Here is a 141,041-nt window from a genome sequence, read left to right as displayed (position 1 = left end):
AAAGACGTGTGCACTGTTGGATGCCTAAACTCGAATATAATCGTTATGGCATTTGTTATCATGGGAAATGGTAAACAGCCTAAATGTCTCCAATAGCATGTTTTTTACAAATAAACTAGATGCCACCATACCATAGAACAATCTATAGCCATTCCAAGCAGTCTGGCAGAAAATGATCAGTCAAGTGAAATGAAATGGAATAATGTATACAATGTGCCGTGTGGTGAAAAAAAGCAGTTTGTAAAGAGGTAAGGATCCCATTTCTGTAAAAAAGACACATACAAAGAGAAAGGATGAAAGAATAGATATCAAAATGCTCAGTTGAATCCGGCCAGTATGGCTCAGTGGTTGAGCATCCACCCAGGAACCAAGAGGTCATGTTTTCATTCCTGGTCAGGGCACATGCCCCGGTTTCGGGCTCGTCCCCAGTAGGGGGTGTGCAGGAAGTAGCCTATTGATGTTTTCCTCTCATCAATGTTTCTCTTTCTCTGTCCCGCTCCCTTCCGCTCTCTCTAAAAATCAATAAAAACATCTTTTTTAAAAAAGTATATAACCCCTAAAAAACTAAAATACACACACACAAAAGGCTCAGTTGATTACCTCTGGGCTCTTGGAAATGAAGGTGACTTTTACTTTATTTGTTTGCATCATTGCATGTTTATATTTTTCTAAATCTCAGACATTAGAATTTTATTATAATGGTCATAAAAAGAAGTGCCCCCAAAGATGTGAATAATCCTTGGAACACCTGGGTCTTTGCTCTAATCCTATTCCCTAAACCTTCCCTCAGCACCAGAGCTTGCAATGCCAGGGCTGGAGCAGCCTTCTATGAGGAAGGGCCAAATATTCCATTTTTTCAGCAGCAAATCCTAATTTTGATTAATGCTGGGCATGTCACTTGTGACATTATCTAAGCATATTCATTAGAATCAGGAATGGAGTGGCTGCCATACCCATTGGCTCGGCTTGCCCAAAAGGAACATTGGAGAGTAGGAACTCAAATTAAAAAAACAAAAACAAAAAACCCTCCTTGGGGACATTCATGCTTACAGCTGTGACATTAGCATTGCTGTGGCATCAGGAATTTGAGATGAGCTGGCCATCACATGGATGGCTGGGTCATTTTATTTATAGGCTAAAGAAAGCTGCCAGCCCTTTGTTATGAACCTATAACCTGCCCTTGGCCCCCTCTCAGTGAGAAAGAAAGGACAAGCTCATCTTGAAACCTTAACCCATTGTAAGTCTATTCTCTACTCTTTTATTTTTTAAAATTTTTTAAATTGATTTTAGGGAGGAAGGGAGAGAGAGAGAAAGACAGAAACATCAATGATGAGAGAATCATTGATCGGCTGCCTCCTGATAATTGTTTAGATGGTTCAGGAGCTTTGCAGTCATGAAGTGATTGCCAGGCTGGTCTCCTTGCTGAACAACAGTAATTTACAAAGCTGGGGGAGCAATGCATTTGGTAACAAATCAAATGAAGATGAAAAGTGTCAAAAGAAGTAATATGACACCCCCTTTCCCAACTCACAGTTAAATATTCTTCCAGCTCTAACATGAGCACCTACAAGAAGCCTTCAGGTTTCAGAGGTTACCCTTAGAATAAGGACTGTCCTCTCGCTATCCTCAGATCAGGCCCTGGCATTTGAGAAAGAGTCTATGAATGAATGAATGAACTCATTTGTGAGTAAATGAATGTGAGAATGAATAGGTGAATGCATCTGCTCTGACAGCTCTTTGTAGATATGCCTACTCATGCATCTCACAAAAATGTTGGAAGATTTCCTGTGTGCCAGGCTCTTTTATGGGCACTGGAATACAAAGTGAGCAACACAGACAAGCTCCCTGCTTTCAGGAAGATAGTCAACCCACAAGGAAACCAATATGTACCTGATTTCAGATGGTGATGGCACCATGAAGAAAACACACAAGATTACATGAAATAGAGTACCTGGGGGTGCAGGGTGGTTGGAAGACAAAGGGAGCAGGGAAGACCCTTCTGAGAATGTAGCATTTGAGTTCTGACTTTGATGGACTATGAAAGTACAAGTGCTTACTTAGCTTATTTCAAGTGTTTTATTCTTGGAAATAAAATTTCAAGGACAAATCTGACATTGCCTTTCTCTTGACAGTGGGAGCTACCTATATTAATAAAAGGGTAATATGCTGATTAGACCAGGAGACCTTCCAGAAATCCTTCCAGACAAAGCCATGGTGGCAGGGCCGAGGCAGAGCCAGTTAGGGGCCATCAGGCCAGGAGGGGAGGGCAGTTGGGGGTGAGCAGGGTGGCAGGGGGGCAGTTGGGGGCTAGTAGGCCAGCAGGGGCGGGGGGCAGTTGAGGGCAAGCAGGCTGGCAGGCAGAGTGGTTAGGGATGATCAGGCAGGCAGGCAGGCAAGCGGTTAGGAGCCAGTGGTCCCGGATTGTGAGAGGGATGTCCGACTGCCGGTTTAGGCCCAATCCCACCCACAGGGATCGGGCATAAACCGGCAGTCAGACATCCCCCAAGGGGTCCCATATTGCAGAGGGTGCAGGCCAAGCTGAGGGACAACTCCCTCTCCCCCTGTGCATGAATTTCATGCACCGGGCCACTAGTATCTTATAATCACTGTTAGCTAGCAGGATACAGTGGTAAGCACATGAAATTTGCAACTGGACTACCTAGGTTCAAATCCTGCCTCCATCGTTTGCTAGCTACAGACCTTGGGGAAGTTACCTAAGCACTGGAGACTCAGTTTCCCCATCCAAGAATGGGGATGATGATGATAATGATGATGACAGTGATAATGATGAGGTTAATAAAAATACCTTTACAGAGAGATGGCTAGCTGACCATCAAAAATCCATGCTTCTTCTTCTGTAGTGTGAAGTTGTTGCTAAAAGGCAGCTGCTCAACCATGGGTTCCGTTTTCCAGTTCCTCTTGTACCCAGATGTGGCCAAGGGCAAATTTTTGCCACTGAGATGTAAACAGAAGTGATGTGTGTCACTTCCATGCCTGGGTCTCTGAGTTACCGTATGGAGAAAAACCACCCCTTTACCAGGAACGCCCTCCTTGGACTGTAAATGGGAGAAAAACAAACTTTGATTATGTTCGACTTCTGAAATTTTAGGGTATATTTGTTATAACATCTAGCATTATTATACTAACTAATACAAGCTTAAAGTGTGAAAATTGAATGTGTCATACATTGACGACTCAAAGTGAATGCTGGCTGAACACAACTGAGTACAGGGTTTGAATCTTATTAAATCAGTCTCATGAGACCAGGGCTCGTGTCGTGGAGGAGACTGCAACCGAGGTATGTGCCCTTGACTGGAATCAAACCCGGGACCCGTCAGTCCACAGGCCAACACTCTGTCCACTGAGCCAAGGGCATGAGATTTTAACCCTTTCCCCCTTCTCACCTTTCCAAAAGGGGATAATTTTTACTGTACTGAATGTTTATTTATTGTAAGGTTAGTGACTATAGGAAGAAAAATATTAGGCCCTCAGGACCTTACAGACCTGTTACCAAATTTTTTTTAATTGCCTGGGGATATAGGAGGAGAGAATCTTGCTCAACTAAGTAATCTCCCTCCTCCTTGAGCTCAGTTTGCAGTGAAGTTTGAAAATCAAGACCTTCCCCAGGGTATAAAACATCTTTTCTCTTTCCCCTTCTTCCTCCAGGACAGTTCTATAAGGAGGTCCCTGAAAGGCTTTTAGTTCTCAAGCATCTGAGAGGGAAAAAGAGAACTACATACCTCATATTTTCACCCACTTTAAAAATGAGATAATGAATATAAAGCTCCTAGCAAAACAAATGGCACATAGTAGGAATTTGACAAATGGGCCTGGCCTCGCTTTTGCTCATCAGCCCCTATTAGCTCACCATCCACTACAACATGATTGATAGCTTGTCTCCATTCTGTTTTTTCCTCTAAGATTCGAATTAATCCTAAATTAGACATTCCATGTCATTTACCTCTCTTCTGTAGCTCACACATTTTTTTACTCCCTGTACTTTTTTTCTGGAGATTTTCTTTGGACTTGTCTTGCAGTTCACTGCTGTTAATTAATTCTTTCTTTAGCTGTATCTTATCTGATGCATTGTGTTCTCCACTTTATTTCCTATAATTTTCAGTTCTAGATTTTCTACTTGGTTCTTTTTTTTAATCTGCTATGTCATTTTTTATCACTTCCTGTTTCCTGAAAAAATTTTTCAGCTTCGTTTGTATCTCATTGAACATAGTAAGTGCAGTTGTTTTATTGTTGATTTCTGATTACTCTAACAGCAGTAGTTCCCATGGGTCTGTTTCTATTGTCTGTTGTTTCTATTGACTCTTGCTCATGGTGTCTTATCTTTTGGTGTGCTGGTTAGCTTTATTTACTTATTGGATATTGTATTTTTAAACCTATTTGTTAAAATAATTTGAAGTCTAAGATGATATGTTCTTCCAAAGAGGATTTTCATTAGTGTCTAGCAAACACCTGAGGGTACTATCTGTCTAGGACAATTTAATCAAATTTGAAAAATTGAGGTTAGAAGGTCACGCTGATGGTTCAAAAACTGACTACAGTCTGTGCTACAGCTGGTTTATTTCCATTACCCTTTTCCCTAGACCATACCCCTTTTGAGCCTCAGCTAAAAATTGAAATTGTTTACCAAGATTACTACCCTTGATGGAATTCAAAATCCTACGTCGGTTCCCTATCTCTGAGAGACTGCCAAAAGTTCAGCTCAGTGTTTCAGCTGCCTATTTGATGTCAGCTAATGTTTCTGAGCACATGGATTCAGGCACAAATACCAATCCTAGGACTATTGGTTCTCCAAGACTGAACTTCATACTATGTCCACCTATACCTGCCTGAGTCCAGATAGAACAAAGTCTTCGGTTCCAGGTATCAGGAAGGATTGCTTTGAAAACAAATCCTCATACCTGAAAACTACAGCTAACCTTGTCACTTCTGCCAGGTGTCATTTTGCAAGGAAGACCAGACAGTTTACAAGCTAATCATTGCTCCTGCCTGCCTCATAAATTGGGAAACAAAGGTAGGGCAGTAAAGGGGGAAATGTTTTATTGTCCCCATTTTCAAAGGCAGTTTCCAGGTCAAAGCAGGTGAGTCGTAACAAAGATCAGAAACCAACACCCAGTCTGTTCCACCCCCCTGAATTTCCTCCTGTAGTGGGGGACTTTACCCCATACGGAAAGCCACTTCTTCTCTAAGAAATATGCAAAGTAGACTCTGGGCCATAAGGGAGAGGACAGTGGGAGACAGGTGCATGCCAGGTTCATAAGTCTCCCTAAGGATTGGATGATCCCATATCTTGAATTTTCAGGACATTCATAATCATCCAAGTTACCACTAATTAAGCGTTCACCCCTATGCTGAAGCATGTTCATGCATTATTTTATTTAATCCTCACACAACTCTCTAATAAAGATTCTATCATTTTTGTCACTTTCTGAGGCCCAGAGAGGTTAAGACCCCTGCCATGGCCACCTAGTTAGGAAGCAGCAGGTCTTTGGTTTGACACGTCAGTGATCCTTCCCTGCCTAAGACGTGTTTCTAGACACTGAGAGACAGAGAGGGAGCAGAGGGCTTCCCTGGGGCCCAGGCTCACTCAGAGTCAGCTGAGGAAGTGAACCCCAGAGCAAAGAACACCAGGAAGAGGAGAGGGTTTCTCTGAAAGCAGCAGGGTGGGTGCAGATGGCAGCCTGGACACACCTGTTCCACCACCTAGATGGCCGTTCATGGGGTAAGTGTCATGCTCTTTCAGTTGTTATTTTCTTCTCATTTCTTCAAAGTTGTACAGAGGTCAACTCCCATCAAAGGGCTTCCCATGGATCCCTCTCCCCATCTTACCTTAGAATGAAGTCTGAAGAATGTTTTGTCACCAAGGCCCACCCCTTGGGAAGGCCTTTGCCAGGACAAGAAAAGTGCTGCCTCAATTTCATCAGTTTGAGTCGCTCTTTGTCCCTGCCCCCAAATAGATCTCCTATACTGACTTGTCACACTGCCTAAAATTCCACCAGCAGAGCTCCCAGAGCGCAAGACTTAGCAAGTAAAAATATAGGTAAGCAATGAATAGTTTCTAGTATAAGTGTTAATTGTTGTTTATCTGAAGTTCAAATTCAACTGACTGTCCTGAGTTTTATCTGACAACCCAACCTTTATAGATAGCTACTAAGAAGAGAATACAAATCTTGTGCACATATCATTCTTAAAAGTTGCGCAAGGTAAAGTATGTGAAGTGTCTGGTACTCAGTGAGGTTTAAATGCCCTTGGTGTTGGGCCATGGGGCTGTGGTCTGGTCTGGGTGATCCAGGACAAGTTGGTTTCTCTCTTTGCGCTGAGTTTCCCCTTCTGAAGGATGTGGACTTGCTCTGATCATCATTCAGGACCCCGAAGCAGCAGTGCCCAACTCCTTCATCTTTGTATACGAAGAAAGGGACTTTTCCTGCTACGGAAGCCGCGTCAGCTCAGTTTCCCACTGACTGTTTTCAGAGACCAGGATCACTTTGGTGGTTGTTGGGGCCACATGCTGAAAAGCTGAGATTGTCTTCAGCTGAGTGAAGCTGGAGCCGCGTTTCTGAGCCCCTGCTCTGCTGAATTCAAGTCCTGAAAGATGTTCTATCTAAAAAGAGAAGAGGAGGTTCCATGATGAAATAAATTTGGGAAACATTGTGATATATGTCTCCCCCGTCATCCCTTGTCAATTCAAATGCACGTGTTTGTATAAGAACATGTGCAGAATCAAATCCTGTTTCACTTTACTGAACGCCCCATTTTCCAAGCGTGTTTGCCAGTGGAACCCCTTGTTTGCAAAGCATCCCATCCAATAGCTGTCCCATGGGACTCACTTTGGGACACTAAGCTGTAAGCACCAAGGCTGCCATTATAGTGGGGTGTCTAAGGTGTTGGTCAAAACCAATTTCTTACTCCTGCGGTAACTTTGAATCAGGACAGGTACTAATTAGGATTCAGGGAAATACAGCATAGATTTCCTTTTAACATTTATCTTATTTTCTATTTGGAAATGGATGGAGAGCCTGGGAACTGTGTAAGGCAACCAAGTGGGGTTAACAACAGAACAGACTCAGGTCTGTGCTCCCTGGAATGTGCTGTGCAGTGGACAGTGGAGAGGTGTTTTGAGATAGGCACATGTCGTCTCCAAGCCACGAGTACCCAGAAAAGGAAGAGGTGAATCCTTGTTCTACCCCTTCCTACCTGGGTGACCTTGGGCATGCTCATCAATGTTTCTAAACCTTAAGATGCCACATCTGAAAACCAGGCCCAGTTACACCTACCACATGAAGAGTAAATGAAGGACCATTCGAGAATGCCTCGCATGATGCCTGACACATAGGAGTTGCCATATATATATATATATATATATATATATATATATATATATATATAAGATCTGAACCAGTTGTTGAAGCAAAGAAACAGAAGTGTCCTCATGTTGACAAGATTAGAATTGATGGGGATGACAGCCAGGCATGGAGTACTGATGGGGGACAGAAACAGGCCGTGGGGTAGTCTCATGTGCATAGGACAAGGCAGATCAAAGGAGTACGAATCAGAGAAGCAAAATGTTGGCAAATTTTAAGGCCAGTAGAAGCCACGACAAGACTGGAAATGCTGGCAGTCAACCTGAAGACTGAGTGGAACAGCTTGGGGCCCATCGTAGGCCTCTGAGGACACAGAAAAGAGCCATGAAAGACTTCTTTATGGATCAGATTTCTCTCTGGGCGTCAGCAAATTAGTCATTACCTGCCTTATTCACCATCAAAGTGTAATGTGAGGATAAAATGAGATTTTGTAAGTGGCAGGGCGTTTTTGAAACCTTGTCAAGTATTCAATGAAATACACTCATATAGATAAACATCGAAAGTAAAAGAAATACATAAAAACAGTTATTTGTATCAAAGTCAGTGTTTTTTAATGGGTGTTCATTGAACTCCCTGACAATCTGGCCTAAGAAAATGCTCATTCTGTAAATCTAATACCTGCCTGGCTGCAGAAAAATCCCATCTCGGTCACATTTTCCAAAGCCCTTCTCTCTCGAGGATTGTGCAAAAGCTCTCGAGACTTGTGCAATCTAGAACATTCTGGGAGAGACCTACCAATTGTCAGCCCACACTGGACTTGCTAGGTTCACCATTCTAGCCTACCTTGAAGGTGGCATTTCTGATGCCTTCGAGCAAACTGTGAGCACAGGAGGTCCTTGTCCAGTCCAGGAGTTGCTGTGTCTGGGGTCAGAACTCCCTCTGCTCAGCTCATAATGATTCCCATCAGAGGTCCTGCCTGCTCCACTTTTCTGGAACTCTTAAAATTTCTCTGTCCTAAAGTTATTATTCTCTGGGGAAGCTCTCTTAAATTTCCCTTCTGTCCCCTCCCTACGGGTTGCCTATCCCTTGGTGCCCTATATTCGCTCAGACAATCTCACTCTGGTCATCAATTGTGGGGGAGACTCTGCTGAAAGGGGGCCTGGAAACTTCTGCCTCTGACTACTTTCTTGGGATGAAGGAGGAGGAATTATCCACCATTATGAGAACAAAAATACAGACTTATCTGTAAATGTCACATATATACAAGTGATATATCCTTCACCTCCTTAAACAAAGTCTGATTTAAGGTGAATTGCTTGGATTGATTTCCATTTTATTTTTAATAAGAGATCCTTTTTTTTTTTTTTTTTTTTTTGGCCAGTAAACTTACACTGCTTTGACCTTAGTACCAATCACGTGCTTTGACCTTAGTACCAACACCAACTGGAGTAGTTGCTGGCTTGGTTGTTTTAGAAGTTGTTTTCTTGAAGATAAATGGGCACTGCTGACTCTGTAGGGCAAAGACAGTCCCCACAGAAGGTGAACAAAAAAAGAAAAATATTCCAAGCCCACCCTTCACCCCTGCACGACCCTCAGCGCGCTTACATTTGGAACGTATTCTGTCTTTCCTTCCTCTTTTTTTCAGGCCATAGCTGCTCATTTTAGAGGACAAGGTCACTGTCAAGGAAAATCCACACAATCCTGGTGATTTTTCCTGTGACCAGGAACAAGGCTGGGGCAAGGCTGCAAACCAGGACTTCACTCTGAGATGGAAATAAATCTTGAGGCCTCTCTGCAGAGGAGGGTGGCTTGATTGCTGGTGAGATGATGTTGTGCTATTTTTTTATTAAAGAGAAAAGTAAAATCAAGGCCAACAGAGAAAAGAGAGGGAGAAGGCAGGTGTGTAGCAGTGGGGAATTGCAACCCACCCCATCATTCTTTTGACATTGTTTCTGCTGATGCTGACTCTGACTAATATGTAGCTTGTAGATCAGTGGTTCTCAACCTGTGGGTCGCGACCCCTTTGGTGGTTGAACAATCCTTTCACAGGGGTTGCCTAAGACCATCCATCCTGCATATCAGATATTTACATTATGATTCACAACAGTAGCAACATTACAGTTATGAATTAGCAACAAAAATAATTTTATGGTTGGGTCACAACATGAGGAACTGTATTTAAAGGGCCAGAAGGTTGAGAACCACTGTTGTAGATAAAGAGCATGTTTGTATAAGAATCCTCAAAACTAACTTCAAAAGATGCAGACTCTGATGTCCAGGCAGTCCAGCTCCAAGGGATTTGCTGACCTTCAAATAAAAACCAGGAGGATGCACCCCAGATCATCATTTCACTAGTTTCAAGGTCCTTACCAGAATAGACTTTCCAGCCCCTTGATTTATTTGTTCTGCTTTCCTTCTCCCTCCTTATAAAAACCTGTGCCTACACTGAGGCAGGTGGCCAACACGTGAATAAACCTCTTTCCTTTCACACCAGCACCTGTCTTACGAGTTTGGCTTTAGTTGCATCAGGCAGCTGGCCCTGGGTTTCAGTTACAGGTGGAGCTCTTTTCCAGAGAAAACACTAATGCTTCAGGATTATCAAAAGGTTGAGAACCACTGATCAAAGGTGACCAGGAACTTGCTGTCCAGTGTGACTCAGAGGAAAACACAAATGCATAGCCACAGGGCTGAGGGAAAACCCAAACTGATGCAAGAGGCTATCCCTGTAGAAGGGGTGGGATTGGGGCCATGGAGGTTGTGTTGGGGGGACTAAATGACTGATCCATGAACACATTCAGCAAATACTAACTCCTGTGAGAGCCACGTTGGCAAGGCTTACCTAAAGTCAGACCACCTTTGGACTTCGCAGTCATGTGAGCCAAGAAACATCCTTTATTTGTGAGCTATGCAAACTTGAGTTGAGTTATCTGACTCTAGAACCAGAGATTCCTAGGCACAGACACTCTTTTGATCTCCGTTAGGCAGATGAGGAAACTAAAAACCAGAGACATGAAGTTGGTTGCTCAAGGACACACAGCTAAGGTTTAAACACAGCTCTGTTGGACCAGCCAGTCTGCTCAAACACAGCCTTCCCACTAGTGATTCAAAGCCCAGGTGCCCAGGAACCTCCATTACTTCTAGTCAAGTGTCTTCCTCCCAGGGGGACTCTGCAAAGGCCAGTACTAGACATTGTGAAAAAAAAAAGGGGCTGGTTTGACAGCCTCCTGACCTTGGCCTAACCACCCTGCAGAGTAGCTTAATGGGTCACAGGCTGTGCTTGGGAAGATTAATGTTCACATGGTCCAGTGGTCCTGATCCCAGGTCTGTGCTCCCTGGAATGTGCTGTGCAGTGGACAGTGGAGAGGTGTTTGGAGATAGGCACATGTCGTCTCCAAGCCTCGAGTATCCAGGACAGCATGAGTCTGAGGAGGCGAGAGTTCATGGGTTTAATCTCAAGAGAGAGATGCCAGGCTACACGCCCACACTCTCAATCCCCACCTCTGCCTTCTGTCCCATATTTACCAATTCTTCCTCTTATTTTTTCTTCATGTCCCTTCCCCCCTTCCTCCTCCTCCTCCTCCTCCTCCTCCTCCTCCTCCTCCTCCTCCTCCTCCCCTTCTTCTTCTTCTTCTTCTTCTTCTTCTTCTTCTTCTTCTTCTTCTTCTTCTTCTTCTTTTTCTTCATACATCTCCTCTTTCCACAACGGTTCCAGAACAATTTACAGAAAATATATACAAGGACTAGATAAATCATAAACTAGAAAAGGAAGTGCAGACCATTAAGATGGGCATGGACTGCAGTACCACATGCCAAATGCGATATTCCACAGTTGCTATCATTGAGCTTTCTGGTGGCCAAAGCAAAGATGGGAAACAGTCAATTATATAGTTTCATAAGCTTATTTCTTGAGTATCCTTTGAAGGAAGACAACAAAATAGCCCCAAAATACAGCTCTTGAGAGCCTCTAGAAAGCAGAGTCAAATGCAAGGTTCTGATGAGTTAGGTGATTCAACAGCATTTCCCAAACTCTCAAAATCTCAGCTATACTAGTGCACAGCATTAATAACTGTTCCAAAAAAAGAGAGTTTCACAGGCAGATTCATTTGAGATAAAATCAGAATTAAAAAGCCAAGCTAGCTTTTTAAGTTCAGAATTTCCAAGAGCTTTTCACACTCTAATGCCATGTGATCCTCCAACCGGATGGAACCTTCCTCTACACCCACCCCCAGTTTTCTCAGGAGTGTCTTCTAGACGCTCACAGAAAGCTAGAGACCGTGTTTGAGATGCATGGACCACAGTGTGAGGAATGCTGGTCAAGAGGAATGGCTGAGCTGACCGCCTCCAAATAAAAGTTCTCTCAACCAGGCATGTAGTAGAGTTGGCCATCTGATGATTTAAGGCAACAGTGTCCGACATGGCCCAGACTTTAGGTCCGGATACTCTCAAGATGAAATAAGAACGCTTCTTTCTCAAGCTCCTCTTCTCCTTCATCTAAACAACTGGAGGGCGTGGGAAAGAGGCTACAAAGGGTGAAGTCGAGACCCTCTCACAGCCTGTGAGTGACTCCATCTCCACCAAGATGGGGTCAGGTGTGCTCCCTTAGGGGCCTGGGTCAGGTGCATAGGTGGGGTTCCCTTTGCCACTGGCTTAGCTGCATGGAATTAAAGGAACAGTTAAGAGAATGGAGTCTTAAAGACATGCTACATGGGTCCCAAGAGACAGAAGTAGGTCAAGGATGAGTTTCAAGTTGAAGTCTGAACTAGAAAGAGATAGGGGCTGGGAGGGAAATGGGTCTGGACTCTAGAATCATTCTGAACTCAAAAAATGTGGACCGACTGGCCTTGGTCTCAGGGGCAGCCTTTTGCCGCTGGAGGAGCCTCCGTGTGTGTGTGTGTGTGTGTGTGTGTGTGTGTGTGTGTGTGTTTGTGCTCGCGCACGCAGGACCAGAGCTGGAGGACCATGGGGGGACTGGGGAGCACTCCAGTCGCGCCTCTCATTCTCAGTGAGGCTTAGGAAGGTGACGTTCCCTTCGCAATGCCACATATCTAGCTCCGGGCACACTGGTCCCAGCGGTTTAGGACACAGTCCCATCTTCCTGCTCCCCCATAACAACCAGATGGAATAAAGGCTGAGCTCTCTGTAAACTTTATTCAAATACAGGAAAAAAATATGGACCTACGGGTTCCTTACCTGGTTTGTAACCTTGGGAGTAGATGCAATTTGATAATTCTGAGTCGGACAAAAGTGGTTTCATCTATCGCTCATCAATGATAGTTCCCAACCTTCATGCCTTAAATCAAGTTCATAAACAACTCAGCGTAGATTAAAGTTTGGGACCTAAACCACCAGATGCTCTGAGCCAAAAAGGCAGATAGAGGAGATAACACGCAGACTGCAACTTTGAAAGGGCAGGATATGAGAAGCACATGTCCACGGATGCCCGTCACAGGACTGTTAGTAACAGTGGAAAATGGAGGAAAGACTCAGCATTCCTGTCACGGGAGCTGATTAGATAAAATATGCTATGTTCATATGACAGAACAACCTTCACGAATGATTTGAAGTGTATTTATTAATATGCAAAAGAGATGTAAGATAAGCTATTAAGTAAAACGCACATTACCGAAATATAAGTAGCAGAGTCCAGTTTTAATGAAAGAAAGGGTTTTGTGCAGGTATGCAATGAAAGAAGTCTAAAGGCACATATCAGAATTAGAGCTGGTTCTCTGTGGGCTCTGAGATCGCTGATTACTGATGCCCTTCTCTTTATGATCATCAGTGATTCCTTTTTTTCTTACATTAAGCATGGTTTTTTAAAAACATAATTATTCTTAAAAGCAGAAAAATAAAACAAGTGCAGTTTCCAACTTCCTGCAGTTGGTACCTAAGGCACTTTCTCTTCGCATCATTTCACCTCCCTCCCTCCACGCTTGATCTTCATTGTCCTGTTGTTGTCAGTTTGGTTCCTTATCCTCTTCCTCTGTCTCCCCCACCAATCCATCCTCAGACACACAGGTGCTTTGAGAGGGATGGAGGTGTGGCCAGCAGGGTCCTCAGGAGCCCAGAGGTCGGAACTCTGGAATAAGGCTTGGGTGATGGGCATTTGGCTGGGACAGGGCTCTCTGCAGCTACTGGAGTGTGGAGTGAGAGTGGGTTGTCAAGATCAAAGACCAGGCATGGATCTGACAGCTTGACCTCTTGACATTGCTGCTCCCTCACTCCTTTCCCAATGAACTTGATGCAGAGCCTAAAACTCAGGTCCAAAGTGTCTTTTGGAAGGTGTGGGTCTGTGGTTACCAGCACAGGAGGAGTTCTGAGTGGTCCATTTCAAGAGAACTGGGCTCCGATTTCCCCACTGGTAGCCGGGTGTGAAATTCTAACCCAGCTTGAGACTGAGCTTCTCAAACTCCTCCTATAACCCCCCCCCCCCCCCCCCAGAGTATTTGAAGTCACAGGATGAAAGAAATTGCATTTCAAAGGGGGGAAAAATGTACTGAGAATTAATGAGTTCATATTTGTATAGCAATTAAAAAACAAACACGTTTTATTTGGAGATTTGGATCGGACTCTGAGTTTTTGAATTATAATGTTACAGCAAGCACAAATATAACACAGACAAGAATGAGGAATCTAAATGAATTCAACATTTTAAGGCTCAGGAGACAGGGTGTACTTCTCCGGGGACAGACCTGCTCCAGGCTGTGCTCCAGATCCTGCCCACATTCACTGCTCCTTAAGAAGCACTGGGGGTGGGGGGATGGGGGGAGAGTCAATGGAGAAAAAGGGGCACATCTGTAATACTTTCAACAATAAAGACAAATTTAATTTTTTTAAAGAAAAAAAAAGTACTGGAAGAGCAGATCACCAAAGTGTCTTATCTCGTGTCCCTGCAGGGATCAGTTACATTGAGGTCACTTACAAAGCCAGGTGCATACATTACTGAGCTCCCCTGAGCAGGTCTGGATGGAGGTGCAGGGTTAAGTAATCGCCCACAATTCCCTACAGTGTATTTGTCTCCGTTTCATCAAATTTAAAAACGGAGCCTCAATGAGATGGAAATGACTCCCTCAAGGCCACCCAACTAGTAAAGTGACAGGAGCCAGATATCCAGCTATAAAGCCAGTTAAGCCCAGGCACCTGGAAGGGACAAAGTGATGTCCCAAGGTGGTAGGATGGGGCCACATGAAGGATCAGGCTGTTAAAAGCCGTCGTTTCTCAGGGAATGGAACTTTCTCAAAGAAAGGTTCACATTCCGCTTAATGTATTTCTGTAATATTTGGATGGTTATAATCAATGTATTTTCTTCACTGTCTTTTCCCAACAATTTCACACGGTTATTCTTTAGACACTAACCCAAAGTAACTGCCCTTGGTCTGACTTCGACCTCACCCAGCTATCTTCCTGATTATTTGGCTTCCAATAGAGCTGGCCAGCGGAAGAGGGGCACAGGCCAAGCTGACGTCACCGTATTGACCACTGGGATCTCTATTTCTCAGTATAAATGAATGCAGCTCAACAAATATTTTCTCTTCCTATGCCCAGTTTTCCCCAGGGCTTAGCAAACAGAAAGGAGCATTATAAAGTGCCAGTCAAAGCAGAGAAGAGAAACCGTATCTTTTAGTCTGGGACACACAGGCACTGGCTCACTCTTGGCCACGTGCAGGCTGGTTGTCTGGTTGATGTTTGACCCTGAGTCAGACAGCAAATAAAGGCTTCTTCATCTCTTGCTATGTTACAATTTCCCTTGCAAGGGGCAGAAGTCCAACTGACACTGGCTCTAGAATAAATATTGGGGTGGATTTTAGAGGTTAATATAACGGGGAAAAAGCCAAAGATAGAGCTCTGGCTTCAGGCATGGCTGGATCTGGGCATTAAAACAATGTCATCAGCACTTTTTCTGACTCCTCTCTATTTTTTTTATTATTATTATTATTATTATTATTATTATTATTATTATTATGTGTGTGTGTGTGCACGCACTGACCTTACTCTTAGGCAGTTTCTTTGCATGCAGTGGTCCTGGCAGCTCCAGAGTTCCATCCCCTAGTTTGGAAATCAAGCAGAGAAATTTCTTAGTAGACCCAACACAAGTCCCAGAATTGAATTTTATTGGCTCGGCTTAGATCAGATGCCTATGTCTGAAGCAATGGCTATCGCCGCAGGACAGAATATGCTGATTGGTCTTCCCTGCCTCACATCACCTCCCGCTTCCACAGAACCGGGAACCACACAGAATGACAGTGGGGAGCAATGTTTGCCCAAAGGGGACTCAGGCCACTGTAGAAGGAAACACGGGTGCTTGGCATGGGGGCAAAACAGATGCCCAGCGCTCCACCTGAGATCCCTTTCATCTTGATCTGGGGGAAACAGAATGGAAAGAAATAATTGACAGTCAAACTGAAGACTAAGGAGAAGAGATGCCATGGTGGGGGATGGGGAGAATTAGATTTCCGAGACAGAGGGTCCAGGGGAGGGTGAAGTGAGAGGGCACTGCCTGCCCCTTGGGGTGGGGAAGAGCTGGATCAGAAGAGCTGGAATCTTCGTGGCTCTCAACAGGTGACCTGAGCAGCAAAGAATCGCTCTGCACGTCCTGAGCGAAGCAATTGTCTGAGGGAATGGATTGTGCCACCCCACCCGCCCTCTGACGTTCAGGGCAAGGTAAAGGGATTACGTTTTCTTAACTGCCGTGCTGCTTGCCTCTCAGTCCCACGGAGTCCTGTTAACTTGAGTCACCTTCCTGGAAGCTTATTGCCCACACACAAACTGATGAGATTGAGTTCCTGGACACCAGAGGCTGGGAACCCGACCTTGGACGCCAATAGATTCCTGCCCCGTGGAAGGCCCCTTGGCAGGCAGCCAGCAGGCCTGCCCTGACCCAGCCTGCCTCTGCTTCCAGGCCCCGGGGCCTCCTTTCTACTGGGCCAGGATTCCAGGGGCCGCAGATAGGACCCCCGGCAGGGGGCTTCCTCAGAGACGGCCAGATAAATGGCAGCTGTTCTGTGCAATGTGATGTGCCCAGCACACCCCTAATGGTGCCTGTCCTTAGGTATGTGAAGAGCATCGCAGGGCACCGATGAGATGCTCGGGAAGCAGTAACTGTAAACCGACTGTTCGGCTGGGCTTCCCTCACCCACCTTCTCAGAACACGTTCCCATCTCTCTTTTTCATGGGCCACCTGCTCATAAATGTGTTCAAAGCACAAACACACATTTGCCCCCACAGAGCCTGACATCCAAAAGGTTTAGTCCGAGACCGCCTGCGGCAGCGCTTCTGAAAGCGGGGCCCCCAGTCCACCTGTGTTAGAGCGACAATGTTCACCTGTAGATTCTCAGACCCCATCCAGACCTGCCGGGTGTGTCTCTGGGTTTGGGGGCTAGAGCTCTGCCTGTTAAAAGGCTCCAGGGGTGGCCTGGTGGCGGTGCTGGTGGGAATTCACCTGCCCCGAGGCACCTGGCCCCAACTGGACGGTTCTGATTCACTTATAGGCCCTGCCCACTTTGGCCCTTCCATCAGGTAATTCAAAGTCTCCAGGCCTGCTGGTTACTGATTAACTCTAGCAAAGAAATAATAATAATTGAAGGGCAACACAAGCCCAGAGACAGGCTGAGCAGCCCTGGGAGAGCGGTGCCAGACGGCTGTTATCACCAGGCACCCAACAGAAGGAAAAGGAGGCTTGATACGCCGCCTCAGGTCAGACGTGGTCCCGCAGCACCTTGTCCATGCCCAGGCCCTGAGCTGCCGGGTCCCACCGGCTCCCCTGCCCGGAATGGCCTGCACCGAGGCCCCACAGCAGCCAGCCCCGCACCAGCCCCAGCCCCTCTCGGCAGGAGCCACCACCACCACGGACACCGCAGGCCCTGCTGGGGGTCATCGCGGCTCCGTGGGTCCCGACCCGGAGTGCCTGGTGTGCCGGGAGCCCTACAGCTGTGCCCGACTCCCCAAGCTGCTGGGCTGCCAGCACTCCTTCTGTGCTGTCTGCCTGAAGCTCCTGCTGTGCCCGCAGAACGACACCTGGTCCGTCACCTGCCCGCTGTGCCGCAAGGCCACCGCCGTCCCCGGGGGCCTCATCTGCGGCCTGCGTGACCAGGAGGCCGTGGTGGGGCGGCTCGCCCGGCCGTGCCCAGAAGTGTGGCTCTGTCCTCAGGAGCTGGTGAGTCCCGCCGCCCTGACAGCAGGGCACCCCGGCTTGGCAGGAGAGGATGGGCAGGACGTGGCAAGTGCCAACCGTGTGGCAGCCCGGCGCCTGGTGGCACACCTGCTCCTGCTGGCCTTGCTCATCGTCCTCATCCTGCCCTTCATCTACCCCGGGATCATGCAGTGGACGCTCACCTTCATCATCGCCCTGGCCCTGCTGGTGGCCACCCTCTTCTGCTGTCACCCCCGCAGCCAGGGCAGCGGCCGGCCCTGCCCCAGGACCCTCTTCTGCGGGGAGCAGAAACACAGCGAGATCTCCTCCGTTGCCTGTGTGCACCCCGTCCAGGCACCCACAGCACCTTGTGCCTCTGCGGCCCCGATATTCTCCCAGTGAACAGGGTAAGGGGCTGTGAAGTTAGGCTGCTCCCTCAGGAGACGGACTGCCAGCCAGACTTGCAAGCTAAAGCCAGATGCTGTCTCGGATCCAGAACTATGTGCTTGGAGGACAGACTTATGCCTGCCCCGGGGACAGCGTGGCTAAGCTGTTCGGGGTGGGGAGGAGGCACAAATGACTTGAACACTACAAGGGGGGCTCCTGTTCCTCTGATTCCAGTGCCCCGGGTTTTTCTTTCTATACCTTGAGGAAAGTAGTGCAATATTAATGTATCGAAGAACCAATAGAACCAGAACTCCTCTTTTATTGTTTTGTAATTTATGCAGCTGGTTTTATTTTATTGCTTGGTTGGGGGCTGGGTTTTTGTGTTTGGGGTAGTTTGCTCATATTTCTGGCTGCTACACAATTTCCCTCCTGGGAAGTCAGAGCTCACGGGACGTCCTCCTGTGTCCCCGCCAATGCTGCCCATCTCATGCCCACCCGCCTTGCCAGTTTGGGTCTTCCATGGAGTCGCCCTGCCGTTCTTCCCCCCAAGAATGGAAGGAGAGAACTTGTATGAAGAAGCGGTACTTCTGATGCCAGCAGGAGCCCCCACGTTTAGTTGGCAGAGCTGGGGAGTGGGGAGGGAATGCGGGTGGCTCTGGGAATTTCCCTCAGCATCCCCCACCAGAATTTCCCAGTTCCGTGTCTTCTGGCCCTGACTTAACAGAGAATCTTGGAGTTGCAAGGGCTTCCCCCCTGCCGGCCCAGCTGCCCATCTGATGCACTGCCCCACACTCCAGAACTGGGAATTATGAGTGCTGCTTTCTTTCTTATTGCGTCTCGCTTTCCATTTGAGCATTTGTCATAAAGATAAGAGGCCTCGTAAACGCAGCGGTCCTCTCCAATAACCCCAACTTTCCCACCTCGCCCCGAGAGTCGCAGTCATCTGAAAGGCACCTGTGTTTTTTCTGGGTCATTTCTGCTCCGTAGCGTGGAGGAATGACCTTCCACCGTCACCAGGCCAAGCCGCAGCCGGGGAGACCCGTGGGGTGCAGGGGAGCAGAGGGTGAGAGATGACACGCTATTTCCTTCCAAAGCCATAATAGGAAAGCAGACTTGAGACCTCAGATGGGTTCTCCGAGCACAATCCTTTGTCCTGTCGCTACGGTTGACAGTACCTTTGTCGGGAGGGAGGTGCGAACTCTGTCACCGGAGCACAGGGGGTGGACCCTGTGTTGTTGAACCAGGTCCTGCCTCTCAGAACTTCACTTTCCCTGAAATGAGCTGGTAGAACTGGAATATTCCTAACACCCCTGCAGCCCAGGAGCTCAGGGCACTGCCGAGCCCCCAAACAATGGACATGCACAGGCCACATCTCCTGTGGCCTCATGCAAAGAGAGATTAAGGTATAAGTGTGGGTGCAATTAGCTGTTCTTGAAATCTGGGTGCCTCTCTTTTTCTCTTATAAGGTCCTTCCAGGGTAACTCGGTGACACCCACGCTATTGGCTTTATGGACTCCTGGTGCTGAGAGAGAAAGTGTGAGTGGATGCGGGCATGTGTTGCCCACACCGTTAAGACAAGGCCAAGTGGAATCCTGTCTCACCCTAGCTGGTTTGGCTCAGTGGATAGAGTGTCAGCCTGTGGACTGAAGGGTCCCAGGTTCAATTCCAGGCAAGGGCATGTACCTCGGTTGCACGCTCCTCCCCGGCCTGGGCCCTGGTCAGGGCTCATGCAAGAGGCAACCAATCGATGTGTTTCTCTCATTGATATGTCTCTCTATCTTTCCCTCTCTCTTCCACTCTCTTAAAAATCAATGAAAAAATCTTTGCGTGAGGATTAAAAAAAGAAGAAGAAGAAAAGAAAAGAATACCCTGTCTCCCCAGGAGGAGTTAGTGACAATAATTGTTTGTCATTTCCTGAGCTGGCCTTGGGCATGTGTGTTTTGGGATGCGTGCCAGTAGGGTAGGCAAAGAACATTCTCTCTCCGCTCACCACCATTCCTATTCCACCTAGTTCTTGGACCCTCCACCAACAAGAAAATCTTCACCAAGATTTCAGTTGTTAATGACAGCACCATTTCTACATTAATAACGGTGGGTGCATGTTTATTGAGTGCTTACTATGTGCCAAGCCCTGCCAAACTGCTCTATGTGCATTATCTAGCTGAATCTTCATGATAACCTATGCAAGTAGAGATCATTTGCTAATGAGGAGACTGAGGATCAGAGAGGTAAATTCATCTGCCTCAGGTTGCACAGCCGGCCATTTTCAGAGCCCTTTCTGCTCCATCATGCTGCGCCCTTTGCGTGCAGTTCCAAAACAACCAGGAAGCTGGTGGCTACTTGTGGGCTTGCAAGGGAGAGTAGAAGACTAAGCTCAGGAGCCTCCAAATCCCAATGGCCAGGCACTCAGAGAGGCCAGAGAATTCCAGAACCTGTTGTCTATGCTAAAGAGAAAGAAAAGAGAATGATACAAATGAGATGGCTTTCCTACAGACTTTTACCATCCAGTCCCAGCCTCCCCTGCAGGGAGCTCTGTTGATACATGGTCCCTAACCACTGTACCCTCCCACCCCTGAGCAAAGATGTCCTGACACTGCTGTCTGCACTCCCCTGGAAGCCCAGCTGGTCCCAAAGACCTGCTGGCCCCTGCAGTATGGGGACAGAGAGCCCCAGCGTCCAATATCAGCCCAGGCTGCCCTGCAGGGGAGCAGAGGAAACAGGCGGTGTTGAAAAAGGGTGTGAGTGGAAGAAACCAGGGAGGCAGGCCAAGGTTCAAAGCTAAGTTCTGACCTAGCGTATGACCAGTTACAGAACTTCTCTGAGCCTTAGGTTGCTCACCTGTGGAGTTGGGGAGGACACCACTCACCTCCCAGAGTTTCCATGACGATTCAAAGCACTCCCGGATGAGAACCCTCTGTCCTAATGGGTGGCCTTTGTCATTAATCATTGACCCCGTGGGTAAATGGGTTTCCTGGGGCCTGTTCAGGGGGCTGGCTTTGATGATAGGATAGAGTGGAAACATTGTCCAGGGCAGGTGATCTGGTGGAGAACTTTGTGCTTAGGTCCTAAGGGGAAGTCCAAAGGATGAAGAATTGTGGGGAGGGAGGGTCGGGCAAATTTCACCCCCATCAGACCCATCTCCCAATCTGTGGCCTTGCCGTCAAACACACCTGCCTTGAATTCTAGCTTCAGCACCTACACGTCACCTTACCTGTCTGAGTCTCAGGTTCCTTACCCATGAGACAGAGCTTACAATCCCTATTTCAAAGGCTTGCTGGAGGAATTAACAAAATAACCCTTGGTGAGCATTCAAAATCGTAAGGAGGGAAAGCAGAGACATGAAAAAAGAACAAGGAGAGAGGGTCGGGTTCTAGCAAGTTGAGAAGAGACTCCTCTTATTTTATTCGATCTTACTAAAACCTGGCCACTAGAATTCACCTCCCCATGACCAGCCTCAGCAGCAGCCGTGTCCTCAGCAAAATACAAGAAAACAATCATGGCTAACACGATTCTAATGCACCGTGGGAAGTATATTGCATGTGTTAAATTACCTCTGCTATGAGGTAGATACTATGATTACCCCCAAATTACAAACAGGGATAACTGAGACACAGAGAAGTTAAGTAACTTGCTGGAGAGCACACAGCGAGGCAGTGGTGGGCCAAGAGTAGACTGCAGAGGCCCAACTCCAGAGAGTAGACTTGGAGTCACTTTGCTGTATCAAAAGGAGCATTTCTGGCCCATCATAAGCACTCAAGGTATGCGGGCCCCCTGGCCTGAAGGGCGAGGAATTAAGAAGAGCCCTAGCCGGCTTGGCTCAGCGGATAGAGCATCAGCCTGCGGACTAAAGGGTCACAGGTTTGATTCCGGTCAAGGGCATATGCCTGGGTTGCGGGCTCGGTTCCCGGTGGGGGGGGGGGGGGGGGGGAGAACGAGCAGGAGACAGCCGATCAATGATTCTCTCTCATCATTGGTGTTTCTATCTCTCTATCCCTCTCCCTTCCTCTCTGAAATCAGTAAAAATATGTATTTTTTTAAAAAGAATTAAGAAGACATGGCGCCGAAACTGGTTTGGCTCAGTGGATAGAGCGTTGGCCTGCGGACTGAAGGGTCCCAGGTTCGATTCCGGTCAAGGGCATGTACCTGGGTTGTGGGCACATCCCCAGTAGGAGATGTGCAGGAGGCGGCTGATCCATGTTTCTCTCTCATGGATGTTTCTAACTCTTTATCCTTCTCCCTTCCTCTCTGTAAAAAATCAATAAAATATATATATATTTAAAAAAAAAAAAAAGAAGAGATGGCATTCCCCCACTTGGTTATAGCTTCCTGACTTAGTGGGTGTCTGGGGCTGAGGGCTGTAGGATCCTACCTGCCCCATTACTCACCGCCGTGTTCTCATCTCACCTTCCAGCACCTGTTCATGGTGGGAACCTCTTTGTAAGTAACTGCAGGAAGTGTTCCAGCCTTTGCCAGAGCAATTAATTCTTTGTGGCAAAGGAAAGCCTTTCCAGGAATGAAAGACGGTCCTGCAAGTTCTCAGACTGTGGGAATAGCACAGTGCACATTCAAAGGGATATCAGATCTCTGCTCTTGAAACTGCCTGGAGCCATTCGTATGAACTTTATATTCTTGTCAGAAGATCTTGAGATCACTCTTTTAAAAGGGAGACTATTTACTGGGTCAGTGGAGAACTGTGAACAATTCAGAACACCATGAGATCTTAGGCCCATCCATGCATTTATTTATTCAACAAATATTGATTGAGTGTCTGCTCTGTTCCAAGCAGTGATCAGGGTATTTAATCTTGATTGACAGGGCACTTTGATGAGGAAAGAAAACGAACACGTGCAAAGCGCCTGTCATGGGTTGAATTGTATCCCCCCCCCCCCCCCCACCACCACCACCAAAAAGAAGCTGGGTTGAAGCCCTAACGCCACCACCTCAGAATGTGATCTCCTTTGGAAATAGGGTTTTGCAGAGATGATCAAGTTAAAATGAAGTCATTGGGGTGGGCCCTGAAACGATATGACTGGCGTCCTCATAAAAAGGGGAAATTTGGACCCTGAGGCAGACACACACAGAGGGAGGACAATGTGAAGACACACAGGGAGGATGCCATGTGACGATGAAGGCAGAGGCCAGGGTGATGCAGCAGAAGCCATGGAAAGCCAACAGTGGCCAGCAAGCCATCAGGAGCCAGGAGAGAGGCCTGGAACAGATTCTCCCACAGCATTCTCAGCGGGAACCCACATTGCCCGCACCTCGATCTTGTAGCCTCCGAAGTGTTGAGCCCATACATTCCTGTTGTTTAAGAATCAAGGTGCTGTGACACCTTGTATGGCAGCCCTAGGAAGCCAATAGAGGACCTGTGTTTGCACCATGCCCCTTTGCTGTGTTATTTCAAGTTAAAGCTAAAGAACTTGCCCAGAGTCTTGTAAGCATGTGAGTGGCAATATCGGGTTCATAATTGCACCTGCTGGACTCCCCAGTTAGATCTTACTTCTCCCATTCTGTGGATGGGAAACCGAAGTTCATAGCTCTGATGTTCCTCCACACAAAGTGCCCAATACATCAGAGATGGAGTTGGAATCGGAATCCACAATTCCTAAATTATCTTTAATCTATGCAACAGCCATAAGACAATTACTTATTACCCCCATTTCACAAAGTAAAGAGTTAAAACTCAGGGCATTAAGGCACTTACTTGACCAAGGTCACAAGCGAGTGAGTGAGGTAGCAGAATTTGAACTCACTGACCTCAAAGCTGTATCTGCACTTGCCACTGCTCCACACTGCTTCCATCTGCAGCGTGTCAGCATTGAGAGGCCCACAAGCTTGTCCTTCAGGACGCTTGACTGCCCACCTTAACGGCTTGTTTGCTCAAAGAGGACAAAGCTACAGGGGACACTTGTCTTCTCTTCTTTCCTTTGACTGTCTTATATTCAGCCACCCCCCTCCACTTGCCCTACTCCCCCTTTTCCCTTTCTAAGAAAACTGCCCTCTGGTTAATCTTATCAAAGTTCTCCCAACACACCAACTGGGGTTCTTGGTCCTTCTTCTACCCTCCTCCTATTTCTCCTGAGGTGGTCACATGATATAGGTCACATGATCTTTCCCAGACCTTGAGGCTAATAATGAATAGGGTGGGGTGAGGTGGGGCAGGTGGGGGTGGGGTGGGGTAAGTGATGGAGGGATGCAAGTTGGAAAGTGGCAGCAGCAGTAGCAGACCAGATGCGTTCCACAGCTCTGGTCCTTGAGCCACTGGTTGATTCAGTGAACACTCGGATTTCTTCTTTACGATTACTATTTTTCTTTAGATAGCCAGAATCTGTTTCTGTTGCTTGCAACCAATATTCCTGAACCAATACAGGAGCTGTCCAAGCCCCTGGTTTCTAAAAAATTCCACCATGACCTGCAGCCCTTCCAACGCCCAAACAAGCTGCCACAAGCCAGGGAGCCAGGGAACAAAGACAGGTTCCTGTTGGGCCTTGGCAATGATGAAACTAAGACCTGGGCCTTCATGAAGGCTGTTTCTCTCCACTTCTGTCTCCTGGCTCAGACACGGTGGGGAGGAACAGGACAGTCATAATATTTGCAAATCTCAGGACAAGAACACAAAAGGATAAATAAGACAAGTCCTAATCTCCTAACAGCCAAGAACAATGGAGGGAAATATTAACCCAAATGGCTTTGACCCCAAACCCCTGCCATGTAGCTTAGCCAATTCCAGCTGATGGTCCAATGAACAAGAAGACGTTAAGTTCTTCGGGGTCAAAGTTGCCTTGGAAACATAAACAAGAGATTGCTCAGCATGGCAAGATCCATGGCAACCACAAACCATCTGCAACACCCTCCGCCCTGACCTTCCTCTAAAGGTGTGTCCAGTCCCTCCCCATGGGAGCACTGTCTATTCTGCGCGTCATTTACGAAAGAAGTGACCATAAACCATCTTCTGATTCACTCAGTCTCAAGTTCATCATGACGGCATCATAACGATGCTCTGTGGGAAGGGATGTGGGGCTGCCTTCATGTGACATCACCCGGGCATGCAGTTCCATTCAACAAAACTCCAGGCCAGGCCAGGCCCCACCTATGTCCTGGGAAGATGGACATCTATGGGACAGAGCAAAGGAGCCGTTCCCTGCTGGGGATCCTTTATTTGCAACTCATATAAATATCTCTGAACCTGTATTGATGTCTAAGCCTATGAGAGGGCAGGATAGCAGAATCAGCCAGATCTGGGATCAAATCCTGGCTCTAACGTCTTGTAGCTCGGTGACCCTGGCCAGTTATATAACCTCTCTGAGCCTCAGTTCCTTCCTTCCTCTGTGAAATGGGACGAATAATAGTGTAAACGACATAGGATTAAATGATATGAAGTATGTATGGAAAGCATGCAGAGCCAGCCACAGGGTAATGCTAACCATGAATAACCAGTATTCACGTTATTTCTATAATTTCTGAAACAATAGAATCCAATCGTTCAGTTGCTCCAAATCTGATTATTCACTGGACTCACCAAAGGAACTTGTTGTTGTTATTGTTTCTTCTTCTTTTCCCAGGGAAACTTGTTAAAAGTATAAATTCCTAGGCTTCCATACCCCCCAAGAAATTCTATACTGGGTAGGTCTGGGCAGAACCCAAGAACCTATGTCTCCATTCTATGCTCTTACTGTGCTTAGCCCATAGTAGGCGCTCAACAAACCCAGGCCCCTTCCTGGCCTGGACTATTACGACAGCTTCCTAACTGGTTACCTGTGTCTACTCCTGAGATCCTTTTAAAAGATGAGATCATGTCACATCACTGCCCCCAACCCTCCACAACTGACCATCTCATGCAGAATGAAATGCATAGACAGGCCCTCCACCAGTGGTCCCTGACACCGGGCACACATGCGGATGACTGGTGAACTTGTGAACAATACCTATGCCCGGCCCAACCCCAGACCAGCAGACTCAGAATCTCTGGGGGTGGGGCCCAAATTTAAATTTCAGATACACAATGAATAATTTATATTCATTAAATTTAGTATAACCATGTCCTTGGCAATATTAAGACATACTCCTACTAAAACAGTATTTATTTGTTGTGTATCTGAAAATCTAATGTAACTGGGTGTCCTGTTTTTTTTGTTGTTTTTTTTGTTTTTTGTGGGGGGTTTTTTGTTGTTGTTAAATCTGGCAATTTTGGCCCAAGCATTAGCCTTCCCCCTGCTGTATCTGCAATGCCTACAACCTCACCCGCTACTCAATAAATTCTGGGCGGTTTTGTTCATGGTTATGAAAAGGCTTCTTCCTCTAGCACAGTGGTTCTCAACCTTCCTAATGCCTCAACCCTTTAATACAGTTCCTCATGTTGTGGTGACCCCCAATTTCATTGTTACAAATTGAACATAATGAAAGCATAGGGATTAATCACAAAACAATATGTAATTATATATGTGTTTTCCAATGGTCTTAGGCGACCCCTGTGAAAGGGTCGTTCGACCCCCAAAGGGGTCTCTAGCACAACCCCCTACACATTCCTTTGGGAAGAGTTGATAGGTGACATCTTAGAAGAAGTATCTTTGACCAAGAATAATAGCACCTAATTTTTATTCCGTGCGTCCTGTGCGCCAGACACCACTCAGAGCCCTTTAGCTGTATATCCTCATGTAGTCCTCACAACAACCCTTGTGAGGGGCATAGTCACCCTACTTTTCCAGGTGAGGAAAGTAACATTTTCAAAGTCCAACACCAAACCTCAAAAATTTCAAAGGCATACACGAGATGGATAAACCTTCCCGGAAGGCCCTGCTCCGGAAGAGTGTCCACCAGGCGCCCTCGGGGCAGGCTGCGCAGGGCAAGTGGCAGACGGGCAGCCTGATATGGATTAGGTCCTGTGTGCTATTTGGTGGGGGTGACTGGGGTGCCGGGTGGGCAGCGGGCATGGCTGTAACTGGATCCAATGTCCAAAGTCAAGAGTGTTCAATACAGGATCTCGAATCGAATTAGAGACAGGGCAAAGCCAAGACATTGTGCAGAACGGTGCCTGGTTCCACAAAGCCAATCTGGCTGGAAGGGGCCTCCAGACACTGAGAGGAGGGCTGGCTGGAGGCTTTCTGTGGGCAGCGCTTCCATAGGGTTACTAATGTCCTACCTTGACAAGGCCCACATGCTCAGATGCCCCTGTGCCCCTGAAGGGTGCACACCACTGACCCAGTTGACCTTCACAATAGCCCTCTAGGGAGGCAGAGCGATTCTTGGTCTTGATTGGCCAGCGAGGAGATGAGCAGAGGAAGACCCAGAGTATTCTACAAGGCATGCATGAGTCACAGATTCCACAGTGATAGCTGGTCCCTGACCCCACGCACAGCCTTTTCCATTCAAGGTACTGGGCTGTCTTCACTGAGAGAAAGAGCAACAGCCTTTGCAGCTGCAATGATTCATGCTTCTGCTCTGGCACTCATTAGCTCTGTGGCTCTGCATGGCCTAGACCTGAGCCTCAGTTTCCTGTCCTGTAGAATGGGTATGATAAGAATGAATAGTCACTAAGTGAATAAGATCCATTCATGACTCTGAGCACGTACCAGGTGCCTGGCACAGCCCCTGGGGCTGGGCATATAGCAGAGGACAAGGCAGCCAAGACCCCCATTCTCTGGGCTTTTAAATTCTAGTGCAGATGGCAGATAATAAAGTGCAAACTGAAAATGAACAAGGTAATTCTACAGAGTCAGAAATACTACGATTAAATAGAACAGGACTGGAAGCCTGGTATGTGATTCCCTTGCACTTTAGAGAACAGTACCTGGCACATAGTAGGTGCTCAGAAAACGTGTGATCAATGACTGAGTGTGCTGGGTGGTTAGGGAAGACTCACAGAGGCCAGCCTGAGTGGACACTGCAGGGAAGAGCTGGAAACAGACGCAGGAAGAGGAAGGTCTGGGGGCAGAGTGCCAGGCACGGGCACCTCAAGTGCAAAGGTCCTAAGACTGAACGAAAGTTAGCGTTAGAGAAACCGAAAGAAAAAATCAGCGAACGCATGGCTATCTCAACATCCGTCATCTTCCAAGTCCATGTGCCCGGGGAGGGTGTTTCTGTGGCTGGTTATTTGATTTTCCATAATTTACTTGGGAAGATTTCCAGCCAATCGCTGCTCAGCCCTCCCTCCCCTCCTTAAGCGTCTCCTAAGCACTTTTGCAGACAACCCCGCAGGGCAATGCACCCACAGCCCGAGTTTCGCGCCGGGGTTGGCCCGTCACTTCCTGACGCCGGCACCCCTGTCCGGGTGGCGGCGGGACGAGCCGGGTGGGGCTGGAGCCCGGGAGGCCCCGCTCCCCACGCACGTCCCCCAGGCGGCCGGGCAGGCGCGCGGGGCGGGCGGCGGGGCCGGGCCAGGGGAGGAGCCGGGCGGGAGGAGCCCGGGCCGCCTTCCCCTTCGCGCCGCCGCCGCCTTCGCGTCCAGGTAAGGGGCCAGGTCCCGCCGCGGCCACTCCCCGCCGCCACCCCGGGCCCCACGCGGGAGCTCCGGCCCTTTGCCCCCCGCCCCGCCCTCCGCCCCTCGGGGGCGCCGATCCACCGGGAGTGCCCTGAGACCAGGCTGCCTGGTTGTTGCTTGTTTTCCTTCCGAGCCGGAAGTGCCCTTAGAAATCACGTGGGGAGGCAGCTGGGGAAACTGAGGCTTGGCGGAGCGCTGGGCCCGGCTCCTGCCTCCCAGCTCCCAGCCCTTAGCGGTCACCCAGCCCCCTCCTTTGGTGAGTGAGGCCACTGCTCTGGTCCCGGGAGGAGAAGGTACTCGCTCAAGGTCACCTGGGATCCCTGGGCTTCCCTGTTCCCACGCAGCTCCCCCGGCACCCCTCACCCCCTCTTTCCTTGCCCCTGTAGCCTCTGAGCTCATAGCAGACCCTCAAGCTGCAGAAGACCCCAGGCCCCCAGAGTTACAGGCCGGCCGGACTCCTCACCCAGCCTCTGTTGTTAGAGGAGGGAAGAATTGCTGCTACTAACTTTAGGGTGGATTCTACAGCTCAGTAAACTGAGGCTCAGAGAGATGGGGCGATTTCCCCAAGACCACACAGCAAGGGAGAACAGGATAAGAACCTGGGTTACCCCAACCTGCAGCCTGACCCAGTGTCTGGCACAGAGTAGGCCTTCACAGTGCCTTCTCTGCCCTGCCCTAGGTCACCCAGGGAGTCAGGAGCACAGCCAGGCTAGAGCCAGGCCCTTGGCCTAGAGACTACTGACAGAGTAGGAGTCCACAGGTAGTTCTCCTTTCCCTAATCCAGTGTTCATTTCACTGTATCCATCCATTCATTCATTCAGCAAATATTTATTGAGCACCTACTGTGTGCTGGTGTGTGCATTTTTTAGGCCCTGAGGATACAGCAGTGAACAAGACAAGTGCTGCCCTCCAGGAGTACACCCCAGAGAGTGTAATAGAACACTGCCCTTCAGTGGAGGGTGAGGGGGTGGGGGGACTGGGCAGAGAGGAGAGACCATTGGAATCTTCCCACTCTGTGAAGTACGTAAAGAGGACAAAGAAAGACTGAATCTCACAGCCTCCAACCCGCTGAGCCTTTGACCCTTGCTTGTTGGAGATGCTCTGCCAGCCCGAGCTTTCACCCCACTCCCAGGGGTTTGGGGGTGAGGGGACTAGGTGTGTAGGGAGTGGTCCAAAGGAAGCCCCAAACCAAACCTCAGCGCCTGGCAGCCTGGCACTGCCACTTCCTAGCTGTGTGATCTTGTCACGCCACCTCTCTGGGCCTTTGCTTTCGAATACAGTGGGGGTCATAATACTCCATAGAGCTGATGATACTATGTCGAAATGCCTCCTAAATGGTAAATAAAGCACAATCCCAAGCGTGGCCTGTGTCAGAGGCCCTGTCAAGTCAGGTGTAACCTAGGGTGTTTCTTTTTTTCTTTTTTAAAATATATTTTATTGATTTTTTACAGAGAGGAAGGGAGAGGGATAGTTAGAAACATCGATGATAGAGAAACATCGATCAGCTGCCTCCTGCACACTCCCCACTGCGGATGTGCCCACAACCAAGGTACATGCCCTTGACCGGAATCGAACCTGGGACCCTTGAGTCCGCAGGCCGATGCTCTATCCCCTGAGCCAAACCGGTTAGGGCTAGGGTGTTTCTTTAGAGCAGCGGTCACCAACCTCTCTGACCTCACGGACCACCAGTGGTCCGAGGACCCCCGGTTGGTGACCGTGGCTTTAGAGGCTCTAGGTGCCCCGTGGATAGCCTGTTTCCGCTCTCAGTAAGAAGATGTAAGAGGCAGCAACGCGGGTGGCTGAGTTCCAGGTGAGGAGGCCGCCCCGCACTAGAAGTGGAATGCTCACATCACAGCACAGTAGCATTTGCAACCCTGACAGTCTTGCGTGCAGCATCAGACAGATGTGGGCTCAGGTCCCAGCTTTGTGGCTTCTTCACTGAGTCCTCTTGGACACTGAGCCCTCATTTATAAAATGCCTGTCTCCAAGGTTGTCATGAGGATGGAAGGAGCCACAAAGAGCCCTGTGCAGTGTCTGCCCCTCGGGGAGCCTTTTTGCGTTTTAGGCCTCAGGCCCAGGAGCAGTTGGAGGGGCGCAGGTGACTGACCAGGTGAATAGCTCAGCATGTGAAGCTTATCGAGGTCTGAGCCTGCAGAATTTCTCATCCGCCTGAACCCAGCTGTCCCTGCCCTGGTACCACCAGGTCACAGTGGTTGCTCAGCCACCTGGGCCTGCACATGTGGGACCTGAGAGGACTGCTGTATGTTGTAAACTGGGGCCTCAGATGAGATGGGGGACTGCTGCCTTGGATGTGGGATAGTGGGCAGAGGGGGGCTGGAGTGGGTCCAAACCACTTTCTTTTAATTTTTTTAAATTATTTTTTATAGTTTGTGTTTTTGTTGTTGTTGTTAATCCTTACCTAAGGATATTTTTCCATTGATTTTTAGAGAGAGTGGAAGGGAGAGAGAGAGACAAAGAGAAACATCAATGTGAGAGAGACCCATCGATTGGTTGTCTCCTGCATGCACCCCAACCAGGGCCAGGGAACCTGCAACCAAGGTATGTGTTCTTGACCGGATTCGAACCCTGGACCCTTCAGTCCACGCCGGCTGATGCTCCATCCACTAATCCAAACTGGCTAGGGCCAATGCTCTTTCCAGTTAACTACCCTCCACTGGGCAGCCTGACGGATCTGATTGTACCATCCTCTGTGTAAAACCCTGTGCAGCTGCGCATTTTCTTAGGGTGAAGAACAAAAGCCTTAGCATGGACCACAAGGCTCTACACAGCCTGGGCCCCACCTACGCGGGGCCTCCTCCAGCCTGTCCCAGAGCACGTTATCAATGGCCCTCTGTGCTTGAGGCACACGGCTCCCTTCCTCCCCCGAGCCTTTGCCCCTGCTCGTCTAGACCACTCCTCCTCCCTGTCTCACTTTTCCTAGTTAACACCTCCTCATCCTTCAGATCTGAGTCCAAACTACACTAGCACCGCAGGTCACAGGACGTCCCAGGGACATACGTGGGAGGCTTAGCTCAGGTGGATTTATGGAGTCTTCACTGGGAGTAGTTTCTGCCTGTACCCTGCACTCCACCTAGCCATAGCCCCCAGGCCTTCTGGGGCTGGTCCAAGTTCGCTTAGAGGGATGCTCAGTAATGAAATCTACCTTTAGGGGTAGCTCTTGAGCAAATATAGGGACCTCACTTTATATAAAACTGTATTGCCCTAACTACTTTGACTCAGTGTATAGAGCAGGGGTCCTCAAACTTTTTAAACAGGGGGCCGGTTCACTGTCCCTCAGACCGTTGGAGGGCCGGACTATAGTTTTAAAAAAAACTATGACCAAATTCCTATGCACACTGCACATATCTTATTTTGAAGTAAAAAAACAAAACGGAAATAAATACAATATTTGTATTTGCATGTGGCCCGCGGGCCGTAGTTTGAGGACCCCTGGTATAGAGCGTAGGGTCCCGGGTTCGATTCTGGTCAAGGGCATGTATCTAGGTTGCAGGCTCTTCCCCAGCCCAGGCTCTGGTTGGGGCTCGTGTAGAAGGCAACCAATTGATGTATTTATCTCACATCCATGTTTCTCTCTCTTTCCCTCTCTCTCCCACTGTCCCTAAAAATCAGTGGGGAAAAAATATCCCCGGGTGAGGATTAACAGAACAAACAAACAAAACTGTATTGTCCTTCAGCAAAAAATAATGCTGAAGTTATTTCTTAGTTGTGGGGGCAGGTGTTCATTCGTTCACTATTTCACCTGCTCTCCAGGCACTGTTCCAGGATACATCCGGGAACACGATACAAAAGCCACTGCCCTCATGGGGGGGAGACAGACCACCAACGAGCTGTAATCCGTCATCAAGTGGTGGCAAATGCCATAAAGAAAAGTCACCTGTCTCTGGGGGAGGGGAAGTGGTGGTACCCCCTGTTTTAGACCCAAATGAATACCAAGAGAGCTCTGCTGGGGAGTCGGGGGAAGTCCAGATGTCCCAGCATCATCCACTGCCACCCTGACCCTCCTGGTCATGGGAACAGGCACAGAAGCCACCAGTCATTAAACCCGAGAGGAGGTGGGGTGGCCCAGACGAAGCCTCAGGGGCTTCCGAGGTGGCAGGCCCCACTTTAGCTGGACACATCCGCGAAGTCTCATGGCAGTACCTGCGCCCCTTCAGTAAAGTGGGGAAGAACCTGGGTTTGAAGTTGCACAAGCCTGGGGGATACATCCTGGTACTGCCACTTGCTAGCCGTGCGGCCTGCACCTCTGAGCCTCAGTTTTCTCATCTGTAACATGGGTACAGTGGTAGTCTTCCTCGTAAGGTTGTTGTGAGGCTGACATGGGGTCATGAGAGTAAACCCACTGGAAATATTCACGGATTTTATTATTAGACTGCTTTTGGAAAAGGGCACCATTTGGACATGAGGATCTACACGCAGGAAAAACAGCACAAGCTGAGGCCCGAGGTGGGAAACCCAGCTTGGGCTGGAAGCAGTGGCTGGCTCAGTTTGGCTCACAGCTGGCTGGAAGAAGGGGAGTAAAGGAAAATAAAGGTGAAAAGGCAGGTTAGGCCCATCACAGAGATGCTTGGGGCTGGCTGAAAAATGAGATGTTGGCCTGTGGACAGATGGGAGCTACTGAGATACATCTAATTTGGTGGTTTTCAAATTGTGTTTGAAATCTTTCTGGCCACTTGGCCAAAGAGAAACAGTGTAGCATCATAGTTAAGATGGCTGCCTTAGGCTTAAGACCCAGGCACAAGTCTAAATTCCACATCACATGTCCCATGACCTTGACCTTCATTTCTCAGGGCCTCTCTGTCTTCATCTGTGAACTGGAGATAATAACACCTACACTGTAGGATTTTTAGGAGAAAACAAGATGATGTGTGAAAAGAGGTAACACATGACTAACATTTACCAAGCATTTGCTGTTATGATTTTTAATTTTAAAAATTTAATTGTTATTGCCCGGCCGGCTTGGCTTAGTGGTTGAGCATTGATCTATGAACCAGGAGGTCACAGTTCCATTCCAGTCAGGGCACATGCCCGGGTTGTGGGCTTGATTCCCAGTAGGGGGCATGCAGGAGGCAGCCAATCAGTGATGCTCATCATTGATGTTTTTATCTCTTTCTCCCTTCCTCTCTGAAATCAATAAATATATATATATATATTTTAATTTTAATTGTGATTAAAATACACAGAGCATAAAATTCAGTCTTAACCGATTTTTAAGTGTATAATTCAGTAGTTAGCATTAGGTATATTCACATTGTTGTGCAACCAATCTCCAGATCTTTTTAACTTGCAGGTTTGAGACTCCCTACCCATTAAACAACAACTCCCCATCCCCTCCCTCCTGCCTGTGGTAACCACCATTCTACTTCCTGCCCCTATTGATTTTGACTGAGTCCCTCATATAAGTAGAATCATAGAGTATTTGTCTTTTTTTGTGACTGGCTGATTCCACTCAGCAACATGTCCTCAAATTTTATCCATGTTGTAATATGTCAGAAAGTCCTTTCCTTGTTTAAGGCTGAGTAATGTTCCATTGTATATATAGAACACATTTTGTTTGCCCGTTCATCCACTGATGGACACTTGGGTTGCTCCCATCTTTCAGCTATTGTTAATAATGCTGCTGTGAACGTATTTGTACACCCTGCTGTACACCCTTTTTGAGACCCTGCTGTCAATTTTCTGAGGTCGACACCCAGGAATTATTTACGGTTATCATTTGAAGGCAGGGTGTTGAGGTCTCCCCACTGTATTTCCTCTTGCCCACCGGAGTGAGAGAAGTCCCTGGAGCCCTCTGGAACAGTTTGAAAACCAGGGAGTCAAATGGACCATTATAGACGGTGCCATTTCTCCCCCTGGCTTCCCAGGCAGATTTGCCTCTTAAATTATTTTTTAATTATCCCAAGTGGAAACCACTATTCACTCAAGAAATGTTTGTGTGCTTACATGTGGGCAGAGGGAGGTAGACAATAAGCCATAAACATAAACAAATAAATGACATAGTGTGTCAGACAGTGATGTGTGTTCCGGAGCAAGGAAGGAGCCAGGTGAAAGGGCCTGGGATGAGAGGCTGGGACAGGGTAGCTTCAGTGAGCTGTGAGATTTGAGCCAAGACTGGAGGGAGGTAAGGGAGTTGGCCATGTGGTTATCTGGGGGAACAGTGTACCCAGCAGAGGGAACAGCCAAGGCAAAGGCCTTGAGGTGGGAATGTGCCTGATGGGATCCAGGGTGTTGTCGCTGGAGCAGAATAAGCGAAAGGGACAGAAGAAGGAGGGCAGGTTGCACGTGGCCCAGGGGTGAGGAGGGAGTCGGAGGTTTGTAGCAGAGAAGGGGCGTGATCTGACTTCAGGCTGGGTGCTGTGTGGTGGATAGCTAGGCACGAGGGCAGAAAGAAGTGGGAGACTGGGGTGGAGGCTCCTGCCAGAGAGATGATGGCAGCTTGTAGTAGAGTGTGAGTCGGGGAAGAAGGCATATGATAAATGTGGACAAAATGTTATAGAGCCTGGGTACCCATCCTGGTGGCATCCGGTCACCCCGGCACCCCGCCCATCCTCCAGATCGCTGAGTGAGGCTGGGATGGGAACTTTTTGTGCCAACATCCCCTTTTTCTTCTGGTCTGTAGTGGGATTGTCCAAAACCCTTTGGGTTCTTCTCTGTTGGATCTGTTGCCATGGGGACCTCCTGAGATGCTGCATTTACCAGTGGCTTCCAACTTAACTTCCAGATAGAGGTATGGAATGAATGGGTTTCTCTCCCACATTGCTTGTGAGGGGAATGGGGAGTAAACTGGGCCTGCCTGGAATCCTCCATTCTGAGACCATCTCGTGTGTGTGTGTGTGTGTGTGTGTGTGTGTGTGTGTGAACTTTGATCTACAGTCTTCGGAGTTTCTGGTGAAATCAGTGCTATAGCTCTATTTTTTATAAAGGATTTCTTCAACCAGATGCTTTTCCTTCTCCTTGGCTCCAGAATAATTAGACAATTAGTTCTCAGCCTTCCGGCGACACTGTAGCCATCTCTCTAGTAGAAATGCTCGTTTTATTGTACTGCAGACTCACTTAAAAACGAGAAAGAGAACAACACATACACATAGGCACAGGCACATCAAATTTGACCTTGGCCTTCACTGGCTGCTCCAAGTTCAAAAAAAGTAAAATAAAGGCCATCAGTGTAGCATGTAAGAAAAACAAAAGTAATTTATTCTTGCATGTGATCTTCTAAGGGCCCAGGTCATGGGGTTTTAAGGGCGATTTAAAAGATTTTCAAGGATGATATTCATCATATTTGATTTTCTCCTCGATGCTGACTTCAGAATTTTTCATCTTCCTGAGAAGAAACCCCACGTATTGTTTATGGCGTTAGTCCACAAACACTGGCCGAACACCTACTGTGGGTGCTTGCAGACTAAGGATGGGTATTTGTGGAATGTCTGTCTACCCCCACTACTGACAAAAATAACACAGCCAGTGTTTTCTTTGGTGACAGGTAATGTGACTGGCAAAAATCATAGTCTTAGGGCATCAAAACAAGGTCCTATACAGAGTAGTCCCTGTCCATCCCATAGCTGGTCTTTGCAATCTGGCCACGGGTCAGTGTTCGCTTGCTCTTCTCACTGTGTCTTTGTTGTTTCCCTGAGAGTCAGGGCTCTTCTGGGTCAAGTGCAGGCCTTGGTGTCTTGGTGACCGTATCCTGATCAGACCAAGGGGCAGAGGTCCTTGAGGACCAGTGTGCACAGTTCAGTTGGCACATCCCCTTACCCCACAGCTGCCACACACTCCCACAGCTGGACTAGTTTGGGGCCCAGCCCATCTGACTCGACAGTCCATAGAGTTGGAACCCTGGGCACCTCCATCCCACCATCGTGGATGGCTGGAAATTCCTGTCTGTCCTGCCAACCCTTATCCTTTTTGTTGATAACAAAACCTGTTGGTCAGATGAATGGGACTTACTAGTAACTGTGACCTCAGCCCTACAAGGCTTGGCTGGTCCGCACATGGCCAGGACTTTCTGAGATCAAGAACAGAATTGCCATTTTTAATTAAAGCTATTTTTTCTATGAGAAAAGCACCAATAAGCTTGTGACAGAAAGTGTTGCCATAACCGGTTTGGCTCAGTGGATAGAGCGTCGGCCTGCGGACTGAAGGGTCCCGGGTTCGATTCCGGTCAAGGGCATGTACCTGGGTTGCGGGCACTTCCCCAGTGGGGGATGTGCAGGAGGCAGCTGATCGATGTTTCTCTCTCATCGATGTTTCTAACTCTCTATCTCTCTCCTTCCTCTCTGTAAAAAATCAATAAAATATATTAAAAAAAAATAAAAAATAAAAAGAAAGTGTTAAAAATACAGAAAAATGGAAAGAACAAAAACCAGTTACTTCTTGTCCCACAGCCCTACCACTGAGACAATGATCATGAACATTCTGATGTATTTCCTTGTGATCTTCTTGCTCCATGGAACATTTTTTAAAAACAACTGGAATTGTATCACATAGACAGTGGCATGCCCTTCACCACCTCTCTGAAAAATAAAATCCCTCATTGGTAACAATTGCCAATTTCTGTGGTGTAAATGCTCCCGTTGTGACCCGTTTCCAGGCACTAGCCTCACTTCTCACCAGCCAGTAGGAGCCTGTAGCAGCACACCCTATTATAATCTAAAATCGTGTCTATTTTTTTCTGATTTTAAAATCAGTGCATACTCATGATTAAAAATTCATAAAGCAGAAACGTAAAAGGAAAATTTAAAATAATACAGAATCAATCCTTCCCCCTGCTTAGAGACAGCCACTGTCACCATCCTGATGCAAGTCCTAACAGTCCCCTTGCCTATGGATAGAGACATAAACAAAATAATTTTAACTTTCTCCTAAGTTCAAAAATAGTGAGTATATAGGGCAGGAAGTTGGGGAATCCAGAGAAGTCTCTGGCATCTCAACTTGGGAAATAATCTTGGAGGATATTCTCCCAGCCATTTTTCTTCTCTGCACTTTTTAAGATGGTTGGACTCGTAGCTTGATTCTCTGAGTTTGTAGGGCATGGTACAGGCACATTCCCATGCCCCGTAGAAGGTGAACATCCAGGGGAAGGGTGTTATCACTGATCACTTACTAAAAACCCTCCGGAGGCTTAAAGAGGCAGAAAATAATATTCTAGTTCCTTGGAATGAAAACAGGCCGTTAGGATGAAGTTCAGGTTATTTGAAGCTTTGGGGAACCCTGGGTTTGGGGTTCTGGGGCATCCCTGGGTCATTCCAGACGCTTGGCCCTTGTTCCATCTCTGTCCTTCATCTGATGCTCAATGGGAGGGTAAGAATAGGAGAGAGATAACCAGGAAAAAATAGCTCTTGCTTAAGCCCCCAAAACTAGTTCGTTCATTCATTCATTCACGTAGCAGACATTTTCTTGATTTTTTTTTTTATTTTTATTTTTTAAAGAGAGGAAGGGAGAGAGAGAGAGAGAGAGAGAGTTAGAAACATCGATCAGCTGCCTCCTGCACACTCCCTACTGGAAATGTGCCCGCAACCAAGGTACATGCCCTTGACCGGAATCGAACCTGGGACCTTTCAGTCCGCAGGCCGACGCTCTATCTACTGAGCAAAACTGGTTACGGCCGTGGCAGACATTTTCTGATCACTGAGTCTATGGAAGGTAAGGGTTGGGCAAGGGAATGGAGGGATCAGGTGCCTGCCCTCTACTGCCAGGCTAACCAAGGAGTTAGTGCAGCACCCACAGCTCAGGGCACGAGGAGTTAGAACAGACAGTTCCAGCAAAGTCCAGGGCTGCCTGCAGCCCTACTGAGAAAGGCATCCCAGGTAGGGAGACCTGGGGGGCAAAGGCCCAGAGGAAAGTAGTAGCAAGGCTTCCTAAGCCTGGGGAACCGGATCCCCGTCTCCCATAGGCCTCCAGACTCCACACCCTGTGGACTCACAGGCTGGTTTTTCTGGTTTGCGCCTCCAAGACAATTTGCATATTTCTCAGAAGAACCATCCAGAAGCTGACAGCTGTTTTGAGATCTTGAGGGGAGGCCCACAGTTGTTTCTTGAAATCTTGGTAAATATTATCTGAGGTTTCTGTCCCTTCAGAACCCTCATCCTTGTTTTAAATGGTCTTATTGTAAATGTTCTTAGTTACACATTGTTGTCTGCCCCACTAGAATGTAGCTCCGTGATGGAGGGTTGTTGTCTGTCTGTCTTAGTCCCCGCTGTGTCCCCAGCATGCGGGACAGTCCTGGCACATAATAGAGTGATACGTGTTTATTAAATTAACTAACTGGTTAATTCTGGGAGGTGGTGAATTTTTATTTTTAGTTCACTTAGACCTTAAGAAAAGGTCTTTCAAATTCTATAGGGACACCCCACTGCTTTTTATTTTTTAACTTTTTATTTTAAAATAATTATAGGCTACAGGCAGTCATAAAAATAGTATGGGGAGGTCCTGCATATCCTCACAGCTCCCCGCATGGCCGTGGCCTTACAATTAAGTCTGACTCCTTAGCTGGGAGAGCTTGGTCGGCCAGGGTGTGGCCCCGGCAGCATCCCCTCCAACCTCGTCTACCCCTCCATGCGCACCCGTTCAAACCCTGGCTGCGCTACGCATCTTCATGATTCTTAAAAAGCATTCCCTCCCTTCTACCTCTGATTCTCGACATGTGCTATCCCCTCTGCCCAGAACATGTTCTTCCTCCCCACCCCACCCCACCCCACCCTAGTCTGACACCACCTTCTCCAGGAAGCCAATTCTATGTTCCAGGCCCCTTCTTTTTACCCCCCTATATGTATTTCCTCCTTCACAGCATTTATTCCGCTGGTTTGTCGTCGTCTCTTTGCTTGTCTGTCTCTTCTACTGCCCTGTTTCTTCACCTGGATTACTCTCCCACCCGTCTGCAGGGCTGTCCCCTTTACTTCCTGCAGCCTCTGCTGGAATGGCACCTGTCATCTGCATACCACGGTCACTTCCCTCCTGCCCATCACTTCATATCCCCCTCACTGCCTTATTGTACCCCGCCCCCATGATCACTTCCTGACCGAATGTTTACTGATTATTTGGTTGACTGTTAAGGACATGGATCCTATAAACAGACCACTCAAATGCAAATTTTGATTCCACCACTTACTAGCTATGTAATCTTGGGCAAGTTATTTAAATTATGATTATCATTATGTATTGGTGTATTATTGCCTGTGTCCCACCAGGACATAAGTCCCTTGAGAGCAGGGAATTTGTCAGTTTTGTCCCCTGATCTGCCCCAAGGCCCAGAACAGGACATCATATATCATATATCCTTCTTCATTCATCCAGCAAGTAGTTATTGAATGCCTATAATATTCAGGGCCTGCTCCAAACTCTGGGGTACACCCGTGAAACAGGGGTCTGCTTTGAGAAGCAGATATTCTGTTTGTATACATAAGTAACTATGTACACAAACAGAATAGTTTAAAAATATATTCTTTCAGATAGAACTAAGTATTATAAATATAGACAGGATGCTGGGAGAGGGGGACAGAAGTACTTTAGCCTGAAGACATTTGGGCTGAGGCCAGAAGGATGGCAAGGTCAGAGGAGGAGTGTCCCAGGCTGGGGGAATGGCAAGTGCAAAGGCCCAGTGTGGGTGTTTGAAGAGCAGAAAGACAGCCAGTGTGGCTGTAGTGTAGTGAACAAGCCGGGTGTCGGGAGCATGAGAAATTTAGAGGCAGGTGGGGCCTCTCACACAGGGTGTTGTAGGCCATCTGAAGGGGATCGGTACTCATCCTGGTGCGTGGGAAGCCTTCGGTGTTGGGGTCCTGCCCCAGCAGGTCCAGGGGTTCCCAAAGGTGTGGACGGAGTCGGCAAAGAAGGAAGGACACAGAGACAGCATTCAGTTGATCAGCAGCCTAGCCAGGTTATAGCCAGGTTCTCTAGCCAGGTTCTGTCTTTATTGTCCTGTTACATCTATATTTATACCAGTTGGTTTTAATCCTATTCATTCTATTCCAAAGGTTAGGGCGTTTCTTATCTCCATTCCAAGGTTACTCTATTGTTCTATTAAACTACAAGGAAGTAACTGAAGGAGATTATCCTAAGTAAAGATTATGTAGCTTAAGCGTGATTGTTCGTAGTTAAAGTGATTAACTACCCGCCTGGCACTTAGTTAAGGGGTTTTATTCCCTCCCTAACTCCAGGGAAAAATCCCCACCTGGGAAACAACCTTTCTTAGAGAGGTGACCTTGGTTAAAACACATAGCGCTAAGAAGGGGAGCAAACATATTAAGAACAGTATGCCATATACGCCAGGTCCCTTGAAACATATGCTGTGCAGATGTTTCTTCCCTGCAGCGACTGTGTCAAGCAGCAAGGGTGGACCGGCTTCTGGCACTTCGGAAGCTTTTAAGCAGGCGGGTGACAGGATTGGTGTATATGAAAAAAGGGCCACTTGGCCTGGTGTGGAGAGGACGGAGTATAGGGCTTCAAGAGTGTATTTGTTGAATGAATGAATGTATTTGGCCTGAGCGGAGCAGGGAGAAGGGGGTTAGAGTTTTTCATATATAAAATAGCACAATAATTATTAAATAATAGTACAAAATAAATTCTGAGTTTTGAGTACTCACAACTATAAACCTACTTTTGCCCCCTGTTCATCCCCCCTCTTCCTTGTGGTTAGAAGCAGGCCAGCTCATGCTTCTCTGATTAGAAGGTTGTTTATTATTTTTTAAAAATATGTTTTTATTGGCTTTAGAGAAAGAGGGAGAGGGAGAGAGAGATAGGAACATCTAGGAGAGAGAAACATTGATCAGCTGTCTCCTGCAAGCCCCTGATGGGGATCAAGCCCACAACCCGGGCATGCGCCCTGACCGGAATCCAACCCCTGACCTCATGGTTCATGGGTTGACGCTCAACCAACTGAGTCACACCAGCCAGGCAAGGTGGTTTAATCTTTTTTTTTTTTTTTTTTAAATATATATTTTATTGATTTTTTACAGAGAGAAAGGGAGAGAGATAGAAAGTTAGAAACATCGATGAGAGAGAAACATCGATCAGCTGCCTCCTGCACACCCCCCACTGGGGATGTGCCCGCAACCCAGGTACATGCCCTTGACCGGAATCGAACCTGGGACCTTTCAGTCCACAGGCTGATGCTCTATCCACTGAGCCAAACCGGTTTCGGCAAGGTGGTTTAATCTTTAACTAAAAACCAATGCGGGCCTCCCTGGAGATCAGCCTAATAAAATACCGTCTTGGGTAATTAGCACAATCACCGCAGCCTCTAAATTGAAAATATCTCCTACTAGTGTTTGGTATGTCTTCAGTTTCTTGAAGATGATGAAGTACTTAATTTTAACGAGGCTGATTTATCCATCTTTTCTCTCAGCGTTGATCATTTTTGTGTCCCATTAAGTAACCTTTGCCTACCCCTGGATGTATTGCTCACTGGGAATTCTTTCCTGCAGGACTGGAAATGGCCACATGGGACAGATCCAGCCCCAGGCTGCATCAGGAGGCTGAGCCAGCTGTGGAGGGGGACCCACATCTGCCCACGGGCCGGGAGTTGTCCGAGGCCAACCGCTTTGCCTATGCCGCCCTCTGTGGCATATCCCTGTCCCAGCTATTTCCAGAACCTGAGCAAAGGTGAGTGCTATTGTCCCACAGAGGGAAGGTCCTGCTTCCTCAGAGGCACCAAGCAGCCTACAAGTTATTGTGGGGCCCAAAAAAAGGAGAAAGTCATGTCCTTTCCTTTAAGGCGCTTACAGCCTGATAGGGGAATATGACATCTCACTCACGCATACCTTCACCAAGCATTTTCTGAGCACCTACTGTGTGCCAGCCATCATTTGAAGTACATGGAAGGTATAGATCAGGGGTGGGCAAACTTTTTGACTCGAGGGCCACAATGTCTTAAACTGGACCGGAGGGCCGGGACAAAAGCATGGATGGAGTGTTTGTGTGAACTAAAACATGTTAACACTGCTGCTGGTGAAGGAGCGGAGGGGAGAGCAAGAGAACCCTCCGCTCTTTCGGCTCCGCGGGCCGGATAGAACAGCCGAACGGGCCAGATCCGGCCCGCGGGCCGTAGTTTGCCCACGGCTGGTATAGATGAACAAGGCAGACAGAATCCCTGCCCTCAGGTATGACACAGTTTAATAGGGGAATGTCATATTTATTCATTCATGTGACATGCACTTATTGAACTCCTACTGTGTGCTGTATGTATCACAAGACCCTGTTCAAGCATGTCAAACTCAAAGGCTAACACGGGCCAAATAAAGTTTAAGTTTATGTGGGCCACAAAAAAAACCAAAAGCTTCAATTTTCATAGAAACATAGGTTTATTTCGATAGAGACATGCTGAATACAAAGGGCTGAAATAAATGAATCATCGTTAACATAAAATAATAGAACATTTTAATAAAAATTAATATTTTTCCTGAACATTAACTTACCAGACACTGAATAACTGCACAAATTAATAAGCATAATGCAAATAAACCTATTTTTCTTGTTCTCCAAAAGCGAAATATTTCCTGTTGCGCACACCAAACAAGTCAGTACAAGACTAATGACATGGCAATCGGCTGCTAAAATATTCGCTGCTAGTATTAGTGGACAGAAATGGTGCACCTGCGCATAAGGTGCGTAAGGGAAACAAATGCAACACGATTACAGTAATCAGTCATTAGCGAACGTGGCAGTTCATTATTAATAATTATGTATAATAGGATATTGTAAAAATTAAGTTATGAAATTTTTATTAAAACGTTTCTTACATACCGTTATATTAGCTGGCCCGCAAAACTATTTGTTGTGGGCTGCATGCGGCCTGCGGGCCGCGAGTTTGACATGCTTGCTGTAGATAAAACAGAAGAGCAAGGCCTGGCTCCTGCCCTCCTGGTGCTTACAATTAAGAGGAGGGTACACACCTGACTGGTTGTAATAGCGGACAGATGGGGTGTCATGGGAGCAAAAGAGTGACAGTTCGAATTACAGTGTTAATTTCTGCCTTTGTGAATATCTAACACATGCATTAGATGTATATTTAAAATTCTAATAGCAGACTTGTTAAGAGCCCAGGCTTTGGCCTTGAAGGGCTTCAAGGATTCTATGGGGAAAGAGTTTAGAGGCGGGAAGAGGCCAGTGAGGAGGCTGATGGAATCATCGGGGAAACCAGGACAGTGACCGAGAGGTGGAGGGATTCTAAATGTGTAACAGTGAGGACTGATTCAAACCTAACTGTTAGGCCTGACAGAATGGGCTAATAATACTCACCCTTGCCGGGTGATTACAAGAATTAAATGATTGAAGAAAGGTAGTCAGAAGGTACAAACCTTTGTACAAGATAAATAAGTACTGAGAATGTAATATACAGCATGACTATGTCAACACTGATGTATGATACACAGGAAAGTTGTTAAATAGTCAATCCTAAGAGTTCTCATCGAAAGGAAAGCACTTGTTCTTTTTATTGTATTTATATGAGGTGCTGCAAGCTAACTAAAGTTATTGTGGTAATCATTTCACAATATATGTAAGTTAACCCATTATGCTGTATCCCTTAAACTTACACAGTGAGATATATATATATATATATATATATATATATATATATATATATATATATATCACTAAAACGGGGGTGGGCGGATGAGATGAGATAATGTAGCTCAGTGCCGGCACATAGTAGGTGCTCAGTAAATGTACCGGTTACTTCCTAACTCTGGGACGTATTGTGTTTGCCCCAGTTTCCTCATCTGTAAAATGGAGACAGTACTAAACTTACTCCTACCAGTCAGGGTATTTGGAGCTGCAAGTAACAGGACACTGTACTTAAAGAGAGTTAAAGAATAGATTCCCCCCCCCCCCCCCCGCAACACACACACACACTTAATAGGAAATCGAAAGGCTTGATTCAGTGCCTCAGAAAGCCTTTGGGCTGGCTTCTCTGCATTCTCTTGGCCTTCCCCTCCTGATCACAACATGGCTGCTGCAGCTCCACACATTCCATCCTCACAGGAAATGGCCCAAGGCACAAAGGAGGAGGGCTGGGATTCCCCTTAAGTCTCTCTCATCAGGGAGGAAATCTTTCCCAGAATATGCCAAGAAGGCTTCTGGCTAGATCCAGTCACTTGCCCAAGCCTTACCTGCAGTGCGTTTGGGGGGGGGGGGGGGGCGCCGCGGGGGGGGGGGGCGGGGGGGCGGGGGGGCGGGGGGGCGGGGGGGGTCAACGCTGGGGAAAAATCAAGGCACTTGCCATTCCTAACCCCCACATGAGAGGTGGGTTCTGCTGGCCAGGAAGGTGGGTTCTGCTGGGAAGTTACTGCCGCAGAGAAGCAGCATCGTCAGAGAGGGTGCTCGTGGGGAGGGAATGTGTGGGTGGCCCCGCAGAGCCAGGTGCAGAACTACTGCCCAACAAATATTGGATATTCTCATCATTAACAATGGAATCACATCCTCTATCTGGAGGTTAGACTATATCTCATTCGATATTCTGTTCCCAAGCAAGCCGGAGTCCTATCTCCTGCAAGGGCCCGACTCTCCCCTGCTCCTGCTCATGCCATGTCTGGGAAGCCTCCATATTTCCAGAAGCTTCTTCTGAGCTGATCACCCCCTGCCTGATAAGCTGATGCATAGATGGGAAAGGGCTCTGTGTACTTTGTTCACATAAGCAAGTGTTCATGAGCCTAGACAGTGTGCCAGGCCTGTGCTGGGCACTGCCTTGGAGAGCACATAGGAAAGTGGGTTATTGTCCTGGGTCATCCCCATCCCCCCCCCCCCAAAACCTCTCCCCCCCATGATTTCTAAGCACATGGGGCTGGAAGCATTTGCCTTGGGGCATTCCTTCCTGAGAGTGTCTGATTCGGTTTCTTTCCACTTGGCTGATCTTGGTTTTCCTGGGCCCAAAACACGTTTTAAAGACAGCCTCAGTCTTCTTATAGCTGTTGGCTTCAGTCATCTTAGGAAAACACTCTGTGGCTGTTGGTGTCCACATGGGGTGTAACAGCAAGCCTTTAAAATGCTTCTTACCGTGCGGTAAATGTCACAGACGCTGTTTCCTACGATTAATTCTGTTTATTAAGCACGGAGATACGCATGAGTAGAACAGGTCGACAGACGTTTCCTGTAGAGGACGTGGTATTTTAGCTTGCAGGCCGGGTGGGCTCTGCCCCGGTCCCTCAGCTTTGCTGTTGCTGCCTAAAAGCAGCCGGACACAGTCGGCAAAGGAACGGGTGTGACTGACTGCTCCAATAAAACTTAATCTACGGGAACGGGAACGGGCTGCAGGCCAGATGTGGCCGCCTGGTGGTGTGCGGGCCCCTGGGGAGTAGGAGGAGCTCTGGACTCGAGTTCAGGCTCCTGGACCCCAGGTGAAGCTCTGCCCTTCGCATCTGTGGCGCCCTTGATAAGGTGTTTAATCTCTGCGGCCCAGGGCCGTCCTGCGAGGTTCGGTGAGGATGAAAGGGAATGTTGGATGCACCCGCTCAGCCAGCGCCTGGCACCGGGTGAGGCCCAGGGCTATAATCCCTGGAGAGGGCAGTCCCTGCAGTGGGTAAGCATGGCCTCTGGGGCCAGACAGTTGTGGCCTTGAACCCTGGAGCTGTCCCATGACCCCTCCGGGTCTGGGTGTCCTTATATCTAGAATAGGGGTGAAAGCAGTACTTCCCTCCCTCATGGGGATTGGTGGGAAGGAAGCAGGCAGTGTGCTTAAAGCACTTAGCAAACAGAGACTGAGGATCGTTGCTCTGTGATTGTCATTGCTGCTGTTGATTTTCTTGTATCTCAGTGAGACCACCCACCACTTTAGAAGTAGTTCCCGAGGCTCTGCCAGTCTAAAATGCTGTCTGTTATTTGATAGGTTGTTGTACTGCCACTTTACATATATATATATATTTTCCATTGCTCATTAAGGAAACACATATAGAGCGCCTTATATGTGCCAGGTATTATTCTAAACACACGGCAAATGTTAAATTTTAACAACCCTATGAAACAGGTTTCGTCATTATCACCTCTGTTTTACAGACAAAGAAACTGAGGCCCAGAGAGGTTAAGGAACTTGTCCAGGGTCACACAGCTAGTGGCAGAGCTGGGATGTGCACCAGAGTTCATGCTCTTCACTTGCCTCCACTCTTGTTAGGAGATGCTTCTCTGCATCCAAGACCTTCCTCGTGGACACAGGGCCACGCTGCGGCCCTCAGCCCTGCGCCCTTTCTGCAGATGAGTTTACCCCTACGTGCTGATCAGTTCACCGAGTCATCCCTTGGCCCCCGTACATACCCACATACCATCCCGGGTAACCCCAGTAATTGCAGCGAGTTCTATCATAATAATTGCAGTAGCAGTAGCTAACATTTATTGAGGGTTATCGGGTGCCAGGCGCTGTGACCGTGTCATTTAATCTTTCCAACCAACCTATGAGGTAGGTCCTATTACCATCTGCATTTTGCAGCAGAGAAAAATGAAGAAAAGAGAGGGAAAGAAAAGGCATGAAGGGGACTCTCCCAGTAGACCTTAGTGCCTGACTCTGCACCCTGTCCTTCACTGCCTCCCTTGGCCGGCTTATAAATGAAAGTAATGACGCTAGCTAACGTAAGCTGAACAGCTACTCCACACCAAGCCCTCCTCTGGGTGCTTCATATGTATCGTCTCATTTAACCTCAAACAACCTTATGAAGTATCTCTCTCTCTCTCTCTTTTTTTTAGTCTGTTTTTACTGATTTTAGACAGAGAGGAAGGAAGAGGAGAAGGGAAAGAAAAAAACATCAATCAGCTGCTTCCTGCACGTCCCCTACTGGGGATCGAGCCCCAAATCTGGCTATATATGTACCCTGACCAGGAATTGAACCAGCAGCCTTTTGGTGCACAGAACGATGCCCAACCAACTGAGCCACACTGGCCAGGGCTGAAGTTGATCTCTTAAACCCATTTCAGATAAGGAAACTGAGGCACAGAGAAGTCAAGTTACTTTTGCAAGGTGCTCCATCGCTCAGATGCCCCTTTAAGAATGAAGGACTTTCCCTGGCCGGCTTGGCTCAGTGGATAGAGCGTCAGCCTGCGGACTGAAGGGTCCCAGGTTCGATTCTGGCTAAGGGCACATGCCTGGGTTGTGGGCTCGATCCCCAGTAGGGGGCATGCAGGAGGCAGCCGATCAGTGATTCTCTCTCATCATTGATGTTTCTCTCTCTTCCCCTCTCCCTTCCTCTCTGAAATCAATAAAGAAATATATTTAAAAAAAAGAAAAAAAAGAATTAAAGACTTTCCCCCAGCACCGCCCGGGGCCTGTGGCAGCGGGAGAGAGACCCCTTGCCCAAGGTTCTTTCCCCTCCCTGGGACAGCCTTTATCCGATGACCGGCTGATGTGGCGGCATAAGGCCCAGCCCTCGCCCCACACCGCAGCTCTGAAGGGTCACTCATCTTCAGATCTCCCTGCAGGGTTGCCTGAAGCTTTCGTAGAGGCTGCCTGGCAACTCCGCTGCTCCCCTGCCCACTCCAGCATCCTCCCTGACCTCCCACAGCACTGATCCCAAGAGGATCCCAATAGTCATTTCAGAGCTGCCTCCTGGGGACCTGGACTGTAACAGTGGTGGACCAGGATTGGAACCTGAGCTTTTCACTGCTCCTGCCAGGGGCCTGCCCTGCAGCAATCTCTCCACTTGGCTTCGGCCGCCCCAGCTCTAAGGACTGGGATGGGTGGGCTGCCTGGGATCCGTGGGGCTGGAACCAGGTGGTGCAAGCAGGAGGCCTTCTGACATTGTCCCTGCCACCAGGGAGCTCTGCTTGTCCCTAGGAGGCCTGATTCCACCCAATCTGGCTGGAACTAGGGTGTAGAACCCAGTATAGGGAGCCCAGAACAGTGGGGTCGAGGCAGGCTGGGCTGCTGGGCTTAGAGATAGGCCTGACTCTGGGCTGGTGTGAGCACCTCCTAACTAACGCCCCTGCTCCGCATCTCCTGCCCGCCCACCGCTGCTCACCGTTCTCGCTGCCACGAGTGGTAACTTGGAGTCAAAGCCTGATTCGGACTCCGCCGCTGTCCCCAAAATGCCATGTGCTTCCTGCAGCTGTCTCAGCTCCGAGGGCTCCTTCTCCCCTAGAGCAATCCAGCCATCCTCCATCCAGGGACCCCTGTGGGACTCAACTCCAATGCCTGCGGCGGAGAGAGGCCCACAGGGGCGGAGGGCCTGGGGAGGACAGACTCGTCCGCTGCGCTTTATCTGCTTCCGAGCGGCCGACTTTTCCCGAGAAAGCACATCCTGGGTGGTCCCCCACAGCAGCCAGTCTCCTTCTGTGGGAACCCTTTTCTAGTCGCTGCTCCTCACCTCCCCAGGCCGGTCTGGGGCTCCCTCTCTGGGCTCATCAGGGCTCGATTCCTGCCCTCTCCTCGCAGACCACACGCCACTGGGATGAGTTCATTATTTCCCTGTGTCCCCGCGCTCTGAGCTTCTCATCAGAGGCTGCATCTCGCTCATCTCTGGTTCCTCGGCCCCCAGCACAGCCCGGCCCAGGCTGGGCCCCGGGCACATGGTCAGGAATGGCTCGCTGGCCTCCTCCCTATGGTTTATCAGCCTCTTTGGTCAAAGGTTTGATGGGGGAAGAAGCTAGAATCCCACCACCTGAAATTAGGTTTTGGCTCCTCTGTATCCCGTGGACCACAGTCGCCATGGTTTTGGGTGTGTTGGCTGTTCGCATCATGAACGTGACTAACCTAAGCTTCCCAATGGCCTTAAAGTGCAAGTCTGGAAGCTATGGGATCTGAGTCGTGTTTGTCTTTCAGCTCCTTCTGCATTGAGTTTGTGACGGGCCTGGCAAAGTGGCTGGAGTTGTCTGAAGCCGTCCTGCCAACTATGACTGCTTTTGCCAGCGGCCTGGGAGGCGAAGGAGGGGACATGTTTGCTCAGATTTTAACGAAGGACCCCCTCTTGAAGGACGACCCATTGGTGATCACCCAGGTACACCCACCACCAGGTGGCGGCTGCTAGGGGAACCAGAAAAAAAGGTTTTCCAAGTCAGGCTAAAAATTTCCTAGGGGGCTGGGGGAGTTGGAAGATAAAATACTTCATCAGAATATCATATGATGATGATGATGATTATCATAGCTATGTTAAATGACCATTATTGAATATCTACTATTGATTTAATGTATTACTTAAATAGTGCTTAGTATGTGCTAGTACCTTTACAAGTATTAACTCATTTAATTCTCAAAGCAACTTTATGAGGTTGGTAGTGTGAGCATTCCCATTTTCTAGATGAGAAAACTGAGGTACAGGGAGATTAAGGAACTTGTTCAAGGTCATGCAGGTGGCTGAGCCCAGATTTGAACCTTGCCACTCTGACTCCAGCGCCCCGGCTCCTGGTGCCAAACTGTGGTGCTTTTGTTCAGAAGTAGCAGCTTTGCTGTGTGTCCTTGGGCATGTCACTCACCGGCTCTGTGTGCAGTTAAAACAGGCACCTTGTGACACGGGCTGTTGGTGGGTCGACTGAGCAGGTTTAAAACAGCCCTTCCTCTCCTTCGTTTCACTCGCTGAAATGCCCACACACTCATTTGTTTGCTTACTTGCTTGTCTGGCTCACCACTAGCGTGTGAGGCAGAGATACTGTCTGTCTTGCTCTCCCACTTAGTAAGAGTCAATACATTTGTGTCAAATGAGCAGGCTGGTTACATAGCAACTTATTGCCAATTTCTGCTACTTTTCCCCAGGACCTGCTGAGCTTCTCACTCAAGGATGGTGAGTTGGTTTTCTACGCTCTGTAAATTGTGGATGCTCGTCTTCACCCGGTAAAGCCAGTGATGGGCTGCCACCGGTGGCCTGGTTCCCTGTGGTCATTTTGGTACAAGAAAGGAAAGGGAACCCCATTCAGTCGGGGAGCCAGGAGCGCTCCATTCGTGTCAAGCACTCTGTGGCACTTCTTCGCGGTTATTTCATTTATTCCTCGCAATGCCTGTGGTTTTACCTCCTAAGTAGTTCTTGAATCCGGCCCTGTCTTCATCTACACCCACCACCCTGGCCTGAGCCACCATCAGCCCCTCCTGGATGACAGCAGGGGTCTCCTCACGGGTCTTCCTGCCATTACTCTGGCCAGCAGTTTGGCCTCCACCCTGCAGCTCAGATGATCTTCCTGCACATCGACAACGCTGCCTCCTGGCTCCCACCCACGGCCACCCCTGCTGCCTCCTGGTGGGCTGGCCCCTTCACCTCCTCTTCTCTTACCACGCACGCCCTCCCCTCTCCCCAGGCCGGCCTCCCTGAGTGCACCCTGCTCCTGGCACCAGGGGTCTTTGCACGTGCCCCTCCCCTGGCTGGAGAATGCCCTGCTCCTCTTGCCCAGGTGCTCTCTCCCTCTCCCTCTCCCTCATCCCTCCGCTCAGTCATCACTTCCCAGGGACAGGCCCTGGCACGCCTCGGCGTGATGTCAGCCACGGTTGCCGTTGAACACCTCGCTGCACGCTGCTTTGCTTGGTAACTGGCTTGCCCTTCGGACCGTAAGCTCCGTGGGGGCAGAGCCACGCCCGGTTTTCTTCACCACAGACTTCCAGCTCCTGCACACAGTAAACACTCCGCAAACATCTGCTGGGTGAATGAATGGGATGGATCCTCGTGTTCTGTTTTATGGATGAGGAAGTGGGCTCAGAGAGGTTAAGCAATTTACCCACGCTTGCTCAGTAAGTGGCAGTTCAGGATTCCACTACATTCGTTTCCCAGGGCTGTCGTAACAAAGTACCTGAGATGGGTGGCTTAAAGCAACAGAAACTTATTCTCTCACAGTTCTGGAGGCCAAAAGTGTGAAAGCAAGGTGTCAGCAGGATCCTGCTCTCTCCGAAGGCAGTAGACGAGAATCCTTCATGCCTTTAGCTGCTGACAGCTCCAGGTGCTCCTTGGCTTGTGGCTGCATCACTGCAGTCTCTGCCTCCATCCTCCAGGACAGGGGTCCTCAAAAACTGCGGCCCGCGGGCCACATGCGGCCCGCCGAAAACATTTATCCGGCCCGCCGGGTGTTTTTGCCGCCGCTGCCTGTCCTGCTTAGCAGCCGACTCGTCCCGGGCCCGCAGTGCGCATGTGTGGAATGTTTGAGGGACAGTGAACTGGCCCCGTTTAAAAGGTTTGAGGACCTCTGCCCCCGGGCTTCTCCTCCTCCTTCCTTTCCTCTCCTCTGCATGTCTCTTATAAGAACATTGTACAAGGTGACTTCACCTTGAGGTCTTCAACTTAATTACAGTAACCCGCCCCCCTCATCTGCAGTTTCACTTTCCATGGTTTCAGTTACCCATGTTCTACCACAGTTTGAAAATATTAAATGGAAAATTCCAAAAGTAAGCAATTCATAGGTTTTAAATTGCACGCCGTTCTGAGTAGTGTGATGAAATCTTGAAGTCCTGCTCTGTCTGGCCTGAGATGTGAATCATCCCTTTGCCCAGCATATCTCTGCCATACATGCCACCCTCCCATTAGTCACAGAATAGCCATCTCAGTTATCAAATCGTTTATCAGAGAGAGAGACCACCGTCACATAACTTTTATTACAGTATATTGTTATAATTGTTCTATTTTCTTATTAGTCATTGTTTCTCTCTTACTGTGCCTAATTTATAAATTAAACTTCCTCATAGGTCTGTATGTAAAGGAAAAACGTGGTATATATAGAGTTCAGTACTATCTGCAGTCTGGCATCCACTGGGGGACTCGGAACCATGTCATAGTTGGGCCATCTATTCAAGTCCCTCCCCATAAGCTCCATGAGCGCAGGGCCTTGTCTGGATTGCATATCATCGCATCTCAACGTCTACAGCACTTTTGGGCCTATGGGTGGGCATTTAGTACTGGATGGATGGGTGGATGGATGGATGGACAGACGGACGGACGGATGGACGGACGGACGGACGGATGGATGGATGAAAGGATATATGAATGCATGCATACATGGATGGATGAATGGACGGATGGATGGACGGATGGATGGATGGATGGATGAAAGGATGGATGGATGGATGGATGGATGGATGGATGGATGGATGGATGGACGGATGGATGGACGGACAGATGAAAGGATATATGAATGCATGCATGGATGGATGGATGGATGGATGGATGGATGGATGGATGGATGGATGGAAGGAAGGAAGGATGGGTAGGATGGACAGATCGCTTTTCTTTAGAGGACAAGCTGACGCATGAGCAGGGCTCAATCTCTGTAGCAGACATTGATGAGGTGGGCACACAGCGGAGGAGGAGGCTCTCTCTGCTGCTGGATTCCCTCGGGCATGAGGCGAGGTGATTAGTCATGAAATCAGCCCAGGACATCCACATGAAAAGCTGCATTTCTCAGAACATCCTGGAAGGTTGACCTTTACCGACAGTATTGGGATCTGAGTCACAGAACGATGCCATTTGGGCAGCTGGATGGAATTTTGGGGGAGTGCTAATCACGTTCTTCTCCTCACCCTGTAACAACCCACAGAGCTCTTAGCACACGCAACTGAAACAGTGCGCCTTTTGTGTGTTGAAGGTTAACCTGAATGTGAGCTAACTCTAAACTGGGCTTTTGGCCCTTGGCACTGCGGCCGTTTGGGGCCGGGTCCTTCGCTGTGGTGGGGCCACCCTATGCAGTGTAGGATGTTCAGCTGCATCCCCGGCCTCCCGGCCCTAGACGCCAGAAGCACTTCCTGAGTGCTAACAACCAGAAATGTCTCCATACATTGTCACATGTTCGGGGGGGGGGGGGCGCGCGGGACAGCAACACAGCCCTGGTCAAGAGCCAGTGCTCTAGAGCCCCAAATTTGGCCATCTCAGGTGGGGCTGCTTTATTTGTAGTCGGTAATCTTTACAAGGTGTTCTAGTTGCTCTTCTAGGTCCCGAACATTGCTTGTGAAGTGTTGCATAGTATATAATCCTCAGCTGCTAAGGCAGGTCCTGGTGTCTCCACTGGCAGGAGAAGAGAACCTAGTTAGTAGGTTAAGTAGCCCAGGACAACCTTTCAAACTTTCAAAATGCCATTTAAGGCAAAGCCGGTCTCCTTGTGAACTCTGAGTTCGTGCCCTGGAGACTTAAACTGAATCACGGTTTTTGCCCTCTGAACTCTGAAGCCAAAGATAGCGTCAACTCTGGGCCAAGGGACCTGCGGAGGTGCACGCTGCATGGGGCGTCGCAATCCCTACTGCAAACTTGGCTCCATCTACTTCCTGGCTTGGTCTTTATTGCTGGATCGCAAGCCCTGCCTCCCTGGTGAATCAGAAGGGTTTGAGGTCTTGGTCTTTGGTGACGGTGAAATGCAAACATTGTCACCTGGTTGCTGGGTTCTCCATCAGCATCCTAGAGCGTCCTACAGCTTGTTACCAGCATTAACACTGGCTGGTCCATGCATTCAGCAAATAAGAACTGAGCACCCAGTGCGTGTGCCAGGCCCTGTGCTGGGCCCTGGGAGTCATTTTAACCATAGCTGATACTCACTGAGTGCCAATCAGGCCCTGAGCTCAGTGTTTTATGCTAATTTTGTCAACCCCTCAGCAACTCTGGGATGTCAGCTCCAAGTCCAGCAGCCTGGCCACCAAGATCCTTGAAGTGACCCTGACACGAGGCTGCCACTCTAGAGTCTCCATGCCTGAGAATACCTTGGGAGATTACCTGTGCCCCTGGCAGCCTGTTCCACTGCAGCCTTCACAAATGGAATAAAAATGAATCACTAATTATAATTGCCACCAATTAAATCACCATGGCCAAGGCTTGGTTAGTTTCCACAGCTCGATTATCACCTGGGTGCAATAGTCTCTGATCCCCTGGAGGCACAGTGCACTCCTTTGTTTGGAGCTTTAATTGACCCCAGAACCCCAAGATACAACATGCAGTTGTCTGTTTCCCAGCACGTAGACAGTTCCACATTGAGGGAGGCAGCCAAGGGCAGCTGGGCAAATGCTGCCAGAACATAGCTCGCTCTGAGGACCCTAGTTCAAGGAAGGTTCAAGGAACCCTCAAACTTCAGGACTTGAGGCTGCATCTTGTCGAAGGCTAGCCACTACTACTTTAGTATAATATTATTGCCCAGCATCACAGACCCCCAGCAAAGGAGACAATTCTGTAACATTCGTTGGGGCCGGTCCTAGAACAGGTGTCCTCGCTTCAAAACTTTGTGATGTGCATTTTAGACAGCGCACATCATCACACAGGCTACATGAAGTGGGTGCAGAGTAGCTAGATACTGAGTCCTTGTGCTTTCCCCTCTTTGTCAAAAAGATCCAGTGTGGGAGCCTGTCTTAGTACTGGCCATCCTGGGCCAAAGAGGGTGCACATCTTTTTCCCATTTTTTTAAACTTTGGTAAAATACATATAACAAAATTTAGCACCTTACCCATTTTTAAGTGTACAGTTTCGTGGCATTAGCTACATTCACATTGTTATGAACCATCACCACCATCCCTCTTCATCTTGCCAAACTGGAACTCTGTCCCCATTAAACAATAACTCCTCATTCCCCCCTTTCTCAACACCCCCCCCCTCCCCAGTAGTCACCATTCTACTTTCTGGCCCTATGATTTGGGGGGTGGGGGGGTGTTCACATTTTTAAAGTTTTTGATATAAATATTGTCAGACTGTATACTCACCGGGCTAGTGTGGCTCAGTGGTTGAGCATTGACCTATGAACCAGGAGGTCACTTCAATTCCCTGTCAGGACACAGGTTGTCAGGGCTCAATCCCCGGTGTGGGGCGTGTGGGAGGCAGCCAACCAATGATTCTCTCGCATCATTGATGTTTTTCTCTCTCCCTCACTCTTCCTCTCTGAAATCAATAAAAATATATATTTTAAAAATAAATAAATAAATAAATAAATAAATAAATAAATAAATAAATGTTGTCAGATTGCACACTCTCACCTGAGCACCGTGTTCATAGCCTCCTTAACAGCTTTGTAACTTTTTTTAAAAATGACCTTGGCTAATTTGGTGAAAAAGTACTACCTTGCTTTTGATTAATATTTTTAACTAGAGGCCCGGTGCACAAAAATTTGTGCACTTGGGGGGTGGGGGATGTTCCTCAGCCCGGCCTGTGCCCTCTCGCAGTCTGGGACCCCTTGGGAGATGACCACCTGCTGGCTTAGGCCCGCTCCCTGGGGGATCAGGCCTAAGCTGGCAGTCAGACATCCCTCTGGCAGCCCTGGAGCTCTCAGGGGATGTCCACTTGCCAGCAGGGAGCAGGCCTAAGCTGAAGTCAGACATCCTTAGTGCTGCTGAGGAAGTGGGAGAGGCTCCCACCACCACCGCTGTACTGGCAGCCGTCAGCCTGGCTTGTGGCTGAGCAGAGCTCCCCCTGTGGGAGCGCACTGACCACCAGAGGGCAGCTCCTGCATTGAGCGTCTGCCCCCTGGTGATCAGTGTGTGTCATAGTGACCAGTCATTCCCAGTCGTTCTGCTGTTAGGGTCAATTTGCATATTATCCTTTTATTATATAGGATAGTTGCACATGTTCCATCCAGAAAGCTATGCTATTGTTTAATTGACTGGTTCTCATGGATTGCGTGTTTAGGATGTTTCCAGGGTTTGGGTTTTGTCAGTTACTCTGCTGTTAACATCTCTGTTCTTAAAGGCAAACTGACTCCCTGCCTATGTTGTTTCTCTCTTTCGAGGGCACTATGATGCTCGGGCCCGGGTCCTCATTTGCCACGTGACCTCCCTCCTCCGCCTGCCCGTGGGGGAGCTGGATCTCCTTGAAGAGACATTCCTTGAGAGCCTGAAGGAAACCAAAGAGGAGGAATCTGAGTAAGCGAGCCCTGAGACCGGCCCCATCTGCCAGGAGTCCAGAACGACCACTTGAGTGCACTTTCCAGATAAAAATCCCCTCTTTCCATTAAGAGACAGTGCACAGAACGTCCCAAGGCAGCCAGACTGGCCGTGTGGCCGTAGCAAGTCACTTCCCCTCTCTGGGTCCCGGTCCTCATTTCTAGGAAAAGGAGATTGAATGGGTGATTGCTAAGGGCTTGTGACTTTAACATTCTGTGGTCCCAATACCCTGCTTCACATCAGGTTCTTGTCTGTGGGCCGGAGTGGCCTGGGTTCAAATCCTACCTCTGACATCCACCCGCCTTTTTGACCTTGGGCAGGTGCCCTCTCTTCTCTAAAGTGTAACATTCTTACCTGTAAAATGGGAATAAGGATAGCATCCTCCCAGGGTGGTTGTGAAAAAGGAATGTGACCATATTATAAGGTGCTCAGCCCAGGGCTGGCATGAGCAGGTGGTCGGGTTGGGAGTCCTTCCCTTCCCCCCTGCCCACGTGCCCCGGACCTACCAGCTGTAGAGCGGCTTTGCTGTCTGTGCGTTGTCGGGAGTGTGTAGAGGGAAATTATCCTGGCAACTTGGCCAGAGCTCAGCTCTTTGCTAAACACAGAATCTAATCCCAGAGCAATCAATCGATCCTGTCACAGCCTAATTGTAGGCTCCGTGCACCAGGCACGTCTCCCAGCCTTAGGTTTTGTTCTGCCACGGTGACGGTCTGAGCAGCCAGGTCGTGCCAGCTCAGCCCAGCTGGGAATTTAGCTCTGAAGCCAAGTTCAGACCTGGAGCCGCCCTCCTGCCAGGGTTTGGAGGGCAAAGGGAGAGGTGGTTTGCTTGAGAAAGGCGGAAGCTTGGTCTGTTTTAAAAACCTGACAACAGACTTGCTTTGACTCCCAAGGCTGTGTTAAGAAAGAAACAGGTCAATGACCACCATCACGAGGGCTGCTCAGCGTCTGGAAATGTATTGGACGTTTGTAGTGTCTTAGGTGCCTTGAAATGAAGGAAACTCTCAGCTGTTGTTTGCAAAGCTTATTGTCAGAAAGAAACATATTACCCAGAGGATTTGTTCTGAAGATGCCGGTAGTCAGATCAGGGAATGTGTAGAAACAGAAGTTCTAACACAGCCCAGCTCTGCCACTTACCAGCCGTGTGACCTTGGACAAGTTAGTTCACTTCTCTGGGCCTCAGTTTCCTCACCTGCAAAATGGGGATGATAATAATAGCGCCCTGCTCATAGGGTTCTCCTGGGGCTCAAATGAGTTCATACATGTAAAGTGCTTCAGGAGGGCTTTGTATAGAACAACTGGCTGATAAATATCATTTGCTATAGTATCTGTTATCATGGCTGTTACTACTATGTATGAACACTTTCCTCAGAAAAATACTCCACGTGTGGAATTTTTAATTCAGTGTTAGGGACTTTGGACACTTCTCAGGTTCTATCTGTGGTCTCTGGAAGGACCTGAGACCCAGGAAAAGCATAGCAAGTGTTCAGCCTGGTTCTTGGTTTGATTCTGCCACCCAGCCTCTGTGTGGCCCTGGACATGTTGCTTTCCCTCTCTGGGAACCAGCGCCAGTTTCTTCACCTATACAAGCAGAGGATCGAATTGTATGTAGGTTTCTTTTAACTCTAAGGTTTTGTGTTTCTGCAAGGCGAGCTTATCACTCGGCACCCCAAGGGGATCCTTTGCAGCTGGGGTTCAGGGTGTGACGTACCTCCTTTCTGTTCTTGGGTTCCTGTCTGAGTCCGTACGCCATTCAAGTTTTCCCCATTTCTTTGACAATTTCACTCCTTTGTGCCTCAGTTTCTTCATCTCAGACTTGGGGATAACGGTAGTATCTCTATCATTAGGCAGTTCAGAGGATTCAATTAATGAATACATATCAAAAGCTTGGAACAGTGCCTGGCACATAGTAGGTCTCAGTGAACATTAGGTAAAGTCCTACTGGAGGTTGACCCTGGTCACATCATAAGAACATTGTCAACATCTAATTTCTATCTAGTGTTTACTAGATGTCGGCACAAGAGGTCTCCTCATTGGGGTGTTCCTAACAATCTCCAGAGGTTTCACAGGGAAGAAACAGGAAGTCAGAGGAGCGCCTTAACTTGCCCAAGGTCACCCAGTGGTCAGGGCACCATCTGATTCAACCACCTATCCAGTCCGCACGTCACTGGCCGTATCCCTCAAGGCCTGGTTGGCCAGCCCAGGTTTCCTCCTTGATTCTGAAGAAAGCAGTAAAGATAGTTCTTTTATGGAGCTTTCTAAGCTTTTACTAGGAAGTGTCTCTAGATATCCCAGAGATAAGCTCTCCCTCTCTATCAACTGGAGAAGATGACTAAAACAAAGAAGAGGGCGGGGCGAGGATGACTGCAAGGAGCACCCTCGCGGGGAGATCAGCTGGAGGGAATGAAACTGATGTGTGGGAGCCTGAGATGGACAAGGTGGCCTCTTGCTCTTGACTAAGCATCTGTGGCTCCAGCCTGGGGTTTGGCCCAGATCTGTGTTTAAACTCCCGCCTCTGTCTTTGGAAGGCGGACATGGAACGCCAACTCAGGGTCCTTCTCTGGCATTCCAGAGCCCGAGTGTGGCCAGGGACTAGGATGGCGGAGATCACCATGGTACCTAACCAACAGGCAAAGTCAGTAACAGGAACAGAGCTTCGTTTGAATTGGGATTTGTGCTCGGAACTCTCACTTCCAACTATAGGACAGACACAGCATCGATGTCACTCAGAGCGAATGTCTCCCGCTTTCCATGTTGACATTCAGACAAGGGAAGTAATAGCAGGAATAAAACGCCTGGATAATTAATGATGACTGGCAAAGCTCTTCGTGTTATGTACAAAACAGTTATGAGGAACGTTCAGGTGCTTATATAAATAAGGAAGTAGATTGGCAGTTCAGGCGAATGCCGAGAGAGAGAGAGAGAGAGAGAGAGAGAGAGAGAGAGAGAGAGAGAGAGAGAGAGACACTAACTGGGTAGGGGAAATGCTGCATTCTTTTTGATTCAGCAAATGTTTATAAACATTTCAATAATAATACAAAGCAGAATTCTAGAGATTAGAGTAATGGTTCATCTAATCTTGGCAAAATGAGTTTGATACACTAGCATTCATACCTTTAGATACAGCAGCCTCAAGAACTATTTTTACTTTTTAGTTATTTTCTTCCCTTGAGGCTATGAATCTCCCCCTCCATAAGCTCAGCTAAACATGATGATTAGTGTCTAGAAGCAGATGGGGCTGACAGATGTCAAGGGCACCAGCTCAAAAATGTGACTGTGTTCTTAAAAACAAATCTGTAGTAATCATTAAAATGTTTTAACATTCCAGCTTTGTTCTAATACCCCAGAATTGTATTCTCTTTTAAAATAATTTTATTTATTTAAATTACAGTTTACATTCAATATGATTTTGTATTAGTTTTCAAGAGTATAACAGAGTGGTTAGACAATCATATAAATTACCACGTGTTTCCCCCGATATTTCTGGTACCTACCTGGTACCATACATAGCTATTGCAACCAGAATTTCATTCTTTTTTCTTTTAAGATATTTTTATTGATTTCATTTCAGAGAGGAAGAGAGAGGGAGAGAGACAGAGAGAAATAGCAATGATGAGAGAGAATCATTGATCAGCTGCCTCCTGCACTCCCCCTATTGGGGACAAAGAACACAACCAGGGCACGTGCCCTGACTGGGAATTGAATTGTGACCTCCATTCATAGGTCAATGTCCTGGTTCATGGGTCGATGCTCAACCACTGAGCCACACTGGTCGGGCCAGAATTTCATTCTCGATGGTGACTGGCCTATGCTCTGTTCTGTGCCCCTCAGATTTTCATCGATGTGGACAGTGAGTGGGGGGATAGATCGCCGCAGCAAGAGGTTCAGGATCAATCCTGGTCAGAATGACTTGGTTCTGTTCAAGAAACATTTTCTGAGCACCCTCCGGGTCCTAGCCCAGGGCCAGCTGCTGAGGGTGGGAAGCAGGAGAGGCTCAGCCTGTGCCCTGAAGGTCTGGCCCTGCGGTTCTCAAACTAGGAATGCAGCAGGCCCCTGGAGAGCTGGTTATGGGTAGTTTCCGCACCCTCACGCCCAGAGCTTCTGGCCCAGGAAGCTGTGCCTTTAATGGCTACCCTCCGGGGATTCTGATGCAGTGGATCTAGAGCCCATCCTGTGAACATCAATGGTCTAGAAGTGCAGGCTAAGACCACCAGACAGATGACAACATGCCAGGGTTGTATGCGGACCATTGCCCAGAGCTCTCACCAGACCCCTGGGAATTAAGTATTGTTATTGTCCCCCCTTGCTGGGTACGTGCCCTGACGAGGAATCAAACCGGGGCCTCCTGGTTCATGGGTCAGTGCTCCACCACCAAGCCACACTGACCAGGCAGGACGGACTATTTCTCACCATCTTGTGCAGTTCATGAGGGAAGAGATGAGAAGGAAACAGATGTTGGTCCAGACTGCCGATCCCTGGCACCCAGAAGGGCCCCTGGGCCATCCACTCTCAGTCAGTGTGTTGATTGGTGAATGAGGAAGGAATGGATTTAATCTTTACAAACCAACTACCTTAAGAGGTAGGTGTTACTGTCCGCGTTTTACAGAAGAGCAAACTGAGGCCCGGGAAGACGCAGGAGCCACCGTTGGTCAGCATTCGCCGGGTGCCTTTGTGCCGCGTGGTTGACAGACTTCCTCCTCACCGATCCCCACCGCCCCTCGAGGGGGGATCTTAGCCCTGACTTTGTAACATGGGGACAATAGTGACACGGCTTCAAGGATAAGATAAACCACAGGAAACATAAAGCATGGCAGCTGGCATGCAGGAATTCCCAATCAGTATTAACCATCTTTTATCACCGTCTGCTATCGCTCTGCACATTGAATTGTCCAAACTCCTACTTCAGTTCAGAGTTCGTGTCCCTGATGTCCGCTTGGCCCTACTCCTTAGCGTCCTAAAGCACTGAGGACCGGGTGTCCGTCAGGAAAACGGGGCTGAGTGACGCTCTGAGCACTCAGGTTGGCCATTCTCAGGATTCAGCTGACCCAAAGCACTCTAAATGCTTCCCTCCTGCTACATCTTGTAGCTTTTACATTTCTGCTCTGAACGGTACTAGCTAGTGCCCCACGGCCAAGGTCTCCAGAGCAGACATTTCTCTAACCCATCTTCGAAATGGTTATTCTGAAAGAAATTGGTTTCCGAATATCCCAGAAGGAGGCGAGCTCAGATGTCAAGGGGAAGGGAAGGAAGGAGGGAGGCGAGGGCGTCTGTGATTCTGTTTGGTACTCGTCTGGGTCCATCTGTTCAAAGATATTTTTGTGCTTCTTTTACTGTTATTGTTATCTTTTTGTCTTTCCATCGTTCAAATTGCAACCCTGTTAGGATGGATCCTTTGGGTAAGTAGAGCATCCCACACACTGGGATTCCCCAGCTGGGTTTTAGAATGTTCTCGGCTTTTTAAAAGCATCGATGGGCCCAGGGTGACCTTGGTACCTTGCTCTGAATGACAGAGTGCCCAGCATTGATCCCAGCTTGGGGGTTGGTGAGGCGGAGGGGTCTCAAGGGGTTCCAGGCACCACCGACCCTAAGGACCAACCCCTTCTCCCTCAGAACGGCTGAGGCGTCCAGGAAGAAGAGAGAAAACCGGAAGAAATGGAAGCGCTATCTGCTGATAGGCCTGGCGACCGTCGGAGGCGGGACAGTGATCGGTGAGGCCAGCGCAAGCTGAGGTGGTGGCACCTGGGTCCGTGCAGTTTAGAGTGACGGGAGATGTCAGGCTGGGAGTGGAGAGGGCGGAGATGGGCTGGCAGGTGTCCCCGGGCACGTAGTAGGAAATGAAGGAAACTCTCAGCTGTTGTTTGCAAAGCTTATTGTCAGAAAGAAACATATTACCCAGAGCAGTGTGTTCATTCGCATGCCTCTGTGGAAGGCAGTGGGTAGCGGAGGGGAGAATAACCCAGCAGACCACATCCTCACTCCCACCTTTACCCTACTTTCTGCTTTCTTGGCAGGAGTGACTGGGGGCCTGGCCGCCCCTCTTATTGCCGCTGGGGCCGCGACGATCATTGGCAGTGCTGGGGCAGCGGCTCTGGGCTCAGTGGCCGGCATAGCTGTCATGACGTCGCTGTTCGGTGCAGCTGGAGCTAGTCTGACAGGTAAGGTGCCAGAGGAGGGCGCAGTGAGGAGGGTGGCCCGCCTCCTAAAGGACCCACCCAGATTGTCCCCAGTGATGGCTCCCCGGGAGATGGAGGAGGAGCACACGACTTTTCTCATGCTGGGTCCCAGCCCTGCCGGAACTAGCAGCAGGCTGCACAGAGGACTGGGTGATTGCTCGGCATGGGTGGGTGCAAGGCCTGCATTTGAGAAACTGCACCTTGTGTAGTAGACGTCCTGAGAAAGGGCTCATTGGACCTGCTTGTCACCATTTAGGAGGTTTCCAGATAGGCCTCCTCGGAGACACTTGGGCTTCCTCCTGTAAGAGAGCACATGACTACTCTTCATTTACCAGCATCTCCTGAGGGAGTTTTCCCAAATCATATGTGTCAGCAGCCCCCCACATTCCTGTTCCACTCCTCACATGGGTTATCGCTTTCCACATTGAGAATCTTGGTCAGTTTGATCCACTTTTATTGAAAGGAGTGTGTTGTAGCCCCTGACGTTTGTGGGCAGGAAAAATGACATAGAACCGACTGAGGACAGAGTGGTAGTTACGAGCCTGGGCACTGAGCTCAAACCCCAGCTCTGCCCCTCGGGGGCAGCCCAGCCTCTGGAAGCCTCTTACCCTCATCGGTAATTGGGGACAGTAATGGCACCTACCTTAGTGAGTTGAAAAGTGAGACATGTGTCCAAGGGCAGGGCACCTGGCCGGCACTCACGGTGTGAGTTGTGAACACAGAGAGCCTCTCTGACTAACACTCCCCGGGACCCCAGGTCACCTCCATTCTCATTTCTGTGTCTGGGTCTTTAGGATACAAGATGAAGAAGCGTGTGGGGGCCATTGAGGAGTTCACATTTCTGCCTCTGACGGAAGGCAGGCAGCTGCACATCACCATCGCCATCACAGGGTGGCTGGCGTCCGGCAAATACCGTGAGGACCAGAGTGGAGTGGACAAGGATGTAGAGGGGGTAGATGTTGGCTGAGCAGGCCTGCTGCTGTGGGCCTGACCCTGGCTCTTGCCTGTGTATGTCTTTAGAGGGTGGGTAAGGGAGCCCCATTTTGCAGAGGAGGAAACTGAGGCTCAGGGAAGTAAGGAGACTTCATTCCACATCCATCTACTTATCCATTCATCTGTCATCCATCATCCATTCATACAACTGTCTATCCATTCACCCATCCACCCAACTATCTGCACATCTGTCCATCATCTATCCTTCCATCAGTCATCCATCCAACTATCCATGCATCCTACTCTCCATCCATCTATATCCATCTATCTATCCATCCATTCACCCACCCATCAATAAATCCATCCATTCAGCAGTATGTATAGGTACATACCGTAGGCCTCTTGTCTCCCCCCGAGGGTGAGTGGTCCCCTATCTGGGAAAGTGGGGTGGGGCATCCTCTAACACAGACAGGAGAGACCCCACCTACCTGTGTCCTCCCCAGGCACCTTCAGCGCTCCATGGGCTGCCCTGGCACGCAGCTGCGAGCAGTACTGCCTAGCCTGGGAGGCCAAGTACCTGATGGAGCTCGGCAACGCCCTGGAGACCATCCTCAGCGGTCTTGCAAACATAGTGGCCCAGGAGGCCCTAAAGTACACAGTGTTGTCTGGTAAGTCCTCCTGTCTCTACCGCCAGCAGCATGCCCCCTGCTCCCAACCCACGCTGCTACCAGACCTTTGCATACCTGAGGCCCCAGGTGAGCCAGGCACTGTGCTGGACCGTAGGAACATGGAGAGGTTGAGACACTGAGTTCCTCTCTGTGAGAAGTGTAGGGTCTTTTTGGGGAGGAGACAGGTAAACGGCCAATCCCATTATCACATGATGTATCAGTTGGTTCTTGCTGCCTAAGAAGCCACCCCAAAATTCGGTGACTTAAAATAACCGTCATTTATCATAATAGCTCCGGAGTCATGAGGCTTCATTTGGCTGGCCTTTGCTGGGTCTGCTCGTGGATCTGTGGGTCAGCTGACTGTCCACTGATCCAGCTAGCCTGGTGTGGGGCAACCAGGGCAACTTTCTCTGTCCCATTTGTCTCTCCTCCTCCTCCTGGGATCAGCAGGCTAGCCCACACCAGTGGCAGAGTACATGAGAGGCTGGCCTCCATGCACAAGTACACTTGATGTCTCACATCTATTAGCATCTCATTGGCCAAAGCAAGTCACATGGCTGAGCCCGTAGTGGATGAGCAGGGCAGGGGCAGGACACTGCAGTTACCAGGCTAAGTGGGAGGGTACCAGGTGGAGGGACAAAGCAGGGTCATCTTTGGAATCTCACACATGACAGATGCCTGAGCAGAAGGGATCTGGTCCACGTGTCAGAAACGCATGAGCTTCAAGTTTCTTCTTTGCTATGTAGCAGTTTGACAGCACTGGGAGAGCTTACAGGTTCCAAGGTAGAGATGCACAGCACTCACTCGGGCATCCAGTAGCCAGCCAACCCCTTCCCCAAAAGAACCCCTACCGCCTTCATCTCTGACATTGCACCTCCCCAGGCATTACGGCTGCCCTGACCTGGCCGGCCTCACTCCTCTCTGTCGCCAACATCATCGACAACCCCTGGGGGGTCTGTCTCCATCGGTCAGCAGAGGTTGGCAAGCACCTGGCCCACATCCTGCTCTCCCGGCAGCAGGTACCTGGGAATGGCTGCAGTTGGGGGCCCGGGGGGCGGGGGGGATGATGGGGCTGACTTGCACACAGATGTCAGCCCTAAATACATCTGTGTGGAGGTCGCCCATTGGCTTTGGTGGAGTGGGTGGTCTTCACTGCTCCTCTAACTCAAGTCACAAAAGTATCCTAGGATAGACCAGTAAGAATTATAGACTCTGCATCCCTAGCAGGTAAGGAGGTGAGGACTAAATAACAGGCACCTGCAGGTAAGGACAAAGCCAGGTGTTTCTTCATAGAAGTGTAGAGCTCCCGCCGGCATGGCTCAGTGGTTGAGCGTTGACCTATGAACCAGGTAACAGTTTGATTCCCGGTCTGTGCCGCGCCAGCACAACCAAGGGTTCAGTGATCCTGAGGAGGGGCTGAAGGATTAAAGAAAAGACAGACAAGAGAATACAGCTGGGGCTCGGTGGATCTCCGGTGCCTGGATGAGGACACAGAAAGACCCAGCCTGCAAGCCGAGGCTTTATTTTATAGTGAGATCAAAACAAGGGTACTGGTCAACATGTTTACAATGTTCTTGTGAGTTTCACCTTGTTTTGGCAGCACTTGCTGCACCTCCCACAGCCCATTAGCTACCTAGGAAGGAACTAGGGAGGGCTCTAGGGTTAAGCTTAATTATGCTAAGAGGGCTCTGCCCTCCAAGCTGGGACTTGTTTATGGCCCTGCCATAGGTCAATCTGAGGCTTAACCCTAGGGCCACTCCCTACACCAGTCAGGGCACATGCCTAGTGTAGGATGTGCAGGAGGCAGCTGGTCGATGATTCTCATCATTGATGTTTCTATCTCTCTCTCTCCCTCTCCCTTACTCTCTAAAATCAATAAAAATATATATATATTTTTAAAAAGAAGTATAGAGCTCCCCTCTGAACAAATCATCAGTGGTCCAGATACCATGTAATACGGCCCAAGTTACATCCACATCCAAGACCGTCAGAGGCAGGAAAGTGGAGTGAGGGCATGCCTGGAAGTCACGCCAGTTGCTTCCTTCACACCCCTGGCCAGGACTCAGCCCTGTGGCCGTCCCTAGCTACAGGGGAGCTAAACACGTAGTCTGTGGCTGGGAGCCCACAGAACTCAGTTCTGCCTCCACGGACATGGCAGGTGATGGGTGTTGGAGATGAGTAGCAGCCTCAGCCACCAGGGTCCTGCAGAGCTGGAGTCCGATTTAATGGTTGTCGACGGCAGTAAATGGAGGTGGGCACAGGTACTGGCACAAAAACAAGGAAAAGGAATAGACTGGTGAGACCGGACTGGGCTGGCCTTGGGAGCTCAGCTGCTCCTTCCCTCTCCTGCCAAGCAGAACCTGTGCCCAAATACCCCAGATAACTTCCTTTTTCTGATGTGTTGCCTTTTCTACAAGTTCTTTAGTCAGAAAGTTCCTCTTTAGTCTAACTTCACTCCCTACTCATATCATGTGAGGCCAGTATTTCATGCCCCACCTGCCTGTCTAGAGAGAGAACAGCTGGCCCTCCATGTCACTCTGCCTTTTTCCCATCGCATCTGGGGTGCCTTCCACCTCCTCTCCCGGCTCCAGAAAGGCCCCACTTCCCTGCAGTCATTTGCCACGAGGTAGATGAGTCCTGCATCTGGGGCAGAAGAGATGGCAGCTGGATTATGGTTTGAGCTGAAAGGGAATTAACCCGGCCAGGGGCTGCCTGTGGGCCTGGGAGGCAGCCGACTCCAGGGTCAGGTGTGATCCTGTGTGAATGAGGGCCCTGACTCTCCTGATTGGGCCATCAGAGCTCGGGGGGGCGGGGGGGGGGGGCGGGAGTAGCACATGCATCATTCATCGAGTTCACGGCAGGCACTGAGGAGTGGGCAAGGGCCACCCTCTTCGGGGCCCATGTTTTGCTAGAACCAGCTGTGTCCCCTCCCAGACACCTGTGTCCTTTTCCCCCCAGGGCCGGCGACCTGTCACTTTGATTGGCTTCAGCCTGGGAGCCAGAGTCATCTACTTCTGCCTACAAGAGATGGCTCAGGAGAAAGGTGAGTCTGGCTCTTGTCACAGGGGAACACCCTCCCCAAGTGGACGCCTAGTCCAGAGGTTGGGGACCTGGAGTCCTGAGTCTGTGAATGTGTTCTCAGCTTTTAGAAATAACAGCTTACCATTTAAAACCGCTGGAAAATAGACATCGTAAGTCCTTTGGAAAATCAATTATTTTTTTCTGTACATGAATTAAAGTGGATGTGAGTCCTATAGTCATGACATTGGCCTTGGCGTCCTAATGCATGTTCTTGAATGGGAGGAGGAGGGGGAAGAAAAGTTCAAAATTGAGCTGTGGGCAGAGCCACGTTCCCTCTGACGCTCAGGGAGGGTCCTGCCTTGCTGTTCTGCTTGTGGGGGTTGCGGGCTCTCCTTGCGTCCCTAGGCATGTAGGGGCATCACTCCTATCTCTGCCTCCGTCTTCACATCACCTTCTCCTTCCTTCTCTTCTAAGGACAGTGTCTTTGGAGTTAGGGCCCACCAAATCCAGCATGACCTCATCTCAGGATCCTTAACTAATTACATTTGCACAATTTAGTTATACCTGCAAAGACCCCTTTTCCAAATAAGGTCTCATTCACAGGGTCCAGGTGGACATGTGTTTTCTCTGCAGGTGCCTTTGGGAGTGGCTCGTGCCCTCCAATGGCATACTTTCTGTGCCGAGAGCGGGAAGCTTCAGTGCCACTGCTCCGGCCTCGGGTGGGAGAGGTCTCCAGGGCAGAATTCGACTTTGGGACAGATCTGTCAGCAGAGGCAGCCGTAGGAGGGGGCTGGGCGACTGCGGTGCAGAGCTCGGGGCACTTGGGAATGGCCCACTGTTTGTTTGACCCAGACCAACCTCTCTCCTGGTGAAGCTTAGCAGCAGCAGGACCCTAAAGGCAAGAGAAGCAACTGAGACAGGGAGTCCTAGTCCTGAGAGCAGAGGGTGGATGGGAGCGGGGTTGGAGGTGCACCCAGCATTCTCCCTCGGGGCTTCCTGGAACGCCTCCCTGAGCCTCAGCTTCCCCACTTAGAAAGCAGAGCTGATCATTCCCACCACGCGCTTGCTTTGAGGAGCAAGCCAAGGGAGTATTTTTGCAAATTGCCAAACCCCTCCTGGACCAAATTCAGCTCCGGGACGCCAGTGCAGCTTCCGCTCTTCAGAGTGTCTGCCACCCTAAGGCCACTCCCCGTGGTCAACACCAGTGTGCGATCTGATTGCTGACCGTTGCTAGCAAGCCAGGAGGGGTGGGGCTGTCCGCCGTGGGCTGGGCCTGAAGCAGCCCGAGGAGGCAGGGCTGGCTGACGGGTGTTATTTTCAGGATTGGTGTCACCAGCGGGCATGGCAGAGACCCTGGAGCCCAGCAGCATGATTCATCCCTGCTCTTTATCTTTAGCTAAAATGGACTGGGGATCAGAGCTGTTTTCCTGGTTGCAAAGGCAAGGTGGACGTGCCGTCCTTGGCATTCAGGGTGGAAGGGCCACGCCCTGTGTGTGAGCCCTGCGGTGGGTGGGCCTCACCATCTCCTCTGTGCCGTTTTGGAGGCCCCTGAGGCCCCCTGTAGCTCTCTGCAGCCTCCTTTCCACCTGGTTTTGTCCACATCAGTGAGCAGTGCCCCATTCCCAGTGTGGGTAACCGGGGACCACCATGCAGAAGGCCCTGGGGAGGCTGAGCTGTTTCCAGCAGGAGCATCCAGCCTGGGGTCGGAGGTCAGGCAGTAACCACCGAGGAGGCTGAATCTGGAGCTCTGGTAAAGGCGGGCTCCCGTTCCTCCCGAGGAGAGCGTGTGCCTTCCCTTTCTGTGTGCATGCTTCCCCGCCCGGCATCAGCAGAGACAGAGCACGTCAAAAAGGCATCCCTTGCCTGCCTTTCCTGCTCTGCCACAGATAAGCCACCTGGGACCTCATGGCCTGCTGGGAGGAACCCCTTGGAGACCCCCAATGTCTCCCCATCCTTAGCTCTTCTTCCCCTCCGGTAAATGGCTTTGTTGAGCTGCAGAAATGCCACTGACTCCTACTGCATAACGCCATGTTCCGTCTTCTTGCAGCTTTGTGCAAGTAATACCTATAGCACCACAGTCTCTCTCTTGGGAAAAACGGGGGGACTATCTCTCACACAGAACCCAGTCCTGGCTATAGAAACGTGTGGGATATAGAGAGGCAGGATGGGTGCATCAGTCAGCTAGTGCAACAGTGATGCCACATAACAAACCACCCCCAAACACAGATATGTCCAGGATCTAGAACAGCCACTGTTTCTGGCTGTAAGTTTCTGGTTGTAAGTCTGCTCCACGTGCCTTTGTCCTGGTGAGGTTGAAGGGGCAGCAGCCACCAGGGGCACACTCTTCTGGTTTATCACTAGAGTGCAGAGCCAAGGCAAACCACACATGCACATTTAGACCTCTGCTCCCGTCGTATTTACTAGCATGCTGTATCAGTTACTTATTACTGCCAACAACCTATCCAAACAGTAGCTCGGAACAGCAATAACTGATTACTTATCGCAATTCTACGAATTGACCAGGCAGTTCCTCTCCTCGTCTCACTCGCGCAGTTGCCATCAGAGCTGGAATGCCTGGGCCATCCAAGTCCATCTCACTCACTGTCTGGCCGTGGGCGCTGGCAGCCACCCAGGGCGCCTCAGTCCCTCCCCAGCCCTCTCACCCCCAGGAGGCCTGCCTGACTTCCTTATACGCTGTTCTCCAGGCAGCCTTTTAAGATGGTGAGAGTGAAACCTGCAAGGCCTCTGAAGGCCGAGATTCTGGAACGCAGCACTTCTGCACGTTCTGTTGGTTAAACCAAGTCACAGGCCTGATCGTATTCAAAGGAATCGAGGGGGAATCGATTCCTCTTCTGGGTGGGAGAAGTGGCAGTGAATTTTTGGCGATTTTTAAAACTTGGATTTTTGAGGTGGGGCAGGGGGAGAGAGAGAGAAAGAGAAACATTGATGTGAAAGGGTTGCCTCCCGCACACAACCCTCTGGTGTACGAGAGGACACTCCAGCCAACGAGCCGCACCAGCCAGGGCTAGGCAATTTGTAATCTTCCACATGTTCTGCTGGCCAAAGCAAATGGTGGCTGAGCCCTGGGTGTTAGTGGGGTGCAGTGCACTCTGCCCACGTGGGGTGGGCAGTGAGTAGTTGCCAGGCAGTAACCCCGACTCTCACAGTAACACAGACTCTCACAGTAACCCGGACTCTCACAGTAACCCCGACTCTCACAGTAATCAGGACTTTCACAGTAACCCCGACTCTCACAGTAACCCCGACTCTCACAGTAACCCGGACTCTCACAGTAACCCCGACTCTCACAGTAATCCGGACTTTCACAGTAACCCCGACTCTCACAGTAACCCCGACTCTCACAGTAACCCGGACTCTCACGGTAACCTGGACTCTCACGGTAACCCGGACTCTCACAGTAACCCCGACTCTCACAGTAACCCCGACTCACAGTAACCCCGACTTACACAGTAACCCAGACTCTCACGGTAACCCCGACTCTCACGGTAACCCCGACTCACACAGTAACCCGGACTCTCACGGTAACCCCAACTCTCACGGTAACCCGGACTCTCACGGTAACCCCGACTCTCACGGTAACCCAGACTCACACGGTAACCCCGACTCACATAGTAACCCAGACTCACATTGGGGAAAGGAAAGCATGGGCTTTGCTGTCAGCTGAGCCCTGGTCCTGAGTCCTGCCTCTGGGTAGCCTGTGTTCGGCAAGGACACAGCCTCCCTGGACATCCATCTCTCCATGTGCAGCAGGAGGTTAATGTCACCGCTGGGCAGTGGCAAAGACCAGAGAGCATGGAGGTCAGGCAGGCAACCCCGGCTGGGTCCTGGTCAACACGTCCTCTAACATCCTTCAGGCTCAGGTCCCTGCAGGTCCAGGGGTGGCGGCAGACTCCCCTGGCTCTAAAGCTGCTCCCCCCGCCCCCCGCCTCGGGGGAGGCTCTTGACAAGTGTCATTCTCTGTGCTGTCATCCTGTTGCTCCTTTCCTAGTCATCTTTCCCCGCAGCCCATGCAGCAGACCATCTGCCAGGCGCCTCATTACCGGGAGCAGCGGGCTCTTATTAATAGGACCGATTCTCCATTTAGAGGAGAAAGGCCTGTCTTTGGCTGCAATTAGCATAAATTACATGTTAACTTCAGATCGGTAATGCAGGCCAAATCTTCCGTTCCCCTGCGGATCAAGCTGAATCCATTACCATTTTCCATTTGGCTGTGGCAATCGGAAGGGAGACTGGAAGCTGGCGGGAGGGAGGCAGGTGGCCTCTGGGTGGCAGGGCTGGTTAGTGAGACACTGAGATGTCCTTGCGCCTCAGTTTTCGGGGATGGTTCCCAAAGCAGCTGCCTTCCTGCCTCTTTCCTGGTCGCTGCTCCCTCCCCTGCATCCTCACGGCCCACCCGAAAAGAACTGGGGCTTTGGTGTTAGGCGGGCCTGGATTTGGGGCCTGACGAGCTGTGGGACCAGGGGGAAGTCATTTAATCTCTCTGAACCTCAGCTCCCTCATCTGAATATGGACTTAGAACACGTACCTTGAAGGCTTGTGGGAGGTTAAAATGAGGCGATCAGTATGAAAGTCCCCGCCCTGATTTGGGCACTCTCAGTAACCGTTTCTTCCTCTAAACTCCTCTGAGGACCTACTGTGCACAGGGGGCACTAATGAGTGTCATGTAGGCAGAGGAGCTTGTCGTTTTGTGTCCACTTTCCAGCGCCAGGGTTAGACCCTGAACTCCTCTGCCTTTGACCCCCTCCCCCCCATCTCCCTGGCCCGCACGTTCTGAGTGCTCAGGAAGGTAGAGGAGCTAGACTTGGGTGAGGGAACCAGGCCTGTGCTGATGAGCTCAGGAGCCAGCTTCAGATTCACTGCGTGCCAGGCTGTATGCGAAGCACCTCCATGCAGGATCTCAATATCATAGCAACCCTGGGGGCTGTTCTCCTGGCTTCACGGATGAGAAACTGCACCTCCCAGGGTATCCTAAGTGCCAGAGCCAGGACTCAACCCCAGGACATCTGGTCCCAGAGCCCTCACTTCTAACCAGGAGCTCTACTTTGCAGAAGACCTAGACCTTGAATGATGGGCGGGTCATCCACTGGAGTAGAGGGAAGGACATTAAGTCCAGTGTCTCTGTAGCCTATGAAAGGGGACGGAGGTGGAACGGTGGAAATGGTGAGGGCAGGAGCTTGGCACAAGGTCTCAAATGCCTGGCTAAGGAGTCTGACTGGTTAGACAGTGTGATGCCTGAACTGGTAAATGGGTGGTAGTTGGATGGGTTCTGTGGATGGAGGAGCCGGAGGAGGTCGGCCCCAGGCAGCATGTAGTCCACGCACATATGCACACTCACACTCACACACTCAGGTACTCACGGCAGCAACTCAGCCAGCCCAGGGGCCTCCAACACCCCCCTGTTCTCTAGATCAAGTGCACACTTCCCAGCATGACCTCCAGGCCCCGCTCGTGAGCCGCCTTCCAGCACCATCGCCCACCACTCTCCACCTCACACCAGTTCGACTTTCCTATCTCCTCCTACCTCACAGCTTGGAGGCTAGAAATACACCTCCAGTGCAGCAGGCCCTGAGGAGGCTTGGGTGAGAGCCCCAGCGACTGGTGGTCCCAGGAGCCCAGGAGCTTGGCTAAGGGGGCCCCTCTCCACAGAGGCAGCAGTGATACCAGGCATGTTTCCCACCACAGGACCGGAGCTGAGGCCTGTGTGAGCTGAGCCCAGCCCAGCAGGGAGCAGGCCTCAGGCAGATCCCGGCCCAAGCTCTGAGCTCAGTGGATGGCGATTGGCTCTAGACCAGGGGTGGGCAAACTTTTTGACTCGAGGGCCACAATGGGTTCTTAAACTGGACCGGAGGGCCGGAACAAAAGCATGGATGGAGTGTTTGTGTGAACTAATATAAATTCAAAGTAAACATCATTACATAAAAGGGTACGGTCTTTTTTTTTTAGTTTTATTCATTTCAAACGGGCCAGATCCGGCCCATGGGCTGTAGTTTGCCCACGGCTGCTCTAGACTGGCTCGGGGCCCAGAATCGATGACCTCTTGAAAAAGCCTTGAAAATGCAGAGCTGCCCACACCTGGTAATGACTATACTAATAGTGATAGCAGTGGTAGCAACAGCTGCCATTGCAAGGGCCCAGCTCTCTGCCCGGATTTGCTCAGGGATTTACATGCACTTTCTTCAACCCTCCTAACAACCCCATTTCTCAGATGAGAAGAATGAGATTGAGGGGAAGGTGGAGTAGCTTGTCTGAGAACTAAGATTTATCCAGAACTCCTATTTATATTATTACTAGAGGTTCATGCACTGGGGAGGGGGGGGGGGTCCCTCAGCCCAGCCTGCACCCTCTCCAACCTGGGGCCCCTTGGGGGATGTCCAACTGTCTGGGAATGCTGGCTCCTAACCACTCACTTGCCTGCCTGCCTGATCACCCCCTAACTGTTCCCCTGCCGGCCCAATCGCCCCCAACTGCCCTCCCCTGCCAGCCATCTTATGACATCGTGGGGGCAGCCATCTTGTGATGACGTGGGGAGGCCAACTTGTGACAATGTGGGGGTGGCCATCTTGTGACACACGGGCGTGAGGGTCGATTTGCATATTACCTCTTTATTATATAGGATTTGAGACTTCTCCTTGTTGGATGTTGTCACTCAAAGCAGTATCTCAGATCAGGCCTTCCAAACAGAGAACTATTCAAAATCAAATTCACTCCATTGGCTCATATTCGTTAAGCACCTACTGTGTGCCAGGCGCCATGCTGGGCTGTGGGGAGATGGCGTGGACAAGCCAGCAGGCCCCTCCTCTCACGGAGCTCACGGTGCAGTCTATGAAATAATCTGCCGTCCCTCAGACATGAGTTGGGGTCTTGCAGAACGGCTCTGGGGTCGGAAGTGACGTGTCAATCATCTGAAAAGCACCTGGCATGTAGCAGGTGCCCAGTGAAGGGAGCCCTTGTGTTCTTCTGTACCCAGTTCTAGGGCAGCCACCTGGCTGACGTCCTTAACCCGAGTGTCCTGTCCTTAGGTGGGGACCACCATCTCCACCACGTCAAACCCGTAAGTGTTCAGTGTAGGAACCAGGAGTCACAAGAAGCCAGCCCCACGGGACGTGCTCGGATGTCAGCAAGGCGGCCAGGCTGGCTCTGCTCCTCACACGTGTCCAGGTCTGGGTTTGCAGAGTTGCATCAGGGGCTGCACCTCACTCGCTGTGCATCATCCTGGAGATGCGCGAGGCAGCTTCGGCTCTCTCTCCATCTGTTCCTCCTGTTCTCAGAGCAGCCTTGCCACCTATTCAGATGCTGCGCCCAGGCTGGGTGGGAAGGACTGGCTCCCAGTGGGAATCCCTTCCTTCTGGATGAGCATTTGAATAATCAGTGTGGCTGAGGAATCTTCTCTTCAGGCAGAAAGAGTCTGGTTGCTTCATTCTGTCATCATCTTGCCGGCTAACAATCACTGGGCACTGACTTTGTGTCAGGCACAGCTAGATGCTTGACATGCCTTATTGATTTAATCCTCACAATAATCCTATGAGGTTTCACTCTCCCCATTTTACACGTGAGAAGACTGAGGCTTACAGAGATATAGCCACTAGCCCGTGGTTACAGGACTTGGATCCACAATGGCTGACTCAGGCTCTCATTAGTGACTTGGCCTCTAACCCTTGGAGCAACCTATGGCCAGGAGAATTCTCTGCATTTTCCACCTGTGGCTCAGGGTGAGGCACAGTGATGTGCCAGGGGGTCCATTGGGGTTTTGTGGTTGCAAGTCCTGAGATTTCTATCAACGGTCCTTCCTTCAGCCACACCCAGTGCTCCTCTCCCCCAACAAGGAAAACAGGGGGTTCAGGGCCACTCCTGTCTGCCTTGGTCCAGGCATCGCGTGCCTTTTACCTGCTCTCACCATCCAGGATGCTCTCCCCACTCCCCGACCCACAGCAGGGAGCCAGCTCAGACACGCCCTTTGACACAGGGCTCAAAAATTCCCTCCTGCACCTCCACGTGGAAGGAAGACTCAGATTCAGAAGCATTTTGGTTTTGTTTTATTTTGTTTTATTTTTGTGTGTGTGTTTTTAAAATATATTTTTATTGATTTCACAGAGGAAGGGAAAGGGAGAGAGAGAGAGATAGAAACATCAATGATGAGAGAATCATTGATCGGCTGCCTCCTGCATGCCCCCCACTGGGGATCTAGCCTGAAACCCAGGCATGTGCCCTTGACCAGAATCGAACCAGGGACCTTTCTGTCCACAGGCCGATGTTCTATCCACTGAGCCAAACCGGCCAGGGCTTGGAAGCGTTTTGAAAAGAAAAGTTGTTTCTTGCCAAAAGGTGTAAACTGGTTAGACTTCAGAAGGCCTGGCTTGCCACATTACACACACACACACACACACACACACACACACACACACACGTGTACACACACACACATACATGTACACACATGCACCCCAGGTTCTTAAAGGGAAAACACTCACAATGACCGAGTTTCCGTCAGTCCGTTCTTGATGGAACAGCAGCTGTTTTCTCCTGAGGTTCCTCCTCACGGAGCCACGCAGGACACGCAGGGTCTTCAGACGGCAGCTTCCCCAAACGCCAGGGACAGAGGGTCAGAGTTGTTCTCATCAGGGAGGCTCATGGGAAATGCCGTTCTCTTTGGGACCCTGTTACTTTGCTTTGCCTCTGAGGGTAAAGTGTGGGTTTGGGCTTGGTGTCCGTGTTGGTCCCGGCGGGACGGACGGAATGTCTGTGCTTACGCCCAGCGTCGACTGTTTCACTCGATCTCACAATGTCCTCGGGAGGCAGGGATTACTGGTCCCGTGGCCGAGGTGTAGAGAGAGGACCGAGACTGCGCCGAAGGGATGTGCCCAAAGTCAGAGCCCGAAGGCGGCAGAGCTGGGATTCCCGCCCAGCGCCTGGCCCCTACGTCTGGGTCATTCTGCCTCGACCTGCTGGCTCCTGCCCCCTCCCTCACTCTTGACCCAGCTGTCTGTCTCCCCCTTCCCACCCCCCACTGTGTCATGGGCACCTGCTTCCAGGTCTCTCGCCCCTACCTGAGGGTGCTTGGCTTCAGGCCCGGGCACTAGGAGACACTCAAGACATGTTAGTTCATTCATTAACGAGGGACATGAGAGCGGCCATGACATTTGCCGTGACTGCTGGCTGCAGAAGATAATGCTGAGGCCTTCGGTGAAAGGCTCGCGCTCCCTCAGCAAAGTGGAGCCCAGAGCCCCCCGAGACCTGGGCCAGCTGGTTGGCCTATTGCCCAACCCTCTAGCGACCCAGGACATTTGGGCCACCCCACTTCCGGACTGCCCAGCAGGCATGATCAGCCAGCACACGCACACCCGTGCAACGATCCTGCCCACTCAAAACCAAGACAAAAGCGCACCTGTCGTGTGTGTGCGTTTGGACAGAACATGATGTAGCAAGAACCCCCGGAGAGAAGCAGGCACTTCTGACAATAACCCACCTGCCAGCCAGCAGGGTGGGTTTGCTTTGGGAGTGACTGACCCTCTGGCCCAGGGTGTTTCTGGCCCCAGCAGGTGGCAAAGGCAGGGGTGGCGGTGCCTGATGCCAAAAAGAGCCACTCTCCAAGTCTCACCAAGAGACTCCGGGCCCAGATCCCAGTGGACTGCTCATTTTCCTATGTATTTGCTTTACAAAGGTTTCAAAAATTAACTAGTTGGAAAGTGAGCTCAATTCAAACGGACTCCTGGTTGCTGGCTGGGCCAGGAAATGGCCACATGAACCAAGAAATCGGTTCTTCCTCCAATGACGTACGCATCTGTTCTCCTCGTCATTCCCAGGGGATTTGGAGGGAATGAACTAGAGGCATTGCATATGGCTCTGCCCGGGGGCCCCATCCACCCAGTCGGAGAGACATCACGAGATGAGTCGGCTTGCCTGTCGGTGTATCCACTCAGCAAATAAAACCCGCAGGGCTGCTGAACCCGGGAGCTGGCGCCCATTAATTAGGTCAGTCCTGGCTCCCCAACCCCTTCTCCATCTGTAAGCTGCCCCCATTGAATCACTTCCCCCTGTGTCTTCAAGATGCACAGGACCGTGGCAATCGGTTGAGAATACGAAGCTGAATGAAGAAACACAGGACCTACGATCTAGACGCCTGAGTTCAAGTCCAGGCTCTGCTAGTTACTTACTGTCTGGGTGCCCTTAGGCAGGTCTGGGTGCCCTTAGGCAGGTCACGTCGCGTCACCTCTGGCTCAGGCTAGATAGTAAAGGGGGATACTGATGCCTCTCGCGAGTGTCCTGGGACTTTAATACTTATTGAACACTCGCCATAATGCACCAGGCACTATGCTACACTAAGCACGTTGCATATTTTCCCTCCTTTGAGGTAGAAAGAGCCCTAAGATGTAGGTACTGATATGCCTGTTTTACCAATGAAGAGGTTGATGTAGGGACAGTGTTCGTTTCCTTCTCCCCTGTGTCTCCAGGACCTGGTAAGGGACTTGGCACAGTGATGTACGTATGGGCGACCGCATAGCTGGCCATCAATATAGTGGAAGTGACAGCACAGTGCTTGCACATGGCAGACCCTCATTAAACAAGGGCTCCTCTCTTCCTCTCTCCATTACTTTATCCAGACGGATTTGTCCAAGGCTGTGACACCACGTCTGAGCTCGCCAAAAACAGTGCCGTCTTTAGTCAACTGTGCTCCCAGCGGAGGAAGGAGTTAGCAGAACTTAGCACTCGTTTGCTGTTTTCATCTAAGTGAATGGGCTGTTTCCAAGAAGCTTGGCCAGGGATTGTGCCAACTACCTTTCAGGGCATTGCTTCCTCTCAGGGATGCAGACGCCCTTGATGTTGGCCAGGGAGGTCGCGGGCACCCTGACGGAGCCCCGCGGGCCACAGTACCCGAGTGACCAGCATGTCCCCAGGTCTGGTCCTAGGCTTTTCAGAAACATGAGTTTATCCGTTTTGCAGCCAGAACTGATCAGAGCCCCATTATGCAAATCCACAAGCTGAATCCTGACTCTTTTAGGTCCACCCGTAATCGCCACTCGGCAGACGGAGCAGATGTCCGTGCTCGCTGCCCACGTGCCTGGGGACACAGTACGTGCCAGTTTTGGTGGCGAGCACAGGGGTACAGAGGGAATGGTGTCCAGGGACATTTCTCTTCCTGATGACCATCCCAGAGTCCTGGACAGACCCCTCTCCTGTGACCATGCTGTTCCCTTCCCTCCCGGCCTGCCCCTCCTTCAGAATTTTGCAGAAGCAAGTCCTGTGCATGAGACTTGGTCCATAATAACTGAAGAATCTACACTGTCTGCAGAGAAGGAGCATTCCTGGGGGCTTCCAAACGGGAAGAAAACCCTCAAGTCTCATTAATTTACATGTTAATTAACCATCTCAGTTCATGGCGTTCTGTAATGGAAACGGGTTGCTTTTCCCTGTGTCTAGGATGTCCATGAGCATCAAGCCTGCTCAGCCGGTATTGTCAAAACTGTTATCTTTTAGAAAATTGCCAGGCCTGTTGTGCAGAAGAGAAGATAGAAACGCTCCTGCCTGGGGGCCAGTGCATAGGCCACACTTGGTGTTTTAAAGGCAGGGCCTCAGTTTTGGGGGCCCTGTCCCTGCCACCCCAGGACAGGATGTCCCTGTGTAAACTCTGACCTTTAAGTCTGTAGAATATTCTTCATTATTCTTGATTTCCTCTGTCTTTTGTTCACTCATTTATTCACACCTCCACTCATTCATTCATTCATTCATTCATTCATTCATTCATTCATTCATACAAAGCCACATCTCCTTCCTCAAAGGATTGGCAGGACTTCTCAGGAAATACAGCCATGAAAGCAACAACTTGTGGATACATATAAAACATTACAACCAGAAAAAAGACAATGGGACATATAAACCAGTTGAGGGGCTCAGATACAGGGGAACAGGGCCTGGATCTGAATTCCAGCTCCACTACTTTATAAGCTGAACAAACAGGCGCATGCTTAGTCCCCCGGCCTCAGTCTCCCCACCTGTGAAATGGGTCTAGCAATATTTCTTCAGAGGATGACTAAGAGGATTAAGTGGGATCCTATATGTAAAGCACTTAGCAGCATGGCTGACTCAGTGTAGGCACTTAGTAACCACTGTTTTTGTCCCTGTTAGGGCTGTTGCGGTATTTTTCTCCTGTGATTACCCCGTTGCTTTAATTGAGCTGAGCATTTAGCTAGTAGCTTCCTAGCAATCAAAGCAAAACGGAAGGTCCGTGAGGGCACACGGAGGTGCCAGCTGCACAGGTATCATTTCAACCTGACTTACTCTGCCGGAGAGTTGCACCCTCTTTTAGGAGCTGAGCGCTCAGGTTCAGGCTTACTCAGCCAGCAGAGCCTCAGACATCTCTGCCTTTGGCTGGCCAGCAAGGTCAGGGCTGGGCGTGCAGACCTGGGAGAGGGAGGGAAATGTCCTGGTGGGAATCTCTCCAAGAAACTGCCTGGTTGTCAGGAGGCTTGTTGCAGGGGCTTAGAGATCGGGTCTCTTCAGCTTTGGGGAGCACTTTGGGAGACTATTAATTAGGCGGCCGGTCCCAAGTTGCATTTTCATTTGGGTGATGTTACATTTTGGAATTCAGCATTTGCTAGAGAATGAGGCTTCGTTGGACTCGTTGAACCTGGATCACAGGCTCAGAGAGCAATGGGAAGTGGGGTTAGTCCATCGGCCACATTCCCCTGCAGAAATTCATGGAGAATGGCTGTTCATCTCCAAAATAAGGAACTGTCGTTCCAACGGGGGGAAGAGGGGAGGAAGCTGATGTTTATTGAGAACCTACTGTGTGCCGGAGAGGGACAGACTCCATCTTGATCTTCTTCCCAGGCACCTTGGAAGGTGTGAGCCTTGTTACACCTGGAAGCAGGTGTTGTATTTTCCATTTGTACAGATGGAGAATCAGAAGCCCAGAGAGGTGAGGTGACTTTTCCAAGGGCCTTCATCCCAAGGGTCTAGACCAGCCGTGGGCAAACTACGGCCCGCGGGCCGGATCCGGCCCGTTTGAAATGAATAAAGCTATTGAAAAAAAAGACCGTACCCTTTTGTGTAATGATGTTTACTTTGAATTTATATTAGTTCACACAAACACTCCATCCATGCTTTTGTTCCGGCCCTCCGGTCCAGTTTAAGAACCCATTGTGGCCCTCGAGTCAAAAAGTTTGCCCACCCCTGGCCCTAGACACTAAGCCTTTCCTCCAGATGGCAGGGGAGGCTTTAGGGGGTGGGTGGGGGGAGGTGGTAGGCCTTGAAGAACTAGTAGTCTTGAGAGGCTGTGAGGAAGGCAGGAGTCCTTAGAGGCCAGGCTTGGTGAGACCAAAGACCCAGAGGCAGGAAGGTAAATGGTCTGGGAAGGCAAGCCACCTGAGCCAAGGTTTCTGCTAGGAAGTTGGGAGAAGGAAGGTTGGGGAGATGAACAGGGTTCTCTGAATATAGGGGCTTGTTCGGTCAGACAAAAAGCAGAGACGGATGCAGGCTCTGACTTGAGTCTTCAGTTTTAACTTTCACTCGCTATATTTATTTATCCACTAGAGGCCCAGTGCATGAAATTTGTGCACGGGGGGTGGATGGGGTCCCTCAGCCCGGCCTGCACCCTCTCCAATCCGGGACCCCTTAGGGGATATTTGCCTGCCGGCAGTCAGATATCCCTCTCGCAATCTGGGACCTCTGGCTCCTAACTGCTCACCTGCCTGCCTGCCTGATTGCCCCTAACTGCCTCTGCCTGATAGCCCCTAACCACCTCTGCCTGCTGGCCTGATCGCCCCTAACTGCTCCCCTGCCTGCCTGATCACCCCTAACTGCCTCTGCCTGCTGGCCTGATCACCCCTAACTGCCCTCCCCTGCTGGCCTGATCACCCCTAACTGCCCTCCCCTGCTGGCCTGATCACCCCTAACTGCCTTTGCCTGCTGGCCTGATCACCCCTAACTGCCCTCCCCTGCTGGCATGGTCGCCCCTAACCGCCTCTGCCTCGGCCCCTGCCACCATGGCTTTGTGCGGAAGGATGTCCAGAATGATGTCCAGAAGACGTCCAGTCTCATTAGCATATTACCCTTTTACTAGTATAGATTAGCAGCCGACTTCTGCTAAGCACCTACTATATGCCAGGACCCGTGCAGAGCACAGAGCGGGCAGAGGTCAGCCAGACTTCATTCCAACCTGAGATTTCAGATAGAAGGGGACCTCCCTTCTGAACACAGTCCCTACCCTGTCCTGCAGCCAGCCCCTGCCTGTGACTGCACCTACCCACTGGAGTCCTTTCCTCTCATGCCCCACTTCCCCAAGTCTGGGGACTCCAGCCCCCAGTGTGGCCCCACCTTGGATCCCATATAACAGGATTTATTGAACTGCACCAAACGAAACCAGCTAATTGAGTGCCTTTCATGTCCAGCCCTTCACATGTAGTGGCTGCATTTATCATCACAGCCAGCCAGGGAGAGAGGGACACTTGTCCCTGGTTCTCAGGAGAGCAGGCTCAGCTCTTGGGGGATCTGTTCTCCATCACACAGCCCATACGCCACAGAGCTGAGGGTGGGCCCGGGCCTGTCTGACTCCCACACCAGGGGTCTTTACCTTTCCCCGGGAAGACCCTTTCATGTTATAGTTGAGTGGTTACCCCGCTTGCTCTGGCTGCACAGCTAGTTAAAGGCAGGGACAGCCAGGTTCAGTCCCAGTCTCATGGCTCATCTCAGAGGCCCCAGGGAGCCGTGGGCAATCTGGGGTGTGGTCAGCCCACCCCTTGGCAGGGCACTCCAGCCCTCTCTAACTGGAGTGGCATTCCAGGAAGCTCCCATACCTGGCCATAGAGACACCTGGAGTTTTTGTGGTTGCCACAGCGCCACCTTGTGGTGACTTTCAGGGAGGGCACACACTACACAGAAGAAGGGGCTCTTCTAGGCCCAGCACTCGGTGGGTTTGGGACATGTGCTGGCTGGGACGGGTCTACTGACGGCCTTCCATCCCGGGCTTGTGCAAGCTGAGCAGCTGCTCCTGCTTCCCGAGAACTGTCTGTGCCACCCACTTATATCCTCTGGCTCACACTTAGGAGGCACCAGAAGTACAAAGAGAGGAAAGAACTGATGTTTATCAGGTACCTGCTGTGCCAGGTGTTTCTAGGAATCATCCCATGGAACCTTCCCAGCAGCCCTGGAAGGCTCCCCTTGCTCACAGGGATGCCTGGGCCGTTTCCCAGAGGAGGATGGGGACAGGTGCACTGTGGCCCAGCTCCCAGGCAGGCAGCATCGGGCTGGCATCGGACCGCTGCTCGGTGTTATCAGAGCAAAAGCGCTGCCCAGCTAAGCGTGGCTGGGCTTTCGGGCAGCAGCTGCCCAACATGTGCTGTTATTTGAGTGACCTTTTCCTTTTCCTCGATGAAAATCAGGAGGGAATGATCTGACCAAAGATTTCTTATAAGGAAGGACAACAAAATAAAAGTTGGGTCTTGTTAGTGACAAGTCACGGTGTTTTAAAATGACCAAAACACTAAAAAACAGTCACATGGCTCATTTTTTTCTTTTTAAAGGTGGACAGGAACTCAGATGAGGTTGTTTTTGAGAATTTTACAACGTCCCAGCCATCACTGGGAGGCCCCTGTCGGGTGGCAGACTCGGGTGGAGAAATCAATGACAGAGAGGAGGAAAAATCAGTGACCAAGAGCATGGTCCTAGGGCCAGTTTCCCTACTGGAGACCTGGTCTCAGGACCAGTGAGGTCCGCGGACACACACGCACGCTCACAGGGACATCCTGGGACGCAGGCTGCTGCCCGGCTCCGCAGTCAGGACCCCGCAGTGTGTGGCAGGGCTGCTCATGCCAGGAGGCGGTGTGTTTATTGTACAGGCTTACTACTCCCAGCAGCGTTATCCGCGCTCTACACCCCGACTGTTCCTACCAGCAATCACTGCCGGGCTGTCTGTTTCAGAATCGGAATGAACAGTTGCAAACCTTGGGAGGGGGTAGGAGGAAGCCACCACAGGGAAATCTTATTTTTGTACCTAGAACCATTCAGGTTAAGTAAATTGCCAGTTGAAATAGGACCACCTTTTCAAGTGGCTGCACTGTCAGAAAGCAAACCTGGCACTGTGATCTGGGGAACATCAGAAGGTGACTGGACTCAGACTGGCTGCCCTCGGACCGGTGCTGTGGGCACCAGGACGCTGCGGCCATTCGCAGGATGGCAGAAACCACTGGGTTTACAGCCAGGTTTCCCCAGCACAGCCTCCCTCATACAGCCTCACGGTGTCTATTACCATAGGTGTTCCTGGTTAATATTTTTATATCAGTTCATCATCTTGACTTACATAAATTTATTTTATAAGGAAACATTATCTCAAATGGAAATTCAGTATTACTTGTCATGAATGAAAAGAATCTATAATAATAAATGCTAAGTAGACCAGACAGCCGAACGACCTTCCAGATGTCATTCCAGACGAAGCTGTGGCAGCGAGGGCCAAGGCAGAGGCAGTTAGTGGTGATCAGGCAGGCAGGTAGAGTGGTTAGAGGCGATCAGGCAGGCAGGCAGAGTGGTTAGGGGCGATCAGGCAGGTAGGCAGAGTGGTTCGGGGCAATCAGACAGGCAGGCAGAGTGGTTAGGGGCGATCAGGCAGGCAGGCAGAGTGGTTAGGAGTGATCAGGCAGGCAGGCAGGTGAGCGGTTAGGAGCCAGCAGTCCCGGATTGCCAGAGGGATGTCCTACTGCCAGTTTAGGCCCAATCCCACAGGGATCCCTGCAGAATCGGGCCTAAACCAGCAGTCGGACATCCCCCAAGGGGTCCCAGATTGCAAGAGGGTACAGGCCAGGCTGAGGGACTCTCCCCCACGCCACCCCCCGTGCACGAATTTCATGCACTGGGCCTCTAGTTATGCAATAAAAATAAAACAATGTTATTGAGATCTAGCATAATGCTGTCATCTGTCAAAAGCTCTGAGCCTGAGGCCTGAACCTTTTATTTAAAAAGGGAATTTAACAGCCTGGCTGGTGTGGCTCAATGGTTGAGTATCGACCTACAAACCAGGAAGTCACAGTTCAATTCCCGGTCAGGGCACATGCCTGGGTTATGGGCTCGATCCCCAGTGTGGGATGTGCAGGAGGCAGCCAATCAGTGATTCTCTCTCATCATTGATGTTTCTCTCTCTCTTTCCTTCCCCTCTAAAATCAATAAAAATGTATTTTAAAAAATAAATAAAAGGGAGGTTAACAAATAATGGAGCTAAACCAGAAGCTTCTGCAGTGGCAATAACAGACTAATTTGCCTGAAAAGTCTTCCATTACAAATACTCCAGAAGTGCTAAGTAAGCTCTAACAAATATCCCTTTAAATGCTTGGCTGAGCTCCCTAAAAGTAAGGAAATTACCAGAGGTGAGAAACAAGGAGGGAACAGAAGCCAGAGCAGTAAGCGTGTCCCCTGGGGCGGGAATGTCTCCTTGGGAATTTAGAGACCCAGGGCCAGGCCTCACTGGATTAGGGTTCAAATTAATACTACCTGCATGGTCCAGGAATCCCAAGTCAAAAAGAGGATACCAGCTTACTCTGGAGAAAACAGGTTCTCCATCCAGGCTACCCAGGTTCCCATCTGTGAATACGTGAGCAGCTTTAAAGATGAGCTCAGAATCCAGACTTACTTTAAAACACACAAGGGAGCCCTGGCTGGTTTGGCTCAGTGGATAGAGTGTTGACCTGCAGACCGAAGGGTCCGATTCCGGTCAAGGGCACATGCCTGGGTCACAGGCTTGATCCGCACTAGGGGGCATGCAGGAGCGGCCGATCCATGATTCTCTCTTACAGATGATGTTTCTCTCTCCCTCCCTCTCTCCTCCTCTCTGAAATCAATAAAAATATATATTTTTTAAAAATAACACACACACACACACGGGAAAAACTACCATGCAGAGAGTCTCAGAAACAACAAACATCTCGATGAGACCCTCAAGCCTCCATAGAACAGTCTGAAGGGGTCCCCTCAAAAGAAGTGTTTACAGTTATTAAAGACATAAATTAAAGCATTGAAAATAAGGGGAAGAACAAAGCACTAAAAAAAAGAACAGGAAATTCTGAATGCATAAATAAGCAGAACAACAAACTAATGTTTCTCCGTTTTCTCCCTCCCTCTCTCTAAAATCAATCAAAAATAATAATAATCTATGTATAAGGCACTTAACCTATCCTAAAGCAAATTATAATGATGATGATAATAAAGGAGGAGGATTAAGAAATAGAATTCCAGCCCTGGCCAGGTGGCTCAGTTAGTTGGAGCATCAGATGAATGTGGTGCCGGAGTTTCTGTGGCCAGCCACCTTGACAGACGTGGTGGCAAATGTTGTCTAACCGATTGCTTCAACAGACCAGAAGACAAGTCATTGTATTGGGGTTAATAAAAGACGTGGACTAACAAACAAAAAAACAAGGCAAAGAGTTTATCAACGAGCTCACACAGATACGTTTCCACATGCTGACCTGAGTCCCTCAGCTCCCAGTTCTCAGTCTGTTTCGTCCTCAGACACATCCAGCTTTTGTCCCCCGAGTGGGAACGAGGAGGGCTCAGGCGTGCAGATTAATTTCCCGGGTGCCAGGATGCTGGTACCAGCCTTACCACTTTGCATGGCCCCAAATCAAAGAGATGGGACCACAAGGAGCAGATGAAGGCTTACTCGTCCCCTAAAGAATTCATCCCACATCCTAATAATACATCCAAATGATGTTCTTTAAGCAATTCTTCCCGGTGTGGGAGGCGAGGGGGAGATGGGCAGAGTGTCCTTGTTGCCTTAGCTCTGTCTCCCTTCCCCCTGTCTCCCCCCCGCCCCTCCCTCTGGCGGTTTCTCTCTATGTGCTTATCATGCGGGGGGCGGGGGGGTGTTGGAATGGATCTTGTTTGTGCTGGATGCAATTCATATTCCCTTCAAGGTCTGTTTCCTGGACCGGCCGTCAGGAGATAATTTCCTCCTGCGTTTGCGGCTTATCGCTCCCTGCACACACGACCCCCTGCCAGGAGGGAGGAAATCCGGCTCTCTCGCGTCTCAAACTTGAGACCCTTTGGTCTTCGCAGCCCAGGAGAATCTCATGATTGACAACGTGACAGGCATGCGGGAGTGGGTGGGGGCCTTCCCAGCCGAGAGGAGGCTGTTTGGAAACACCGGGGCGGGCCTGCCTCGCTTTACGCTTTACGAGAGCCTGCGGAATGGAAAAGACAGAGCGCCAAAGGCAAGCCAGGAGCGCCTATTCCCAGTGGCGGAGCGGCCTTCCCTGTACAGAAGGGTTCTCCTTGGGCCCTCAGATAGAGCCGGCCCTGTTTGGTATATTTTAAGTTTGTTTTGCCCAGCTGGCGTGGCTTCGTGGTTGAGTGTCCACCTATGAACCCGGAGATCACGGTTCAATTCCCGGTCGGGTTGTGGGCTGGATCCCCAGTGTGGGGTGTGCAGGAGGCAGCCAGTCAATGATTCTCTCTCATCATTGATGTTTCTATCTCCTTCTCTCTCTCTCTCCTTTCCTCTCTGAAATCAATAAAAAAATATATTTTTAAAAAAATATTTAGTTGTATAATAACCCAATTTATATACAATTTTTAAGGCCAAGGTTATAGAGTAGATGGAAGTTTGCTGTTGCAAAGACAGTGTTTGTTCTCAGGTCTTAAGTTTTTTGAAAAGCTAAGGCAATCTCCAGGCTGAGAAGGGCCATGTGGTAGAAGGGTTCCAGTGTGAGCCGCTGAAAGCATGGGGCACTTGACAAGATAGAAACTGGTTTCTCCAAATTCTCACGGGTAAAAAAAAAAATTCTCATGGGTAAAAGTAAGCTATAGGACTCTCTCTAATGCCTTCAAAAGTCACAAGGTGGATGGTAGCAACTGGAATAAATGTGAACACGTTTCAGCAAACATTCATTGTTCCTGCAGCAAAACGGCGGTGAAATCTCACAGTAGCTCTTACGAAATGTTAAATCTGGTGTCTTTTGTTGGCCTTGAAAAGCGGAGGCATCTGCATGAATCCTCGTCATGGGAGGGATGGTCTGTGCCCCTCGAAGGGGCCTGCTTCATACTAAAGGTGGTACCTGAGCAAGGGGCTTCTGCCTTTTACCTGGACGGCTGAAATCTGCTTTTATGAGGTTTTGGACCAAGCAATGAATTTTGACATTTTTTCACTTCCTTCACCTACTACAGCGGCCAGCATCCATTTCCTAGCCCGAGTCTCCCCTCCCGGACCATCCTGTTAGCTAATGGTGACAGCTCTGAGCTGCCCCGCAGAACTCCACCCTGTGTCCAAAATGATTCTCGCCGACCTCCCTTAGCTAACACCTGTGTGTTCCTGCGAGCCCGTCACGTGGCTTCTCCTACGTTTGTAACATCACGGAGAGCAGGTTTGCAATGTCTCGAAAACGTAAGAGGAGCACGTCTGAGTGTGTCAACAGTCTGAGGATGAAAGAGGAAAAGGTCTAGTAAGACCATTGCCAGCCAGCTTCAGAGATGAGTACATGTGTTTCCAGCTCGCCGCCCGCCCTGACTTGATTCGGCTGTGCCCTGGACTGTCTAATGAGGTTTAACTCCTCGTCTCAGCTCAAGGTCACGGGCAACTTCAGGATGCCAGCCGCTGCCCTGGGTAACTGTCAGGAATCCTGCTTTGCCACTTCTGGCCACAAGGGGTCCCAGCTCTCCCAAGTGTCAACACCCAGGGATGGAAAGAGGTCCCAGCTCTTTTGTGAGACTCTGTGGGCAGAGCAGGTGGCTTGAGTGGGCGGCCCCCAGAGAGAGCTGCTGAGCTCAGTCTTTGGCCCTGGGTCAATAACCGTTTGGCGCTGTGGGAGCCATGATAACGCACATGCAATCGCTGTGCTTCGTGTTATTACTGCAAACAGCAGAAAGCATGGCCCCGGGGAGCAGGCAGCTCTCTGTGCAGTCAGCTTTGTTCCCACTACCTGTGTGGCCTTGGGCATGCCCCCAGCCCCTCTGGGACTCAGTCTCCTCATCTGCCCAGGGAAAGGGCTGGAATAAAATCTCATCCTCTACAGCTTTGCTGCAACGTAAGCACCTGAAATAGCCCTGACATCAAGGGGTGTCTGAGTCAGCCTTCTGTTCAGCACAAACCGCCAGCTTACTTACTGAAGTCTTACATCCTTCTGCCAGATAATCACCTCCTGGAAGCAAAAAGAGTGAAATCAGCATTCTGTGCCCCGGAATTTTTCAACGTCAGAGCCAGAGGAGCACTCAGAGAACTTGGTACTGCAGGGGTTCTCAAACTTCTCTCAGCCTGGAACCTTTTACTCAAACTCTGACATGGAAGCCCAAACAGAATACAATTAGCTGGACTCTGGTTAGAAACTGGAGCCCAGAGAGAGGAAGCCAGCTGTCCGAGGTCACTCAGCAACAGAGCGGCAAAGCTGGGTGGAGCTGCCCCCTCCTGGGCCCATTCCCCAGCAGTGACACTGAGCCCGCAGAGACGTGTGGGAGCTCAGAATCATAAGAAAGGGCCACGTGTGGGGAACTGGGAATTGAACCAGGGCTTTGCAGTCGCAGCATACATCTACTGGCTTTCCTGAGGGGGTGGCAGTTCATTCATTCAGTCGGTCATTAATGCAAATTTTAATTAAGCACCAGGTATACGCCAGGTACTGTGCTAAGCCCATGAGGCTGTGGATAAGGCAGCTCAAGCACTCGCCCTTGTTGGACCTGGAGGTTAGAGGCGGAGACAGACATGAACAAGTGATAAATGACAAGAAGAAAAATACAGCAGAGTAAAGTGATGGAGAGTGACAGAATGGGGGTGCGTGGGTACCCTCATTGGTCAAGAGCGGTGCTTCTCTGAGTGTGGTAATTGCAGCTACCTGCGAACTCTTGGTTTCCAGGCTGCAGCAAGATAGAAGAAAGGCTCCTTCCCTGTTTCCACAGGAGCAGCCCTGGGCCATGAACGGCACTTAGAACCACCCTGGCCTAACACATCTCTGAGCCATTAGGTCAGTGCTGTGTGTTGGTGTGTTAGGGTTCCAAATCCACATGTCTGTAACTTAAGTGAAGCTGTTTTGGTCTAAGGAGTAATTTGTCTGCACTGGGGAGGCCATGTCAGGATGATGTGGTCAGAATCGTTGTGCTACTCCGTGTTGATTGATAGGAACGTATGGAAGAGCGCTGTGGCGTCATGGAAACTTGAAATACCAAGCGTCTGCCAGGGCTTACCGACAGTGTTTGGTGCAGCCGGGGCCACTCCCGCTGAGCTAGGTAGCTCTCTGAAGGTATTGGGACACTCGCTCCAGCCGTGGGCCGGGCTGCTCTGTGCCCGCAGTGGTGAATGCCAAGCGGGAGATGACCTGGCCCGCCAACAGGGCACCTTCGTTCCCTGAGCATCTGCTCTTGCGCCAGGGACTCTGAATGAGCGCTGACAGCCGGGTCAGCTCCTGGTTGGCTAAGCCGATTCCTCCAAGAACCAGCCAGTAGAAAGCCACACCTCAGTGAGATTTGGGCTTCAATTCTTTCCTCTCCCCTTTGCCTGGAACATCGTGCCATCAATCTGTCATTGCTTTGGAGAATGTTCTTTCTTTATTGGCTTAAGAGACATGACCCCGTATGCTATTGGCTTGTGAAATACTATTATAAATTATAACCCCCTCAGTGAACCTGTGTTAAATAAGTTATTGGCAAAGACCATTTTGGTCTCTGAGCATAATTTTGCCACGAACAAAGCAGCCAGTGCTGCTGATGAGTCTACTCCCTGCCCCGGAGCCCATCCGCCCCGGGACTCATCCGCCTCATCTCCTCTTCACTCCCACCTTCCCGCCATGCTGCACTGGCTCCGAGGCACTGTCACCAAGGGAGGCTGTGTCTCCCCCCTGGCAGATGTGAGGATGGCGGGCCGGTCACTTCCTTCTAAAGGAAGACGTCCCATCCGAGTCCCTGGCCAGTGGTGAGCTTCGTGAATGGTGGGAACAGACCTGGTTCCCACCTCAGGCTTTGTCACTTCCTTGCCATGTGATCTTGAAACTGTCTTTGGTTTTCCTTAATCCTAAAATGGGAACAACGGTGCTTTGCCGGAATAGCTCAGACACAAGGAGCTTGAGCCAGGGCCTGGAGCTCAGGAAGTAGGAGCTCCCATTACTGTGTGCGCATGTGCTTGTGTGTGTATGCATGAATGTGTGTTTGCATGTGTGCATGAGCATATGAGTGCATGTGTTTGCACACGTGTGTGCCTGAGTGTGCGTGAGCACGTGTGTGTGTGGCACCCATCGCCTCCACCACTGTTGGAGAGTCCCTCCCAGGACCCACTGGGCCAGGGGCACTGACGGCCTCCCCGTCTCTCGCCAGATTGCCAGGGGATCATCGAGGACGTCGTCCTGCTGGGTGCGCCCGTGGAAGGAGAAGCCAAGCACTGGGAGCCTTTCCGGAAGGTGGTGTCCGGCAGGATCATCAACGGCTACAGCAGGTCAGCCCAAAGCCCAGGGCAGCGGGAGTGCCCACACGTACTAAGCAGCTAGTGTGCCCGAGGCCTGGCCCTGCTAGTGTTCTGAATGGAAGCCTCCGTCCCGTAGGATGGAGAGCCTGGACATAGTCTCTCTGTGTCAGGCCTCAGACCGGGCTGTCACCATGACCAGGGGAGAGGGGGACATGGTGAGTGGGACAGAGCTTGAGAAACAAAGGTTTGGCCTCATTGGAGGCCTCCAGTGCCCACCATGAGCTCGTATGCGCGTCATCTGGCAATGCAGGGGGGGCGGGGCGGGGGCAGGCTGAGGTCTCTGAGCATGGCTTTGGACAGGGCAGGGTGATGGGACAGGAAGCTGGCAGTGATAGGGGAGCCGGTACCCAGGCCGTGCACCAGACCTCCGGCAAGGGGTGGGGGCCTGCCATGACTGACAGCTGTGGACTGGAGAGGAGGCACCTGGCGTGGGGTTTGAGAGGAGGACTCGAGAGGCTTCAGCCACGGCTCTGCCCCAGACTTCGGGGAAGAAGAGAGATGACGTCCATCACTGAGGCCTCAGGAGATGGGCCTGAGAAGATGCCCGGGCCCGTCAGCCTCCAAAGGGAGCAGGACATGGTGGCCGTGTTCAGGAGCTCACGATTGAGGACCGCACAGCCCGGGGTCCCCACGCTGCCTCAGTTTCTCCATCAGTAAAGGAGGGTGTTATTAGTGACTCCCGGGATGGCAGTGATGGTTAAACCTAGAGAGTGGCACATGGGGTCCAAGTACATGCAGATGCGGTTACTGTTCAGCAGCAGCAGCAGCAGCCACTTGGGATGTTCACTCCACAGACTCTGAATGAGCACCAGCCTCGTGCCGGGCGGGGGCCTTCCTGGGGCTGCAGGGGAGCAAGCCCAGCCCCATGGAGCCTAGCGTCCGGCAGGGAAAGCAGGCAGCCCCAGGCAGACAAGAGGCTCGCCTGCAACACCAATTCCAGACGCTCCGAAACCTGAGGCCCTGCCCCGGGAACGGGAATGGTGCGGACATTCAGGGCCGAGCTCGCCCCGAGCTGATGAGAGGGTTGCTAGGCTGACTTCTTCCTCCCGCGGGGTTCGTGAGCTGAGTGACGTGAGGCCCCACGCAACCCCTGCAGGGGTGTAAGGTGATACACAAGCCAGATTGCCTTCCTGCTGGGGTCCAACCCCAGCAGGTCCAGGGGTCCCCAAAGGTGTGGACGGAGTCGGCGAGTAAGGAATGACACGGAGACAGCGTTCAGTTGTTCAGCAGCCTAGCCAGGATCTCCAGCCAGGATCTCCAGCCAAGTTCTGGTCTGGATCTCCAGAGAGGTTCTGCTTAGGATCTCCAGCCAGGTTCTGTGTCCACGTTCTCTTGCTAGGTTCTCCCGGTTCTCCAGCCAGGTTCTGTAGCCATGTTCCCTCGCTAGGTTCTCCAGCCAGGTTCTGTAGCCATGTTCCCTCGCTAGGTTCTCCAGCCAGGTTCTGCCCAGGTTCTCCAGCCAGGTTCAGTCACCAGGTTCTAGTCAGGTTCTCTTGCCCACTTCTGTAGTCAGGTTCAGTCCAGGATCTTTTCCCATGTTCTCTCCAGTGAAGTTCTTCTGTCTCTAGTTCTGTGTAGGTTCTGTCTTCTTAGTTCTGTGTTCTAAGCTCTGTATTCTAAGTTCTGTGTTCTAAGTTCTGTCTCTCTTGGTTCCGTATTCTAAGTTCTGTGTTCTAAGTTCTGTGTTCTAAGTTCTGTCTCTTGCTGTCTTATTACATCTGTATTTATACCAGTTGATTCAATCCTATCAATCTCTATTACAAAGGTTAGGGCGTTTCTTATCTCCATTCCAGGGAGTAAAGATTATGTAGCTTAAGCATGATTGTTCGTAGTTAAAGTGATTAATTACCCACCTGGCACTAGTTAAGAGGTTTTATTCCCTCCCTAACTTCAGGGGAAAATCCCTACCTGGGGAAACAACCTTTCTCAGAGACCTTGGTTAAAACACATAGTGCCAAGAAGGTGAGCAAACATATTAAGAACAGTATGCTATATATGCCAGGTCCCTTGAAACAGCAAGCATGGACCGGCTCCCGGCACCTTCCTAAAATCTGAAACGTTACTACCTTCCCAAAATCAAGAAGCGCCTGGAGGTTTGGGAGGGAGGACCCATATTCCAGGCTCATTGCCTCGAAAGTGCACAGTGCTGGCCGCATCACCAGGGAGGCTGACGTGCCAAGCCCGGGTCCAACGGGCAGGTTGGAAGTTTCAGAAGCAGTAGGTTGGGTGACTAGAGGGCAGAAAGGAAAAAGAAGAAAAAAATGACTCTGGAATGTTGGTGGGAGGTGACTGGCTCCATTAACTCAACTTAAAAAAAATAACAAAACAAAACAAAAATAAGGAGGCAGGAGGTGTTGGGGGAGTTTCCAGAGGGCACTGGAAATGCAGTGCTAGACCTCAGAGGAGTTAGAATGCGGCCAGGGGCAGTGGGGTCGTCAGTTTCCGTTACAGCCAGGGGGCAGGTGAGATCACTTGAAAGGCAATGTGGAGAGAGAGAGAGGAAACGCTGGCTTCCGAGTCTAAGGAATAAACTTCAGGGTGAGAGGGCAAGAGGCTCCGGCCTGAGGTTAGGGGCAGCTCAGAATCATCCACCGTCCTGTGCCCGGGGCTTTAAGCTAGCACAGGAATACAAAGATGGACACTATGAGAGACGCTCACGGCTAGCGGAAGGGACACGTGGAAAGAGACAATTCTTTTTAAAACCTAAAAATGAATCTTGAAGCAATGGGCTGGGGGGAGGATGTACCAGTATTAGACTCTTTCCACCTCCCGGACCCTGGCTTTGTTATAATTATCTACCTTAATCCTCCCCAGACCCCATGGTGTTGGTCTTAGGAATCCCATCGTACAAGTGGGGAAACTGAGGCTCAGAGAGGTTAAGTCAAATGGCCAGTTAACTTTCATTTTCATCTAAGCTCCACCACCTTAAAGTAGGACCCAAAACTGCAACAGAATTGTAAGTTTTTATCATTTTGATTCTTTAGTTCACAGGAATAGCTAGCTGGGTACTTCAGAACTAAAGATAAAGATGGTTTTAGCCATAGATAGGGGGTTCAGCTAATTACTTTGTCTCTATCATACATACTCTAAGCTGAGTTTTTATAATCAGGATATGGTATAAAAAAAAAAAGGAAGAAAGAAAGAAGAAGAAAAAGAAGAAGAGACAAAAGACAAAGAGCCATAACGTATAAAGAGCTCATGCAAATCAGTAAGAAACCAGCCCATGGATATCTACACATAAATGCACAGAATAAATACAAATAGTCAATAAACTTTTGAGAAGACGCCTAACTTCACCATTAATGAAATAAATGCAGATTAAAATCAGTAAGAAGATACTGTTCATCACCCATGAGATTATCAAACATTTGAAAACGAGTAACATTTTGTGTTGGTGAAGATGCGGAGAAATGAGCACGTTCATACACTGTCAGTGGCTGTTGGATTCAGGAAGGCCTTTCTGGAGCACAAGCAGCGATAGCTATCAGCAGGTTTAAGGTGCCAGTTTTCTGACACTCCTCCCCCGAAGTTTGACTTCTAAGACCCTGGCCTACTAGATACACACGTACACAGAGGGGGTTGTAAAAGGATAGTTGCAGCTTCATTTATAATTTAAAAATAAAAACAACCTGAAGGACCATAGATAGGGGGCTGGTTTAAGGGCGAGAACGTGAGTGCCGCTGTACATACTGCGATCCCACATATCAGAGGTTCTCAACCTGTGGGTCGTGACCCCTTTGGGGGTCGAACGACCCTTTCACAGGGGTCGCCTAAGACCATCGGAAAACACATATATAATTACATATTGTTTTTGTGATGAATCGCTATGCTTTAATTATGTTCAATTTGTAACAATGAAAATACATCCTGCATATCAGATATTTACATGACGATTCATAACAGTAGCAACATTACAGTTATGAAGTAGCAACGAAAATAATTTTATGGTTGGGGGTCACCACAGCACGAGGAACTGTATGAAAGGGTCACGGCCTTAGGAAGGTTGAGAACCACTGCCATATATGAAGGGAGAACTGTCTGCCCATCAGCCCCCAGGAAGGCGCAGGAGGGCCATCAGGAGCTGATAACAATGGCCACCCCTAAGGAATGGACAGGCACCAGAGGTAGGACATGAAAGAGACGTTCATTGATTTTCTTTTAAGTAAGGATCGTTTTAAAAAACAAGAAAAGAAACAGGATGGACCAGCCTTGGATGTGAGACCATCCTCGGTTAAAATTTTGGCTCCACCATTACCGATTGCATGGCTTTGGACAAACAACTCTGAATCCCAGTGTTCCCGCCCATCAAGTGGGAATGGGAGTCCCTCTGCACAGGGGTTCTAGGAAAATTAAATGAGGTTCTAGGGAAATGAAAAAGGGTGCCCAGCAGGTGCCCAGGAGACGATAGCAGCTAGAATGACTGTCGCTGGCATCTTCGCATGACACACGGCTTTTTGGGGCTTGTCACAAGCAGCAAGGGAAAGAATTAAAATTGCATGTGTGCAATGTGAGATCAACAGACTCTTATTAAACCCATCTGTTCTATTGAGAACCGGAGGCTAATAAGCTTGCTTTTCAATTATTCTGTGAAATCCTGGGCCATCTCTTGAGACAGAGGAGGAGGAGGAGGAGGAGGAAGGAGAGGAGAAGAAAGGAACGTAACAGACCAAGACAATAACTGCAGTTTCTTGGTAAATTAAACACCAATCAGAAATTTATATTCTTGGTTCCCAAAGGCATTTTAGTTGCCGTGAGCCTACTTGAACGTGGAGTGAGGGGGTGGGGGGCGCGTCAGGCCAACACTATCAGACTAAATACACTTACAAATGTATAATGTACATCAGTAAAGCTCTATACAAACCCCTTCACAACCCCCCCTAACCCCCCATCCCCTCACCCCGAGCCTAGCCAGGCAAGTGGTACTGCCCTCTGTGGTACCGGGAGGAAACTGGAGGGTCACGTTCCTCACCAGCACCACACAGCAGAGCCAGGATGGGAACTCAGGCAGGCCTGTCTCACTCGCAAGGAGAAGGTTCCATCCTGCCTCCCGGGGAACTCCGCGTGGCCTCTGCTCCAGGTACCGTGTGGGCAGGAGGTGAGGTAGAAGGAGGAGCAGGGCGGGCCCACAAGTGGCTCCAGGCCTCTAAGTAGCTAAAGAGCGCCCTCCAATGGGCCGTGTGGTGGCCAATTAAGGGTCCAGCTGTGTGATTCGTGCCCCAGCATCGCCTGGAGGGCCACTGAGGCAAGGCTTGCTGCGCCCCCCACCCCAGGGAGTTCCTGATTCAGCTCAGGATACGGGAGACGGCACTAAGGCACTGTCCTGGGGAAAAGAGCCAGGACCGGACACACAGAGGGTGTGACAAACATCACAAAAGGAGCATAGATGTGAAGGACAGACGAGTAATGATATCAGCTGGAGGGGTTCAGGGGCGCTCCCCGGGGACAGTGGTCCAAGCTGAATTTTGAAAGGACGGGTAGTCTCTCAGCCCACAGGGACCAACGGAGTAGACCAAGCAGGAGAGGCCACAGCACCCACGAAGGCCCAGAATAGGAGCAGATTGGTACCCGCTGCTTCTCAAGTGCTCGCGTGGGAGCACCGTGCACATGGCGTGCCATCTCGGTGCACGCTCCCTCCCACCCCGAGACGAGGCTGAGGCTCAGAGGGGCCAAGCAGCTTGTCCAAGATCACACAGCTACCAACCGCCCGGGCGGGACTTGAACCTGGCTCCACGTGACCCGCTCCGGCAAGGGAGGCAGAGGAGGGAGGGGTCTTGCAGGCCCTGTGGTTTGCTCAGCACAGTTTAGAGAACATGGAACCTTCTTCCCGACGTTCCTGCTCGTCCCTCGGTGCCTGTGAATGCAGTTTACAGCTTTGAGCAGAGTGCTGTCATAAGACAAACATTTCGAAAGGAACGATTCTGACTTTGCTCATTTATACCAGTAACTACCTGTCAGAAGCAGCAAAGGAAAGATTTAAAATGGCACGTGTGCCCAGTTCCGATTGGTCCACTCCCCCAGAAGGACCCGGCTGCCTTTCTTTCCCAGGGAGCCCTGGACCAGGCACCCCGGGGGAACTGGGAACGCCTCTGAGCCGAGAGCACCTCTCCTGCTCCACGTGCTGACTTGTCGAGAACTTCACTCAGTTTCCTCATCCATCCATTCATCCATCCATCCATCCATCCATCCATCCATCCATTCATCCATCCATCCATCCATCCATCCACCCATCCATTCATCCATCCATTCATCCATCCATCCATCCATCCATCCACCCATCCATTCATCCACCCATCCATCCATCCATTCATCCATCCATCCATCCATCCATCCATCCACCCATTCATCCATCCATCCATCCATCCACCCATCTATCCATTCATCCATCCATTCATCCATCCATCCATCCATCCATCCATCCATCCATCCATCCATCCATCCATCATCATCCATCCATCCATCCATCCATCCACCCACCCATTCATCCATCCATTCATCCATCCATCCATCCATCCATCCATCCATCCAACAGGCAACCATCTACTGCATGTCAGTCACTGTTCTCAGCTCTGGGGACCCAGCAGGGAACAAAGCAGACACCTTCGTGGAGCTCCCATGCCCCGGGCGGCACTGCCAAGGGTCCCCTGCGGTTCCCACCCCATGGGTCCAGTCAGGGCCCTGGCCCTGGTCTCTCACAGAAACACCAGTCCCACCAGACTCCCCTGGGCCAGGCAGGGCCCCTCCTTGCCCTGGGGCTTCCCCGAGGCTGGTGTTCACCGTTCTGTGCCCGCAGGGGGGACTGGCTGCTGAGCTTCGTGTACCGCACGTCCTCGGCGCAGCTCCAGGTGGCCGGCCTGCAGCCCGTGCTGCTGCAGGACAGGAGGATGGAGAACGTGGACCTGTCCTCCGTGGTGAGTACTCCGCCTGGCCCTCGCCGGGCTCTGCGTCTGCCAGCGGGCACTTCATCCACCAGGGACTCTAGCCCCGGCCCGTTCCTCCCCGCAGAGGGAGAGCACAGCACCTGCTTGGGAAGAGGGACTCCTCTCTGGGCAGCATCCCTGTGCCGTGGCTTCGTCACCGGGCCCTTTACACGCTTTTAATCCTTAACGCAGCCTCAGGACCAGCATTATTACCCGCGTATCGCAGGTTAGGGGATGAAACTGAGGCTTAGAAAAGTTTCTATCACAAACTGGCAATTAATTGCCTGCACTTGAACCCCCAGAGCCCATGCTCTGGCCCCTACATTACTGCCCCAGTCCTCTCGCCTCCCCTCCCCTCCCCCCATCCCTCCTCCCAGGGTCCCCACCCTGAGTCCCGCACCCCAGATGACTAGTCAGGACAGTCTGTTTTCTCCAAAAGTAACCAGAGGATGCAGGTAGAGGAAACAGGCCAGGCCACAGCAGAAGCACCTGGTTAAAGGGATAGTCGTCCGGGGGCAGACATGAGCCTGTGGCCCCAGAGCCAGAAAGCCTTTTCGATCATCCTTACCCTGGACAGACTTGCTTCATGTGATGTCACCCTCACGACAGCCCCTGAATGTAGGTGTGAGGCTTCCCCAAGGCACAGACTGAAACCCGAGGCTTGAGACAGTGGGTTCACATAGCCAGGAGCCGTGGACCTGGGCTCTGAAACCCGGTCCAGAGCCTGAGCCGCCCACCTCCCTGTGGGAGTGAGGTGCACTGGGTAACGAGACCGGAAACCACAGGACTCAGAGCAATGCCTCCTGACTCATGTCCGGGGCCTCTGTCCCACTTAAGGGTTCCTGTGCCCTGAAAGAGAATCAGAGAAGCAATTTGTGCCTCACCACCCGAGTCTCCCTCAGCCAGAGGAGGAACAGCCGCAAGTTCCTTTTAAATGAAAGCTCCTTTCAATGCCACAAGCCCTAGCTAGATCCAGTTTCTGACCCAGGAAGCCTCTGAATGGGACACATTGGGAAGAGCACAGCCCTTGGCACAAGGGAGGCGTGGCCTAGGATCCTGGCTTGGCCACTGGTGTGCTGGCTGTGTGACCTTGGGCCAGTGACTTAACCTCTCTGTGCCTGTTTCCTCATCTATGAAATGAGGGAAATCCCCTGCCTTCCAGGCAGCTCATGTGAGATGCTTGGCAAATAGGAGGCCCCCTCTTCTCCTGCCTCTGCCACCACCTTCGGTTCTGCCCTTTGGAGACATCTCCCTCTTCTGACTGCGGGTCATGGCAGCTTCCCAGCTCTTGCCTAATAATAGCTCTTTATCGCATTAGGAGAACATCACAAAAAGCAGTGCTTTCCTCTTTGGGGCAATTAGAGTAATTAGCATTGCTTTGTGCCGCCCTCCTGTTTTCCTTGAAAATTCTTGCTGGAGGAGAAGATTGCTGGCAGAAGAGTTTAGAGCTGTTAGGGGAAGTGACGGCTGCCCTGTGCTCAGGGCAGAGACCTCAGTATCTGCCTTTTCCTGGGACAACATGGTCTGGACCCTTGTCATCATCTCAGATGACAGCCACCCGCCAAACATGGTCTGAGGTGGCCCCTGACCTAAGGACAAGCCTGAGCCGGGAGTGAGGGAGGTGCTGTCCCTGTCGCAAGCAGGGGCATCTCAGGGGTGAGTGAAGTAGACAAACGCCAGGCTGCCTCCCGGTGTGGGTCACCATAGGCAGGGGACTCTGCCACCCCAGGGGCCAAGTCATAAGGCTTCTGGGGCAGAGACCCAGGCCAGGGTCTCTGAACTCTTCATGTCCCAAAGGAAATGCCAGCTGGCTTCTAGAACTTAGCACAGGCGTGGCATAAAATAGACACTTAACAATGACAATGATTGCCAACATGTGCCAAGTACTGCTTTCCATGCTTCACAGACCTTACGGCGCTCCCCTGGAGTAGGGATAGAAAGCCCATTTTAGAGATGTGGAAACTGAGGCTGCAGGAGGGGACACTGCATGTGAGAGGCAGAGCCAGATGAATCTGGAGAACCTTCTGCGGAGCCCAGGCTCTTGCCCACGACATTCCTGCTGCACGCGTGCGCGCGCACACTCACCCACACCTCTATGCCGTCCCATCAGTGACCTCTCCCTCTAGGCCAGTGAGCCTGTTACATGTATTGTTCATTGAAGCCTCACAAAAGGTCACGTGGTATAGGTGTCTCTATTAGCCCCATTTTGCAGATAAGGAAACTGAGGCCCAGGAGGTAAAGGAACTTGAAGGTGCCCAGTATGCTTAAAAGGAGGTGTTGGGCAAGCAGAGGGGATAGCAGCAGCCTGTTTGGGCAAGTTGAGGTGTCTTCCAAGGCAGGAAACAGGAAGTGCTGAGGCCCATTCATACTGTGTGGATCCATAACAGTAGCACCAACAATGTACAGGGCTGGCCGTGGGGAGCAGAGGTGAGTTAGAAGTGGTCCCCGCGCTCCCTAAGCTCAGTCTATCAGAGAACACAAGCGTGTAAGCAGATGAAAATGATGGGGTGCGATGAATACTGTCACAGGGAGCCCGAAGAGGGACCTTAACCAGCGTGGGAAGGTCTAGGATGGCTTCTCAGCACCAGTGGGACCCAGCACGTAATGAGGTGAGAGGCAGACTTCAATCAAGACAGCCAGGGAGATGATCACAGGCTGAAATCTTTTTTTTTTTTTAATATATTTTATTGATTTTTTTATAGAGCAGAAGGGAGAGGGATAGAGAGTTAGGAACATCGATGAGAGAGAAACATCGACCGGCTGCCTCCTGCACACCCCCCACTGGGAATGTGCCCACAACCAAGGTGCATGCCCTTGACCAGAATCGAACCTGGGATCCTTGAGTCCACAGGCCGACGCTCTATCCACTGAGCCAAACCAGCCAGGGCCAGGCTGAAATCTTTTATTTTTAAATTGATATCAGAGAGGAAGGGAGAAGGACAGAGAGAAACATCAATGATAAGTATCATTGATCAGCTGCCTCCTGCACACCCCCTACTGGGGATCAAGCCTGCAACCCGGGCATGTGTCCTTGACCGGAATCGAACCTGGGACCCTTTAGTCTGAAGGCTGATGCTCTATCCACTGAGCCAAACCGGCCAGGGCTAGACTGAAATCTTTATCCAACATCAGCCACGCCAGAACTTTCCACTGCTAAAAAGATACTCTTTGCCCGCCCGCCTCACCCCTGCTCTCCCTCCCTCCCTGCCTTCCTCTCCTCCCCCCACTCCCCCCCCCTCCCGCCCCCAGCTATCTGTAAAATTGAAGTTCCACCAGTGAGTTCTCCCCCTGGGCCTTTGCAGAATGGCAGCTCAGGAACAGGGCGGGCCGGGACCTGGACCAACCTGTGGCCCCCCCAGGACCAGAGCTGTGCCTTCTAGGATACCTGCACAGCAGCGTTTCTGTCTGGAATCAGCTGTAGCCAGTGGCCACAAACACCTCCCTCCGTCCTGCCCTGCCTGCCTGCACCAGCCCTAGCACCTCCCTTCACCAACATTGCAAGGGTATAGGGAGCCCATTCTTGCTAGTCCCTGTGGGTCTAGGTTTCTGCTGGCTGGGATTCAGACATGATGGCTAGAGCTTGGCAGCCCCCTTGGGTTCCCACATAGATCAGCCCGCTAACACCCTACCCTCCTCCCCCTGCTTCCACGGAAACTAAGGTAAGGGAGCTTCTATTTATGCAGCACCTACTACGTGCCAGGCACTGTGGCTTGTTTGTATTATACCTTCCCACAAACACCCCGAGGGAATGTGAAGCCCAGAGAGGGGCGGTAGTTTGTTCATGGCACACAGCTCGTGAAGAGCAAAGCCGTGTGCTGTGCTGGAGATGCTGCGTGCATCTCACTAATTAGTTAATGTCCCTGTAGAACTACGTTGGGTCCCACATGGAGCATGATGGTAAGAGGGAGCATATACTGGGTCCCTGCGAAGTGCCAGGCCCTTGAACTCTTGTAGCTGAAATTCAGGGTCGGTGTGATGATCCGCATCTTACAGATGGGGGGGCTGGGGTCTGGACATCGTAAGGACTCGCCCAGTTACTAGTAAGGGACAGAGCCAAGGCTTTTCTCAGATCCCAAACGCAGGTTCTTTCCAGTGCGGGGCAGCCTCGAATGCCCACCCTCTGTGGGGGCAGCTGCCCCACCTTGACCTCCAACCCAGAACCCAGGGATCTGAAAAGCCCTCTGTGTGAGCGTTGTCACTGAGCACTCTGTACACGTTTTGGTGAAGAAAAGAACAAGAAGTAGGCAGGTTCTGGTTATGAGAAAACAACCAACTGTACAGGGAACTATCTTCTTGTGTTTTTGAGAAATCGTTTGCATAACCCGGTGTGATTGGTGATTCAGGTGGAAATGCAGATGTTACCAGCCAAGCCTTTGTGTTGGATCCTAAGATTCCCCACACTTGCCTCTCCGGTGTTTTCCCGTCTTCTTTAGAAGCAAAAGCCTTCCTCTTCAGCCTTGAAGGGAAGTTCTGTCTGGGGTTTACCTTTGACACGGACGCAGACCCCTTAGACTGGCCGGTAAAGCATGAGACTCCCCTGCAGGGAGCAGATCTGAGCTCAGCAGCCTCCGCACACAGCATCTCGAGCACAGCACATGGCTTTGTTCTTCCCGTGCTGTGTGTCATTAAGCAAGCCACCGCCCCTCTCTGGGCTTCACTGGCCTCATCTGTCAAATGTGAGTGATTTTTTAAAAATTTCCTCTCGCTCACCGGTTTTCTGCGAAGAGAACAGACCTGACTCACATCTCAGCTCTGACACTTTCTAGCTGCATGACTTTGGGCAAGTCACTTCACTCCTCTATGGCCCCATTTCTTCATCTATAATTGGCAGCCAGCTCCTGTCTAGGAGTATATCCAGTAAGTTCATTTTCTGCCATGTATTAAGGTCCGCCTGTGTGTCGGGCATAGTTCAGTGGCACAGTTGGGCATCTGGCATTCTAATCACACTTCTACTGACACATCCCTACACAATAAAATGGGGGTGTTTCTAGTCTCTGAGGAAGAGGGTGGGCACTTCCGAGTTCTTGACCCTTGTCTTAGTGAAGATTCGGATCCATATAACTGAGGCCCCCGTTGAAGTGGCTTAAACAAAAAGAGTTGATGCTGTCATGTAAGAACAGGACAGAACAGGCTGTCCAGGGCTGGTGTGGTGGCTCCATAGTCTTCAGGGGCCAAAATTCCCGGTCTTGCTGCTTTGAAAGCCAGCAAGTGGACTTAGTGAGCGGACTCATGTCCCAACATGGCTGCTGAGGCTCTGGCCATCACGTCTGAATTCCAGCCCGCAGGAAAGGAAATATGGGGGAAAGAAGAGCACTCCCCTTTTAAAGAGACCGCCAGGCAGAACCACATAATACCACCACTTCATCCATTGGCCAGAACTTGTCGCGGTGCTGCACTCAGCTGCAAGAGAGGAAGGTGCCTGGCTATAAATTAAAGTTCTTATGACTAAGGGAAGAGGGGGAGAGTGAGTTGTAGATGGTTCCTTGCCGTCTGTGGCATAACTCTGTTTTCAGGTTGGGGGCTTTACAGCAACCTCAGAGCAACTCTCTGATGCAGCTACGCTTCTTGTCCCCGTTTTACAGCTGAGGCAAGTGGAGGTCAGAGGATAGAAGGGCTTGCCCAAGAGCCGGTTGGTGAGCAGCAGAGCCCTTCTGCCATAACCCAAAGCTGTAGAATGAGGACCTCCACCCCGACTATCAGGAGATCCCTTCCTGCCCCCAGAGGACCCAGATTTTGTAGAGAAACTGCCTGCATCTTTACTTACCGGGGTTTAGAGCAGCCTTGAACTTAGAGGTCCGCTCCCCTCTCTGGATTTCAGAGTCATGGAGAGTTGGAGACAGAGCATTGGCAATGGAGGGCGAGGGCGAGGTCCAGGAGCTTAGCTTGGGACCCTGGGGAGGGCTGGGCTCTGCCCGCCCACCATGGCCCTCACTCACTGTCCTCCTGCAGGTCAGCGGCCACTTGGACTATGGCAAGAAGATGAACGTCATCCTGAAGGCTGTGGGCATCCCCACCAAGCCAGGCTGGGACGAAAAGGGGCTTTTGATGGCCTCAGGCAACCTGCCCCAAGAGGAGCCTCGCCAGGCAGCAGCCGCCTCCTCCTCAGACAAGACCACCGACCAGGATGGGCAAACCCAGGGTCCCGCACCCAGAGACACCTCCCAAGTGTCCACATCCGCTGACCCCAGCCAAGCCCAGGTGCCAATGGGGCTGGACCAACCCGAAGGGGCCTCCCTTCCTGCTGCTGCCTGCCCTGTGGAGAACCCCCAGACCTGCAGCCATGGCATGAGCCCCAACCCACTGGGCTGCCCCAGCTGTGCCAGCGAGATCCAGGGACCCGGCCCAGGGCTGGATTGACCCCAAAAGGGGACTCGAGCCATCTTCCCAGATTTCCATATGTGGTGCTCTCTTACCCCCGTCCACCGGGCTCCCCGCGGGAGCTCTGAAGAATTTCCACCAGTGCCTTTCCTAAACGAAGGCTTTGGGGTTGAAAAGCAAGGAACTGACAGGAGGGGGAACTGTAGGGAGACGATGGTTCCTCTCTGGAGAAGCAAGGCCAGAGCCCTGCAGAGTCAGCCAGACACAGGTGAGAGCCCTCGGACCCTGTACCCTAGGTCACAGCGTGGGGCTGGCTCTCCATCAGGAGGTCCGGGAGGCTCTTGGGGCCTGAGGTTCCTACCTGCCAACCCTCCCCCGCCTCAGTCAGGTCAGGTGTCTGCCTGCCCTTCCATCCACTCCAGGGCTGCCTTCCAGCCCACAGGCACCTCTGACACACCTACAGAGCGGGCACCAGAGGCAGCAGGCAGCTCACTCTGCTCTTGGGAGATCCGATCAGACCTGCCATGTACAGCCACGTGGGCTGTGCCCTGCACAACAGCAGGGGCGCCAGTCACACAGACACGAGGTGAAGGGCACCCCCCAAAGTTGTACTGCGTGGCGGCCCTGGATGTCATTGTAGCAGAGCACAGCGAGCAAATGATGAATCCGCATGCGGTACGAGTGGGAGCTGGGCCTGGTAGCAAGAGGGGGTGAGACGGGAAGGATTTCCTGTAGCGGGAACACAGGTGATGGTGATTGTAAAAATAAAGAATGGCTACCACCCAGCGAGTGTTTACCGTGTACCGAGGGCTTACGTGATTGCCTCAGTTGACCCCCGCAACAACCTGATGAGGTAGCTACTGGTATCGTCTTCATTTTACACCTGTAGATACGGATGCCCGGAGAGGTCAGCTCACCTGCTCAAGCTCACATAGCTGCTCGATCTCAAGCTTGTCAGCTGGCCCCCGGAGCCCAGCTCTTAGCCATTGTACCAGGTGCTACTGGGCCTGGACCAACCAGAAGGGGCCTCCCTTCCTGCTGCTGCCTGCCCTGCAGAGAACCCCCAGATCTGCAGCCACGGCGTGAGCCCCAACCCACCGGACTGTGCCAGCGAGATCCAGGGCTGTACCTCTAAGGACTTCCCCTTTGTTCCTCCCACTGTCCATGAGGGACAGGGCCAGAGAGCGTCCCCCCACCCACTGTGCAGATGGGAAAATCAAGATCCAGGCAGAGGAAGTGTTGACAAGCTCTGGAGCAGGCAGCGGGGAGGAGAGATGGGAGGAATTGGCGTTGGGGCTGAACTGGTGCTCGGGCTGTGTATTTGTTCGTTCATTTAACAAATATTTACCAAAATCTTGCTGCCATTGATCCAAACAGCTCGTGGGAAACTGAGGCCCCGAGAGGGTAAGGGACTTGGCTGAGGTCCCAGGGCAGATTAGGGGCAGAGTGTGGACATGAACCCAGGCCACCTGTGCCAGGGTCCCTGCCCACTGCATCAGCAGCATCTCCAGCCCGAGTGGCCCCTCAGGTGGATCCAGTCCACACTCCAGCGAATCCAGTCCACACTGCGGTCACTGCTGTCAGCTCATGTTTATTGATAGTCCACTCCAGCAGGCCTGGGGCAGAGGGGAGCCCCAACAAGCACCATGGACCCTCTGCAGCCAGTGGCCAGCAGCCAAGGCCGTAGTCTAGTCAGCACCAAGGAGAGTGCCCGGCCACCTGCGGAGAGCCCCCTGGGTGTCTGGGTGGGTGGAACTTGGTGCTGGTGGGGAGTAAGAAAAATCTCAGACTGAGGATTAAAATGGCAGCAGAGTAAGTGGACACACTCAGGAAAAACCTCAGACTGAAAAGGAACCCACAGCAGGTAAAGTAACTGAGCGCTCCCTCAAAAACAAAAAATAAAACAAGCCCTAACCGGTTTGGCTCAGTGGATAGAGCGTCGACCTGCGGACTGAAGGGTCCCGGGTTCAATTCCGGTCAAGGGCATGTACCTTGGTTGCGGGCACATCCCCAGTAGGGAGTGTGCAGGAGGCAGCTGATCGATGCTTCTCTCTCATCGATGTTTCTAACTCTCTATCCCTCTCCTCTCCTCTCTGTAACAAATCAATAAAATATATAAAAACATAAAGAAAAAAGCAGGTCCCGTACCAGGGTTCACCTGCCTGCTTGACACACCAGCCCACACCAGGGGCAGCTCCTCTTCACCTCTGCTGACCTGAGTGGCCACCTCTCCCACTTCCCTCACTGACCTAGGAAAGGCCAGAAGGAGGTAGGGCCAGGGAATGATTCTGCACCAGCAGTTCCCCTTCTAGGTCCAAATAAGCCCAGGGCAGAGGAACACCCATCCCAGATGTTGAGCAAAAAACCACCAGCCATCCCTGTGCCCCAGGAGAGGCAGTGCCGTAGCCTGGGAGCTGGGATGGGGCTGAAGAAGAGGAGGAAGATGGGGGAAACAATGGGAACAAATGGCCCTTCCTGGCCCGCAGCCAGAGGCCGGGGGGCTGAATGCCAGGAGGTATAAAAACCACAGGTACCACCGACTATCTGCCGGGTGCTGGCATCGATGCACACTGTCCCCATTCTCATGGCAGCCTACAAGGCAGGCAGCCTATGAGGCAGGCATCATTGCCCCATGTTGCACATACAACAACAGGCTCAGAGAGGTTAAGTAACCCGTGCAGAACTAGTAAGTAATGGACATGGATTCCAGTTGAGGCCTGCCTGACTCCCAGGCTCAGGGGTTCCCTGTGAGGCCACACACATCCGAGGGGCTGGCTGGTCCAAAAACCGTCCAGCAAACCATCCTCAGGGTTAAGGATCAGCTAAACCAGCACACCTCAAACCATGCGCACACACGAGTCACCAGGGACCTTGCTCACATGTAGATTATGACTCGGCAGGTCCGGGATGGGGGCAGAGGCGTGCGTTTTCAACAAACTCCCTGGAGACCATGCCCATGAACTACAGTTAGAGGAGCAAAGGGCTCAGCCTGCACTGACCCGTCTCTGCAGAAGTGCGATCTGATAGATTGTGCAAAGGCGATGGTCTTCACCCTAATCTGAATCAAGGGCCCCCGCCCCGCTCCCAGAGCCCTCCAACCATTCTCTACACAAGTTACACTCAGCAATGCAGCCTTCTGGAGACACTGTATGAAGCCAGCGATTACCTCGCAGGTGGAGGACCTGGAGTGGATAGTGGGGTTGATTCAGTGCACCCCACCAGAGTTCAGAGGGCCCCCGAAAGACCTGCAGCCTCCTGGCCTCAGCCAGAGCTGGCCCAAGGCCTCAGGGGCTTGGTTGCACCCAGTCCAGCTCCCCCCTGACCAGCCACAAGCCCCATCAGTTCGTGGGAGCACCAAGCAGATGCAGCCGCAGCTTGGGCTCCACGGGATCCCTGTTGAAGAAGTTGACGGTGGCAGAAGTCCTGGCAGGCGGCAGGGTGTCCCGGGTGGCCTCTCCCGGCAGCAGCAGCTGGGCCGTGAGCTGCAGGCCTGAGGAGCCTCCTGAGCCTGAGTCAGGGTCGGAGTCGGAGTCCGGGGGCAGGGGCAGGGGCAGCACCTGCTGCAGGCTCAGGCCCGGCCGGGCACCGCTGTGGGAGGTGCGCATGGAGGGTGAGGCCACGCTGGCCCGGTGCTCCTGGGGCCAGTGGGGACAGGGCAGCAGCCTGCCCAGGGCCCGCTTGAAGTCCCGCATGAAGAGGGGGTAGATGATGGGGTTCATGGTGCTGTTGCAGTAGCCCAGCCATGTGAGGACATCGAAGAGGCCTGGGGAGACGCAGTCGCACACAGCCTGGAGGGAAGGGTGCATCACGCCTGGTCCCAGGGCAGGAACACAGACCACCCCACCCAGCACGGCCGGGACAGACACAGCCTGGAGGGAAGGGTGCATCACGCCTGGTCCCAGGGCAGGAACACAGACCACCCCACCCAGCACGGCCGGGACAGACACAGCCTGGAGGGAAGGGTGCATCACACCTGGTCCCAGGGCAGGAACACAGACCACCCCACCCAGCACGGCCGGGACAAACACAGCCAAACACATCATGAGCGGCAGCCCACCTTCCTCCCTCCCGTGACTGGGCTGAGGTGGAGCTTGGGGGCCTCCCAGCGAGGCCTGGACTCACCTGCCCCCTGCAGTGGCATTACCTGGGCAATGTTGGCCACAAAGAAGGGCAGCCAGGTCACAAAGAACATGCCCAGCAGGATGCCCAGGGTCAGGCTGGCCTTCAAGGCCTTCCTGCTGTGCTTGGTGGCCAGACGCCTGCTGTCAGCTGACTCGGTCCCTGGGCGTGGGGTCCTGGGCACCTGCCGAAAGGAAGGCCACGTGAGTCAGCTGGGAGAGAGCCCCGGCTGGACCCTGATCCCATCCACAGACTGAGCCTCAATCCTAATTCTAGACTGGACCCTAGTATCAGCAATAGATTGAGTCCTGATCCTTGACTGAGCCCCAACTGTAGCCCTAACCTGAGGCCTGACCCTGAGTCCAGACCAAGCCCTGACATCAGCTATGAACCAAGGACTGATTCCTGAAAGCTCCCATAGACTAAGCCCTGTATAACCAAGGTGTCAAACTGAGCCTCAACCGGGGACCAGACTGAACCAACCTTAGGCCCAGACTGAGCCCTGATCCCAGCAATAGACTGAGCCCTGATCCTGACCCAGCTCTTCACAAGGAGCTCTAGGAACTGCAGTGAGGCAGAGCAACACTGCCCCAAACACAAACAGTTCAAAAGACCCACGACCCGTGCAAAGGACGACTCTACACGGGCCAGCATGCACGACCGTGAGCCCCAGCACCTCCCAAAGCCTTTGGCGCCACAAGAATTAGTTGCGATTGAAGGGTATTTGACAAAAGGGCCTGTTGCTGTCCAGGGCATGGCAATCTCTTTGTATATGGGTTCTCTTCAGTGTTTGGAGTAAGATTTTGCTTGCCCCTGTTACCCTCACCTTCCACAAAATGAAGTGCTATTCCGAAAGCATGTGCAGAGAGCAAACGTTCACAGTGAAATTTATTATAATTTACTAGGGTGCTAGTGACCATGATTTGATTTCACAGCTCAAATCATGTGTGTCTGGCAGACGTCTCCATTCCCAAGCATAGACTTGAAGAGCAGGGGTGTGGGGAGGAAGGGGGAGAACGGAACTGCTCCACAGCAGCCATCGAAAGGGGGACCGGGGCATGAAGAGGTTAGAATTTGACTTTGCAAACTGGGGACCCGCAGTCCAAAAACATAAAAATGTCTCCTTGAACTGGATGAGCCTTTAGCCCAGAAGTTCCCATAACTGTTTCAACCTCATGAGCCCATTGAGAATCTAATGAAATCTACACTACTCCCCAGAAAACTAAAAGCTTATCAATTTTCACACACAAAAAAAAAATTCCCCACTTCCAGGGGCTTCTGAGACCATCTTAAAGTCCATCATTGAACCGCTAAGGGTCCATGGAGCCTCCCCTTAAAACATGGGTTGTAAGCAATTTGGATTTTCATATATAAGATGTACACAAAGTGAGACCTGCCTACATTCACAATGTAAATAAATATCAGTGCTCAGGAGATCCGGACACTTCATTGAATTATGGAAAAGGGGTGTGTGCTTCTGGGGAGCATACCTGGGCTTTGAAAGCCAGGGATCCCCCAACATTTCCTAAACTCCAGCTTAGTTCATGAGGCAGCCAGTAGTGGGTTGGGTATAGAGAGATGACAGTCAAAAGGGAACCAGATTCCCAGGCAACCTTCCCAGATGGAAAGGGGGCGGAAGAGACAAAGCCAGGATGTGTCAGTCCCATCACATTAGCTCTCAGATTCAGGACACCCTCCCCCCTCCCCCCTCCACGCCCTACACACACACACACACACACACACACACACACACACACACACACACACACCTTCCAGCCTTGCCTTTCTCCGCCTTCTCAAAGCAGCGAGACTTTGTTCTTGTCCATGGTGCTGAAACACCCGCTCCCTACTATCCGCCTGTAGAATCAGGGGTCTAATTCTGAAATGCCAGTGGGCAGGAGGGAGAGATGAAGCACACAGTAACTGCCAGCCCCCGATGTGTTCGCCCAGGTGAAGTCTGGTTATAGGAACATTGAGGACAGATTCACAAAGAGCAAACAAGGAGAGGCCCCTGCTCTCTCCCTCTTGTCTCGGTGGGGCAGCGTTGGGCAGAGGCAGGGCTTTTAAGACAAGTGACCTGGCTGCAAACCCTGCCTCTACCACTTACTCACACTGTAGCCTCGAGTCTCTGTTTCCACGTCTGTAAAGTGGGAGGAACAATACGCAGCTTACGGAGCCACTGTGGGGCTGTGGGTAACCAATGCATGCACAGTGCCCAACACAAAGTGCTACGTACATGGTCGTCCCGATGTGGGCTCAGGGTATGTGTATGAGGTTGGAGAAATTTCAGCGCCCTCGGGAGCCGGGCCCTTCTGCCAGCAGCTCTGGCTCCCCAAAGCAGCACAGACGTCAGGGCAAATGCTCTGACTCACCGTGCTGTAGCAAGGCAGGAGGGCGGGCAGGCGGGGGTGGGGGGATCTGCTTTTCTCTTTCCTCTTCTCATTTTCTCTCCTCCAGATTGGTCTCCCCATGGCTTCTGTGTCCCCCGCCCCCCATGGTCAGCCAGGACAAGAAGCTCCTGCTTCCCCAAAGAATCTCCTAAGAGCTGACATGCCTCCAAATTGATGCCATCAATAATGGGGACAGACCATGGGGCGGGGGCACCATCTCCAAAAGGCCCCACCCATACGGGAACCCCTCTGAGACCTGGTGACCTGGGGCAGGAGAGAAGCAAGTGAAAACCTTGGTCTTGTCAGAGCTCTAGGACATGGGGGACTGAGGGAGAGACCTTGGGGGCAATCATTAGGGGAGAAAGTTCCAGGAATGGAGTTATAGATCACCTGAGGTTCCCTCTCTGCTCTTCCTGGGAACAACCATGGGTGTTTCTGCTCTTCTCCCCCAGAGAGTTGACCCAAGAACATAGGCAGAAGGGAAGAGAGAAAGTAGGGTTCCTTCCCAAGGTCACATGTGCCAGAACAAGGTCATGAGCCAAAGCACCAATGACCCCAAACTGGCCCCATTTATTGAGCACTTACTATGCATCAGCATTTGATATTCATTGTGCCGTTCAATCTTTACGTGAGGTAAGTGTTATTATCTCCCTTTTGCAGAGGAGGTTCAGAGAGGCAACATAACAGCAGACTTGTGTTGAGTCAGGGGCCAAAGTCATTTCTGGCTCCAGGAGCTGCACTTCTGCTTCACCATCCTGCTGCCATTTGGGGGGATGGCATCCATGGGCCATAGTCAGGGTGGGGTTGCAGAAACCCTACCACTGTCACCAAGAGCCCTTCATGGAGCAGGAGCCAACGGTCACCGTCAGCCCACACCTTGGGCTCTGGCTGGTGCCGATCTCACCCTCCCCACTTCTCTCTGCCCCGTACCCACCTCACAGCCCCTCATGGTCACATTGCTTCCACATGCCCCTTATACGTGTCCATGACAAGCGTGACTGTCAGAGGGCAGCCACCTGGAGGACAACTTGGCAGCGCCTTTCCAGGGGCCAATTCCACTCACAGGTAAACTATATTCATAAACACCCACACACGCCTGCACACTGGGCAGGTACAAGAAGGTGTCCCACAGCACTATTCGTGATAGAAAAAAAAAATCAGAAATGGCCTAAATGTCCATCAGAGGGAGAGTGGTTAAATAAACCCACTGTAGAATACTAACAGGCTTCAACGAATGAGTCATGCCCTGCCTGGCGTGGCTCAGTCGGTTGAGCATCGACCTTCAGCAAGGCACTGCACCTCTCTGTGCCTCAGTTTTCTCGTCTGCATAACGGCAATCATAATAGCATGTACCTCATATGACTTAGTAAGAATTAACTTAATTAAGATGGTCTGCAGCAAGGTATTCAGGCAAGGCCTGGCACATAATATGTACCACGTGTTAGCTATATTGTTGTTGACAGTGTCCAGTTTATCTCTTTGATGACGGTGATGATGATGATGCTGGTGGCATCAATAGTGCTTTGCCCTAGAAAGACTCAAAAGGGGGTGAGCTCCCCAGGACCATTTTTGCCACAAGAGGAAAGGAGAACATTTGTTGCACACTGACTATGTGCCAAATGTACGTATATTATCTTATTGGTTCTTCAAACAGCCTCAGGTGCTAAATAGCATTACCCCTGGGGTACAGGGAGTTGGAGGACTTGTCCGAAGTCAACTGGATGTGATGGGAAGGAGGCAGGATTTGAGCCCATGACCAGCCAGACACACAGGCTCCTGCACCGAGCCCTGTCTCCACCAGGTCGCCCCGGACCCAGCAGCAGCCAAGCCTGCCATGCTCGACACTGCTCCTCCGTCAGCCTCTCCCCAGTTCAGCCCCTCCTCTCCCTCGGAGATATTTCTGTGATCGCAGCCTCCCCCTCTGAGGAGGAGGAGGAAGCAGGGATGGAAGAGATGGATCACTAAGACAGAATGATGCATAGTTGGGTGAGGGAGGGTGGGAAAGCTGGGAGGAGGGAAAGGAGAAGAAATTGATGGGAGAGAAGTGGGTAGAGGAAGATGGAGGGATGCAGGAGGAAGAGAATGGGGTGAAATGGAGCTCAAGGAGAGAAGGGGAGAAAGACGAGGTGCAGAGGAAGACGATGGGGAAGGGGCTATGGACCAGAGACACGGGATCCTGGCAGACAGAGAGGAGCTGAGAAAGCAGACACTGCCAGCATTCCCAGCAAGCTGAGCCCCCTCGCTGGTCCCTCTGGAATCTCCCAAGGATGAGCCCCATTCCCACAGGGGCGCGTTCTCCTCTCTCTTCCTCCTCCCCCTCCCCCACCCCACATTCAGGCAGCCTCTTCCTCTGACATCACCACCTCCCACGCCCACAGTCCCTGCCTCAGCTCTAAGCATGACCCCCTTTCTCACAGCCCCTGGGGCCCGAAGACCAGGCTGAACCCACAGAGCCACCAGTGGCTTTTCCAAGCCCGTTCGCATGAAGATGCAGGTATGGAGGGTGCGGAAAGAAGGTGCTCATGCTGCTCAGCTCCCGTGATCTCGGCCCAGAGGCGCTGGGACTTCGGGCACCTGAGCCCAACTCCCCTCCTTCTGTGGGGAAGCCAGAGGCTGGACTGGGGAGGGAGCTAAGGGCTACATGGGGCTGAAAACAGGAGGAAAGAGGCCCCGCGAGCCCCGGGTTTTGTTCATTCTCATCAGGTGCTTTAAGTCCAGGCACTGAGAGAGCCTCCACCCCCAGGCTGGACGCTTCCGGTCTCTGGGACAGGACTGTCCGAGTGGGATGAAAGGGGTCATGACCCAGGAGGCCGGAATAGAAGCCACATCCCAGAAGCAAATTCCCAAACGCAGCAATTCTCCAGGCAACATGGACCACGGCACCGGAAGGCCTGCTTAGGAGCCGAGTGGTTTGGGAAGCGAGGGTAGTGGTGAGGTCTGGCACTTCCACACTCAAACCCAGGAAAAGGCCCCCCAGGGAGCAGGAGGAATCAGCACAGACACATGTCTGACGGGAGGGGCCCAGGGGCCATTCTGCCTGGGCGGCAGGTGCTGGCCTAACTGATCCGTGAGGACACCTCCCAGCATTCGGTTTGCGAACACAGGCACAGCGACTGATAGCCTCTGCACGTCCACGGGGTGAGGTGCCCCTCTTATGAGATCCACACCCTCATCATGGTAAGGTTTCGTGATCAATGTCTGCCTCCCCGACTAGAACATGGATTCCAAGAGGGCGGGACCTTCTCAGCCCAGCTCATCACCACATTCACAGCCTCCAACAGCTCCTGCACACAGTAGGTCCTCCATACATGTCACCAAGCAAAGGAACTGATGGACTAAAAAGCCTAGGCTCCATCAGATACAAGAACTGATTCTGAAAGGAGTGGGAGGAAAGGAAGCAGCTTGAACAGGGGTGGAATGGCCAGCTCTGTGAAGCTCTGTCTTAATGTCAGTCCTTCCATCAATGAACACTGAGCACTTAGGATATGCCAGGCACTGGTGCAGGTGCTGGGAATACAGTAAACTAAGAGACAAGTCCCCACCTCATAGAGCTTATATCCCAATAGGAGGAAATACACAACAGATAAATAAGTGGGAACATGTATAGCATGTCAGGAGTGGTAAGTGCTGCTGAGAACTATAACGCAGGAAAGTAGGGCTGAAGGGGACCTGGGGAAGTGTGGCAGAAAGTGGTGGAGTTGCAGAGAAACCATGTGGAGGTGAAGGGAAGGGGCACTCCAGGCAGGGAAACAGCAAGTGCAAAGGCCCTGAGGCAGGATTGTGCTTGGTGGCCCAAAGGACAGCCAAGAGGCCAGTTTGGCCAAATGAGAGTGAGGAAGGAAAGGAATCCACAGAAGGGGCAGAGAGCTCCTTGGTCACTACAGCAGAGCTTAGTGTGGGGTGGGCGGGGACTTGAAGTGGTAAATGGACACCCTGTGAAATAACTGAATCACAGAGTCGGAACATCAGCTCTCTGCTTACGTCAGGAGAGAGTCATGTGTGGATGCTACTTGGACTTTACCATCCGTCTAACACTTAACAAAGAGGAAGCCGGCCTCGGCTCAGTCCCTCTGACCAATGAGCTGGACTTGGGAACACCACTGGTTCTGCACCCGCACGGAAGCTGTGTTTGATCACCTTCTATTTATGGCAAAGATATTGATTTTCCATTTCCGGAAGGAACAAGTTCCCTTCCTAACAAATTCACGGAAGTAAGGAGATAAATGAGGTGATTTAAAGAAAATGCTAAGTACATATGAATGAAGTGGCTTGAAGAGTGGGGGGTAGGGGGAGGGGGAAGGGAAGGAAGACAGATATCCCAAGGTGGTTCCTTGTGCCTGAAGTTTGGGACATGTTCCTTTACAAGAACCCAAGGAGAGTAGGGGTGGCCCATGGCAGTTCTTCCTGTTGCTAAAGAACCAAGCCAGGGCCACAGCCACCTGCCGAGACTCCAGAATGTTCTCCAGTGAGCACAGATAAGGGGAGAGAGCAGGCCTGCAGCCAGGACCTCCTCCCACCCAGCCCCCAGCCAATTCTCTATTCACCCAATGACCCTCAAGGCACCCCCCACCCCATTCTGCAAGAGCCTCTTCCACCTGACGCTACACCAAGATGAATCTGTAGAGCCCAGTTTGAAACTTCCTCCAGCGTGTGACCTAATTCTTTGGGGTTCAGGCCTGGTCAGTCTACGCCCCCATCCCTCGGGTGGACAATAGGACTCAGGCAGCACGTGGCCTGGGTGGCCAAAGCAGGTACTCCACTTCTAGACGCTGCAGGGCCTTGAGCTAGGAGCACCGACCCCATTCACAAGTGGTTAGGAAGCATTAGCATGTGCAGTGGAGATCAAACCAACCCAGGCACACCGGTCCTCATGGAGCGTCCATTCAAGTGGGGAGACAGACAAATCACACAAGTCAACAACCAGGCAGGCAGGACGTGGGTCTGCAGAGTAGTCAGGGGCAGCCTCTAGGGAGAGGTGACCTGTGAGCTGAAAAAGTCAAGCAAGGGGAGCTCTGGGCGGAAACTTTCCAGGCAGAGGGAACAGCAAATGCTTGGCATAGAAGTCAGCCTGGTGCCTCCAAGGAACCACCAGGAGAACCATGTGACTGGTGCAGAGAGAAGGAGGAGGGTGAGATGAAGCAAGAGAGGTTGGCAGGATAGGTTCTGGAGGCCAGATCCTGACATGGATATATATAAATACCAGAGGCCTAGTGCATGGGGAGTGGGCCTAAGCCAGCAGTTGAACATCCCCTGAGGGGTCCTTAGCACTGCTGGGGAGGTGGGAGAGGCTCCTGCCACGGCCACTGTGCTTGCCAGCTGTGAGCCCTGCTTCTGGCTGAGCGGTACTCCCCCTGTGGGAGTACACTGACCACCAGGGGGCAGCTCATGCATTGAGCATCTGCCCCCTGGTGGTCAGTGCGCAGTTCAGTCAATTTGCATATTAGGGTTTTATTATATAGGATACACACACACACACACACACACACACACACACACACACTTTTTAAAATTGATTTCAGAGAAGAAGGGAGAGAAAAATAGGAACATCAATGATGAGAGAGAATCACAGATTGGCTGCCTCCTGCACACCCCACACTGGAGATGGAGCCCTCAACCCAGGCATGTGCCCTGACTGGGAATCGAACTGTGACCTCCTGGTTCATAGGTCGATGCTCAGCCACTGAGCCATGCCAGCCAGGCTGGGTCTCCTCTTTACCTTAACAGCAACAGGGAGCCACTCAAGGGTTTGAAGCCAGGAAGTGCCGTGATCATTCTTTTTCTCTGTTACTCTGCCTCCTGTGCGGAAAATGGAGGGGAGTAGGTCTGGAGGAAGCAGGAGGCCAGCGGGAGACTCTCGGAGGCTCCAGGTAAGACTCAGCGATGGCTTGGATTAGGACAGTGGCATTGAGATGGCACGCGTTTAAAAGACAGCACCAGCAGCTCTCGCTAATGAATCCCACGATCAAAGGGAGAAAAATCATCCCTGTTTCTGGCCTGTGACGTCATGGTGGTGCCACTTGCCTTGAAGGGGAAGACCCCGGAGGAGCCTTGGGACGCCCTGAATTCCCTGTCGCACATGCCACCTTCCAGAAGCCTGCTGCACCGCCCCATGAAGCTGTCCCGTGGACAGTCCCGGGCTGAGTCTGGAGTTCAGACGGAGGGTGGGAATGGCCACTGGGACGTTGCCAGCAAGTGTATGCTAAGTGGCAGATGCCGCAGCAGGTACCAGTGGCTGCTCATTTCTCTCCAACCCGCAAGCCCCATCTCCCGGCGCACCCGCACCCGGTACCTGCGATGTCTCCAAGGCCTGGCCCGCCACGCCGGTGGGGAGGGAGGCCACCTGCAGGGCCTGCTTGCGGGCGGCCAGCAGGATCCTGCAGTAGGTGAAGCAGATGGCGCCCGAGGGCAGGAAGAAGGTGAGGCCCGACGCCACGAGGACGAACGGCAGGCTGGCCAGCAGGCGGCACTGGCCCGGAGCGGGTGCCCGCGCGCGGCCCAGCTCGTGCCAGCCCAGCAGCAGGGGCAGGAAGGAGGCGAGTGCGGCGAGGGTCCAGGCGCCCAGAACCAGCGCCAAGGCGCGCGCGGGCGTCATGCGCAGCTTGTAGCGCAGCGGCGACAGGATGAGCAGGTAGCGGTCCAGGCTGATGAGGCAGAGGTTGAGGATGGAGGCGCTGCAGCACATCACGTCGAAGGCGGCCCAGAGCAGGCAGAGGCCTCGCGCCAGCACCCAGCGCCCGTACAGCGCGTTCAGCATGGCCGGCGGCATCACCACCAGCCCCACCATCAGGTCGGACGTGAAGAGCGACACCAGGAAGCAGTTGGACGTGTTGCGCAGCGCGGGCTGCGTGCAGATGAGCGCGATGAGCAGCGAGTTGGCCGCGGCGGTCAATGCGATGACCACACACATCGCGGCCGCCACCCAGCCACTGCCCCCGGGGCCCGGCACCAGCCCCGACCCCCAGGCGGGGGTGCTGTTGTATGCAGGGCCCGGATCTGGGACCATCGGGGCGGGGGACGGACGGCGAGGCCGTGAGACCCGAGGGGAATCCCGAGGATGGCGAGGGACCCTGAGGATGGAGTGGGGGCTGGAGGGGGTCGTCGGCGAGAACAGACGCCCCCAGGGGAGGCAGGGGGGGGACAGGTGGGAAGAGAGGGAGAGGGCGACAGGTCAATGGGGCAGAGGATGGAGAGGGGCCCGCGGTGTGGATCAGGGGTAGGAAGTTTGGGGGGCCCTGATGAGGAGCAGAGTGCCTCAAGGGGGCAGGAGGACTCTCGGAGGTTAAGTGGGTGGGAGTAGAGGCCCCTGGAAAGGGCGGTCAGATGGGGGAAGGGCAAGGACCGGGGAGGTGGGAGCAGAGGGCAGTGGGTGCTCCAAGGCGGAAGGCAAGCTCCCCGCGGCAGGTGGGCGTTAGGTCCGGGGCCGTGGCGCTTGGGGTCGCAGGGTGGGGGCCCACGGGCCACAGCCAAGCCCCCCGCGGGGAAGCCTGGGGTGGTATGCGGGGCCCGCTGGCGGGGACAGAGCAGCCGCGGCCGAGCTCCGTCCCTCCCCTCCGGCCGCCGGGTCACCGCCCCGCTTCTGCCCGCGCTCAGTACCTGGGGCGCTCAGCGCGGATCCGCCGGCGACTGCGGCAGGCGGGCGGGCGGGCGGGCGGGCGGGCGCCGCGGGGCTGCGGGAGGAAGCGGCGGCCGCCCTCCGGGCAGGCGCCCAGGGAGCCGGGGAGGCGCGGCGAGGGGCCGGCGCGCGCGGAGCCGGCGGTGCTACCGGAGGGAGCGCGTGGTCCTCGCTCCGCGGAGCGGGCGCCCCTCCTCGCGGGGGGCGGGGAGATCCGAGCCCTCGCCTCGCAGGCGGGCGGGGCCCTGGGCACCCCAGGCCTGTGGAGGGTCGATCCGAGCGCCCCAGCCGCAGCAGGTCGCCTCCCCAGCGGTGGCAGCCTCCACAGCCCCGCACTCCCCTCCCCAACCCACACGTGGCAGCGGCGCAGGAAGAACTCGGAGGAGGCGGCTGTGGCCCGCTTTCACCCGGGACTGCCCCCCAAGGCGGGCCTGCCCACCCGCAGCCCAGCCACCGCACTGTCAGCGGGAACCCAGCGGAAGATACTGCACCGATCACTTGACACCAGTAGGTGCACACACACATGCACACATATGTACACATATAACATCGTACACAATATAGATGATGTATACCAATACTTCCTTCAGACCCTTAGTTAAACAGCAGGGTGCCTCCTCCTGGGGTCTTCCCAGCAGAAACCATCCCTCTCCCCAACAGCGTCAGGCTAAGGAAGAAGTCCCTGGCCTGTCGGCACCCCGGTGTAGCAGAGAGTGAACAGATTTGGGAAACTCCAGGGCCAGGTGTGGAGGGTAGACTCACTGCAGGTGGAGGGTTTGGGTGTGGCCCCACTGTGTGTCTCTTCCCCGGGCTAAGAGTCTCTATCAGACTTCACAGATCAATATTGTGAACTATTTATTGAGCACCTGGTCAGTGTCAGATACTGTTCTGACCAATTGACACACAGTAGCCAAAACAGAGACTCCTGCTTTGTGGAGTTTACATTCTAGTGGAAGGAGACTTGCTAGAGAAAAAACGGTGATGGAGAGCAATATAAAGGAAATCTAGAGAGTGTGGGCAGGGATGGGGGTGGGGAGGACGCCTTTTTCCCTCCATAGAAACAGAGAAGTCATGTGCGGGGGGAAGAAATTTCCCTCTACCTTTCTAGGTTCTTCCAGCAGGTCTGATAATCAAATTGACATGGGCAGATTAACAAGAGAACGTAACCAAATTTAATTACATAGGCACATACGGGAACCCCACACACATAAGGGTTCAGAGACAGACACGGCAAATGGAGTGTCTGACATCTGAGCTAAGGATGAGGTTAGGGCCTCAGGCTTCAGGAGGGACGAGGGCCATTCACAGATGGGTAAGAAGAGCAGGTGTTCGGTAATTAGATGTTCGCCCTGCCATATAGCTAGGTAAAAAAAAAAAAAGGTTATTTCTGGTGATAACTGGTATTATGGGCAAGGCCCCAAATTTACGTTTTTTAAGGGAGAGGTCCAAGTTTCTTTGAGCCCAGAGGGTTTCGATTGCCTTCCGCTCAAAAGAACCTGCATACCACGGAGGCGCGTCCTGCGGCGACTCCCACATGTGAGTCCTGCCATGTCCCAAAGGCTTTACTGCATGGCTCTGACTCTATAACAATGCTGAGAGAGATGTTAAACTGGGGTTCAAAGCACCTCACCCAAGTGGAACTGAAACCTGGGTCTGCTCAACACCCAAAGCAGAAAAACCTTAAGACCCTGCAGCACCCTTCACCCACCCATGAGCCACTATTTGTTGCTCAGAGCCCCCATCTTACCCACAGAGCAGTGGATGCAGCAGGAGGAGGAGGCCTGTTGTCCCTCCCAATACCACCTGCACCACCCCGACAGTTTCTGGCGGGCCCCAAGGAATAGGGTATAGTATACCAAGCATGGGATGAATATCATAAAGACCATCCCTTGCCCTAGCTGGCTTGGCTCAGTGGATAGAGCGTCAGCCTGTGGACTGAAGGGTCCCGGGTTCGATTCCGGCCAAGGGCACATGCCTGGATTGCGGGCTCGATCCCCAGTAGGGGGTGTGCAGGAGGCAGCCGATCAATGATTCTCTTTCATCGTTGATGTTTCTTTCTCTCTCTCCTTCTCTCTTCCTCTGTGAAATCAATAAATAAATATATTTTAAAAATAAAAATAAAATAAGACCAGACCTGGGATCCCATTTCTGTGGCTCACCAGCTCTGTGGACTTAGGGCCAGGGGCTCCATCTCCTTGGGTCACTATTTCTCATCTGCAAATTGTCTCATGCCAAGTGGATTATTAGACCGGCTGGAAGAACCTAGAAAGATAGAAAAAAATTTCTTCCCCCCACTTCATGGCGTTGTTGAGGGGAGGGAGTAACTGGTGTAATCTGTAAGTTTTATGGTGCTGTGTCAGTGCTAGCTGCTGGCCTCAGTATTCCCATCTGAGCAATGGGAATGCATTCAGCTCCGCAGTAAAATCCTTCGGCCCAGGGATTCCTGGTTGACCAACAGCGAACCTAGGACATGCTGTGTACAGCAGATTTTGTAGCCCAGTGACCTGGCTTCGGAATCCTGTTTCTGCTACTTGCTCTGTGAACTTAGCAAAACCGCTTCGGTTTTCTGCTACTCTGAAAGTGGGGTGGTAAAGATGTGGACTGAATGAGTATTTAAACCATTTCACCCGGAGGAGCTGCCTGGTCAATTTTAGCTTTGAAAAGTTCGTGGAATATAGTGGAATAGAATATTAGTCCCTCTGCTTTCACATTTGCGGTAATGTTTGATAGCCTTTATTTTTAAAAAAAAAAAAAAAACTAATGAAAACATGACAAAAATGTTAATATTTGTTCATTCTGGGTGATAGAGTCACAAATGTTTGTTATATTATGATCTGTACTTTGCTATAATTTTTTTTTTTTAATTTTTTTCCCCAAGATTGGGCCTGGGTAGCGGTGCCACCTTGTGGCCACACTGTTATTATCTTGAATTTAAGAACTTTTCAGAAGTTCTTCCTGCGTGTGCTTCTAAATCTGTCTTTTCCTAATGAATTAATAATGTCCTGGACTTCCTTCACATTTTAGGGCGCAGAGGGGCCTTCAAGGATGCTTAGGCTTTGGTTGATTGCTCCTACACGGGCTGCTCTCTTCCTAGAGAAGGCTGGTGCCACAGGGCACAGCTGAGTCTTAGGAAGTCCTCTGCCCAGGCCCCTGCTTTTGTCAGCACATGGAGAACCAACAAGAGCTCCTCATTACAGAGATGGAGAAGCCGCAGTCCAGGGGGATGTGAGGCCTGCACAAAGCTGCCCTCACGGAACACGTTGACCAACTGGGTAAACGTCATGAGGGGTTTGTTGGTTTTGCTCCCTGCTGTATCCTCAGCACTTGTTAGGCTGTCAGCAAATATACGTTCAATGAGTGAATGAACAAAACTGTCAGCTCAACCACAAGCCGTTATGGGCCCATCATTCATGCTCGATATTTTAATAGTGGCTGGCATTTTCCGAGGCCTTACTATACTCCAGACACTGTTTCAAGCTGTATATGTACCTTGATTGATGGAAAGCGCGCCATGGCCCTGAGAGTGAAGAAGATGTGATCATTATTCCCCGTTTTAACTGAGCCTCCGAGATGCTGAGTGACTTGCTCAGGATTACACAGCGAAAAAGTGGCCCTGCCAGGATTTGAACCCAGGCAGACTGGATTTTCCCTGAGGCTTGGAGCTAGAGGGGGAAACAAACAAACAAAAAAAAAGGCGGGGCTTGTTGGCTGCATGAAAGGCTAACAAGGCGGGGAAGCTGGGGCCAATTACCGGCCCACCCGGAGCCGGGCCTGCGCCGACAGGGCTGTGTGCCGGTGCTAATCCCCTGTAAAGATTTTAATCCCCTGCGGTGAGGGGGCGGTGGGGGAGCTGAGATTTTTTTTTTTTTTTCCTAGGCTGTTGTGGTTCAGTTTGAAGTTGGCGAAGAGAAAACTGGCAGCCACTACTTGACATCTCACTCGGATTGGCGAACACAGCTAGCCCCGCGCCTCTGGTCCCTCAAATCTGGCCCCTCCCACTTGCGGCTCCCAAATCCAATCAGCTGCGTCTGAGCCGTGTGGCCCCGCCTCCGCCGTATGACCCCGCCTTTCCAGACTTTGCTCCTGCCTAACTCTGGCCTCCATCATCTCCGGCCTGAGCTATTGCAGTTCCCAGCCGCTCTCCAGCCTCCCCCTCCTCCTCCCACGAGCCTTCTTTTATTCTTGCTGAAACTCAGCTCCGCGCAGACACTTCCAGGGCTCTCTCCGCAAAGCGCATGAAGTCTGAACTCTGACTAGCCTTCCAGGCCTGCCACCAGCCTCGCCAACCCACCTTCCTGCTTTCTTTCCAAGCAGCCGCTTAATTTATGTTTATGAATGAATTTATTCTCTGCCTTGTTCCATACACAGGATGGAGGCAGGCAGCTCCTGAGCAAGACACAGCCTGGTGCTCAGGCCTCAGGCCCGGCACCAAAACGAAGCCCCAGTAGGTCTTTCATTTGGACCTGGTCTCTGAGTCCTCGGAAGCCCCGCGGGACTTTCTCTGCACCCGCGAGTGAGTTCTCACCTCCAGCCACATAGAAAGACTATCGATATAGCCAGGACTTGTCCCTCCAAGTCTGAGGGGTCACTGAAGTCTGCATGCAGGAGGTATTCTTCTCTCCTACCCAATTCCACGTCAAAGGGATGCAGGGCCACTGTGGGTGATCATGCAAGTTGTGTCCTGCTCAACTGCAAGGGGTGCCATTCTCGCATTGGGACATCCATGACATGCACTACAGGGCGGGGAGCAGCCATGAAAGAAGGGCTTGGGACACCAAGGAAATCCTGTGCAGTAGACAACGGTCGTCACTAGAGGGCGCCAGATTGGAATCCCAGGGCTTTAAGACCCTCATTTTTCTCATTAGCAAGATGAGCATTTAACAAGAATTAGAAATAATATATGTAAATTGCCTGGTATGCAGTGGTTACAGCAATGTGTGCGAGGAAGAAAGGAGATCATAGCCCTCACGCTGTCCCTTCCAATGGAGAACTGGAAGGGGGGCGGGGAGGAGCCCACGCAAAATTGCATGGGGCTAATGTTACCAACGTACAGGGTCATTGTGAGGTGCCAGGACCATCCCACAGCAGGTCATTAAGAACCGGCACCTACGGAGCTGAGCTATTAGCCCAGACCGCCTGGATCTCTGTCCCATTGGTGACATTTCTTAACTGCATGACCCTGGAACATTACTTAACCCCTCTGCACTTCCCATGCCTCGTCTGCAAATGAGGGCAATACCTGTATCACAGAGCGGTGGTGAGGAGAGCTGAGTTATTTATGTCAATTATTTAGCATGGCACCAGTTTGCATGTGTGTGTGTGTGTGTTTAGCACAGCACAAGTTTGTGTGTGTGTGTGTGTGTGTGTGGCACAGCACCAGTGTGTGTGTGTGTGTGGCACAGCACCAGTGTATGTGTGTGTGTGTGTTTAGCACAGCACCAGTGTGTGTGTGTGTGTGTGTAGCACAGCACCAGTGTGTGTGTGTGTAGCACAGCACCAGTTTGCATGTGTGTGTGTGTGTGTGTGTGTAGCACAGCACCAGTGTGTGTAGCACAGCACCAGTGTGTGTGTGTGTGTAGCACAGCACCAGTTTGCATGTGTGTGTGTGTGTAGCACAGCACCAGTGTGTGTGTGTGTGTGTGTGTAGCACAGCACCAGTGTGTGTGTGTGTGTGTGTAGCACAGCACCAGTGTGTGTGTGTGTGTGTGTGTGAAGCACAGCACCAATGTGTGTGTGTGTGTGTGTAGCACAGCACCAGTGTGTGTATGTGTGTGTGTGTGTGTGTGTGTGTGTGTGTAGCACAGCACCGGTTCTGTCTGTCTCCCCTTCTCCTGGGCCAGGCCAGGCCAGGGTCCAGGGGGTGATGCTGGGTCACTGTGAGGGTGAAAAGGGATGGCATGAGGCAAGCCCAAGGGACCCAGGGTCAAACCAAAGAAGCAGTTGGGAAGCCCACCAAGGACAGAGGCAAGGCCAGAACCGGGCACCCAAGGAGACAGGAGCTGGGGTGACAGGGCCCAGGGGCCAGTGCACCTGGCAGAAAAGTGAGAGGGCCACCAAGATGCAGGAGGGCCTACTCAGGGCGCACCGTGCAGCCTGACCCTTCCCCAGGCCCCACCGCTGGGCCCCTCAGGAACCTTGGGTCAGCGGAGCCAGCCAGTGAGGGAGAGAACACGGGCGTTGAACGAATTTATTCGTGAGAACACTCAGGGTCCGTCAGGGGACACTCTACTGGTTACAAGCTCCAGAAGCTCTTGTCAGAACAGCCATGAGGAGCAGGGCGCCCTCAGACAGGGGGCCGGAGGGGCTGGAAGCTGCTGGGGACAGGAGAGCTGGGGACAGAAGAGCGGCGGACACAGGCAGTTCTTCCCTGCCCGCCTGCCCCGCCCCGTCGGATCCCGCACCTCCTCAAGGGTTAAAGTGCAGTGGGAGGGGGAGGCCGCTGGGATCAGGCAGCTGAGCCACAGTGAACACTGCGCACAAGAACCCTCGCCCCTGAGGCCCAGCCAGAGTCCATCCCACCCAGGTCCCTCCTTGGAATCTGAGTAAGGGAGACCCCTCCCCACCACCAGGGCTTTAGAAAGAGTTCCCCCAACAGGGTGAGGCTGTCTCATCAGCTTTCTGAGGGCCCTAGAACTTAGGGGCAGTGGGAGGCACAAAGATCTCAGAGAAAAGGAGGGAGGGATGCTCTTCTGCTGACGGGCTGGGGGTCACTCCCACCCCCTGGCCTGCCTCCCTGCCTCCCTCCGACCCCTGGAAAGCCAAGAAAGCCAGAGGCCCAAAGAGCCTGGCCCCGGCTCCAGGGCCATGAGTCAGCAGGGTCCTGCCCAGGCCTGACTCCCAGCCGTGGGGGGAGAGCCACTTCAGTGCACGGGGAGAAGCTGCCCTGGGCACGGGAGTGAGAGGGAGGCCCTGGGGAAGCCTGTGGGGCTGGAGCTCCCTGCTTCTGCCAGTGGCCTTCCAGCCCAGACCCAGCCCCTCCTTCAGGGCCACTGCGGCAAGAGACCCACCCTCAGCTCAGGGCCCAGCTCCACCCTTGTCCCCAGGGGCCCTGCCCCGCCACAGGCTACATGGGCCTTAGCCTGGCTCCCGCCATCTGCAAGGCCTCACCCCCACCTCAGCAGCTTAGCCAACTCTCTCCCCCTCCCAGGGGCACATCTCCAGGAGGCAGAAAGGAAGAGAACCCCCCTCCGAAGAACAGTCCTCCCCCCACTCTTGAATATATTAAATTGTGCAGCTTGGCTCCAGCCCCTCCCTTCAGATCTCCATGGCAACCGGGAAGCATTCCAAGTCCAAGTCTGAATCCAAGTCCATCCAGTGCCAAAGAGGGGCTTCAGCCTCTCCCCACACACTTCTCCCAGCATTCCACGGGGGACGAGCGGGGAGGAAGAGTCGAGGGCCTCAGTCCTCAGCCCCCTCCTCCTCGGTGTGGGGGGCCCCAGGGGGTTCCTCGGGCTCAGGGGTCTGCCCACCGGGGTGGAGGTGAGGATGGGGGTGGGGGTGGGTGCCAGACGGGGAGCCCGGGCCGTCCTCGCCCTGCACGTAGACACTCAGCCCCTCGTGACTCGGCTCCTTGCCACACGCCTGGCAGCTGCAGTGCAGGATCTTCTCCACCAGCTTGTCCACCCTGGGCACCTCCTCGTGGCCGGGGCATTCCAGCGTCACCTGGGGAGGGCAGCAGAGCGGTTTCCAAGGGCCCGAGGCGGGCAGGGCGGCCTCAGGGGTCACACATCCTCGTGGGCTCAGGAATCCTAGAGACTTGGAATCTGAGCCAACTGAGACCCCAGTTAGCTCTGCGGGCCCATCCCGGAGGGACGGGGAGAGCCTGCAGATGCCACCTGACTGGTCTCCCCACACCCAGCCCTACCGCCTTCCTCTCCATCCCCTCCCATCAGCTAGAGGGCCCCCCTGGGGGACAAAATCCAATGTGGCCTGCCCTGACTCAATTCCCCTCAGTGCTCCCCCCGGCACTTGGAGGAAAATCCTGGCTTCTCACTAAGGCCACCCCGGCCCTTCAGGCTGACCCTGGCGAACTCTCCACCCCTGACTTTGCGCCACTCCCACCAACTGTGCTGACTGATCTGCATGAGACTTTGCACATGCTGTTCCCTCTGCCTGGGAGGTCCTCATCCAGCCCATCCCCACCACCTGCCCCAAACATTGCCCAGGTACCTTCTACTCAACCTCTGGGTCTGAGCTCAGACCTCCCTTCCTCCAAGAGCTCCCTCACCCCGGAACCACCAGCCTAGCTGAGGTCTGCCCTGTAGGAACCCTTTTAGCATCTTGTTCCCCCTAGTTCCTTCCTTCCTTTTCTTTCCCTCCCTCCTTCAACTCCATGCCAGTTCTGGGGACTCAAGGCTAGTCCCTCGAGGAACTCAGAGTCCAGTGTGGGAAACAGACTCGTCAGCATCACCCAAATGCAGATGAAAAACGGAGGGTGTGACGGATGCTCAAAGCAGAGACACACAGAGCTCGAGGGGCTCAGGACAGGGGCCCTGGGAAAACGATGCTCGAGCTAAGAGCGGAAGGATGAACAGACGTTAACTAGGCCAGGAGGAGAAAGGTGTTCCCACAAAGAGCATGTGCAAAAGGCCCTGTGATGGCGACCACCCAAGCAGGTGTTGGAGGCTGAAAGGAGGTGAGCTGGTGTCACGTGTCAAGCCAGTGAAGAAGGTGAGAGAAGGTGAAGCTAGAAAGACAGGCGAGCCAGACCACGCCGGGCTTGGTGGGGCATGGCAGGCTGGGCAGGGGCGGGCAGCGGTACTCACAATCTCCCACATGGACTGGGCTGGCATGCAGGAGTCGCAGTGCACCAGGGACTCCGTAGACTGCGGGAAGGTGTTGGGAACACTGTAGCTGAAGCACTGTCCCAGGCACGCTCTGTGGGAGGAGAGGTCACCGTGCCCTGGCCACTGTGGCAGAGGCAGGGACGGGCAGCCCTGTCCTCCTCCCCTCCGCCCAGGCCCCCGGACCCCACCTGTTCTGGATGGACTTGGCCTCACAGCCGCTGTGGCCCACGATCTGGGTGATGTTCTTGGCCTCGCACCAGGCACTCTTGTCCGGAAACAGTGCCAGCTTGTTGATGGGCGGAGGGGCGGCCAGCAGCATGGCGGGGAGGACGGCCCCCACCAGAACCCGGAGCATCATGCCTGTGGCCTTCAGAGCCCTAGAACTGAGCACAAACTGCGGTGAGGCCGGCCAGGCGGAGGACGCTGGCAAGTGGGGGGGGCAGTGGTGTTGTAAGCATGAGTTCTGACATCTGACTGCCTGGGTTCAAATCCTAACTCTCCCACTTACTAACCAACCACACCTTGGGCAAGGTATCCCTTCTGAACCTCCAAACTGGGGCTGGTCAGAGTATGTACACCAACGGGTGTCGTGAAGATGAAATGAGGCATGACACGAAAAGCCCTCAGCAGATCACACACACTCCATGTCAGTTATTTCTATAACTTCCTAGGTAGCTTTGAACAAAGTACTTTTCCCTCTGTGCCCCAGCGTCTTCGTCTAAAAAGGGCTGGCGATGCTGTGCATGGCGAAGGATTGCTGCTGGGACTCGGTGGGGCACTCAGTTTCAAGCACGTGTTGAGTGTGGAGCCATCATTAGCTCCCTCCTCCCTGATGTTGGGGGTCCTCTGGGAAAACACAAAAAACTGCCCACACAGTGCATGCCCTCGAGGGCTGGCCACCCAGCGTGTCTCCTGGACATGCTGCCATAGCTGTCAGTATTCTGATGTCCAGAAAGCTAACCTCCATCTTCATGTCACATGAACTCTCAGGCCACTTTGCTGACTGAACCCCACGTAAAAAAAATTAACCCCGGACTAGACTGTATTTCTTTTTTGGATAACCCCCCCAAAGCCTTGAGCTCTGAGTCTACACACACATACATCATTATCCCCAGCTCCACCCAAACCTGGGACAAGCAGGAGGCAATCCAAGCCAAGCACTTGACCCTCTCTGTCAATTGAATGGAGCAAGACACCAGGACAATACGAGAACTTGCCAGCAGATGGCGCTGCAGGGCAGTGTTTGTCCCAAGGATCCGGCCAGAGGGGATTCTCCCAACGTTCCCAAGTTCATCTTCTGTAGGTTCCCCCACACACACCTCAAAAAACGAGGAGGAGGAAGGCTTGGTGGCGATTCAGAAAGGAGGGCAGCCGGAACCGGTTTGGCTCAGTGGATAGAGCGTCGGCCTGCGGACTGAAAGGTCCCAGGTTCGATTCCGGTCAAGGGCATGTACCTGGGTTGCGGGCACATCCCCAGTAGGAGATGTGCAGGAGGCAGCTGATCGATGTTTCTCTCTCATCGATGTTTCTAACTCTCTATCTCTCTCCCTTCCTCTCTGTAAACAATCAATAAAATATATTAAAAAAAAAAAAAAAGAAAGGAAGGCAATGCCCGCAAGGAGGTCCACTGGGGAAAGGACGCTGGACAGTCAGGAGTCCACACATGGGGTGTGACCCCGGACACTCAGGCGGCAGCGTCCCCACCTGAAAGATGAGTGAGGTGCCCTAGACCACCGGTTCCCAAACCTGGTAGACACTCAGAATTCCCCGGGGATCGTGGAGTGTAAGTTCTAGGGCGGGTGGGGGTCTGCAATCTAACAAGCTCCAGGTTGGTTCTGCCATGCAGCCAGGGTGGGAACCAGGCCAGCTCAGTCAGTCAGGGTGCTTCCGCCAGGGACAGTCCCCAGCGGGGCCTGGGTGGGGCTGAAACAGGAGCAGGGGTCAGGTACCATCCACCGGTCCCACAGACGCCCAGCACTAAAGTCGGGCTGGCTCGGAGCTGGACATCCCATGCAGAACAACCGTCAGCCCACTTTCTGAATTAAGTGGCAGGTATTTTATACAGAGTCTGGGAAGGCGGGGGGAGGGGTGTCATGCTGGGGGAAGGTCTTGCCTGCTCCTGCAGTGAAAGCCTAAGTGGACTGGCTGAGCTGGGCTTACAGACAGGGCCCGGCCAGCCTGCAGGGCTGCGACCTCCTCCATCCAGCAAGTCCTCTCAGCTCCAGGGGGTGACGTGGGGAGAGCAGGAGGAGGTGAGCCCTGACAGCCTGCCCCCATCCCAGAGGAGTCTGAGAGCCCAGGCTCTCACCCACACACTTCCGGTCTCGCTCACAAGATCGACAGCAAAGTCCCTGTTTTTAGTATAACCACATCCTAACAAAATAGGATGGACTTCTTCCTCACTGGCAGCCTCGCTAATTTTTCCACAGGCTTGGCATCCAGGAGGCGTCCTCACTCCTAATGGTGCTTGTCCGCCCCCAGGGAATTCGCTGGAGTCAGGGTCTGGCCATGGCCAACCAGAAGAGGTTTAATGTTTAGCAAGTTTAATTTTTTGTTGGTTTGTCCTTTATGTATTTCCCCAGGCTGGACCGGCCCCTAGAGACCTCGGAGAAATCCAGGGACTTCTGTCCTGTACCTGACCCCATCATGATTCCTCAGGAAGGTCAGGGCAGGTGTGGCCAGGGAACAAGCAACAGGGACAGGGAGTGATTTCCGTTTCCTTAGGATCTGGAATGGAGGTTGGGATTTTAATGAAATCCTGGAGATGAGCTCTCAGGTCTGAGTAGGAGTTGGAATGAGGAGAGGTTATGGACCAGGATCAGGCTCAAGGTGAGTAGAGATCAGGGCTGAGGCGAAATAACAAGGTTTACTAGGCGATAACAGTGAGTCTTTTAGGGAAGTCGCTGGCCCAGAGGTTGGGGACTGGTTATTAGGGTCACACAATGGCAGAAGCTGAAGAGAAATGAGATAAACGGAGGGGAAGGCCACCTCCCTGACCTTCCTCCGTTCCTAGTACACAGCTGAGAGTTAATCCTAGGGGTCAGCTGTGTCCACAGAAGGGCCCAGTCACCCACCCTCTCCCCGCCCTGAGCTCTGTGAGTCCCAGCCCTCCCCACCCTCCCCTCTGGCCTAGGAGCTGCCAAAGCTCACCTCTCTGCACCCACCAACCTCAACCCTAGAACGGGAAGCAGAGCACTTTCCTTGGAGAACTGGGACGATGCAGGGAAAGCACCCAGTACCCAGCAGGCACCCAGTCCTCTTCCCCTGGGGGATCATGGGAAAGGCTGGGCGGGCATCAGAGCCAAAGCTCAGCGCTGGAATAGGAGGCGGGGCGGGCGCCAGGCCACTCACTCCCAGACAGGTTGGTCATCAGGACACCCCCACCCTCCTCCTGCCCTCACACCCACCACCAAGAACTCCCACTGCCCCCCCTTCACACTGACTGGGGTGGGCTCTTTGCTGGCAGGTTTAATTTTTTGTTGGTTTATGCTTTTTTCAAGCAGCAACTCAACTACTTTTTTTTATATAGACTTTCCTCCCCAACCTGAAGGTCACACAGGAAGTCAAGGGGCCCTCAGAATACCAGGCGGGAAGGGGAGCCCCACTGGTCCCCAGGCCTCCCAGCAAGTCAGGCCAAACAATGCCCTTCCCCTGAGCCATGGAGTTCCCTGCAGTCCACACTCATTTACTGAGCAACTTCTAGGAGGCGGGGGTATGGCAGGGGAGCTGGGTCCCAGACCCTGGGCCCACTCAGGAGCTCGAAGCCCAGAGAGGGAGGGGCGGGGAGTGGGTTAAGAGGAAGTTGTCTAAAGTAGGGGCAGTCAGAGAGGGCTGTGGGGGCAGGAAGTAGAGATTATTTTTCATTTACTTTGTTAATCCTCACCTGAGGATATTTTTTCCATTGCTTTTTCAGAGAGAGTAGAGGGAGGGAGGGGGAGAGAGAGAGAGAGAAACATTGATGTGATGTGAGCGCGACATCAAGACACACATCGACTGGGGGGGTAGGGGATGTACTGGGGGATGGGAGTCGGGGGGAGGTCAATGGGGGGAAAAGAAAACATAATGTAATGCTTTCAACAATAAAGAATTAAAAAAAAAAAAGACACACATCAACTGATGAGGTGGGGAGAGGAGGATCAAACTCAAAACCCAGGTACTTGCCCTTGACCGGAATCAAACCCGTCAGTGAGCAGGCGGATGCTCTAACCACTTAGCAACCCTGGCCAGGGCAGGAGTAGAGATTCTTAATTCTGGATTTAATACAGAATCACAATTAGTTATCAATGGTGAGGACAGGAAGGGAGCTCCTGGCTGAGGGCCCTGCCTGAGCAAAGGCCAGGGGAGGGGATTATCGTCAGCCCACACGGCTAACTGTATTGACTGGCACTGTTCTAGGTGCTTTTACATAAATTCATGTATCAGTCCACAGTTAGAACCCGCAGGTGGTACATAGAACTGAGGTTGAACCTGACAGCAGCAGGGGAACCACCAGCCACCTTTGCACACGCAAAGGGTCACGGAAGAGGAAGCAGGAAACGGAGAAGCCGGCTGGGAATCTGGGGAATAGTCTGGAGTGGGCCTGAGGCCTGGGGCTCCCTGCCCTCCCCTGGCCCAGCCGCTGTGTCTCTCATCCCTGGTCAGCCTGCGTCTCCCACTCTGGTGTTTGGCCGCTGCCTGGGCGGGAATCTTGGGGGCCCCTTCAAACAGGGTTCACACCCCACACCTGACTCCCCTGCAACAAGCTCATGGCCTCTGCCGGCCCCTGCTCCTGGGAACCTCGGGTATGGTACTGCCTTCCCTCGGAGTTGAGGAGAGGCTTCAGCGAGGGCACCCAAACCCAGGGGGTGGCCTTTACCATCTCATTGTCCACTCCCAAATCCAAGCCCTTCAGACCCTCGGCCTCGGGCAAACACTCCACACATTCTGAGGCGCCCAACAGCACAGGAAGGATGTTCCCCCGGGGGCACACTGCTGATCCATTCCAGCACGGTGCCAACTGAGGCACAGACCAAGAAAGTGGCCACCACACCTCCCACACGGGAAGAGCTCAGTGGATAAACAGGAAACCCGCTTTCACGGCTCCCGCAGGAAGGGCTGAGGGTGGGGGTCAGCAAGAGCACAGGCCTCGGGTCAGGACTGTGGGGTCCTCTAGGTGTCCACACCGCCCAGAACCTCGCCTCTTCCCCGAGAACTTCCCAGGCCTGGACTTCTTGACTCCACAGGTCTGGGGCGCGGCCCAGGCATCTGCATGGCCTCCCCCGTGATTCTGAGGCCTACACCACGGCCTGGATCCCAGAGCCTGGAATCAAGTCTTAAATTCACAGGAGGGGCCAGATTTCAAGGGAGACCTGGGCCCGACACCCACTGTGAAGCTCTTTGTGAAGCAGAGTCCATTTGTATAACAATCGACAATCGCTCCCCATTTCCTCTTTGGGGTAAATCTAAATATTCAGGGTCACTTAGGGCCAAGAACACCAGGATTTTCTGGATAGAAAGTACCCATTAACCCAAGCCAGCCTATCTGTCTCTGTCTCTGCCTCTGTCTCTCCCTGCCTCTTTACCCCCCACCCCTCACCCCGGCCCCCGCCCTCAGCAGGGTCTGGGTCTCCTCCATTCTCCAGGGCGGACTGTGACAGACCCGAGTTCCATCCTAGCTCAGCAACTTTAACCTCTCCCTGCAGCGACTTCCTCATCTGCCAGGGTGGGCAGTGATAATACCCGCCTCACAGGGCAGTTGTGCATGGAAACCTCTGGAGGGCCCTGTCCTGGGATCAGTCCTCAGAAAATGTCACTGTTAGTGCCAGTTCGGCGTCTCCCTGGGCCACTCATCCTCCCTGAACTCTGCCCACGCCCGTCCCTCTGCCTCCCACAGGATCCCCCCTCACCCTCTCCTCCCCACTCCCTCCACCAGGTTCTGGGTGGTCCCGAAAATATGCAGAAAATATACAAATCCGAGGTTGCACCTGCCACAGCGATGAGGGGAAGCCTCGAGGGGAAACTCAAGCAAATGAGGGGATGGCCGGGAAAGGGTTTAATAAACTGAGTCCTGTCCCCCTCACACACTCGCTTGCCAGGGTGGGAGCCCAGAGGAAGACCCCACTCAGACTCTGATGGTTGGGCCACGGACTGAAGGGACAGGGTCTAGGAGAGACCAGCCCCCTCTAGAATCCAACTTGCAGAAAACAGAAAACGGGGCTGGGCCTGGCTGCCAGGCTGTGCTGGCTGCTGGGTGCAGAGGGTGTGGCATTTGTGGCCTTGGGCTCGGGGATCAGCAAGGGCGCGGCCATCACTGCAGGTCTTGGACTGAGTGCAGGGACTTCCTTGAAGGGTGCAACGGCAAAGGTCACTCTGGGAGGGGCCAGGCAGTGCCAGACCCAGCCCTGGTCAGCTCAGCGGGCTTTCCCAGGCCCGCTCTGGGGTCCAGGGCACCGTCAGGCCCAAGCTCATCTCCTGGCTCCCTGTGTGCCTGGAGGCAGGATAATCTATTGGTCCCAGGCCAGGCCACTTGTTTCACGCCCCCCCCTCCCCCCCCCCCCCCCCCTCGGCCTCACGTCTGCAAAACAGAGAGCGCGAGCCTGGAATGTCCACTTTAGCAGATTCCCTCACAGGGACTCGGCCCGAGCATTGTTAAAGCCACTGTGATTCCACCACCCGGTCTCACCGCAGGGTGGCTTCCTTCCTCCTCCGTCAGCGGCTGGCAGAGCATGAACCAACTGTCCAGGGGGCTGACACCCAGGGCCCAGCCCAGGCCCCAAAGGTTGGCCCGTCTCTGCCAGGCAGCTCCACCTTCCTGGCTACAAACCCCCAGCCCAGGCCAGGGCCCTCCTGCCCGAAGACCCTCCAGCCTTCCAGCCGGAAGACCCAAAGCTGTCTCCAAAACAAATCTATGCTAATGGGCGGCTGCAGGGCCGGCCTGCACATCTGCTCAGCAGAAGTCCCCCTGCAGACCTCGCCAGCATCCCCGCCGGCTCCTCAGCCTCCGACCCTTGGGGTTGGGGGTTGGGGGAAGGGGCTAAACTCAGTCTGAGGTTTCACTTTAAAAGGATGAGGATAGCTCCGTAGCCAACATAGAGCACCTACACCCCCATCCACCCCTCGGGCCCACAGGCCCAGGAGAAAGCTTGCAAAAGTGTGGGGGGGGGGCGGGGGGGGGGGTAGTCCGAGCAAATGCTCCAGCTTCACCTTTTCTTTGGTCTCCAACTAAAGGCAAATCACACCCCAGCAGCCCCAGCATCTGGGGAAGTTTCGGGAGGCGGGCGGTTTGACAGTAACAAAGGATGAGGGGCCTGTTGACAAATTGCTTCCTCACCCCCATCTCCTGAGGGCCCGGACTTTGGCCTCAGGCCCTGACCTCTGTTTTCCGAGGGGGGGGTGGGGGGTCCCTCACTTACAGGCTGGTGTCCTCCAGCTGGCCGAGGGCCTCAGAAAGCCTGAAATGTGCACTTCTCCCCTGGTGCCCGCCAGCCCCCTGGCCGCCCCAAGGCAGGCAGGCAGCTGCCCCGTCCGGCTGCTCGTAAAAGATCAGAACCGCCCCGCCCAGGGAGCAGGCGGGCAGGTGGCCGGCAGCGGGGCGCTGTGGTCCAGGCCGCCTCGCGGGGGTGGAACTCTTACGAAAACGGAGCCCCCGGAAAGGCTGGCTCCCCCTGCCCCAGACTCGGTTCCAGGGGGGTGACCCCGGCCAGGCCCTAGGGGCAGGCGGGAGGCAGGGGGAGGGTTGGTTTCTGGTACGGGGTCTAGGAACTACTGCGACTGCTCCGACCCTGGGCGCTTGTCTGAGTCTGAGGGCGGGGGGCCAGGGAGACACGCAGACACACGGAGAGACCCCCGTGCGGGGCGGGACGCGGAGACACAGAAACATACAGGCAGAGGCGCAAACCCAGCGAAACTCCACACGGAGAAACCGAGAGGGACGGAGAGAGAGAGAGGGAGGCAGACAGACAGAGACAAAAGGGAGACAGAATCGTACCGGTGCGGAGAGGCTCGCGGCGCGGCGAGGCCCGGGCACAGCCTGGGGGATGCGGGAGCCCGGCGGCCCAGCTCCGTCCGCTGCCCCGCGCCCGCCGCGCGGCCCGACCCGCCCTGGACCCGCCGGGCTCTCGCTCCGCCACGCATCTCCCTCCCGTTCTCTCCGGCTGTAGACACTCCTCCCAAGAAATGGAAACGCCGGGCGAGTCCGGGGAAGGGCTCGGGGCGCAGCGGTGTCCCCCGGCCACCCCGTGCCGCGCCCACGTCCCCAGCCCCGGCGTCCGGGCGCCCGCGTGCCGGCCGGGACGGGACTTACCGCGCGCGGCGGCGGCGAGGAGCGCGGCGCGCCGGCCGGGGGCTGCGGAGCTGGATGCGGCCCGCGGGGGTGGCAGGCCCGGCGGCCCCGCGAGGCTCGGCGAGGCTGGGCTGCGCGGCGCGCCGTCTGCGGCCCCGGGCGGGCGCGCGGTGCGGGGGAGCGGCGAGCGAGCGGCTCCGACGTCAGGGGTGTCTCCGCTCCAAATAGGGAGCGAGGGCGGGGGCAGCGGAGGGAGGGACGCGAACAAGAAAAGAGCGGGCGGTGCGCTCGGCCGCTCCCTCCGGGGGCCGGGCCCCTTCTCCCCGCCGCCTGGGAGCCTCGGGCCGGCCCTCGGTGCGGGGCGATGGCGCGGCGGAGCTGCGGGTGCCGCCCTGGCCGGCGCCCCAGGGGCCGGGCGGAGAGCCCCACGCCCCGGCTCGTTCTGGAGCTCCCGCCGCCGGGTTTCTCGGCGCTTGGCTGTCTCCCCGCCTGACTTTCCCGAGAGTGTGGGGGCGGGGGGCATCAGCCTCGGGGTGACAAACACGGAGGGTTCCTTTATGTGGGGACAACAGTCTTGCTCCGAGGGTGTGGCGCTCCAGTCCACCAGTCCCGACATCAGGGGACTGTCCTCGCTCCCAAGTCCTGCGGGCGGCCAGCCTGTTGACAGTCCTGGACCTGGGACCGGCCGGGGAGAACTGTTAGCACCCGCGTGCCCTAGTGTCACGCGCCTCGGCCCAGCCTCCGCTCAGCTCGGCACCTGGCTTAGCGTCCGCGGAGGGTCCGAGAACCCCAGGAAGGACTATGAGGAAAGAGCGCCGGGAAGTCGATTTCATTTCTCTGGCTCCCGGGAGAGTAGAGCCTGGGCCTGGCCCCGTGTCCAGCCTCACCTGGGGTGGAGGGCATCCAACTAATCCATCTGCAGTTGGGCACTTGCGTGGACTGCAGTCATGCCCTCTCTTTCCGTCTGCTCAGTGGAGGGAGAGATTAGCTTTGCTCCTAAAAAGTAGCCACCAGGACACAACCCTGGGGCGGGAGACTTGCTTTCTATCCTAGTGTCATGCAGCCTGGCTGGAAGCTCCCTGGAGTCTGCAGGTCGCTGAGCCGCCCCCCGCCCCCCGCCCCCTCCTAGTGGCCTGCTGATAACTCCCAGGTGTACTCTAGCCTGTCTGCCCTCCCCATGCCTCCTAGCACTTGCTTATGCTGTTCCCTCTGCCAGGGGGTTCCCACCCCTCATCTCCTGGTAAAGGCATTTTTAAAAAATATATTTTTATTGATTTCAGAGAGAAAGGAAGAGGGAGATAGAAACATCAATGATGAGAGAGAATCACTGAGCGGCCGCCGCCCGCAAGCCCCCCACTGGGGATTGAGCCCACAACCCAGGCATGTGCCTTTGACTGGAATCGAACCCGGGACCCTTCAGTTCACAGGCCGACGCTCTATCCATTGAGCCAAACAGGCCGGGGCTAAAGGCATTCTTCAAGCACCAGATTGGAAAGCCTTCCTTCCCAAGACCCTCAGGTGGCATGAACTTCCTCTTCTGGTGGGATCCTGGAGCAGGGGACATGTGCCTCTGACGCTGCTTTCCCTGCAGACTAGCTGAGTATGTCACTTTCCTCCACTAGACCATGGGCTCCTTGAGGGCAGGGGCTACAGGGATCACTAGGATTCCAGCGTCCCCAGCGTTTAAGGTCGGGCCAGACAAGGTGGACAACATATATGGCTACATGAAGTATTATTCCCCATAGGTAGTGCTCCCACGAGGCTAACTATAACAATCGCACACTTTGAGCACCTGACTATGTGCCTGGTCCTACTCTTAAGTACTTTCCCCCGTATAATAAATCTATGAGATAAAGTATTGTTCTCCCCATTTTATAAGTAAAAAGACCAAGACCTGGAGAGGCTAAGTAACTGACCTAAAGTCCCACAGGAAGAGGTGATACCAGTAACATCTGTCCGTTGGATGATCTGGTCCCACAGAGCCCAGCCTCACTGCACTGTATGCAGCAGGCGCTCCCCAAATGTTTACGTTTTGCTTACCAATGTGGACCCTGGGGAGGGTGGGCAGCGGATGTCTACATGTGGTAAGAACCCACTCCAGCTGCAGGAAGCTGAGAGTAGCCTAATGAGCTTCTCAGATCTCACGGAGAGAGCCTGGAGTAGTAGCCCTTGGCAGTTCAGTCACTGCTTAACACAGGGAGGTTCTAGAACAATCCCAACTGCCTAACCAAGAATATGGGTTTGAGGTTGAGTTACGCCTATCTGGTGAAGACTGGTCATTACAGGAGGGCCACACTGTGGGCAGGTGGTCTGGAAGGTGACTTGTTAATTTGATTAACAGCTACCATTATGTGCTGGCATTATGCTAAGCACTATCAAATCCTTACCACAATCCCATCATTATTCCCATTTTACAGGTGAGAAAAGTCAAGCATAAAAATGTTTAGTTCCCTGCCCAAGATCGCGTGGCTAAGTGACTGACAAAGTCTAGGCTTGAACCCAGACCAGAGCTGGTGATCCGCTGCCCACCACATCCTGGGTGGCTGCCTCAGAGCCTTCCCCAGGCGGTGGGGGATGCTGCACCACAGGGACCCAGGGTGGTGCAGCCCCAGCAGGAAGGGCAGACCTGTCACGTTAGAGTCTCCGAGCTCACTGCCATGCACCTGGTTGGCAGCAGTATGCCAGTTGCCCCAACAGGCCTGGCTGGCACAGGGCACAGGCATGAAGCCAGAGCCTGCTGGCCCCGGGCCAGCCCCTTGGGGCCGTGGTAATGCGGGGCCCAGAGAGGGGGTAGAGGGCTGAAAGCCTCTCTCCCCAGCTCATTAGCAAACATCTGGGCTCAGAAAAAGACCGACCTGGAATGTGACTGGGCTGTGGGGAGCTGCTCCCTCCCTGAGTCCCGGAATGTGAGCTCCCTCCCGCAGGGCACCGGCTCAGGCCAGCTGTTTCCTCTAATCCCGTCAGCCTGGCCTCGACAGGGGTCCAAACCTCTGCACTCTCCTGGAGAAAGAGTGAAAACAAGCAAAAGGCCTTCCTCCCTAGTCCGCCCCGAAGAATCATCAGATGGTTGGTACTGGGGCCCAGGAGATCCTCCCTCTCCCATGAGATAAAGACCAAGGGTATCCACGCTTCCACGTTTGGAGCTGGGAGAGGCCGTGAAGACTCATCACGGAAGGTTCTGGAGTCTCTCTGCTTGGGTTTGAATCCTTGCACCGTTACCCACTGACACTGGGACTCTGCAAGTTGTCTCCTGCCGGGGCCTCAGTTTCCCTCTCTATAAAATGCAGCTGGCATGGTGTGTACTCTAGAGTTGTTGTGGGGACTCACTCATTTACTTAACAAATATTTATCGTGCCTACTATGTGCCAGAGAGGCACAGAGGAGTCGGGGACACAATAATGGACTAGACTGATAAGGTCACAGCCCTCAAGAAGCAGGGAGGCAGAGAGTATACAAATAAGCAGACGAATGGGTTTCTCCTAAGCAGAGTGCTTGGAGTGCTTGGAAGGAACGAAGTGAGCCCAATGGGTGATGTGCCGCAAGAAGCCTCCGAAGAATCTCAAAGAGGCGACGTTAAGGTAAGGTCATGGTGAGAGGGAGCCAGGATTCAAGGAGATAAATGGATGCAAAGTGCTCGGCAGAGTTCCTGGAAAATGAAAGCTATTTTAGGGAGGTTCGTGTATAGCCGAAGGGAGGCGGGGAGTCAGAATCCCTGGATCAAACCCAGGCTCCAGCACAAAGCTTTCTCACCTACTCAATCAAGTCACACACTTCCCGGTCTCGGTTTCTTCATCTGTGAAATGGGAATTTTAATAGTACACGACTGCAGGCTCCTTCGAGACCTCACTGAGACAGGTACCCGAAGCACAGAGCCTGGCAAGGGCTCGGTCTCAGGAAGTGGTAGCTACTTGTATCATCCCTGCCCACAGAGGGAAAGGATATGCCTGAATTCACTCCGGGAGTCAGAAGCAGAAGCAGAAGCAGATGTGTCCTCCTCTGTGTCCCTGGGGGCTCAGGAAGCTCTGGGCCCCACCTCAGGATCTGCACCAAAGGCTCTGTCCCTGAGGGCTACTGAGGCTGTGGGAGGTGTGGCCTTGGCCCAGACTGGGCATCAGGAATGAGGCCCCAAAGGAAGGGTTCTTAGCCCCACAGAAAATTTAAAATGCTCTTTGTAGGTAGGATGGGAAAACCAAGAAAAGGGATCCAGCCCCAGCTGATTTGGCTCAGTGGATAGAGCGTCGGCCTGCGGACTGAAGGGTCCCAGTTCAATTCCAACCAAGGGCGCATGCCCGGGTTTCAGGCTCGATCCCCAGTAGGGGGTGTGCAGGAGGCAGCTGATCAATGATTCTTTCTCATTGATGTTTCTCTCTCTCCCTCTTCCTTCCTCTCCGAAATCAATAAAATATATATATATATATATAAATTTAAAAAGGGCGGGGGGATCTAGTACTATGAATAAGGGAGATGAGAGGAGAAAGTCAGAGATGAGAACTAGATTCTGGGAAGTTTGGAGTGGAAATTTAAACCCAAGTCTGTCTGACTCCAACTGTCCTTTTTTCCAAAGAGGCACTATGCGTGGTGGTTATGGTTGTTTCCTCATGTGTAAGAACAAACATACTGGTTACCAGGAATGTGGCCTAAATGCCGGGGATGGGATGCCAGGGGCTCTCCCTAACCACTCACTTTGCTCTGCATTTGTTTGCTTCCATCCCCACCCATATCTCCCTCCGCCCCCCCGCCCCCCCCCCCCCCACACACACACGCGCGCGCAGCGGGGCTTGTCTGACTCCACAGTTAAAGCCACCCACCACCTGCATGAGCACCTGAGCTGGGCTCTCAGGAGGGGGCCTCTGCCTGGAATCCCTGGGACCTGCCCCCATGGTAAAGCGGTAAACAAGGTTGCATGGTGGTGGGCCGCACCAGGCAAATCAACATTGTTTCTTTCATTTCCCAGCTCCCAGAGGCCCACACATCTCCACAGAGTGGGATAAAAATGTTCCTCCTCAAGAGATGGCCCTTCTCTGCATATTTACTAGCCCACAGAAAAGCATTTTTTCTTTTTTATTTATTTATTTTTTTAAACATATTTTATTGATTTTTTATAGAGAGGAAGAGAGAGAGATAGTTAGAAACATCGATGAGAGAGAAACATCGATCAGCTGCCCCCTGCACATCTCCCACTGGGGATATGCCCGCAACCCAGGTACATGCCCTTGACCAGAATCAAACCTGGTACCTTTCAGCCTGCAGGCCGACGCTCTATCCACTGAGCCAAACCGGTTTCGGCACAGAAAAGCATTTTTTAAAATGGACTTTTAGAGAGGGAGAGGGAGAGGGAGAGAAAAACATCCATGTGAGAGCCACACATTGATCAGCTGCCTCCCACATGCTCCTTCAGGGATCAGGGATGGAGCCTGCAATCCTGGCATGTGCCCTGATCCCTGACCAGGAATTAAACCGGTAACCTTTTGGTGCAAGGGGAGATGCTCAACCAACGGAGCCACACAGGCCAGGGCAGCATTTTTTGTTTTTTAAATACATTTTTATAGATTTCAGAGAGAGGAAAGGAAGAGGGTGATAGAAAACATCAGTGATGAGAGAGAATCATTGATTGGCTGCCTCCCACAAGCCCCACACTGGGGATCAAGCCCGCAACCCAGGCATCTGTCCTGACTGGGAATCAAATGGTGACTTCCTGGTTCATAGGTCCACACTCAACCACTGAGCCACACTAGCCGAGCTAGAACTTGGTTTTTATTTCTAAAGTCCACCGGAGAAGAGGGTAAAATCTGTAACAATGGTGGGCCTTTTCTTTATTCCTGAGGTGTAAAGGAGTCTGTCATGTGCTTTCACAATTGCAATACCTCCAGTTCATTTATTTTCTTTTTAAAATTTAATTTATTTTAAATATATTTTTTATTGTTGACAGTAACACCTCCAGTTTAAGTGGGGGATCACTCTTTTGATCATACTTTGTTATATAATTGGTTATATTATAAAATTATCTTGTTTAGCTGGCTGTTTCACGTCTCTCAGTAACAGTGCTTGACCTCACATCTGTGCTGAGTGGCAGGAAGGGATCATTACAACAGTCTCACAATGAGGTCCAGAGAGACTGAGTGGCTGCCCCATGATTACACAGTGGCCCAGGGAGCAGCGCAGATGAGAACAGAGGACGCTCTATAGGAAGAATGCTGGGAAGCCTTGCTTCTGATCGAAAGTCACTGACCCATGGACATGGTCCGTCAGGGCCACCCACCGTAAAAAGGAAGTTAATTTAGAAGTTCTAAAACCATAGGAAACATTAAACTCAACTACCTAACTGAAAAACAGCGAGGATAAAACTATGCCACAAATCCAGA

At 52.0% G+C, this 141,041-nt stretch overlaps 4 protein-coding genes across 13 annotated transcripts; 2 read left to right on the top strand and 2 right to left on the bottom strand.

Moving 5' to 3' along the window:
• The first annotated feature begins 16,923 nt into the window (after positions 1-16,923).
• RNF186 (ring finger protein 186) lies at positions 16,924-18,540 on the top strand. Its single transcript, XM_036351582.1, has one exon. It carries the CDS (start codon positions 17,083-17,085, stop codon positions 17,842-17,844), a length of 762 nt encoding a protein of 253 aa, XP_036207475.1. The 5' UTR covers positions 16,924-17,082; the 3' UTR covers positions 17,845-18,540.
• A 9,523-nt stretch (positions 18,541-28,063) lies between these two features.
• TMCO4 (transmembrane and coiled-coil domains 4) lies at positions 28,064-104,313 on the top strand. Of its 6 annotated transcripts, XM_036349736.1 has the most exons (15): positions 28,065-28,273; positions 34,944-35,051; positions 41,740-41,917; positions 49,053-49,227; positions 49,980-50,007; positions 55,892-56,024; positions 61,653-61,750; positions 62,054-62,197; positions 63,010-63,129; positions 63,652-63,816; positions 64,699-64,835; positions 66,775-66,859; positions 90,130-90,247; positions 97,068-97,185; positions 103,144-104,313. In XM_036349736.1, the coding sequence occupies exons 3-15, from the start codon at positions 41,748-41,750 to the stop codon at positions 103,549-103,551; spliced, it is 1,899 nt and encodes a 632-aa protein (XP_036205629.1). In that variant the 5' UTR covers positions 28,065-28,273; positions 34,944-35,051; positions 41,740-41,747; the 3' UTR covers positions 103,552-104,313. The 6 variants fall into 6 exon arrangements, with proteins under 6 accessions (XP_036205631.1, XP_036205635.1, XP_036205629.1 ...); XM_036349738.1 differs by lacking the exon at positions 34,944-35,051 and having other exon boundaries at positions 28,064-28,273; XM_036349737.1 differs by lacking the exons at positions 28,065-28,273; positions 34,944-35,051 and adding an exon at positions 38,273-38,365.
• Positions 104,314-105,548: 1,235 nt separating this feature from the next.
• On the bottom strand, positions 105,549-117,028 carry HTR6 (5-hydroxytryptamine receptor 6). Its single transcript, XM_036352797.1, has 3 exons — positions 116,311-117,028; positions 107,657-107,815; positions 105,549-107,300 (listed from the first exon to the last, which is right to left on the bottom strand). Exons 1-3 carry the CDS (start codon positions 117,022-117,024, stop codon positions 106,851-106,853), a joined length of 1,323 nt encoding a protein of 440 aa, XP_036208690.1. The 5' UTR covers positions 117,025-117,028; the 3' UTR covers positions 105,549-106,850.
• Positions 117,029-123,806: 6,778 nt separating this feature from the next.
• Positions 123,807-135,347, bottom strand: NBL1 (NBL1, DAN family BMP antagonist). Of its 5 annotated transcripts, XM_036350222.1 has the most exons (5): positions 128,028-128,123; positions 127,739-127,789; positions 126,608-126,802; positions 126,399-126,510; positions 123,807-125,295 (listed from the first exon to the last, which is right to left on the bottom strand). In XM_036350222.1, the coding sequence occupies exons 3-5, from the start codon at positions 126,775-126,777 to the stop codon at positions 125,032-125,034; spliced, it is 546 nt and encodes a 181-aa protein (XP_036206115.1). In that variant the 5' UTR covers positions 126,778-126,802; positions 127,739-127,789; positions 128,028-128,123; the 3' UTR covers positions 123,807-125,031. The 5 variants fall into 5 exon arrangements, 4 of the variants coding, with proteins under 4 accessions (XP_036206115.1, XP_036206114.1, XP_036206113.1 ...); XM_036350221.1 differs by lacking the exons at positions 127,739-127,789; positions 128,028-128,123 and adding an exon at positions 134,701-135,039; XM_036350220.1 differs by lacking the exons at positions 127,739-127,789; positions 128,028-128,123 and adding an exon at positions 134,386-134,667.
• Positions 135,348-141,041: the final 5,694 nt, after the last annotated feature.

This window comes from Myotis myotis, unplaced genomic scaffold (assembly GCF_014108235.1).
Source record: "Myotis myotis isolate mMyoMyo1 unplaced genomic scaffold, mMyoMyo1.p scaffold_m19_p_2, whole genome shotgun sequence".
Classification (NCBI taxonomy): Eukaryota; Metazoa; Chordata; class Mammalia; order Chiroptera; family Vespertilionidae; genus Myotis; species Myotis myotis.
Note: the sequence above shows the minus strand (reverse complement) of the source record. Positions and strands in the feature narration are given on the sequence as shown.

Excerpts from the sequence above, each read along its gene's own strand:
- RNF186 (XM_036351582.1), top strand. The coding sequence starts at position 17,083 with ATGGCCTGCACCGAGGCCCCACAGCAGCCAGCCCCGCACCAGCCCCAG.
- TMCO4 (XM_036349738.1), top strand. The coding sequence starts at position 41,748 with ATGGCCACATGGGACAGATCCAGCCCCAGGCTGCATCAGGAGGCTGAG. Across the intron at positions 41,918-49,052 it reads TTTCCAGAACCTGAGCAAAG|CTCCTTCTGCATTGAGTTTG; the intron begins GTGAGTGCTATT and ends TTTGTCTTTCAG. Across the intron at positions 66,860-90,129 it reads AGAGATGGCTCAGGAGAAAG|ATTGCCAGGGGATCATCGAG; the intron begins GTGAGTCTGGCT and ends GTCTCTCGCCAG.
- HTR6 (XM_036352797.1), bottom strand. The coding sequence starts at position 117,024 with ATGGTCCCAGATCCGGGCCCTGCATACAACAGCACCCCCGCCTGGGGG. Across the intron at positions 107,816-116,310 it reads AGGCCTTGGAGACATCGCAG|GTGCCCAGGACCCCACGCCC; the intron begins GTACCGGGTGCG and ends TCCTTTCGGCAG. Across the intron at positions 107,301-107,656 it reads TTGTGGCCAACATTGCCCAG|GCTGTGTGCGACTGCGTCTC; the intron begins GTAATGCCACTG and ends CCTTCCCTCCAG.
- NBL1 (XM_036350219.1), bottom strand. The coding sequence starts at position 134,277 with ATGTTTCTGTGTCTCCGCGTCCCGCCCCGCACGGGGGTCTCTCCGTGT. Across the intron at positions 126,803-133,810 it reads CAGCTGGAGGACACCAGCCT|TTCTAGGGCTCTGAAGGCCA; the intron begins GTAAGTGAGGGA and ends GTTTGTGCTCAG. Across the intron at positions 126,459-126,607 it reads GCCAAGTCCATCCAGAACAG|TCTACGGAGTCCCTGGTGCA; the intron begins GTGGGGTCCGGG and ends ACCTTCCCGCAG.